The sequence below is a fragment of the Rhinopithecus roxellana genome, chromosome 4, assembly GCF_007565055.1.
Source record: "Rhinopithecus roxellana isolate Shanxi Qingling chromosome 4, ASM756505v1, whole genome shotgun sequence".
Lineage (NCBI taxonomy): Eukaryota > Metazoa > Chordata > Mammalia > Primates > Cercopithecidae > Rhinopithecus > Rhinopithecus roxellana.
In genome coordinates, this window is record NC_044552.1 from 147,820,127 (window position 1) to 147,951,803 (window position 131,677).

A 131,677-nucleotide genomic window follows, 5' to 3' on the forward strand; every position below is an offset into this window, starting at 1 on the left:
TGTACTCTCCAAATCTACCACCTCTACCTAATCCAAGGCCACCTGGAGCCTCTGACAGAGCCAGTTTTCTTCTCTCCAGACCTCCCCTTCCGCTGCCAGGGCAGCCCTGGAGGAGCTGCTGCCATGTTCACAGGGGCATCAGAGCCTCAGCACGGGGGCCAGCATGGCAGCCAATGCCCCTCCTTACGGACTGGGTGTCGCCCTCCCTTGGTCCCGACAAGCCTCCCCAGACCCAGGTCCAGCCTCTGCAGCCTCCGCAGCCTCCACAGCCGCTTCTTCCCTCCACTCTTCCACTTCTTCCCCGTCCCTCCAGGTCCAGCTCGGGCACCACTTCTGACCCTCACGCCCCTGCCTGCTCAGCACCTCCCCTGACTGCCCCGGGCATGCGTGGTTCCCCGGCTCCTTTGGAGATGAGTTGTTAGTGAGCGTTATAGCTAACGTCTGTGTGGCCGTCACCACTTCATGCACCCAGATGATCTCGCCATCCCACCAGAGCGTGTGCGTGGCTCGGTGCTTTCCAACGTTTGTCGAGTGGAGGCCTCCGTTCCAAACGTGCCCGATGCTCCAGGTGGACTCCCCGGGAGTGGGGGGTGCGTGGTGAGCTCCAAGCCTGCCCAGCAGGGCCAGTGAAGGTTACAGCACAGCACCAGCCCCTCCCCATCACTGCCCCTCACTGGCCTCTGCCTCAGTTTCCTCCCCTCTGGCCTCCTCAGAGCCTTGGTCTGGGCAGTGTTCTGTCAACACCGACATGAGCAGCCCCGGCCCAGCAGACCTCCAGCCTCTCTGTAAAGGAGCTGGTACCTGCTCCTCGCGGTGGCCGCTGGGGTCCCCACTCCAGAGACTCCGAAGGCAGGCGGGACGTGAGTGGCTCCTGGGCAGCTCCCGTGTGGTGGACCCAGATCCCAGCCCAAGCAGCCCCAAGGCAGCAATGCGGGTCCCTTCAGGATCCAAGCTCCACTTCCCTTCCCGCTTTGACTCCCAGGGCTTCCACTCCCAGGACCCCTCACCACTGAAAACTGCATTTCCGAGTGTCTGCTGGGTTGAGGGGCATTATGTGAATGCTTTGATAATAACATGTAAGAGAGGGGACAGAGGGAGGAGGAAGAGCTAAAAGGTGCTCTGTGGTGTATGCACACCCTGGTGCTGCTGCTCTGTGCCTGTTACCCCCTCACTTTGTTGGACTTCCTGGTTTGTAGGAGACAGGCAGCCTACTTTTAAAAAGCCACCCCGGGCTGGGCGCGGTGGCTCAAGCCTGTAATCCCAGCACTTTGGGAGGCCGAGACGGGCGGATCATGAGGTCAGGAGATCGAGACCATCCTGGCTAACACGGTGAAACCCCGTCTCTACTAAAAAATACAAAAAACTAGCCGGGCGAGGTGGCGGCGCCTGTAGTCCCAGCTACTCGGGAGGCTGAGGCAAGAGAATGGTGTAAACCCGGGAGGCGGAGCTTGCAGTGAGCTGAGATCCGGCCACTGCACTCCAGCCTGGGCAACAGAGCGAGACTCCATCTCAAAAAAAAAAAAGCCACCCCGAAGTCCTGCGAACACAGTGTTGATGTTCATTGCTGGACTTACCTTGTGGCCACAACCAGCTGCAGGGAGGTGGAAGGTGGTGGGCTGGCCTGGTCTCCTGGCCTTGACCGTCTGCAGGAGTCTCAGTGACTGGGGCTATGGCCGGACCACCTGCCGGATGGTGGGTTCCACTCTGTCTGCCTGGTCCTCTCTGCAGGGCAGCCGTCGGGTGACCAGCTTTGCGGAGCCAGCAGTGGTCGGGGCTGGTGCCAGGGCCCAGGAGCCTGTGTCACCAAGGAGCTGGCCCGAGCCAGACCCTCACCTCATTCCCTTCACCGAAAAAAGTGTCATAATCTTTGTGACCAGATCTAGTTTTAACCTGGGACTTTCTGCAGGATTGTGCCAGCATCTCTCAGGGGACACTTTCTTCCTCTCCAGGAGCCTCAGCCCCTTCCCACTTCCTTCAGCTCCCAGACTCAGATCCCCCTCCACCCTGCTCTGCACCTGGGGGACAGCGAGCAGTGGGAGGCTGGGCTGCGCACCCCCAGCTCCGTCCCTGGGCCCAGCCCCAAGCACCGCTTGGCTCCCGTGGCCCTCGACACTCACTCTGGGCCCGGCACCTCTACAGCCTCTTTTCCAAGCCCTCCTTCAGCCCCTCGCCGGACGTGTGTCTGTTCCCCAGGACAGGACTTGGCTCTCACTTCTCTGCCTGCCGGCATCTCCCACCCTTCCCGTGTCTCCATCCTGAACTGCCTCTTTCTCATGCTCATCCTGGGCAGTGAGGTCACGGATCTCAGTGTGCCTGTCCCTTCTGCCTTCCCTGCAGTGCAGCGCTGTGTGTGGTTTTTCATCCACGTGCCCCCGTTCCCCTGCCTTCCTGGGTGGCGTTCTTCTCCTTTCCCTGCTTAGACCTTCAAAGCACAATTCTTCAGGTTCTTTCCAGGTCTTCAGGCCAGGTCTGTGGAATTGTACTGTGATGTCTCAGAAGCTTTGTTTCATAAGACTATTGGTTGTGTTAAAGGAGCATGACCTGTGAAGGTCGGTGACAAAAGTGGAAAGTGAAGGGAAGGGCGCCCTGACCCACGGCTCCTGAGAGGGGCATCCCCGGGCAGCTGCAGAGGCGAGTGAGCGTAACTCCACTGCGTCTCAGAGCGGAGTTCCCCCAGCGCAGGTCCCCCAGCGCCACCTTGAAGGCGTGGGGGATCAGGGGTGAGGAGGGGTCCTTTGGTCTATTTGTGGATGGACAGGCGCTGAGAAGCCCCTTCCTGCATACTTTTCTGTCTTCTGGTCATCACCGGGAGGGAGAGGGTGCTGGCCACAAGCCACTGGAATGCTGGGGGCTAATGGGAGCAGGTGTGGAGAGGGGGCTTGGGGAAGCCCATCGAGCTCTTTGCCTGGTGGATGTTGCTGTGAATTTTGGATTTTGATTATACGATGATAAAAATTGCACAAAAATGCAAATGCTCTGCTATTCATTCAAATTTGCAACAAGTATCTGAGTCCCCGCTATGTGCCAGATACTGTGAGTGTTGTGTCTGCCGTCATTTTCCTTAGAACATTGTCCAGCGTTTCTTAGGCTACTCATGGGCGTAATTATTCCTGACCTGCCAGGGACACCCAAGCATCCAGCTAGAGCCTCAGGGGCCTCATCTCTATGCGTCTGACGCGCAGGCCCCTGGCCCCAGTGTTTTGTGGTCAGAGCAGTCAGGAGCTGCCCCTTTTGTCTGAATGCACGCGATGTGTGTATCTCACCTTTACCATTGGGTACGAGGGATTCGTATGTATTTAACAGTTTATATATCTAATAGCTATTTTTCTAAGACGCTTAGCACAATGGACACCGCCAGCCGCACAGGTCCCTGTGCTAAGGATGAGTGGAGGCCTCCATTTCCCACCCCCATGCCCAAACCCGCAGTCAGGATGCCTCTCTAGGGAGAGGTCCGAACCCTAGGGGGCTTCTTGGGGTCCTCAGTCTTCTCTAGCCGACCCGAAGTGGAGCTGACAGGAAGTATGTGAGGGTTGAGTTGCACTGTGCCCATATGCACTGTCCTCATAGATGGGAAATTTTGTTTGTAAGCATTCGAATCTCAATTGGATTTCTTGCTTTCATATTTTGGAGCAAAGAATTTTGTTCCAGTTCTTACGTGTTTTTGGGAACCCTTGCAGAGCTCATGGACCCCATAACCCTGGGGCACGGGGTTGGGGGTTCGACACCTCACGGTCCTGTTTCCTGCTGAGGGACCTGGGCCAATGCCTCTGGCAACTCCTATTTCAAGCTTTAAATGAAGTGTTTCTTGGCTCCCCTTTCCTGCAGCAGGGCACGTACAAGGCCCCAGGGTAGTGTGAGAGGAACTTCGGAGCAAACCAGCTTAGCTGGCCCGCAGCTGGGCCAAGTGAGCCGTGCTGGAAAGGTGAGCTCTGTGACCTGCTTCAGAGCCCCTGGACGTCAGGGCCAGCTCCTGACACGTAGGAAGGTCCCAGGGGCCCAGGTCAGAGCAGGCCCAGCAGGCAGGGAGAGGCAGGGAAGTGTGCGTGTAGATCCCGGAGAGCATGCTATCCATCCTACCTGTCGGAGGCTGTCCTGTGGAGAAGGGCCCTCTCCACACCTGGGCCGGCAGGGCCCGCACCAGCAGCTGGCGTCCATTCTGACGAGGGGGTTGGTAAGCACGCTGGAGACCACCACACAGCCATAGAGGCTCTGCAGAGATGACACACAGCCGTGAAGGGCTCCAGAGAGCTTTGGTGGAGCTGGCCGTGGGGAAGAAGCAGAGAGGAAGGGTGCCACCCGTGGGGTGCTGGCTCATGGCCCGCCAGGCTGGTGCAGCTTGCTGCAGTGTGCCCTTCGGGGTCAAGCCCCCACCCCGTGGTAACCAGCTCCCTGGGGGAAAGGCCACGGGGACACAGATGTGGGGAAGCAGAGCACATGTGCTGTCGGTGCTCAGAGGGCTCTGGCCACAAGGTTCCTGTTGGCAAACAGTGACAGCCAGCCTGGGTCAGAGCCCGCACTGAGGGCTTTGAACTCCCACTGGAGCTTCTGGTGTCAGAAGGGTTGTGTTGAGGTGTGGTTAGGAAGATCAGGAGGGCAGGAATGGGAAGGGCAGCTTGAAGGGAAGAAATGTGGCTGCAGCACCTTGCTGTGTGTCCTGAGGGAGGCGCTGCCTGGTGCCCACGTGTCAGGAAACACTTGGTCAGGAGAATCCGACCAGGAGAATTCATGTGATTCGGGAGGAGGAAGTTCCTTTCACCAGAGTTTGTAGCAGGTGGGTTCTCAGAATCAGAGACCCCAACGGTAAACCCACTTCCCTAGTTCCAGGGCCCTTAAACTCACTTCACGTTGATAACAGATAATGTCCACAATAGATAACTCCTGTAATAGAAAACTTGTGTAACAGAAAACGTCCATGTCTTTCCCCAGCGAATGCAGCCTGCATGACCCACCGGTTCTATCCTCCTGACGTGGATCGTGTTGTGGGAAGAACGTTGACTGGCAGCAGGTAACTCTAATAGGCGGGTCCTCTCCCGGCTGGTGCACAGAGTGAGACGTTCTTGGTCACACACCCAAACTGAAGTCGTGGAGGAGGCACAGGCCTCAGCTCCAGTCGGCAGGATTAAGCCATGCTCTGATGGGCTGAGGCATAAGCTACCGGGAAATCCAGTAAGGATGTTTCTCTGCCTTTTAAATTTTTAAATATGAACCAGGAACATAAAGTCCGTGTTTGTTTCTGAATTGTAGTGTGTTTTCTCCAGGAATTAATTCAAGGAGTCAAAATCTTCCACCCAGACATAGGTCAAAATACCAGTAAGAAAGGAAACGTCATATTCGGCTTCAGGAACTTTGAAAACGCATCCCAAACTATAGCTTAACAGGCTTCACAGCGCGGCAGCTCGGCTCAGACCCCGCAGACCACCCTTGGGTCTGGCCAAGGACGTGTGGGGTAGCTGACAATGCCGTGGTTCCACCCATTGCAAATCCATCTGCTCCTGGGGCAGCTGTTCACTGGCTTGGCTGAACTGTTTGCGTGAAACCAAATAGCGAACGTGTTGCAGTTGAGTCCCACTTGCAGGCGCGATGGCGACTTCCCTAGCACCGTCCAGAAGGCGTCTCCACACGCCTGTTCGGGGCCTGCGGTCAGAGAGGGCGAAGACCAGCGGGAAGGCTGTTTCCAGGGGGAGCCACGGGGGGAGCGCAGAGTTTGCCTTTGCAGTTCAGCGCCGTGCCTGCATAGGAGGGAGGGTGGGACACAGGCTGTCTTCGCTCCAGGCTCTGACTTTCATTAAACAAACAAACAACACTCACAGGTTTCCTCTCCTAGAAGCAAGGTCTTGATATAGAAGTGTCTGTCCTGGTCTGCGTTCCTCGAGGCCCAGCAGCTGGCCCCGTCCTCCTTCTCACAAGGGGCTTCTGGGCCCAGCGGAGGCTTCACCTCAGCCCACAAAACTCATTCCTGTTTTCAGGAGCACCGGGGGTCCCACAGGGTGCAGGGCAGCAGGTGGGCAGAGCAAGGGGCTCGCCCTCCCACAGCTGGGCTGCAGTGGCCTTGCAGCGAAGCAACACGCAGCAGACACCTCTGGAGCTGCTCGAACGGCCCAGCACCGCCGCTGCCTGGAACCGAGCACAGTCCAGAGGGGCTGCTGTCTCAGGATCCCAGGGAGTCGCCCCTGCGAGGGCACACAGCCGCAGGTCTGGGCCCGGCTCAAAGGGCTTTCCATCAGGAACAGCTCGAGTGGGCTGCAGCCTCTCCGTGGCGGGAGGGCGTGAGGCCGTCGGGGTCAAGGAGGACGCGGTGTGAGGTCCCCGACGCGGCCCCGAGCTGCACCAGGAAGGCAGGCGGCAGCCGGGGCTGAGGGGACAGAGTCGAGGGCAGACTGTGGACAAACGCGGCGCGGACGGCAATGGTGGGCGTCGTGAGGCAGGGCCACGACAGGAGAAACACCAGGGAGCCAGGGAGACCTCCTCTGAAGAAGCTGCCAGGGAAGGTGACTTGAAACTTTGCATTCTCCCTTTGGCTTTGATGACAGGAAACAACTTTACCTATTGAGCCAGTGCCTTTTCTGTAAGCGAGTTCTCAAAGCCCTTGCAAGTGTGTTCCGCCTCCTGGACTGAGGCTTCTGCTCCAGCTTGGACAGCCAGGCATCGTTAGCCAGGATATTAATGTTTTGTCAGGGCTGTTCTATGAGAGGCCAGGCGCCAGGTGTCCTCCAGACCAAACCCACCTGTGGGACTCCGCGTTCCAGCCCCTGCTCCTAAGAAGCAAGTCTGAAGATGGCCGTTCTGCGAGGCAGTGGCAGAGACCTTGGCAGGAACCCCTGAACCTGCCCAGTGGAGAGGCTGAGCTGTGTCAAGAGGGTGGCAGGGCTGCTCCTCCACTGTGCGTCCTCGCTGACCCAGCGTGTTTCACAGCAGTGGCGGGCGCCGACTGACCGAGGATGTTTCACGGCGGTGAACGTCCCGAAGACAGGAATGGAAATTCCCTCAGAACATCTCCGTTGTCTGGGCTCTCCCATCTTCACGGTAACACTCCAGGATGGTCTGTAGTCAGGAGGGGCCGGCTTGCCATGGTTCAGGTCTGCAGTCACTCCCTGAGCTGGAAGAGCCCCTGCGGATTCTGGAGGTCTCGCCTGCTCAAACCCGTTCCTCCACTCGGACAGTGGTGACCCTGGGAGGTGGTCCTGGGAGTCAGATTCTCAAGGGCAGAGTCAGGGTGAGAAGCTCCGAACTTTGAGGGAGAATCTGCGCCTGCTCTGCTGGGCAGGGCTGAGCACACCCCGGGCCTAATGAGAAACGCCCTTGACAGGTGAATGATGAAGGAGGAATCACAAACCAGTGAAGGGCCGTGTGCTGTGTGAGCCTTTTCCGAACTCTAGACCTGGTCTACTGTTGACGGCCACTTCCAAGCTGCTGTGGCCCTGCCTCTGCGAGTAAGCACACATACGCTGTTCACGTCTGCAGGATCGTATCTGTAGAATAAATTCACAGGAATAGAATTGTTCACATGCATTTGCCATCCGATGGACGTGGCCAGTCTTCTGTTCTTGGGAAGAGACGGACTTGACGCAGCCTTCACAGCGCACGAGACACTGACTGCCCACACCCGGCCCTGCGCAGGGTTTGTGAGCAGGTTGAGCATTTTCTTCATGTAAAATGCCTTATATTTTGTTTTCTGTGAACTCAGTTGAAATCCTTTGCATCTTTTTACTTATTGACTTACTTGTCTCTTTCTTATTGATTTAAATATTTGGAAATGACTTTCTGGTATTAATTGCAAATTTATTTTTCAGCTTGTTATTCTCTTTTGATTGGCTCATGGTGGTGTTTCGTTCTAGGCAGAAGGTTTTTATTTTTGTGTCATCACATTTCTTAGCATCATTATGGCTTCTGGCTTTCGTCTTGTGTTCAGATCTTCCAATGTCATAAAAATTCCCCCACGGCCTCCTCTTTGCTTCTCTTCTTCTTCTTTTTTCTTTCTTTCCGGCAGTTACACCTTTGCTCTATTTGGAATTAATTTTGGTGAAGTATAGAACCAACTTCATGGTTTTTCCAGGAGACTACCTAGTCAACGTCATTATGTGAATACCCTGTTTCCCCTCATGATTTAAAAGTCTTTATCATACAATTTGCGGTATTTTGAGGTCTCTTTCTACACTTTCTAATTATTTATTTGCCAGCAACATTTTTAAGTGGACACAGTTTTAAATGGGATTTTATAATATGTTTTCATATCTGATGTAATAGTTTTCTCTATTATTTGCTTTTTCTTTTGGGTTTTGTCTTATCTATTCTTAAATATTTCCTTACACACACTTGGATTTAGCCTGTCTGATTTTTTAAGTTAGCCTTTTAACTGGGATCGTATCATATGTGCAGAGACTAACTTTGCAGATTGAAGCCTGTACACCTGCCTGGCTTCTGCCCCAACTGTGCGCACCGCTCCGAGGCTTGGCCGCTTTCCTGGCGTAGATCTTTCACATTTCTTGCTAACCTTGTTGAATTACATTTTTGCACATTTTTTTCAGTTGCTCCATCAGGGTTACCCAGATGCACAATAAAATAATCTGTAAGGAATCATCGCTTTCTCTGCTCCTTTCTCATTTCTGCACTTCCAGCTTCTTTGCCTTAATTGCACGAGATGTGCCTGCAAAGCAGTGAGAGAAGGCAGCCTGGAAACTCTGAGTGTCTTGTCCCCTTCACGGCTGTGGGGCACGGTCAGGATGACGCAGAGGTCATTTATCAGGTAAAATAACTATTCATCACTTCCTGTTTTATCAGGAACATTTCAGTCTCTACTTCAAAACACAGAGGAGAAGGTTGACTTCCATCCACTGTTTGCCAGCATGTCTCGGGCTGGTCATGCTACTTTTCTCTTTTGCTCTATTAAATGGTGATTGATATTAATAGACCCAACGCTGAGCCATTGCTCCTTGCCCTGGGCAGCACAGCCCACACTGAGCCGTGGTGTGTGATTCTCAGCGTGCTGCTGGCCTTCGTGCGCTCATGTTTCACCGGGCTCTTGGCTCTGCTATTGACACTTTAGGTTGGTTGGTAGTTTTTTGTTTTTTTGTTTTTTTTAACTGGTCTCTGGTGGCAATGTCCTGCTGGCTTCAGAAAAAAATGTGGAAGCTTTCCTTCTATTTTTGTTTGGAGCAGTTTAAATCCTGTTGGAATAGATGGGAAATAGCACAACTGAAAATTAACATTTTCCATTCTTTATCCAAGTAACCTTGAAATAGGTCTTTCTGTCAGAACTTAAAATATAAATCAGACATTACAAAGAAATTTCAATTTTGTTTCAGTTGAGATAATGAAGTCTAAGAGCTGGAGTTTGGTGAAAGCCCAAGGTACAGTTGTCCTTAAATCCGTTTGGTGCCAACACACATTTGTCGGTTAATTCAAAAGTTGTTTGAAGGCCAGATTTTAATCTAACTTAGGCAACACTCCTGATGCTTACAAGCTGCAATGGTGAATGATACAGAGGACTCCAATTCAGTGAGGGATAAAGTCCCTGTTTTTAAGGAGCATAACGTCCTATAGAGCAAGGAGTGTCTCATGGGCCTGACCTTGCCCTGGACAGACCTGTGGTGACCACACAGTGGGTCTTGGAAGAGTTGGCGGGAGCTGGACTTTTGAAAGGGTAGAATCAAGGCCAAGAGGGGTCATCCAGCCTGGGAGGACCCAGGAAGGGAAGGTCAGTAGGGAGGGGGCCACTAGTGCTCACTGCGATGGAGGGATGTTGTTGAGCTCAGGAAGGCTGAGCTCCCAAAATGGCCAGTGAGACCCAGGCTCCCCACGGAGGATGGGCCACTTTTACAAGGAAACTTTTAAAACAGATTATGCAAAATTCTGGGGGCCACGAGCAGAAAGAGTGATGATACCTGGGCCCGGGCCTTCTCCATTCCAGGCAGAGCCATGATGGGCTGACTCCAACCAAGTGGTGGCTTCTCTGTGTCCAGATGGGATCTTTCAGGGACACTGACTTCCCAGGGGGTTTGTGGGATGTGGGCATTCTGTGTCACCCCACTTATGCTCAACATCCAGTGACAAGAAGGCCCCAGAGAGCCCGGAGCAGAGCTCGGCCTCCGTGTCTGACCCCAGCTGTGCGGCAGGCCGGGTGACTCAATCATCTCAGCCAACAGCAGGCAGCTCAGGGCCTCTCTTCCTGGGAGAGAGGACGCTGGTGTGCTGTGCCCCTTGTGATAAAATGCCGTGGTCCCTGTGGACACAGAGCTCCCTCACCTGTGCTGTCTGAGCCCCCGTGTGGCTCCACATGCCATGAATGTGCAATCCACATGCCCTGAGGCCCAGCATTCTGGCACTCACGCCAGTCCTGTGCAGAGCAGGCCCACGCTGCTATTCTTAGTCCCAGGATTCCAAGCTCAGACAAGAGTGAGGAGGGCTCCCCACAGACATTTGCTACCAGACTGTGAGACGCTGGCATAAATAGAACCTAGACTTTGTGACGCTCAATCCCAGGTCTCGCTAAAGAAAAGGCAGGCTCAGTTTGGTGTTCGTGTGTGCCTCGGTCTCTCCATCTCGCGCTAGTGACGTGTCAGCACTTGGCTGATGTCCTGAGCAGGGAGGAGGTGGTTTGCCTCTTTTGGAGACTGCCATGAACTGGCTACTGCAGCTTCCATCATCAGCACCTCAACTCAAGCTAAAAACTCAAGAACTCCCTCTGGGGGGTGGGATCCGCAGCTCCCACCCCTCCACAATTGCAATGTGCCGTAGGTCCCTTCCAGAGCAACTGAGCAGAGCGTCTTCCTGGGACTGTGGTCCATGGACGGCCCTGCTAACCGCTAACTGCAGCCCATGTGTCCTCATCACACCAGGTCTCCAAAGCGGCATGGCGGGGCAGAAGTCCACGGCCATGGGGCGGCTTCTGGGCAGCTGCTGCCCCGGACTGGGAGGCTGAGAATCCTCAGCCCTTAGATTCCAGCCTGCAGTTTGGGAAAGGCACTGGAGCCAGGTGAACAAGAACAAGCCTCCACCCACCTCTCAGACTGGTCAGCCATATTCCCAGCTCTGCCTGCTGTGAACTGTGGGGAGAAGGGCCAGAATGGAGGTGGGTGAGTGCTGAGGGAAAGGAGGTGGGAGAGAGGTGAGAAAGGAAAATGGAGAAGGGGAGCCTGGCCTCCCAGCTGCAGAAACCCCGGGCCCAGTCTGTCCCCCGACAGCCTGCTCCCCCAGCCCCAGACCACCCCTCAGCCTTCTGACCACCTCCCAGCCTGCTGCCCCCCAGCCCCCAGATCATTCCCCAGCCTGCTCCCCCAGCCCCAGAACACTGCCCAGCCTGCTGACCCTCAGCCCCCACCCCACCCCCTAGCCTGCACCCCCCCAGCCCTTAGCCCATCCCCCAACCGGCTGACCGCCCCCCAGCTCCAAGCCTATTCCCCCAGCCTGCTGACCTCCCAGCCTCAGCCCACCACCCCCAGCCTGCTCCTCAGCCCCCAGCCCACCTCCGAAGCCTGCTGATGCCCCAGCCCCCAGGCCTCAACACCCCCCACCCAGCCCCATTCCAGAGCACAGATAAAAGTGAAACCTGAGCGGCAAATGTTTGTGGAGCCGCCGCCAATCAAGGGCTTCGTTGCCAGGGTAACCGGGACACTTCATCAGCTCTGGGAACAGATGGTCAGTGAGTAACAGGCAGCATATGTTCCCGTAAGCCCTGACACGGGCACAGATGGAGGGTGGGCGGGAGGCTCTCCTCCCTTCCCATGGGTGCGGCATTGCCGAAAGGCACAGAGGCCAGGGGAGCCCGCGTGGTGCTGGTGAGCGCGGATCACTAACACACCAGGGCCGTTCCCAGCCTGGCTTAACCAGAGCGCTGCACTGTTAACAACACCGGGCACACAGGGCTGCGCGCTGAGGCTGAATCGCAGCCAGGAATCCTCACTAGGCGCCTGCCCACCTTCCAGTGTCACTGTCTCAGGCCTCTGGTTTCTGTGGATGTTTGCAGGAGAAATCAAACTGCCCTTTACAGGATCAAAGGAGAATCTGATGCCTTTCGGGCGTGGAGGTGGGGTCCCAGAGGGTGCGGCCTCAAAGCCGATCAAAGTCAGTATACACAGGTTCACGTGCGCTGGCCCCTGGCTGGTGTGACAAATGATTCATCTCTCAGACCTTGTATTCCCTGCATTTGATTTGGCCCCGCAAAATGAGGTCCCCAATCTCTCCACTGTCACCAACATGAGGATAGCTCAGGGAGCAAGGATCTTGGTGATTCCATCGTCGATTGCCAGCATGATTAAAGCAACTGCCTTTCACCAAACATCTACTACGCCCAGACCCTCGATACACCTCTGGGATCCCATCTCTGCCGGCCAGCAAGGGTGGAGGAGGTGTCTATCCTGGCTCTGAGTTCCATGCCCAGCTGGGCTCCAGGGAGGCGGTCTTGTGGTCACAGGCCACAGGGCAGGCCTGGCTGTGTCTGCACTGGGGCTATGCTGTGGCCAGGAGAAGCCAGGCACCCTTTCTCCCGTGGACAGTCTTGCCAGCTTCAGAGAAGTCCTGGGCTCCTTTTTTCAGTGTCTGCTGGTCCTGGGTGCAGCTCTGTCCAGAGTGGGCACCGCTTCCCAGCTCCCATGATATCTCTGGTCTCTAATCTCAGGCCTGTCTGTGCTCTACACGAGTCTGCCTGGTTCACCAGGCCCCACAAATTCACTGCTCACTGGTACCCAATACGAGCACAGCTCTGACCTTCTGGGGTCCCGTAACAATCTTCAGTTGGATCCTATCCCATCCCGGGAATGTCCACAGCAGATTTCAGCTTGGGCTGGATGTGTTCCAGTCCTGAGCAGGGCTCTGCCCTGTGGAGAGGCCTTCGATATTCCGCCTCTAGGTCAAATGTGGTGGAAATCCATCTGCAAGCTCAGAAGTTAATCAGGAAGAAGCCAGTAGGGGCAGCCACTCGACAGTTCTTTCCATAACAAATCAGGTCAAAATCTGAAGGAGCAGGCTTGACTGACCGGAGGGGTAAATCCAGGACAGAAACAAGCGCCCCGGCATGCTCTGCAGGGAGCCTGGACACAGAGACAACGTTTGCATGAATGGGACCTGCCTGGTCCACTGGTGCCAGTGACCAAACGACTCACAGCAGTGCCCAGTCAGACGAGCTGCCAGGAAAGCCAGGACTTTCCTTTCACCTGCTTTCTGCTTGACTTGGTTTACCAACACTGTCATCCAAGAGAAAAAAATTAATGTGCATTTTCTCTTCAGGGGCACTTGTGTGAAAAACATCCGTCTGCCAGTCATCATCCCTGGGTGAGCCCACGGCCACCAATCCCTGGGTCACAGCTCCCCAAAACCAAGAGAAACAGCTGGCGGGACAAAGCCACGGAGTCCTAAACATGCCACATCACCCAGCGCTATGCGAAGGAAGCTTCAGGGGCATCTTCAAGGAAATGTGTGACTCTGAGTAAAGTTTACAGACTAAAACTTTTACAAAATGTATAAAATTTTAATCATTCCAATCAAGCATTTAGAAAAATACTTTTTTAGTGGGAAATTTATAGCTATAAATGCCTATCCACAAACGAAGAAATGCTTGAAATCAATGACCTGAAGTTCCTCCTTAAAATGCTAGAAAGAGAAGAGCAAACGTAACACAAAAAATAAAGAACAGAAATCAATGAAATAAAGAGCAGATGACAGAGAAATTTAGCAAAACCAAAAATGGTTCTTTGAAGAGACTGGCAAACTTGATAAACTCCAACCTAGACTGATCAAGAAGAGCGAAAGCACACGCTAGCAAGGCCAGGAATGGAGGAGGGTCATCATAACAGACCCTACAGGCATCAGGAGAATCAGCAGCAGATGGTCATTGTCCTGCTAGGGCTCAGACTCAAGACAGCTTTTTGGACAGAAATCTGTGTATCAATTGTGATAGTTACATGGGTATTTCCGTTTGTTAAAAATGCATAATTTTGTTGGATGTACATTATACTTCAATGAACTTGGTATCAACAGTAAAAAGGTTTTCCTGCCTTCTTAAGCAGAGACAATTTTTCATGTTCCTCTGCCATAAATTCAGACATTCATTACACTTTTGTCTAATTCCACACACTGTGAGGCCCTTGGGAGGTGAGTGCTGGTTGCTTCTGCCACAGTGAATGCCCATAGCAGGGGGCAGCTGGACCCATCCTCTCCCCAGGGTCAACCCACACTTTTCCTTGGTGCCAGCCCTCACCCTCCAAGCCTCTGGTATGTGGCTTCCACCAGCTGCAGCGTAGGAAGCTGTGACATCAACAGGGTTGGCTCTGGGGCTGCCCAGGCCTCTGAAGGAGGTGGGTGTCCTTGTGCTGTCGGGATCAGGTGCTCTCTGAGAGGGCCTGGGAGTCACCTGCACGTTCCCCAGGCAGTAGCCACACTTAGGAGGAACTGGAGGTTGTCAGATGAATGAGTGAGGTGCCCTTTGGGGCCCACTAGGCTGTGGGATCTCTCATGACCAGACACGTATTTTTGCCTTTGTTTAGGCAAATAGAGCCATACACATAATTATTTCAGTTGGGCCAAATCTGTAAAAGGAAAAAAGAAAGATTTAAAAACTCACTCAGAATGATGCATTTTGGGAACAGGAATTTTACAAAACCCAATCAAATATTTGTCAGATACCCACCATGTGAAGTCACTGTCTCAAGCCTTGTGGGGGACACGAAAATGAGCAAAGCCATCCCCTGGCCTCAGGGTCTCACAGCAGCCCAGCCAAGGCTGTGTCTCCCGTGCTGAGAGCTGGGCCTGAGTCTCGCGTCGGGAAGACCTGGAGATGGTCCTGGGGAAAGGCGGCATCACGCTGAGGCCTTTGGTGGACAGAGAAAAAAATCTCAAGATATTTGCCCAGCTTTCCACTCAATGTCCAAAAGTCCTACGGCTTGCTTCAGGTTAGTTTTTTCTTCCTAAATCAGGCTCGTGTTGTTCGCAGTTTCTCCGCCCATGGAAAGCTCACCTCAGTAGATGCTCAGCTGTGCCAGGCAGCCCTCGTCCTCCCGGGGTGGCTGGGGGCGTTGACCTCTGCCCACCGTGAAACCTGCGCTCTGCGCACAGGGCTGGCTGTCCTGCGTGCCCGCTGCGGTCGGTTCCAAGCTGCGGGCGTGACGCCTGGAGTCTGGTTCTCGGGACCTGCCCGTGTCTTCATCGCACAGATTCGCCCCAGGTGGAGGGAACGGAGGGGCTGCTGTGAGACCGTGAGTTTCTCCAGAGGACTCTGACGTCCTCCTGGTCCCCCAGGGTAAGCACTTCTTCCAGACGCTGGTACAGCCAAATAGGGCAGTCAGGGTCACGGTGCTGGGAGTCACCGCGGCCTGCCCCATCCCCTGCAAAGTGCTGTCTGAAGCGAACCCCAGCCTTCCCTCATTGACGCGGCCCCAGGCACTGTCCCCCAAGCTGTGCTGCCTTCCTGGAGGCTCAACCTGGAATTTCCAGAGGCTTTAGGAACCTGATTAGGTTGCTATATGGGAATGCAGATGCGAAATTTAGCCCCACCCATCTCAATCCTGAATTCCAAAGCAATGATCAACAAGTTTTGCCAGTAATTCACGACGCCAGAGTGTGCAGTCCAGGCATCCACGAATCCTCAGTCATGGGATGGAGGGCAGCAGTGACCAACGGCTGCATGGACAAAGTCGGGACATGGAGGGTGGTGGGGGGAGGGGAAGCTGCGGGAAGGCCTGCGGCACCCACGGGCCTCACCCACAGCTGCGGTGCCAGCTCTGCACGGCACTGGTGGACATGGACTTCCAGTCCAGCCACCCTTGTGTGTGTTTCCTCGGACCTGAGCCTGCAAAGACAGAGTACACACATCTCCTCCCCACTGTGACCTGAGCTCCCCATCAGCTGAGGTCCAGGACAGGACCAGCATGTCAGGCTGAGTAGCTAAGAAAGGAGAACCCAATTCCACACTTAGGGTCTGCAACCAGAACTAAGACAAGGGGAGTGTTTGCAGAGAGGTGCGTTGTTTCCCTGCAGCGGGGCCACTCATCCAGTCTCTGCAGCCACCTGTGATTTCTGGACCCTATTGGACAGTGTTTTTGCTATGGCTGCTGTGATACATTCCTACATACCTCGTGGCTTAAAACGACACACGTTTATTATCGTACAGTTCAGGAGGTCAGGAGGCCAAAATGGGTCTCACTGGGCTAAAATGAAGGTGTCAGCAGGGCTTGCTCTTTCTGGAGTCTCCAGGGGAGAATGGTTCCCGTCTTTTCCAGCTTCTAGAGGCAGCTGGCACTCCTTGGCTCATGGCTGCATCACTCCAACCTCTGTTTCTGTCTGGCCCTCCTGCCTCCCTGTTATGAGGACCCTTGAGGTGCACGCAGGGCCCACCTGGATAACTCAGGACCATCCGATCCAAAAGCCTCAACTTAATCACACTCACAGAGTCCCTTTGCAGACCCCAGTCTGGTGGGGACAGCAGCAGTCCCCACCACCTGCCCGTGTGCCCCACCAGCTGCCCCATGGGCCTGCCATGCTCTGAGCTGTGTGTAGCGTTGAGGCAGGCAGAGCTTGGCAACTAGTGACAAAGACAATGGGGATGAGACTATGGACAGCAAGGAGCAAGGTACTGGGACCACACCCCGGTGCCTCTTCTCTTCCCTGGGCCAGGCCCTTGTCAGAGCCTTCCTGCTGCTCAGTGAGTGGGACAGGGAAGGAAGAGGGCTTCACCTGCCAACAACAATCAGCCTCATGGGGCCTTGGAGGGCGAATTCTTCTGCGGTTTGCGAGTGTCTGAGAAGACTGAGTCTTCTAAAACACTGGTCCAGACTCCTGACATTCTCTTGAGAGGATTTATAGGACCTTTTTGCTCTCAAGAGATTAATAAGCAATGGAACAGGATGCTCAAACATGAAGATGTGCCAGGTATTCTGGGACGCCAGCTGTCTGTATTGTGGCCCATTCTCATGCACATTTTTAAACTGAAGGGGCAAATTACACCAAGGAAAATTCAGAGCTCAGTGGTCATTATCCAAACTTTCTAAAAGAAGATTCTACAACTATAGAGTTAGCATTGTAAGTCCTCTATTTTTTTTCTGCTTACGTCCAATCTGCTGACTCTTCTGCTGGTATTGAGATAAAACTCACTGCTTATCATACTCCAGCCAAGGTTCTTTTAAAAAAGTCTTAAAGGGCTTTCAAATTACTGGCTTTTAAATTACAACAGCTCCATGGTAACCAACAACCTAGACACTTTTTGAAAATGTAAATTTAGATTTGCCTAACAGTTGCTTAGGGTAATGGAACAGTTAATTGAAGGACTGATAGTCTAAAAGGAAAGACCTAGATAAATGTTTATAAAAGTTAGGCTCTGAGATCAAACAGGTCAAAATCTAGAGCTCAGAGCAGTAATACAATTTTTTATATCTCTGGCATAAACATTGCTTTTTCTGTCATGCAGGAGCCAAGGGAAAAAAAGCCCCCAAAACCTGCTAAAATGTTTCCCACCTGCATTGACCAGTCAGGTGCAAGGAAACCAGACTGCAGACAAAAAGACAGATTTTTTTACTAATTCAAGGCTACTTGGACATTTTCTTTTTCCCTTTTATAATTCAGCCAGTTCAAGCTAAAACATAAACATTAAAAATTTAACACTAAACCCATTTGAAACACGCAAACAAAAATGTCTTTTAAAACCAAACTGCTTAACCCAACATTTTGCTGCACAGCCGTCATTAGACTATCTGCAGGGCAAAGAAAGTTTTCACCATGTGAACAGTTCCCATTTTGTCAGAAAGATAATTTGGATCCAGCTATCTTTTATGAACTAGTGAGTTTGTATATTTTACTGTCTCATGACTAAAATTCTACAAAGAAAGCTATAAGAGCTTTGTGCATGTATATACCTTTAGGTGTGTTTATGCATATGTACATGTATTATGTTGTACGTTGTATCTACATGGTAAAATCTGGCATAGTGGGCCAGAAATCCCTAAGAAATTCTATTGAGATTTGCTTAAATGAGTGCTCATATAAAGTATACAGCTATTAACCTAAATGTCTTCTATTTCGTGTGACCTAAGTAGATCTTTGATAAATAAGCTGGTTTAAAAATCATTGGTAAAATAAAACTGGAAGTATCTTCAAAATTGTGAGTATACATTTTTGCCTGGGTTTACTCGTGTGATAGTTTTATATTTGTCTCTGCTAGCTGTTTTAAGGTGTTCAGGGTTTGACACAAAAGTTGTAAAACTATAAACTCAGCCTAAAACAGAGTGATCTTCGTGCAATTCTTTGATAAATAAGACTAATTTAGTATTGTGGCTTAATGAGAACAGCTGTGCCTTCGGAGTTATTGGCTAAATGCCCATATATTTAACTTTAAGGTTCTTACTTAGATAGTCACAGGCTATAAAAATGGTTAACAGGAAATAACTTGAAATGATGACAAGCTTTGTCTAGTATCTCAGTTTTCACAACTAATCTAGGCAAATTGTTAAAAATAAATTAGGTAAATGTAAATGGAATAAATGCTTATAAATAAGCTTTTCATGTAATTTGAAATCTTAACATTATGTTAAGTTAAACAACAGATACTCATTAAATGTCCAGGTCATTTCTAAATAAGATTTAAAAACCTGAAACATCAATTGCTAAACATAAATATGAATTTGTTCTTGTCTTCTTACGTTTTGTAGAAAGACTAAATGTATTTGGGTTTATTAATATATATAAAATGCTATGTTATATGGAGAAACATATTTCTAAGAATTATAAAATGGCTCTCATCCATAAAATATCAATATGTGACAAACAGTTCAAAATTGCTTGCCAGAAATTAAGGTTACTAAGAATTAAAATTCTAATTTATATATATATAATTCTGCATATAAAACATACAAAAAAGGAAAATGTGTTTTTGATTAGAAAAATAAGAAAGGCATAAAATGGGTTCTTTATTGAGAAAAAAGACTAATTCTGTCTAATTTACAGGTTATTTAAAGGTTGTTTCCAAATATAGATTTAGGAAGGAAGCAGAGGCAATACAGAAAGGAACCAGTAAATAGGAGAGAGAGATAGGAGGAATGTTGTGGGTATGAAGATGCCGTCTTGGTAAGGAAGGCTATTAAAAAGAAAAGAGAATAATTTTATATAAGAAAAAATCTTGAGTACAAATTGTTGTCTTAAAACAGCTGGTTATTTAAGAAAGCGTAAATAGGGCACAAGGCAGAAATTCTAAGTATGTTGCCAAATGTCACAATAAGTTGTGATGAGGTTTGTGAAGGATGAATTTATAAAAGGAATTAAGTTGGCTATAATTAGAAGGAAATTATTTATAAGTCTTTCTGAAGATTGAGCTTCAATATTAAAAATACACTAACACAAAACTAAAAACTTGGTACTCTATGTTAGAACAAGGTTTTCTTGAAATTTTGATCTCATCTTAACAGCAGCTTTTCTCTTTTCTGTGTTACAGTCTCCATTGAGTTTCCCTAGTTTCAGATTAGATCTGCTTTTTTCATTCAGAACAGTAGTTTCATTTCTCAAGGCAGCGTTTTCCTCTTGAAGCCTCTCAGGTTCACATCTCAGAGGCTCTTCTGCTGGATCTCGCTGCACGTGACTTGCTGGCCAGGCATCAGCACCCTCTGCTCTTCCTTTCCTCCCTGCGAGGAGGCCTGGGATGACAACTCTCTCCAGCTTCATCAGCTCCTGTAATGTTTTTCTCCAGCTCTAATTCTGTTGGGAGGGCCTGAAGCAGAAATGTTTACCTTGGAGACCTAGAAAAGCAATGCTTTCCCCCAGTATCACTTGATTCTGTACTCTTGGCTTTCCTTGATGAGTCTGAATTGTTCCGTGTAACCAGGAAATCTCACACGCTGTCACTAAGAGCTGTGCACTCTGACTTGCTGAAGGTACTGGTTTTCTTACAATATGGGACACACTCATAAGTTCGGACACACATTTTTTTCCTGTGTTTAGTTAAATTCAAGTACCTTTCATCAGATTCAATTTCCAAGATACTTAGATGGGCTTCCCAGAAGGACGAGCAACCACACTGCAGGAGGGTTTCTTTACCTTCTTGGTAACTAAAAAGCCCAAAGAATTTACCTTTTACCAAGACAGTTTCCTGTGCTGTCTTCATTAGGTTTTTGATTACTTAAGAAAACAGCTTGAAAAGGGTTAAGGTTTTAAAATCCATGTACTTTTCTGCATTGCTTGTGAAGTCTTTTGATTATTACTCTGATTAAATGACTGTATTCTGGTTAAATGAAGTTAGTTCACTGTGACCTGGCATTCTGTTTTGGTCAAGTGTTTTGAACCTTTTTATATCCTTGGCAGGCTTCCCCAGGATTGAAATTCTAAATTCAGTCTTTTTGGTCTATAATTAACTTTGAAATTTTCTAGTTGGGCCCCTGGAGAGCCTCACAGAATGTTCTCTCTCATCGTGTAGAGATATTAAATAATAAGGCTTATTCGATAAATTATACGGAAAGCATTGTGAAATGATAAGTGATACTAGATCATTCAGTTACATTTATGTATGTTATGGATATGAATGCTTCAAAAATTATATAAATTCATAGAACTCTAATATGTCATCAGCCCTAATTCTGGATATTATGTCGTGTGCTATAAAAATAACTCTATTTCCTTGTTACTTGCTGATTATAATAAAATTCCGTCAGAGTTTTAACCATGGCTATTCTAAGTGTCATCTACAGTTATTATTTTACATTCTCCCCTAAAAGCATCTGCAGTCAGACTCATGGAAAAGATTTCAACAGGTGCTCTTACATATACATTTCTTATAACTTTAAGATCAATGGAATAAGTACAATTTTTTAAAAACTCTAATGAAGAAGCTGGTGGGCTCATGAAACTTCTCATAAGGTCAAGCAGAACAAAGATTAATCACCTGAGATTAAATAATTGATAATGTTTTTGTTATTTTTATTTAAAACATTATTAGTTCTTAACTGTTTTGCTTTCCAGCTGTAAGGACATTTTCTCTCTTAAACTGTCTATAATTTACAGCAATTTGGTAAAGAATACTTTCGTGATGGAAGCATTTGTTTTTTTTCTTCCTTCTTGATTTCTCCAAAATTTGAAAATCATTCATGAGTATTTTTATGGCAATAAAGTTATTGGCTAAGTTCAATGCAAATCGGCTCTTTCTTTACAACAGAATATAATTTAAAAATTGTTTCTTATTCAGACTTTGACTGGTGAATGTACACAGAATGCCTGGTTTCAAGGGTTCCCAGACGTACAGTGAGTAGATAAAAATGGTCACTTCCTGGCAGGCCCAGGAACTTTAAGACTATAAGTAAAATCTGGCCGGGCGCCGTAGCTCAAGCCTGTAATCCCAGCACTTTGGGAGGCCGAGGCGGGCGGATCACGAGGTCAGGAGATCGAGACCATCCTGGCTAACACGGTGAAACCCCGTCTCTACTAAAAAAATACAAAAAACTAGCCGGGCGAGGTGGCGGGCGCCTGTAGTCCCAGCTACTCGGGAGGCTGAGGCAGGAGAATGGCGTAAACCCGGGAGGCGGAGTTTGCAGTGAGCTGAGATCTGGCCACTGCACTCCAGCCTGGGTGACAGAGTGAGACTCCTTCTCAAAAAAAAAAAAAAAAAAAGACTATAAGTAAAATCTAAAGTCTGCTGTGGTTTGGCTTCCTAACCCCCAGAAGTTTTTAACTCTCAGATTCCTGTGCGACAAATGTAGGGATAAAATGTTTCTGAAGAAAAGCTATAACACACCTCTTATTAGATTGCAGCTCTGTGCATTGTTTTCAAGCTCTGGTTATCTACCTATAGACTAGACTTGAATTATCCTAATTCCTCCAATCCAACTTTCTTGCATAGAGTTACTAAAATTGAATACTGCTCTCTTCCTGAAGCCCTTTAAGCTGAAACTATATAAATTTTAAGGAACAAGTCTCATGTCTGATGTTTGAGGAACACCCAACTTACCAAAACACCCACTGTCATAGCCAGAGACGTTCAAACTGCAAACCAGGCTGAGAACTGGATGGTCCCATGCTGTAGACAGCTTTTTCCGATGTTAGAACAGAACTCTGTATCATAATAAGACTTTTACCCCTCTTAATGCCCACCTCTTTCACTTGACGTGATCATGGCCAATTGATTTATCCAGTTGGCTGCCTTTAAGCCGAGGTTCGTGGCTCAAAACCATTATGCAGACTAGGATAGTCACATTACTAATAATTTTACTTTGAATTTCCCCTTTTAAAACTTTGTATTTGTTACTTGTTAAATTTTTGTAGACGTGCAACTCCTAACAGAATAATGCTCGCCCAGCACTTTGAGATGATAACAGAAGACTATGGAAAAAGACAAAATTGAACTTAATACTAGACTTTAGGTAGACTTAGCCTGACAGCCACTCCCTTCAAACCTCCCTTGTTGCTCAAATGTGGCTAAAGGGTTTTGATAATGATCCCTACCCACCCATCATGACCCCCATTGTGGGACCAGACCAGCAACCCAGGTACCAGGGGACGTCAGACCTCACTGCAGCAGAATTGATCAGTGATACTTTTGGAGAGAGACCTTGATCAAAGTGGAAAATGTGGAAGCTGTAAGAATCAAAATCAAAATGGAGTCACTTCTGTTAACAAATGCTCTGACGTGCTCGCTTGGGCAGCACATATACTAAAATTGGAACGATACAGAGAAGATTCGCATGGCCCCTCTGCAAGGATGACATGCAAATTCGTGAAGCATTCCATATTAAAAAAAAAAAAAAATGCTCTGACAAATAGAGCTGGGACAGACCCTAAAGGGAGGGTGGTCATGCACCGCCTCAAACGAAGGAACGAAATGAATGAATGAATGAATGAATGAATGAATGAATACCAGTGCTGCCGGATACGCCTGAAGGGGCAGGGCTTCCCGCCTCAAACATACAGGGCCCTTTGTGGTGTGGGAAGGAGATCCAGGAACTAAAGGCCTTGCCACCCCCACCAGGCACCCACCACACACTCACTCGCCCAGGAAGGAACCGAGGAATTCTGTGGTTCTCTGCGCAAAACAATTGCAAAAGACTGAAAAAATCATCACCTTGCACAAACGCTGTTGCAACCTTACGCAAAAAGCACTTCTACATCTGTCCAGCAAGTGCCTGTCCGGCACTGAACTGGAATCTCCCTCGTTATTCATCTTTGTAGCCAAGGATACTTATCTCAAAACAATCCTGTGTTCCTCCTCACTTAAAAACAATCCTGTGTTCCTCCTCACTTAAAAACAGTCCTGTGTTCCTCCTCACTTAAAAACCTTTGTCTTCTCTGACTTCCCTGAACGTGCACATCATCTACTAGGGCAGGTGTATTTTCATTGCGATGTCCTATTTCCTAAATCAATGTCATTTTCTCTTAGAGCCTCTCTCTGTGTATTTCTGCTGACAGCCTATTACCCCCACCCCAGTTGCACTCACGCTGGACATTTGGACAACAATGTGGATGGACGTCATGGTTCTCTCCCCACCCCTGAAATGGATGCTGCAGGCAGGGGGCTAGTGTGGCAGGAAGCCCTGAGGGCCTGCTAAAGTTGCAGCTTCTCTTCCATGCAGGGTACAGGAAACACATTTTGGGGCATTTACTGTGGCTTGTTTTAGATTAACTTGGAAAAGGGAGAAAACACCAAATATTTTCCATCAATGTTCTAAATGTTAATTATTTAACAGTCTCTTTGCTGCTCAGAACTGAGAACACTTTTATCTGATAGTTTTTCATTTCTTTCCAGTATTTTCAGTAACAATGAAGTCAAACACTACCATGAATTTAGATGTGGAGTGAACAAAGTGTCCGGCCTTCATCAGATACTCAAGAAATTCGGACGGAGCAGATGTCCTTGCACGTAATTCACACCTTAAGCCCAAACATAATGCAATGAGTTTTTATTTTGTTTCAAAGCATCAATGTGTGCTCTTTTTCTGCCTGTTCCTTAACAAATGTTACAGCTCTAAATTTCTAGTTGACTGTTTGCTAATGAATTGTTTCTATACCACATCATCCTGAGGCCAAAAGGCGAGTTCAGGAAGATCTCTGTTCGTAGCTCTAAGGTAGCAGAGCCAGCCTGGGAGCAACTTGAAGATGAGAACTGTCTCATGCCTTTGTTACCCCAACACTGGGCACAGTAATTGCTCCAAAAAGGGGAATGAGTGAATAGATGCCTGAACAAGCTCCTGGGCATCTAGGAGTGTAACTGCTTAGCATGTGCGATGGGTTCGTGGATTTTGTTTTTAAAAGTAAACTTCAGGTTAAGTGAACAGAATAAAACTTGTGTAGACAAATGAACAAGGATGACGTTAAAATGAAAATGACAATCATCAGGTAACACGTTTTGTGACTTTATTCACTTACGGAAGGTAGACATTCTTTATGGGGGGTTTCTGTTTGTTGCGGCCCTCCTCATTTGATGGGATCACGTCTGATATGCAGGCAGATAAATTGGTGCATTTATTTTCTTTCCTGTAAAAAGTTCTTTGACTTTTGCTGATAGTTTTCAAGAAGGTATTTTCCATGAAACCACATGAAAAGAAAAACAGAACCACGTCTCCCTGAGGAGCGTCTCCCTGAGGCGCTGACACATCCCCTGTGGATTCCCTGCCCCAGCTTCCCCCATGCCCCTGGCTCTCATGAGCCTCTGTCCTTCCTGTTAAAACACGGAGCAGCTGGGACCACCGTGTTTCCAGATGTTCGGGAGCATCTGGGCTGGATTGGGCTCGGGTGGGGGGGGGGGGGTCCCTGCATGCCTGGGGACGCTGCCCACTGAGCTGTTCTGTGCTTCCAGGCAAGGACAGTCTTAGAATGTCCCTCCGTGGTGACCCACAGCTCCTGCTCCTTCCAAGGTGAAGGTGAATCCACACACCTCATAGGCTCCTTCATTCAATAGCTTTTCAAATGAGTAAGAATGTGCCAGAAGCTCCACAAGGCAGTGGAGACTCAGCCGTGCACAGGACAGAACCCCGCCCTTGGGGAATCTGTGCCAAGCAGGGCAGAACAGACCTGAGCTGGTAGGTCTAAGTGCTCGGGGGCCAGGTGCATTGTCGCTGCCTGCCCTCTAGCCTGAGCTGGCGTCTGAAGAGGGCAACCTGCTGGTGGAGGTGAGGTCTGCGCCTGACACCTCCATGGTCCAGAATGTGTGATTTCTGGGAGGCAGCCACACTGGAGGGGACAGCCTTCTAATCCATCACCCCTTAATTGGGTTTGGAATGTATACCCTTACTTAGTGGAAGACTTAGTTCCTCAATTGTGTTTTCTAGGTTAACTCTAAGCCAGCTGGGCACAAGAGGATGCTGACCTGGAGCAGCTGGGAACCACGGGGGGTGAAACTCTCCCAGGAATATGCAGGAGCTGAAGCGCTTTCCTGGGCTCCCCCTGCCCAGGGCCTGTGTGCATTTCAACGCATACTTCCTCAGGCCTTAAGAATGCCACCATAGCAGCCATGCAACCATAGAACTGGCAGCTTGGGTCAGAGGCCTCTGGGAGAAGCCACGGCTGCTGGGCGGCTTCTCAGGACACAGGTTCTTCTCTGGGTGGGGCAGAGCCCTCTGGTAGGCGGGAGTGCTGGGAGCTGTGTGAAAGGTTGCTCAGGGGTTGTGGATTACAGCCTCCACTGTCCTGTGTCCTCACACCGCCACTGCACCCGTCCAGCCCACTGATGACCGGCCGGAGGTTGTGAGGCAGCCCGGCCGCCCTCCTCACATGCCTGGGCAGCTGGCACAGCTGCAGACATTCAGCCAAGGCTGCTCCACCTGGACCATCTCTGCATATCCACCTGTGTCCTGTGCAGGGGGCAGGCTTCTTGGATTTAAATTCCTGATCCAGCTAGTAGGCAAAAGAGGAAGAGAAGAGCAGCCACTGGGGGCCTGAGTGCAGTAGGAAAAAAAAAAAAACAGAGAGACTTTAGGTCAAGGCCAGGCCCGTTTGTGCTCCTGGGCTGGGGAGGGGTGTGGAGAAAAAATTGACTGAAAACAGGATGAGGGACTCATGGCTCTCGAGCTCCCATCAGACATGCTTTTGTAACATGTCTCAAAGGGGCAAGGATAGCATTAAACTACGTTATGCTTAGTAAATTCTTGATTTTATTTATTTGTTATTTTTTAGAGACAGAGTCTCACTTTGTCACCCAGGCTGGAGTACAGTGGACTGATCTCGGCTCACTGCAGCCTCCATCTGCCTCCTAAGTTCAATCGATTCTCCTGCCTCAGCCTCCCAAGTAGCTGGGATTACAGGCGCCCACCACCACGCCCGGCTAATTTTTGTATTTTTAGTAGAGACTGGGTTTTGCCGTGTTGGCCAGGCTGGTCTCGAACTCCTGGCCTCAAGTGATCCCCCCGCCTCAGCGTCCCAAAGTGCTGGGATTATAGGCGTGAGACGCTGAGCCTGGCCAAATTTTTGATTTTAAAAACATCTTCTCATTCTTCTTTATTGGCTTGTTTTAAGCAGTTATTAAACTTCGTATTAAAAAAGAAACCTGTCAGTTCACCAGTATTAATTTCTAAAAATGATTTAAATAAGAGCTGAGTTCAGCTGCACACGGGGACAGAAGGCAGCAGCAAGGGAGGGCCAGGGTGTCGCCAGGGGCAGGGCTTATCTTCCTTTCCCTATTGTAAAAAACAATCTAACGATCTGAAAGCCAGAGGTCTCCGGCGCTCCCTTCTGTCCGGCCCACTTGGGCAGGTTTCCTTGGTAGTTGCGGCCTGAGCTTGCATTTGGCCTCAGGTCCCAGGCTGAGTTTTACCGACAGCAGCGCAGTGGCTGACCAGCCTATTCCGAGGCTGCAGCCGCCTCCGAAACCTCTGCTTCTGACACAGGCAGCGCCCTCCAGGCTGGGGAGAGGTCTGCACCTGCGCCAGAAACACAGGAAGGGAAGGCGTCTCCGCGCATCAGGGGCTGGCTGACTGGTTTGTGGATTTTCCAGGCTCTTAATAATTTCTTTTTCTAACCATCTTGATAGACCAACGGTGCTAAACAGCTTACTGAGAAGGAAGGCAGAAAACAGCAATGGGATTAAAGGGTCAGGTCGTGAATGCACCGACCCTCCTTTTTTTTGTTTTAGAGACGAAGTCTCGCTCTGTTGCCCAGGCTGGAGTGCAGTGGCCCGATCTCGGCTCACTGCAAGCTCTGCCTCCCGGGTTCATGCCATTCTCCTGCCTCAGCCTCCTCCTGCACGCCCTCCTGTGTGGGTTTATCTCTGCCTTCTGCACACTGGATTCAGGTCCTCAAGGGCAGGTGCCCTCCTGTGTGGGTTCATCTGCTGTGCACTGGACACAGGTCCTCAAGGGCAGGTGTCCACAGAACAGCTTCCCAGCATCCAGACTCAGCGCCTGGCACATCATAAGCCCTGGTGCAAGTTCTGTAATGAATGAGAGAACCAGTGTGGCGCACTGACTTCCTGGCTTCCTCCCTTGCAGCTTGGTTCCTTTCATCTGCTTCGTGTTGCCAGAGTGATCTTTCTAAAACCATCTCTCATCGAAAGTCCTTGAAAAATGCATCAACAAGTCCAGATCCTCCCAGGCATCCAGGGTCTTCACAGTCTAACCCAAGACTCTGTTCTCACGTCTCTCCTGCTTTTGCTCTTCCAAGACCCTCCACCTAGCACATGCCGCTCACCAGCCTGGCCAACATGCACACGCGGGTCCTGCCCACCCGGCTCACAGCGTGTGCCACCCTCTTCTTTGTTCCAGTTACCTGAGTCCGTGCTGTCATCTCACCCACATGGGTCGCCCCGTCTTCCTGCCTGCCCTGCTCAAGAATGAGCTTCTGGTGGGCAGGCCCAGGTGGACTCATCTTTGGGCCCTGGCATCCAGCACGGACAGCACGCTCGTGGACACAACCAGTCTGCAACGTACGAGGCCCTGTATGCTGCACACGTGATTTTGGAAATACTGTCTACTGAACTGTGTCTGCATTTGGAAGATTTCCATAACTCACTGAACTAGTATCTTCCACGTGACCCAAGCATGATGTTCACAGGAAAAAGATCCATTCCAAGTGCAGGACAGACCAATGGGTTGCGATACAGCAGCACGCGCGCGGTCACGGACCGGCTTCAGATTCTACACTGTGGTCTTTAGAGGATGACCACTTGTGGAGTTTTGATGTGGTATCAGGGAAGAGTCCACAGTTCCCCGAAAAGGCCACTAACAAGCACCTCCCTGACTTTTCTTTTTGACTTCAACAGCGAAACAACACACTGCCGTGGGCTGACTGCAGGAGTGTGCATGTGGCCCGGCTCTCTTTCATGAGATTCAGATATTATGCAGATTTGCAAAAGTGTAAAAAAAGTGCCGCTTTTCTAATTTTTTTTTTTGGAAAATATAGAGGCTTTTTGCAAAAACAATATTAACATGTAGGTGGTGTACTGTTACTTTGAAATGAATTAATAAACACATATTTTAAAATTTCTCTGGTAAACCTGCAATCCGCAGTAACTTTTAAGTGTAGAGGGGTCTGGGACCATGGAGAATGAGACCTGCTGCTGGAGGGTAACTGGGTTGGACAGAAGCTGTGTTGTCTGTGACCGTCTGATTTCTGTCTTTGGACACTTACCCACAGCACCCTGGCAAACCTCATGGCCCAATGAGTGCCTGCTGCTTTTTCATAAAAGAAAAAAGTCTTCTAGTATCTAAACATAACAGGAAAGCAATTTTGTTATATAAATGCAGAAATACTTAGTTTGAGAGTCAGCTGATTCTGTACTGGGAGAACTTTTATGAAAAGCTGATGGCTTGGTCTCACTTCCTGCCAAGAACCCTCCTTTAAACCAGCTTTGAGACGGAAGGGTCAAATTGTTGCCAGGAAATGTACAAAACCCCAGAATATTGTAAAGGAGCAAAGGGAAAGGAGGATTTCTGAGGAAAAAAAGAGCATCTGACTCTCTGTTAAACCCCTTCAGATAGAAATAAAATTCTAGAACTATAAATTGGCACTGCCACCTTAGAACCCAGAGAGCCTCCTGAGGGGTGGCACCTCCAGCACCAACACCACCGTCTCAGAACCAGCTTCCCACAGCCAACTCCAACCCAACACCGACACCACCATCTCAGAACAGCTTCCTGATAGCCAACTCCAACCCCAAGTTAGAAAACGTTCTCCCTTTCACGTGAAATTCATGTTTCTCCTTCACAAACACACACTGCTTCCTGCCCACCTCTTCCCCAGAGGAGCTTCTGGAAGAGACATGTTCAGTCGCCTCCTCACACTCCAGATTTTTTTTTGTCTTGATTTGAATAGTAAGGGCTGTGGCTGGAAGCAATTGATTTAATAGACAAATTGGTATCTTAATTTAACAGAAATATCTGCATTGTCCATAATTTTATAGCTACAGGGACTGGGTCAAGGGAGAGCCTGTCTCACACCATTTCATAAAAACGTATAAACCCGATGCTCACAAAGGGGCAGAGGACTGAGTGGACACCTAGAAACACCCCCAGGGCCCCTTTCACTCTTGGTATTAAATTGTCTCATATAAGATGGGATCAGAAGACAGTGAAATTGTAGAGAGAGCCAGTGGGGAAACATATGACTGGCATGACCTTCCTGGACTACTGTATCTGGTTTTATTGAAAACGGGATTAAAGTTCAGTGGCCCCTGCGGGGAAACGCAAAGCTGTAATCAGTGAAGAGCCGGTGGTTTCCTGACGTCCACGGTCACACGTGGACGCACGGCCCTGGGTTCTCAGGTTGTCTCCTGGTCAGGGTGAGGCCTGAAGGACCCCGATGTTGGGTGTGGGTGCTGCCGACAGAAATCACCTCAGTCTCTCACAATGTGTCTTATGGGGTTTATTCTTACTCCAGCTTCCACAGATAAAAGAAGCTTTTTAGGAAGTCATAAAGAAATAAAGATAAACCTCTTTTTGAAGGGCTGCTGCTTCTCTTTCTTTTTAGTTCAGATAACGTGCCAGGTAGAAAAGGTTGAAATTAACTGTTTTTTATCTAACATCTAATAAAGTTGGCAATAATGAGATAAATCAGATTCTTAGAAAGATTGATTTCACCCTTCAATTTCCTCCTTCAGAAAAACAAACAGCTTGCAAGCCAAGGGCTGCTTCTACAGGCCTGAGGGGCTTACCCACTGGGCTTCCATGCTGACATTGCCCACAGCACCTGCAGCAATGGCAGGAACAAAATCAGCCATGCAGGCAGCAAGGGCCATCAGGGAAATGGGGGCTGGAGGAGGAGCACAGGCCACAGGGCCCGAGGATGGCACAAGGGACTGCAGACACACATGGCCAGAAGCCTTCCAGGCACCCAGGACCAGCTCGCACACTTGGCTCAACGTGAGGGAAAAGGAAGAAATCAGGGCATTTCCAGTGACTGGCTGGTTTCATCACTGACTAAATTTCATCACTGTTTGACTAAATTTCATCACCGTTTGACTAAATCTCATCACCGTTTGACTAAATTTCATCACCATTTGATTAAATCTCATCACTGTTTGACTAAATCTCATCACCATTTGACTAAATTTCATCGCTGCGGGGGGGTTGTGGCAACAACAGTGTGTGTTTATAATTTGTTTTCATTTCACTTCTGTGATGCCTTAGATTGAAAGTTGTATTAAGAAAGAACCTTAAGCATAAGGAATCTAAGTTATGTTTGCACATATTTACATAACATTGGGTGAACAATCACAAATCACAGGACTCCACACTTTTTCTTCTTTCCAAGGGAATGTACACATGACTTGAATCAGAGAAATCCTGAACTGCAGCAAATCCATCTCCTTGAGGACGATGACACTGGCTTAGGCAGTCAAAAACCAAGGGTGGCCGAGTGCAGAGCAGGGCCAGGTGATGATGCTGTCACAATACCCCATGCAAACCACATGGACTCCGCTTGTCACCTGGGAGGGCTGTCTTAGATGCCCTACAGCCTTACCAGCTCTCGAACTTTAGTAACAGGTCTTGATGAAAAACAAAAGCAAACAGTTATGTTTTCTTGCAAGTAGTAGCAGACCATTTGTATGTGGCACGAAGTCACAAGACTGCATTATGGAACTGTCGCCACATGCAGGAGAGCTGCCAAGCCCTCCATCTGCGAGGCCGTGGTGCTTCCTCTGCATGGTGGCTTCGTCCAAGGCACTGGCAGATGAAATGCTGGAATGGAGGAGGGGCCTCGGGCACACTCCTGCCCACCCCTGTGTGTGCCACCAGGTCATCATCTATGAGCCCTGATCAGGCCAGTCACTTCCTGTCTCCAATGGAGAGCTCATGAGCTAATGATAAGGGCATTTTTGACAAGACAAACTTAAACAAGAAGTCACAGCATACACATTGATGTGCATGTCTCTATGGAGTTTATGAACTTGTACCAGACACATGTGTCAAAAAAGCCAGTGTGAAAGTGACTTGCATGAAATTGCATCCTAACCCAAGGGTGACAGGTTTGAGAGCAGCTGTCAGAGGACACTGCATGCCGAGCTGGTGCTGCAGATGTGGCCAGGGCACGTGTGGAATGGAGGAGAGGTGTTCCTGCTGTTTTCCACCTTTCCAAAGGAGAGAGCTCACAGAGGCTGCTCTCAACTACTTAGCAGAGCAAAAGCCTCTGCTGACCACAGGAAGATGGTTCTTCCTTTTTTCTTTTCTGAAAACACATTCACCATGTGTATGTAAACATTTACAAATATTTAAGTTAAACACAATCGTTGTATTTAAGGCTGAAGATCACTGAGACTTTCACGTGGCCGGCAGGTTGTTTTGATGAAGTGTCTGCCAGAAGGTCCTCTGAAGCCCCTGAGCTGTGTCTCCACTCTGCTTCAACTCCGTGTTGCTCTAAGAGTCAGTCCCACTCTAACTGCTGCACGTAGGATGCACAGCACAGCAGAGCGGCTTAAGCCACGTCCACATGATGCCACGCAACACATCTGTACTGGGCATCTGTGTAAAATGCACGGTGAATTTCATCATATGCCTTGATTGCAGAATAAGCAAGATATACTAACTTTATGCTCAATGTCCAAGTTTTTAAACAATGCTTTCTTCAACCCTGAAAGGGTTCTGTCCTATTCTGGCAAGCAGGTATCAGCTGGGCCACCTAAAACACCAGCAATCACGTGATAGTCCAAGCCGACTCCTGGGACGGGTGACAGAATCAACGTCTCACTCATCCAGTAGAGAGTGAGCTGCAGCCGGACGAGCTGGGGTGTGGGACGCAGCCCCAGGAAAGGCGAGTGGCTGAGCCTGAGGAGCATCTGTAGACTGTGGACTTGTGGATCTGTCACTTGTAGTTCCCTTTGTGAGTGCAGTGGCTGAATTTCAGGTGTGTGTGAATGTGGCAAAGTGACCGATCTGTGGATTTGTAAGATATGTCAATATTGGTTGGGAAAACTTTGTTCTATTTCTTACGTACCTATCTGACCTAATTCTAGAATGCCCTTCAGACCTGCTCCCTCCAAAGTGCAGTTCCAAACCAAAATTATAATAACGCTAGCTTTTAAAATTCCCCATATATTTATCTCTACTGGAGATTTTTTACTGTTTCATGTGGGACTTGGGAACCAGGCATCAAGTTACTGTCTAGGGCCCTTTAATTTCAACGTGAGGGATTTCCCTTTGGCATTTCTCGCACAGCAAGTCTAGTGGTAATGAACTCCCTCAGCTTAAGTTTATTTGGGAGTGGTTCCTTCATTTTTGAAGGACAATTTTGCCAGATAGATAATTCTCAGTTGACAGTGTTTTTTCTTTTGGCATTTTAAATGTATCTACCTATTGTGCTTTGTCCTCCAAAGTTTCTGATAAAATGGCAATAATTCTATTGAAGGTCCCTTGTAATCTATCTGATGGGTAACTTCTCACTCTCAGGATTGTCTTTGGCCCTCAGTGGTTTGGCTATAATGTGTCTTGGTATGAGTCTCTTTCCAAGTTTATCTTAGTTGGAGTTTGTTGAGTTTCTTGGATTTGCAGATTTATGTCTTTTATCAAATAGGAGTTTTCAGAATTATTTATTCTATCTCTCTCTCTCTTCCCCTTCTGAGACTCCTGAAATGTTTGTGTTGGTCCACTTGCTGTTCCCCAGGTTCCTTAAGCTCTGTTCACGTTTCTTCATTCTTCATTCCATTTCTCAGGCTCAATAATTTTCCTATTTTCAAGTTTGCTGATTATTGTCTGCTCAAATCTGCTTCTGAACTCCTCTGGTGAATTTTCATTTCAATTACTGTTCTTTTCAGATCTAGAATTTCTTTTTGGATCCCATTTGTAGTTTATCCTTATTGAGTTATTCTCATTTTGTTCATACATTTTCTATGGACTTTGTCCATGTTTTCTTTGAGCATCTTTAAGATAGCTGTTTCAAAGTCTTGTCCAGTAAGTCTGACGTCTAGGCTTCTTCAGAAATATTTACTGTCATTTATTTTTTGTTTTGTTCGAATGGGCTATACTTTCCTGTTTCTTGTATGCCATGTAATTTTCTTTATCGCTGAAAAACAGACATTTGAATCTTATAACGTTGTACCTCTGGAAATCAGATAATCCTCCTCCCCTTGGGTTTGCTTTTTGATTGTTAAAGGGTGCCTCTGTGGTGAAGACCAGCCTGAGGGAAAAATGTCTCAGTTCTTCTTAGGTTTTTTCTGAACCTGCCACTCCCCTGGCCATGAGCCGGAGCTTTCTAAATTTTCTCTTATATATGGTTGCTCTTGAATGTCCTAATCCTTAAATGCCTGACTCCCCAAAAAAGCAAAAACAAATCAATAGAAACCCACAGGTGTCACTCCATTAGATCCCACGAAGATGCTTTAGCCAGTGTGGGCAGAACCAATGGTGCCCAGTCTCCGTCTGAACTCAGGGATCCAAAGCAGCAATCACAACACAGAGCCCTGGTATTTGGAGAATAAGGTCCTTATTGCTCATCCTGGCTCCAGCAAACTGCACCAGGAATGTGTGCATGACTGTCTACCATGCACTTGGGAACCAGGCATCCAAAACTGATGGAAACTAACCACAACTTACCAGGCAAGCTTCCCTTTAGAGGCTGCAAGTTGTCAAGTAGACTCCCGAGTTCCAAAATAGTTACTTTGGTTAGTTTCTGCCAGTGCCATTTTTGTCTAGGTGGGGATACAGATCCCTGGTGCTTCCAGGTCTGCCATCTTCTCTGACATCATTCCCCTCCCATGAATTTCTTAAGGTAACACTTCTATTTCTAAAAGCAATTTTGGTTTTGATTTCCTCAATACATATTTTTAAATGGTGAGTTAATTTCTAGGTGGAAAAATTTTTGCTTTTTATCCTTTTGTTGTTGATTTCTCATTCTATTTTTCTTTTCTTTTCTTTTTTTTCTTTTTTTAAGAGTCTTGCTCTGTCACCCAGGCTGGAGTGCAGTGGTGCAATCTTGGCTGACTACAATCTCCACATCCCAGGTTCAAGCGATTCTCCTGCCTCAGCCTTCCGAATAGCTGGGACAACAGGCGCCCACCACCACGTCCAGCTAATTTTTGTATTTTTAGTAGAGACAGGGTTTCTCCACGTTGGCCCAGGCTGGTCTCAAATCCCTGACCTAAGGTGATTCACCCACCTCGGCCTCCCAAAGTGCTGGGATTACAGGCGTGAGCCACTGCTCCCGGTCTCTATTTTCTTAAGGGCAGAAAATAGGCTTGTGTTATTTCAGTAAATTGGCTTTTCAGTATTTTGACTGAGGTTTACTTTGGGGTCTACTACATGGTTAAATTTTGTGAACTGTCCATCTGTGTTCGAGAATATTAATAAAAAGGTATCTATTTGTTCTGTAGATTTCTATTAGAATAAGCTTGTTTACTGACTTACTCAACTGTATGTCATTTCTTTTGGTTTATGAAATCTTTTGATTTCTGAGAGTGAAATGCGTGTTAAGCGTCCTACTACTGAGTCTATTTCTCCTTGTATTTTGCTTGTAATTTTCATTTATTATGCCAGATGCATGAAGATGATAGCTTTAAGACTTTCCTTTTATTATTTACTTTTCTTCTTTTAATGTGCATGCTTAACATCTCAGCATACATAAACTTAATTTTTCCAAAAACATCCAGATTTAATAAAAATTTGTGTCCTTTCTAAGCAAGGTAAGAAATTTAGTATGCTTTTTTCTTTTTATTTCATTGCCCTCATTCATCTCTTTCCTTGAAATAATATGGAAATTTAGTCTCCAACTGTTCAGCTTCTTTGCTTTGGGTTAATAGTTGCTTAGCAATGACTAAAATTTTACTAATTTCTGTACTCAACATTGTTTCTCATTGCCCATGTATTCCTGTTAGATGTGCTCATTTGGCTATCCAGTTTCTCTTGGAAAGGATCTACGGGTCAAAGAATTTCTGATTCCTGAAAATGTGTTAATTTTTCCTCTTAGTGTAGAATGCTAATTTGGCTGACCTTAGGATTCTGGGTTCAACATTATTTTTCTATAAAGGTAAAGAAACATGATGTGGCTGCTGGGAGAAGCAGGTTGCAGACGTTTTCTGTAAGATGGGACGGACAGCATGGAGGGGACACCGCTGATGACTCAGGGACAAGGGGCTGTCTGAGCAGCTGAGGGACCCTGGGTTCACAGCTGGAGAGATGGGCTTAAGTAGGAGCAGAGTGAGCTCATCCATGTGGGTAGGTTAAAAAGTGGATACTTCCTCTGTTGTGGATTTGTCTATTTCTACTGGTATTCTGTTTATGAATTCTGACTTGATGATGCAGATGCTCGAAGGCTAGCAAACATGGGTGTGAGAACTTACAGAAAGCAAAGTTGTCACCTGTGGCTGAGGACAGGAGAAGTGCTGGAAAGTTGAGCAGAGGACATGAACCAAGCATCTGAAGAGCGGGGGGAAGTGGGGAATGGCCGCCGGGCAGCACCCAGGGCTCACTGGATTTAAGGTGGGACCAGTAATGATGACTGTGGGATTTTCTCTAGCCACATTCTAAAAGCAGAGTTGGATTTAACTCAGGTGTGTGGTTTTACCACATATATACACAATAAAATGAGAGAGGCAAAGTAGTGTATACAAGAAAGTCACTTCCATTACTGGCCACGGAAGTCAGTAGATAGGGGAGGACAGGTGAAGAAGGGACCAGGGCCGATGACAGGCACTTGGCTGCACTGTGCTGGGTCAATGGACCCAACTCCTGTCTGAGGAATCACCGTGTGCCAGAGGTAACGAGCTGTGGGGCTGGAGAGTGTTGGGGACTGAGACTGTGAAGGAGTTGAGTTACTGGTAATGACAAGGCCAAAGGTGGGGAACAAGATCACTGGGAGGGGACATCAAGGAACTGAGATCAGGGCACTGGAAGGATTAGCTACAGGATACTAAGGCTGCCAGAAATTATTACAAGAGTCATACTGGGAAGAGTGACAGCCAGGAACCCGAAGGCCAACAGGGAGGACTGGTGGGTGACAGGGTTGGATGATGAGATTCCAAGTTTGTTGCTTTAATGGAGAAGGGGAAATGGTCTGTGCAGAAGACTGTATTTTCCAAAAACGGCCGTAGTAATACTTCTGGTCTCATATCATTTCCTGGGACTCTGTCCTGCTGTCAAGAGGAAGCAGCTACTTCATCTCCATCTGAATTTGGACTTTTTTTTTTTTTTTTTGGTCTACCTTGATGAAAAGGATATGGCAGAAGAGATGTTGGATGCTGTGACTTTGGAGGCTGGGGTATGAAGAGTAATATGGTTTCTACCTGGCTCTTTAGCCTTTGGGATGCTTGAGTTCAGAATCCAGTTACCATCGTTATCAGTTAACTAGTCTTCAGGATCAATGAGAGGCTCACATGGAGAGACAAAAGCCCCATCTAAGAGCCAGCATCAGCCAGATACGGGCGAGAACGAAGATTCATCCAACTCCAGGTCTTCCAGCCAAGCCCAGACACGGGAGCCAGGACAGGTGATGCCTGCCATGCCTTGCCTGGACTCAACACCCAGAATCTATGAGTACAATGAATGGGTGTTCTGCACCACCACATGCTGAAGCGACTACAACAGCCTGAAAACAGGCCAACAATGCGAGGGGCATCAGCTCTATGCACCAAGGTATGGGGGAAATGCCAGCTTTCTGTGAGCAAGAAGGTGAAGGGAACGGTCAAAGAAAGGGTAGGTGACGGTAGATTTACGTGGAGTTTCAGGAGTCAGTGAAAGACCACAGAGCCGTGGCCATGGTGGCAGCAGGGAGATGTTTCTGGGGCAGGCTCACCCTTCCCCGCATCCACATGCTGAAATGTCTTACAAAGAATCAAAGAAATGTGAAAGTATATTAACTGTGAGTAATAAACATATTTTGCTTTACTTTCAATTTGATACACGGAAATTTCATCATAAGACTTGACTGCAGTGTTAACTTACATATTGGAATGACAAAAAATTCAGTTCTCTGGTTCTTCAAGTGTAATAAAGATTATATTAACTTAATGGCTTAAATAAGGCTTGTTAACCAGACACAAATATTTCATTGACAAACTAGAATTTAGGTATTATGAAGGAGAAAACAATTTTCATAGAGCTCACTCTCTTAGTCTAAGGGATGAGGAATTTATTTCAAAGTTATACAAGTGCAAAGAAATAGATCTAGAAGCAGCAGGGGTTTCAAATGAGCAAAAATGGAAGAAATAGAAAGTTAATATTTACTGACATAAGGAAATCCTCACAAGAGCAATGAAAAAAATCTATTTCCAAAGCTAGGAAAAAATGTGGGTCTTACAAGACTTGCATGGAAAATAATTAGATGTAAATGTCCTTAAGAAGAAACTGAAGGGAGTGGTTAGGATATTTCAAATGTAAGAAATACAAATGTCATAAAATACCCAGAGGTCGTGTCCCTTTTTAGTGAACACTCAGGATTTTAAGGAAAGATGACGCTTTGGAGCTCTGTGCCTTTGGCCTATTGGTCAAGGTGATTCGTCAAGTGCAGGCACACAAACGGGCCTGCAAACACGTTCAGGGACTTATTTTGTTTTTAAAGAGCAATAACCAGAAGGAAGCGTCTTCAGGTGACAGAAGTGAGCACCTCCTAAGGACCCTGGGCATCTTCTGAGCCACAGCGCGGCCCAGCGGGACGGGGGGTCACACCAGCTTCTCCTCTCCTTTCTCCGGTGGAGAGAGACATGAGTTCGAGGTTTCTGGAAGACGGCCTCCCACAGAGGGCTGGCCTTCTAACTCCTCATCTGAATCTTTTCTATCATCAACACCCTGGCCATTCCTTTCGCCACAGGTACAGCTCCATACAATCTGGGGCTTAAAATTTCCATTCTTGGATGACCTGAAGATTCTTCCATGAAAAGGATTACTCTGAACTTAATTTTTTTTAAAAAACAAAAGCCTCGAATGCTCAGAGATAAAGAGGAACAAATGTGCCATTCACTTGCAGCATCATAAACCAGGCCTGCTGGCAGCACAGCTGCCGGCTGCTCTCAGCACGTTCTCTGTGGATTTCCTGTGTGACTGCATGGAGAGCCAGGCCTGTCTTCACAGGCACTGCCACTGAAAATCCTGAGCCAGGCCCTGGCAAAATGAAATGAAAGGGATGACTCCACAGAAACAGACACAGGAGTCACACACATGCTGTCATGTCTCCCAGGCAGAACCCTCCAGGCAGAATTAACTCTTCCACCAGAAAGGTGGGACGTTAGTTGTTACTTTTCTGTTCAAACACTTCTGAGGACCAAGAGAACACATAGTTGGAAACTTAAGTTTGATTAGAATTTCTGATTAAAAAAGAATTTCTGAAATATGCCCAGCTTCACTTTCTGGGGTTTTGGTTACTCATGGTCAACTCAAGTCTGAAAACATTAAATGGGAAATCCATTTTAACTTGCTCGCCATTGTGAATAGTGTGATGAAACTTTGTGCCTCCTGCTCTGTCATGCCCGGGACATGAATCAGCCCCTCATCCAGCTTCTCCAACCATTAGTCTTCTTGGTTTTCAGATAGCAAGAAGGGTGATTACAGTATGATATTTTGAGAGAGACCACATTCACATAACTTTTATTAGTTATTGACTGCTGTTAATCTCTTACTGTTCCTTGTTAAGCTTTGCCACAGTATGTACGTAGAGGAAAAAGCCATGTGTATACATATATGTAGGGTTCCACACATACTATCCACAGTCTCAGGCATCCACTGAGGGTCTTGGGATGTCTCTCCCGCAGATAAGGGAGGACTACTGTACAGTGTTTTCTGACTTTTTAATAACAGGAGACAATCCCTCATAATCTAGTGTTGTTAATAAAAAATCAGAATACAACAGATCCCATTTATTTTAAAATGAAATTAGCTAGGCATATATATGAATGAAAGATCAGAATGAAATACACGAAGGTATTAACAATGATTGTTTTGGGCCACAGAATCAGGCACAAGCTCGCGAGAGAAGCCAACAAAAGCTCTTCTGCATGACGGGAGGAGGCACCACTGAAAAGGCATCTTTCCTTCTTCATGCAAGCGAGGCCTGGCTCCCACAGGCATGGCCTCCTTGCAGCTGCGACAGCAGAGGAGGGCGCTGGCAGGGCTCTGCGTCCAGGTGTGCCTCTTTTTCTCTCCACGCTCTTTCTGGAGGAAGCAAGCGTGTCTTGAAACCAAGTTAACTCGGCACCAGGTCAGCGGGATTCAATATCTGAGTCCTGTTTACTTTGGTACTTGATATGAAGATTTATGTTATAAAGACAGACGTGACTGATTTCTTCTGGAGATGCGGGTGGTGAACTTACCTGGAGGACGACTAGTACCTTCTCCACTGGTCATGCTCATACTGTCTGCTTCCTGCAGTAAACAGACATGAAAACCAAAGTAAGAATAAATCTCTCTCAATATACAAACAAGAACGCTGCACATTTCTAAGTATGAACAAAGATGCTGAGCTGTATTTGGAGGACAGAGCTTCATCCTCTTTACAGTTGTGGCCACATGCCATTAAAACTGTGTTCCATAATTATTCCATTAAAGTGGAAGCAATTAATTAAGAGGTTCATGGAAGAAAACAATGTTGAAGTTGTTCCTCTTCACACCAGCTCCATCCATCTGCGGGATTTCTAGGCATTGACTATTGCTGACGACTTTTGGAAATGGAAATTCACATGCAGATGGCTCACCGTGGACGTTCTGCCAACACAGAAAAGCCCACGTGCAGCTCTTTCTGTGGCTGGCCCAGGCTTCCCTTCTCTAGCCCCAGCGTGGGTGGCCACTGTCTGCCTTTCTGACAGACAGGGAACGTTGGGAAGATACTCGGGGCGGAACCTCCCTCCTAGTAGCAGAAACAGTGAGTTTTTCACATTTTAAAAATAACACTTTTCTTCCAGAGTTCCCTGCTCTATCTTCTGGTGTATGACAGCATGAGCCTTCACTTGCAGTGACTGGGGACGGTCTCCATGACTCTCCTCTGACCCACTCCTGCCGTGGGCAGTCTGGGTCTCTCACACTCCCCCCAAAAGTTTGGGCTCCAGCAGAAGGTGTGAAAGCAGAGGGTTACAGCCAAAGTGAGGTTTTCAGATCCTTGTTACCTCTGCCCCCACCCTTGTTATCGCAGATGATCACAGGCAGTTTTACAGCAGGCCTCCTACAGAATCACCACAGAGAAGTGACAATCTGGAAAGTCACAGGCAAATTGTAGCTATGGACTGTGGAATTTAACACATCTTCTCTTGCCAGCTGGGCTGAGCAACAGCAAGGAAGAGGTTAAAGCTTTCTCACATGAGCAGCCTTTGTTCTCGGGGCAGCTGCCTGCACTGAGCTCTGAGGCCTTTGAAGTGGACCAGAGAGTTCAGGCCAGGCTCCCCAGGACCCCGCTACCTGTCCACACACTCAGGCCCCGGAAACTTGACAACTTTTTGGCAGTGACTGAATACTTTCATGATGAGGCATTTTTAGTTTTTTTACTAACACAGGGAATTTTACCTATCAATTGCCCTGGAAACAGTGACAACTTTCTACTTGAACTACTTTAATATCTGCAAGAAACACCAAAAGAGGAGTTCAAGGTAGGCAAAACCCAGGAAGAAATGTGTTGCCCCAGAGTCACTCACAGTAGTTACAAGTGAGAAAGTAGATTACTTGGTCTTAAAAGCACATTCCAGTACTGATGACAGCAGCCTGTGTGCATGTGTATAACATACCCTTTACACTGGAATCTCTGAAATGAGAATACACACAGGCACCCCGATGTCATTTCTGTAACTACGTCCGCATGGAAGGCAGAAGGCAAATGAAACGTAGCATCCTCGCTTCTGTTTTGCAAGAACCGCTTAATTTCTCCTGCTCTTATTCCTAAACTCTTAAATCTGGCATTCAGCATTTAACATCTCAATTCTGCCTTTAAGCTGAGTCTCTCCCAGAGCTACTTTCTGGCCCCAAACCACATGCATCACCACTCTTTGATTTCTGTGTTACTGTTACGATCTACTCCAATAAAGCAGAGATCTTCAAAGACCTATTTATGAAACTAGGGCACAGTCTTGAAGTGGTGTTAGGCTCCAGCTGCTGAGGTCATTACAGTTTTATTGTTTCTAAGTGACCAGAACAGAAGTGGTAAAACATGCTTCCCTAGGCCTTGCACCCAGACTGACAAACATTCCTTCAAGTTCCCAATAGTTCCTGAAATTCTAAGTGGTCCTGTGGGTGGTGAGAAGGGAACCCTACACCTGGAGTTTACGCCATGTAGCCCGACCGTCTCCTCCTTTCTGGAGGGCTGTGGGCTCTGCAGAGCCCGGGAGAGCCCACTGAACAATGACGTAGGAACAAGGCGGCAGAGACAGGCGTGGAGCTGCTCTCCTGGTCTCACGTCCTTCACTCAGCAGCGCCAGCGGTGCCCGCACTTCTCCTGGGCCCACTGCTCACATCTCCCTTGTGCTCCTTTCTGGGTCAGGAAGAGCTACAAATTCACTTTGGTTACTCGACTTTTTATCTTTGTCAATGACATCCTAAATAAATGGATATCAGAAATGAAACTTGTGCTAAAGTGGTACTTACAGATGTGCGTACTGGATTTAAAAGCAAATGACTGGGCACGCTACGGAAAGCTTGGCAAAATGCAGAATCTAGGCAGAACCTTTGCCACCCCCACAGCCTTGTGGACCAGCTCAGGGATTCAGGAATCTACAGGAAGCAAATATTAAAGCCAGACAAGAGGGCACACACACCAGGGGCCTTCATCTGCTGAGTCTGCCTCCTTAGGTCTCCATCCTGGGATGTGCACAGCACCCTCAGCAGTGGGAACATGGCAAAGATGAAAATGAGGGACTGAAGTGTGGGACACGCAGGGTGCAAGGGGCCACAGAGCCCAGGGCGCAGGGAGTCCCGAGGGAGGATGGCATGTTCTGGGTAGAGAGAGGAGTGTCTCCTGGGGAGGCCTGTGGCCACTCATGCGTTCAAACCCACAGAGACACAGGCTGCGGAGGCAGCCCTGGGTTGTTTACTAGAGGCTGAGTAACCCTTTTCTGAAATGCTTGGAACCAGAAGTGGTTCAGGTTTCAGGTTTTTTTCAGATTTTGGAATATCTGCATTATACTTACCGGAGTTCAGCAACCCTAATCTGAATGTCCGAAATTCCCAAATGCTTCAAGGAGCATTTCCTTTGAGAGTCCTGTTGGTGGGTAAAAATTCTGGACTGTGGAGCATTCTGGATTTCAGACTTGGGATACTCAGCCTGTACATATTTTCTGCTTCCCATCAGTAGCTTATACTATTACAGGCAGAAAGGATTAAGAAACAAGTGCTCCTGGAGATACCGGCGGTGCCCGTCCTGGCTCCTGCCGGGGACAGTCTGCCTTTGCTCCCTTCCTCCCTGCTCTCTGGCCCTTTCTGTCAGCTTCTGTCCTCAGAGCCTCTCTTCTCTGCCAGCTTCTCGATGGCCTCCCTCTCCAGCTCAGTCCCGATGGGACGCTGCCTCTGTCTCCCGCCAGCCCCCCATGTCTGTCACCTCCAAACCGATGTCCATCTGAGGGCTCTCTCCTCACCCACACAACCAGCTGCTGCATGCCACTTAAGAGATCCCTCAGACTTAGCTCAGCCTGCCCGAAGGAGCTGCCACCAGGCAGGACAAGGAAACCATGGTGGCCTCTGGACTTCTGGCAAGACCAGGGGTGACTGGGCGGTGCCTGTTACTGGCTGGCCGAGGGATCTGCTGCAGAGGCACACAGGGTTCCAAGAGTGAGACTTTCCCCTGGCAGGGACCCAGGGCTGACAACGACTAGCTACGGTTCTGCCTATGGAAAGTCATTCTGCTGTTTTAATTTGCACAAGGAGGAGAAATTTCTGGACGTTGTTCTCTGCTAACAGAATCAGAAAAAAACCTGTTTCCTGTCAATCCAAGGAAGGAGGTTCTTCTGGTCTACTTTAAAGATGCTCCTGTCGTCTCTGTCATCACACTGAAGAAAGAAAGAAGCCAATGTGCATGGCATATGCTTCCTGGCACCTGACCCAGGGCTAGGCTCTGCTCCCTCCAGGCCACACGGCAGGCTTTGGTGCTGTTCCTGCTTCACTTCATTCTGCAAGAACAGCGATACTGAGGTAGGACTGACATTGCTTTATGTTTAACAAAACAGTTTGACATAGATATTAACAGAAATGTTAGCATTAATGCCAGGAAAGGAAAAACTTGGTTTTGGAAGAAGCGGCCACGATCACCTCCGCCTGGGTGCTGGTGCTGTGGAGGCGCCATCCCTGCAGCTGGTCAGGCCACACTGATCAAAAGCCAGGGAGCAGCCCAGGGGTCCAGGGATCCCGTAAGGGCAGGCCACTGGGAAGGGGCAGAACCAGGGCTTGAGACAAAGTCAGCCTGTCTGAAGCGACCACAGTGGGCTGCCTCTGGAAGAAAACGAAATAAAGAAAAGCCTGTGACTCTTACCATTCCCAGAGGAGTCAGTACCAAACAGGTCCCACTCCACCTACTTTCTAAGATCGGGGCAGGACGGGGCATGTTCTTGATGGTACATCTATCTGTAAATGACATAGTTCCACCTTTCTCACTCCCTCCTAGGAGTTATGACATAGTTCCACCTTCCTTACTGACTCCTAAGAGTTACACTTTACTAATGTCTCACCCACCATTCAATAAATAGAATCGAAAGTCACAGAATTCCAGAGCTAGAAAGGACACTCAAGGTTATCCAGGCCAGGTGCCCGATGGAAAGGGTTCAGGGCGTTGCCTGCGGCGACGCGTCCCGTCAGTGGGAGGCCTGATGGCACACTCTCGTTTCCTCCGTGACAGGTGGGCACACCTGTCTGCAGAAACCGCAGCCTTTGCCCATCCTCCCATCTGGACTGTGAACTCTCTTGACCATCCCCTCCACACCTTCCTGAGGCCCAGGGGGAAGAAAGGGGCAACTCCAAGCCAAAGAGGGTAAGCAGAAGGTCCCCTTTCTTACCACGAGGCTAGGAGTAGGGGACACGACAGCATGCCCTGCCCGGTCAGGCTGCCCGAAAGAGAGGCTGCAGCTCTTCCCTCCCCACCCAGCCTGCCTTACTGGGTCAGGTGGGTTCTGCTGAATCCTCACCTGGAGGGGCCGATGCCTTTCATGTCGTCAAGGTTGGCCTGGCATTTACGGCCAGGCTGGTCATGGATCTCCAGGGCAGGAAGGTGTGGATGGATGAGGCTGGGATGCCCGTTTCACCCAGTGGCTTTACTCCACACCACTCAACACCAATTATTTCCAACATTACTAGACCCTAGATCTAGACCAAGCTGTGTGCTATCATCAGCTGGATGTGGACGGTCTGCAGGCCTTGAGCATTTCCACAGGATGTGGTCACTGAGGTCTCACCATCTGCTGCAATCACCTGGGTCAAGCTTCTTGGTTGGGGTGGACTCCAGATTCGCAAAGAGCTGCAGGGCCCTCCAAGTCTAGCCCACCTGACCTCGTGACAGCTCTGACTGCCTCCTCTGCCCCCACATCTGGCCCAGAGGTGTCTGGCATCAGCTCCCAATCTCTCATCAGGCCTTTGCTTAAATATCACCTTGTCAAGGAGATCTCAGATCCGCTATTTAAAGCAGCAGAGAGAGAGGGGGAGCGTAAGCTCTACCCACCCATTTGGACCTAAGTGCTCTGCACATGCTCACCTTCCTCTGGGAGCACCCTCACCATGGCTCATGTGAGGAAGGTCTCTCACCCCAAAGACTCAGAAGCCCAGACCCTGAACTCTTCCCAAGCAGCCCTAATGTGCACTGCCAGCTGGAGACAGATCCGCCAGGTCAGGGCTGTAGGCCCCCAGCCCACGGGGAGCCCCCAGGACAGGCGCTGAGCAATCTACACACACACAACCTCAGGGCTGCAGTTTCTGACCTGAAAGCAGACTCTTAACCAGAGTGGAGAAGCGAACTGGAAAGGCATAGCACATGCATCGCACAGGACTGCACCCCTAGGCCGGAGTCACCCAGGGCAGCGGCAGCGGCCCACAGCACCGGGCTTCAGTCTGAGGCTAGGGAAGTTTACAAACCCCTCCTGTTGTTTTCAGGTTCCCTGTGCGCGGTTTACTCCAATCAACCGCAGTACCTTCTAAGTGAAAAGCAATCTCAAATATCCTTGCACAAATGGAAGGTCTTCTGCCCAGATCTCAGTTGCACTGCACTGGTACAAATCCTCGGATGATTTAGTCAGCGACGAAGTGGAAGGGACCCTTATGTTAAACTGCAGTAGAGACCATGAGAGGATGGACTGCACATGCTCAATGGGGGCCATCTAGAAGCTCCAGATGACAGTGAGCACACGTCTTGGTGGGGTAGAGTTTCTGTAGGTTAGGCTCATTCAAGGAAACATCTCAAGCACAAGTAAACCTAAATTCATGGAGCCCTCTCTCAAGGACGGGCATTTCAGACATAGTCACCATGAATTCTGATCTACCCTGAACAATCATACAGTGGACTCGCAATGTTTGCTGACTGTACAGACCCAAGAGGAAAGGACATGGTACTCGACAGACGTGCGGCCCCGCGGCCTCCACGCGGCCTCCACCCCAGACAGACCCCAGACGTCAACTGGACTCACACCGAAGACTTGCTGTGTTTTAGAGAATAATTTGAGCAGCTTCCGAGATTACACATTTTAGACGTTGTGAAAGGCTCACAAATACCATAAATTAAAGGTAGATTTGGATTTTAAGGCATTAAATATTAGGTAATTTCAAAGTTTATGAAGTTTGGCTCTCAACACTATAAGGAATTTGAGCTCAAATCCTGATGTGAGGCTCTTGATGTATTTAAATTCAGCATAACACACGCATTAAAACAGTATCTGTACAACATATGTAAAAAACAAAGGGTTGGGGCTATTTTCTACCTCACACTGTAATCCAAGTCACGGAATATATCAGAATGCTATCACCTGAACACAGCTATGGTGAAACACTACACCCTGCCCTTTTTTCATGAGAACAATGGATCTTCCACATGTAAACTTTACAAGTGCCTTCTAGAGAGTCAATTACAAAAACTGGATCTTGAGCAGAATGAACTGACAGAAAATGAATAAAGGGGCCAGAAGCAGACAGGGCTAGCATCAAGTATGGAAATTATTTGTTTTTATTTCACTAAATGATAAAAATTAGATGCATCGGTATACTTATCTGTTTATTTACTGAAACTATACAACCTCTTTCTGAAAGAAAGGCAGGCAGTTATCAGCAAAAGCACAAGGTGAGAGGCAGTGCCATGCATGTGGCCCAGCAGTGACCACTGGCCTTCTTACCTGGTCCCTGGTCTCTCCACGGCTGTCCCTGACTGGAACGGCTATACCCAGAGCCCGTCCTGTGGTAGCTGGAGCCCTGTCTTCCCCACCTCCCTGTGGGAACACATGGTCAGAGGATTAGCAAGTTGTCAAATGTCTTAACCCAAATGACACATCATGTAAAGGTGGCAAGGCGGCACCAGGTTGGCAGTTTGCCTGTACTTAAATCAGAGGGAGGGTCATGAAAAAACGCAAATTTAAGGGTTGCGTCCCCAGAGAACCCGGCTCAGGAGTGGAGTCACAGATCTGCCTGTTAAACCCTACCCCAGGGGAATCTGGTATTGGTGGTGAGAGGTCAGACTCTGCAAACAAAGACTCGAGCAGCCCAACCACTCCTCTTCCCTGGGGCCCCCGGACCCACGCAGGCCATGGCACCCACGACCAAGCCCATCCCTCTGGGGCCCTGGGGGAGGCATGGAGCAGCACTTCTGGGACTTGTGAGCTTCTCCCCATTCTCCATAAACTTCATTCACACACACTTTTCACACTCTAAAATTTCCGTAACTTCCCAGTCCATGACACCTTGTCCTGTTCGTCTCTACTAGAAGGCCTGATTAAATACAAACTCATGTGATTTTTTAAAGGAATCGTGATAGTCCACGGCGCTCCACAAAGAAGGCCCAGGCCACTCAGCCCTGCCATGGATACCGTCCCGGCTCCACAGGTGCACTGGAAGCATCTGTGAGGCGGGCCACACTGTGACCAGGACTCCCAGTGCGTAACCACACATGCAGTGTGCAGGCCACAGGCCGCCTGGGGCTTTAACTATGAGTGAAGGATGGCCTTGCAGGACGTGCCTCCGCCAGGTTGGTCCTCCCTGGATATGCTGCGGTGTCCACGGGGGCATGGCCTTGTGCTGGCACATACTGCCGGGCTGCCCTCAGGACATACTGGGCTCCCTTGTCTGGAGCCCAGATACAGGTCCTGAACTAAGAGATTTCTGATCACATCACCTCAAAAAACTTCAAAAGCTCCCCAGTGTGAGGTGGGTAGAAAAGCCATGACTCGCCTGGCATTCAACAGCCTCTGTGGTCTCTGAGGCCAACTTACCTTCCCCAGTGTCCTCCCACTGTGGTACCTTACCCCAGTCTAGCTACTGAGAGTCCCCCAAGATCCACCTTCCTGCCGGGATGTCATCCCTTTGTGACTTTGTGCCCTTGTCTCTGAGCTACTGGTCTGCAGGACTGGTGACATGCCCCTCACATCTGGCCAGGGTCAGCCCGTGTGTGCTCATCTTACACACAAGGTCTCCAGCTCACCTCCAGCATGAGCACTCATGACCACACACGGAGAATAACAGGTGACTCCAAGCTCGGAGCAGTTGTGAGCTCACGGCTGTCGGCGTGGGTCCAGAGGCCAACACAAGAGGAGTAGGTTGGCGTTGCAGTGGCCTGGCTGTGCGGCCCACGTAAGCAGACAATGGCAGTCAGGATGGCAGAGCCCCACCATGTCCCTACAGCCCTTCCCCAACATAGGAGGTGTAAGCTCGGCATTGCCCGAGAACACGGGGCTGGGGCCAAGCGGTGGAGGCTCCAGTCTAAGGTCTGCAACTAAGAACCAACCTTGGTTTTGGGTGAGCCATGTGGGGAATAAGGTTCCTCAGCAAAATGAGGCACTGAACCATATAATCTTAAGTTGGATTTGTGAAGAAAATTACTTTGAGAACAAAAAAGGGAACAGTTTCCAAATCATGAAATGATCTTACTAATCTATCATAGCTCTTAAAATGTAGTTCGCCTCATTAATGGAATAATACAACAGGAAAATGTAGTCTGCCTCATTAACTTGGAATAAGATGACAGGACACCGATTTCTGCCCATTTGTATGCAAACTTCATTAGAAAGTAGTCAAAATTTAGTTTCCATACAAATCACAAGTAACTGTACCACTGCATTAAACTAACAGGTTATCTTTAGTGCTCAAAATAAACTTGTCATGCAGGACCTCCCGGCCTCTGAAATGGAAGAGTTTGGCCTGACAGCTGCCATGCCTGCTGCCACCTACGCAGCAGCGTCCAGCATCTGCAGGTCTCTCAGCCCCTTGTCATGGTTTCGCTGACAACCTCAGTTTGGAGAGGAGAGGGAACCCTGCGGGACTGTGTGTGCAGTGCAGACTTTTTGTTTTTTGTAAAGACAGGGTCTCGCTATGTCTCTCAGGCCCGTGTCAAACTCCTGGCCTTAAATGATTCTCCCACCTTGGCCTCCCGAAGTGCTCAGACTACAGGTATGTGCCCAGCCATGGTGCAGACTTCTGAGGACCTGCCAGCCAGGTAAGGAAACAGGCAATGTGAGAGAATATCACCTATTTATCTTGCAATAAATCAACTTTGCTTTGGGGTCCCAATCTCTGTCTATCTATAGTTGGTGGCTGAAAGTCAAAAGACAGAGAAAAGGATTGGGAACAGTAGAAAAAGCAGCCTTCCCTCTCATGGTTGGACATGGCTCTACACACCCTGGCTGCTCTCCCTTCGTGGGGTGCTACACACGACACCTGGTGGGATCTGGGCGCATCTGAGGTAGCTCACAAAACCTCTGAGAATGGTATTTGCAAGGCTGAAACCAAGTAGTTCTCCTAGAGATAGTCTGGGTGGATAAGAATCTGGGCTGAGTTCTCTTATTCCATCGAGAAAAATAATGGGACTGCAGTAGTTACAGGTGTAAACATGAACTGAAGGAGGGCATGAAAGAATAATTAAAAAGTCTTATTAACAAAATAAGCTAATAAGATGTCTAACTTCACTGACAGACAAAGCAGCATTCAAGCAATGAGATACATTTTTCATCTACCAAATTGGTTTTTACAAACCATCGGAACACGAGGTCAAGAGATCGAGACCATCCTGGCCAACATGGTGAAACCCCGTTTCTACTAAAAATACAAAAATTAGCCAGGTGTGGTGGCGGGCGCCTGTAGTCCCAGCTACTAGGGAGGCTGAGGCAAGAGAATCGCTTGAACCCGGGAGATGGAGGTTGCAGTGAGCCAGGATCAAGGCACTGCACTCCAGCCTGGGCAACAAGAGCAAAACTCCATCTCAAAAAACAAAAAACAAAAAAACCCCAGACTTTTAGAAGTGTCAAGGGTGCCCTGAAATGGAAACTCTTGCTCACTGCTGGAGAAGGTATTCAGTGATCATTTACCTAAAATTGATTAAATTTCAATCTATGATCCCACAGACGATGATACTCTGTTTTAAGAAAATAATAGCAGTACACATAAAAGCATTAGGAGTAATGAGAAAAAAATGGAAATATCCTCAGAGCTCCGAACAGGGAACAAGCTATCTAGTAGTGGAAGATTCTGGGGCCACTGTTTAAGAACGGTGTTAACGCCCTAAATTAAGTGCTAAGTGGGAAAGCAGGATGCACACTGCCTGGAGTGTGCTCACAACGAGATCCAAACACGGAAAACCTCGGCAGAAGCCCACGCTTGTTATCTTTGTGTGACAGAATTGAAGGCCATGGATATTTCCTTTTTAATTACTTTCTTTATAATCATTTTTTATAATATACTTTTATTGTAAGAAAAAATAAACCTAAACTCTTATCAAATAAACAAACATTACCTAAGCAGCCCTTCTACTTTGGGGAACCCCAGAAAGGAGGTTACACACGCAGAGAAAGAGTTCTTAATTATTTAATTAATGAGTGAATCCTTCCTTAGAAATTTTCCAAATGGGACCAGATTTCAAATCACTGGGTAGAGGTCTATCATTTTAATTCTTCTTCTTTTTTTTTTTTTTGAGATGGAGTCTCGCTCTGTTGCGCAGGCTGGAGTACAGCCGTGGTGTGATCTTGGCTCACTGCAAGCTCCACCTCCTAGGTTCAAGTGATCCTCCTGCCTCAGCCTCCCAAGTAGCTGGGACTACAGGCACCCACCAACACGCTGGGTAATTTTTGTATTTTTAGTAGAGACGGGGTTTCACCCTGTTGGCCAGGCTGGTCTGGAACTCCTGACCTCAGGAGATCCGCCTGCCTCGGCCTCCCAAAGTGCTGGGATTACAGGCATAAGCCACCACACCTGGCCCCATCATTTAAATTCTATTCTGTTCATCCAATTGTATCAGCCTCTTCTTAGAATTCATTTATCAACAAAACTCAGGGAGCAGTTAGGGTCTACGTCTGTGGTGCTTCCTGAGGCACCTGGCCCTTTCCCACCTGCATGGTGTGAGCCCCAGTGGGCTCGGCCGGTGATGCGTCTGTTCTCTTTCATGCAGGCCTTGCAGACGACTGCCTTCAGGTTGTGGAATTTGGTGAGCCGAGATCTCTGCAAACAGACCACATGCAAATGAGATGTGAGGGGCCAGATGTGGCTGGAAGGAAGCTTATGGGACACCCTAAGCTTATGGGACAGCCGTGGGGCTAGGCAGCAATGGTGGCCGCACCCTCCTCCCAGGCACAAACTGCAGCACAGTTCTCCTTCAGCATTGGCCACATCCTAAGGGGTTCTTCGAGAACATATTCTCCTAAATCCCCCAGAAAAATAACACCAAGAAGCTTCATGTAGGTTAAACAATCATTTCTAAAAAAGAATCTTCAAGTCTTATTACGACTATTTAGGTGATTACCACACAATCTTACCTTAAAAATGTTTGGATTTAATATATCTTAATCTTTCGATTCTTAATTATAAGAACATTCAGCAGAAATGCCAAGGTCAGAAAACAAAAACAAAAACAAAACAACATCAGCAGATCAAGAAACGGAACATGTAACATTCAACCTTTCCTTCAAGCTTCCTGTTTCACTACTATTATTCTATCCTGTACTTTGTTTTTCCAAACTAGAACCTACAATCACTTGGAACTCGGTGAGGAGATTGGATAAAGAAAGGAAAAGATCCTTGACGGATGACTTATAGGCTGTGGTCCAATAAGGCTACTTTAGCTTTCATTTCTATAGTCTACTTTCCAATACTTACTGGATTATTAGAAGCATATTTCTCCTCTTATTCTGCTTTTGCTCTCTACAAAATTCAGGCTGCTTCTAAGTTCTAAATACTTGCAGTCCTGTGCCACTCTGGAATCTGTGTGTGTGTGTATGTGAGGAACAGTGATGGCAACACATTACCAAATGTGTTCTCTCTGCTATGAAAGCTTGGAGTGCTTTATCGTGACAGACCGGTACGCTCTCTCAAGGATCACACCGCTTTTTGCATCCCTGTGGGTCCTAAAACACATTCTAAATGAGCTTGGCTTGAGGCCTTATTTGGAAATCTTCCAGGAGTCATGTAGCGATTGTATTTATAAAGCTGGACAGCAGCCAGCGTCCCCAACTAAACTGGCAGTCTCTGGGGAGTATTTTCAAGTAATAAACCATAACTATACCTATCGGATTAGTCTGATATCTGTGGGGACACTTTCGCAGGGAGTACTTGTTCCTCATTAAAAAACGGGGAGAGGGGCTGGTCACGGTGGCTCATGCCTGTAATCCCAGCACTTTGGGAGGCTGAGGTAGGTGGATCACTTTGAGCCCAGAAGTTCAAGATCAGCCTGGGCAACATGGAAAAACCTTATCTCTATAGAAAATACAAAAATTAGCCGGGCATGGTGACGCACACCTGCGGTCCCGGCTACTCAGAGGGCTGAGGAGGGAGGATCACTCGAGCCCAGGAGGTGGAAGTTTGCAGTCAGTGGAGATTGCACCACTGCACTCCAGGCTGGGCAACAGAGCAAGACCCTGTCTCAAAAAAAAAAGTATGTGTATTACATATATGTGTACACGTATGTGTGTGTGTGAGAAATGGGGAGAGAAGTAAAAAGCACTTCAAAAATTAAAAATGTGTCAGACTGGTGTGATGCTGTTCGCCCTACCTAAGCATAAGTTTGGGAGTCCTGAACCCTATTTAAGAATTCTGGAAGAAGCTACAGGTTGAGCACTCCTAATTTGAAAATCCAAAATCTAAAACTGCTACAAGCGGAAAATTCCACACCTGATCTCAAGTGATGGATGCGGTGAAAACACTGTTCCATGCATGTCATTAACAATATTGTACAAAATTACCTTCGGGCTGTTGTATAAGGTGTGTCTGAGACATACATGAATTCTGTGTTTAAAGCTGGGTCTCAGACCCAAGATATCTCATTATGCAGGTGCAGCTGACCCTTGAACAACATGGGTTTGAACTGCATAGACCACTTACACTCCCATTTTCTTCTGCCTCTGCCACGCCTGAGGCAGCAAGACCCACCCCCTTCCTCCTTCTCCTCAGCCCACTCAATGTGATGACGATCGCCTCCACTGAATGGACAGTACATATAGTTCTCTTATGATTTTCTTTTCTCTAGCTCACTTACTTTATTGTAAGAATACAGTATATAATACATATATACTACAAAGGATGTGTTAATTGACTGCTTATGTTATTGGTTAAGGCTTCTGGTCAACAGTAGGCTCTTTGTAGTAACATTTTGGGGGAGTCAAAAATTATATGCAGGTTTTCCACTGCAGAACGATTTGGAGCCCTTAACCCTTGCACTGTTCAAGGATCAACTGTAGATGCAAACATTCCAAAACTCCAAAACCTTCAAAATCCAAAACACTCTGGTCCTAAGTATTTCAGATAAGGGCTATTCAACCTGTATGAGTTATGTTGACGCTGAAGCCTAATGCTTCAAATCATGTGTTCCTGGTTTAATGGAATAATGGAATCCTTTATTTGGAAAGCATTAATTTGAAAAACGCAACAGCTGACTTCATGTTTTTTGTGTAGCCTGGAACTACAGGGATGTTTCTGGTGAAAGGCAGGTGTCTGTGAACTCACATTTTGTTCTAAAAGCACCTCCACAGCATAACCCTTTTCAGACTGCAAGTACTTCTGATGAAAAAGCTTCCCATCAAATATATTCCAGGGCATGAAATCACTCATCTTCCAGGGGAAGCCACACGCGCTGTTGACTAAAACCAGAGTGGTGAGGCCGCGGACGAGAAGGGAGCCCAGCTGCACAGCTCTGGGGTTGATGTAATCAGGCTGTGGAGACCAGAACACACACCAAAAATGTAAGGCAGGAGTCACACACGCAGGAAACAGATCTCAGCACTGCACAGTTACTCTGTTCCGAACGGACGCTCGCTCAGAGTGAACGGCGTCACCATGGCTGCGTCCTCAAAGCTGAGCTTCCCCAGCTCTACTGGGGCTTCCCCAGTAGAGCTTCCCCAGCTCTACTGATTACAGAGGCCTTGGAAGCAAGCTCAGCTGACAGAAACGAGGGCGCCTCTTCAGTAAGAGTCCCCATCCATCCGCCCATCCGTTTGAACCTCAGCCACTGACTCAGGCCTGCTCCACACACACAGGCGTGAGCACAGTGTCTCCTGCCTCCCAGGAACCTCTGGGCTGAGAACAGACATGGTAAAAACTGTGGTCCACTAGGAGAAAGCTCACATGATCATTCACTTCTGGGTGCATTCTTTCCTGAACAACTTTCTTCAAAGGCAAAGGGACAGACAGGGAAGCCAAGAGAGTATCATTTTAGACACTATTAAATTTATTGTATTTAAACATCATAATTGTTGTAATGATGAGTATTTGTTACGAAAGATCTAACTTTAAATGAATACTTACAATTTAAGAATAAAACGGCTTACATATCTCACTAGGTTGGTAGGCTGATAATCTTTGCAAATTAAGATCATACCAATATGAAATATTTCTTTTCACTGTCAAATTTACCTTGATGTCCAACATTCTGACTGTTCTCCAACAGGGAAGCCATCCTAAGATGCCGCAGAGGGCTCTGCATTTAGCAAGAACGCTGCATGAGACACTCTCTGCCTCGTGGCTGACACTGGCCCCATGGGAAGTGACACTGATATCTAGCGAGTGTCCACATGAATCCATAAATGAGGTAAGTGCAACTGAATCCGTCATCGTCCGGCTTATCTATGCAGCTCAAATTAACCAAGAGGTATTTTAAATAAAACTGAAATAAATTAGGAGAAAAGTAACAGATATTTTAGCCCCTTTAGAAGTTAAGGCTTCACTTACTAAAATAGAAGAAGCTTGCTAACCATTGTAAGAAATTTATCATGAACTGAGATTATCCGAGAGTTAATGTAAGGTTTAATCACAATGATTTTGGTTGCACAGTACTACTTTATCCTCAAATAGTGCTGTACGACACTTTGTGTTGTACAAAATTATCCAAAACAAGACTTGTTTTTAAAAACAGGAATCATTATACAAGTACACAGGACTGAGCAGACGCAGACTAACAGGACGTGTTAGTGAGAAGTGCATTTCCTATAGAAGCCTGAAGGTGACTGCCAGTATTGTTTTAGCATCCATTCTATGCTTTTTCTTATTCATTGTTATTTACAATGGTTTTCAAACGTTAAATCAACCTTGCATTCCAAAAATAAACCCAACTTGGTTATCATGTATTATTGGTTTTATATATTGCTGGATTTGATTTGTTAATATTTTGTTTGGAAGTTTGAATTTATTTTCATGAAACAGAACGGCCTAAATTTTTATTTCTTGTGATGTCTTTGTTAGATTTTTGCATCAGGATTTTGCTGGACTTATAGAAACAATTAGAAAGCCTTCCTTCTTCTGCTCTCTGGAAGAATGGGCGCAGCACGGCTGCTGGCTCCTCCTTCGGGGTCTGGAAAACCTCTAATCCTGAGGTTTCCTTGTGGGCAGAGTTTTCATCTCAGATTCAATGTCTTCAGCAGACATGGAACCATTCAAGTTTTCTATTTCTTCATACTTAGTCTTACTAGGTTGTATTTTTCAAGGAATGTGTTCATTTTACCTGAAATGTTTTTACACATTTACTCTTCGTGGCGCACATTTTACCTCAAGTTTCCAATGCATTGGTATAAATATCCCCTCATCTCTTTAGTCTGCATTATCTATGTACACAGATGTCCCCTTTTCAGGCTGTATACTGGCAATTTGTGCTTTCTCCTTTCTTGATCAATTTCATAACAGGTTTATCAGTTTTATTCATCTTTTCAAATTAACTTAGAAAAAAAGACTTCATGTTTTTAGAGCAGTTTTAGGTTCACAGCAAAACTGAGAGGAAGGTACAGAGATTTCCCACATACCCTCTGCTTCTCCACAGATCAGTGCCTCCACCGGCCAGTCCCTGGAGGACACATTTGCGACAATCGATGACCCACACTGACGTGTCCCTCAAGTCCACAGCTGACACGAGGGTTCGGACTTGGCGGTGCACATTCTGCGAGTTTGGACAAACGCGTAATGACCTGGACCCACCATGAGACTCATCTGGAGCAGGTGCACTGCCCTAAAGTCCTCCTGCTGCCTGCTCACCCTCCCTCCCCCGAGCCCCCGGCAAGCCCTCATCTTTCTACTGTTTCCATTGTTCTCCCTCTTCCGACTTCCTACAGCTGGAATCAGACAGTAGCGGCTTCTTCAGGTTGGCTTCTGTCCCTCAGTAATACGCATTTAAGTTTCCCCCATGTCTTTTCATAGCTTGATAGACTTGTTTTTAGTACTGAATAACATTCTACTGTCTGGATGGACCACAGTTCATTCATCTCATCACCCACCAAAGGACAGTTGGCTGCTTCCAAGTTTTGGTAGTTATGAATAGGACTGCTCAAATTTCTGTGTACAGGTTGTGGTGTGGCCACAGCAAGGAGCACAGCTACTGGACTGCGTGCTAAGACCCGTTTAACTTCGTAAGAAACCGCTTCACAGCCACCCAGAGTGGCTGCGCCACTTTGAATCCCTACCAGCAAGGAGGCAGAACTCCTGCAAATGACATAAAAAGAAGCCTTTCTCTATTCTCCATTCGTTTTCTATTTCACTAGTTCCTGCTTTTACTATTTCCTTCCTATCTACCACACATCCTGAGTTTGACTTTTTATTTGTAATTTATAGAGATGTATACTTAGATCATTGATTTTCAGCCTTTTTTTTTTTTTTTCAAGTACATTCATTTAATTCTACAAATTTCCTTCTCAGAACAGCTTTCAGCTTCATCCCACATATTTTTACGGACAATATTTTCACTGTAATTCAAAATATTTTAAAATGCCCATTGTGGTTTCTCCTTTTTCCCTGTGAATTATTTAGAAGTGTACTGTCTTAATTTCAAATAATTGAGAATTTTTACTTATTGTTATTACTGATTTCTAGCTTACTGTGGACAGAAAAAAGATGGATGATTTCAATTGTCTGAAATTTGCAGAAGCTTACTTTATGAACTGTCATCTAGTCAATTCCGGTAGATTTTCCATATGCACTGGAAAAGTGTTTACTCTATAGTTTTTGGGTGCAGAATTCTATAGGTCCGTTAGGATATGTGTTCACTGTGTTCAAAAATGTGTTCAGAAATTCGAATCCATAGCAACCTTCTGTCTGTTTGTCCTATCAGCTCTTGAGAGAGGCTTTGTTAAAGCTCCATAGACTTCCTCTGCAGGGGCCAGACAGGGAAGAGTTTAGGCCTCACCGGCCCCCTATAGTTTCTGTTAGATATTCTTTTTTAAACCAACCCTTTAAAAATCCCAAAAAGCATTCTTAGCTCATAGACCCACACAAAAGCAGGCCAAAGGCCACACTTGGCCTACTGGCTGCAGTTTGTGGACCCCTGTGCTCACACGTCCCACCGTGATTACAGATGTGTCTGCTTCGTTTTTCAGTTGTGTCCGTGTTCATCTGATGTACCTGGAAGCTGTGCGTACTAACTTACAGATCTAGAGAATCCGGAAATCATCCTGGGGCGCTGACCTTTCTTCTCAGTGTCCCTTCTTTCTTTCATGGCCGTTTCTAACTGAAGTCTACTTCTGATGCAGGCACACTGGTTTCTTTGGGTTAGCAGTGGCACGGAACAGCTTTTTCTGACCTAAAACTTTTAATTTCCCAGTGTCCTGAGATCTTAGGTATCTGTTTGGTTGGTGATTATTTTAATTTTAATTTTGAAATGACTACAGAGTCACAGGAATTGACAAAGATAGGATAGAGGGCTGTACCCTTCACCAATGGCGAATATCTGACATACTACAGGACAATATCCAAAGCAGGAAGCTGACATCAATGCCATCCACAAACCTTATTCAGGTTCTAGGCAATTTCAAAACCTGCTGGGCTTGTGCAGCCGCTGCCACCACCATCAACACACAAAACTGTCTCTTCACATAAGACCTCCCTTATGCTGTCCCAAATCTCTGGCAACTGGTAATCTGTTATCCATCTCTTTATCCTGTCATTTTCAGAATGTAACATAAATAGAATCATGTAATATGTGACCTTTTGGGATTGGCGTTTTTACTCAGTATAATTCCCCTGAGATTCATTCAGGCGGTTCCAAGCGCCAGCCACTCACCAAGTGCCAGCCACTCATTCCTCTTTACTGCTGAGTTGTGTTCCACGGCATGGATGCACCAGCCTGTTAAACATTCATCCATTTAAAGACGTCTGGGTTGTTTCCAACCTGTGCTACTACAAATACAGCTGCTCTGAATATTCATGCACAAGTTTTTGAATGAACCTAAGTTTTCACTTCTCTGGGATAAATGGCCAGGCGTGTGATTGCTAGTTCAGACGGTAAATGCATTATTAGTTTTTTAAGAAACTGCCAAACTGTTTTCCAGAGTGACCGACATCAGCCATGTAAGAGGCTAGTGTATGAGGATTGCATCCTTGCCAGAATTTGGTGGTGTCACTATTTTATTTTTAATTTTAGCTGCTCTAATCCGTGTGCAGTGATATCTCACTGTGGTTTTAATTTGCATTTCCCTAATGGTTAATTATGTTGAACAACTTTTCATGTACTTATTTACCATCTGAATGTCTTGGGTAAAATGTCTGTCTTTTGCCTACTTTCTAATTGGATTGTTTTTAATGTTGAGTTCTGAGAATCTTCATATTTTCTAGATATTCTAAGATCTCTGTCAGACTAGTGGTTTGTAAATATTGTCTCCCAGGCAGTGGCTTGTCTTTTCCTTATCCTAATAGAGCAACATTTTTAATTTTGAATTTAAAATGTTGAATTAAAAATGTTTGAATTAAAAATGTTTCCAATTTATCAATTTTTCCTTTTATAGATTATGCTTTTGGTATGAAGTCTAAGAACTCTTTGCCTGACCCTAGATACCAAAGAGCTTCTCTTTTTTTTCCCAAAAGCGCAATAGTTTTATGTTTTACATTTAATTTAATATTCCATTTGAGTTAATTTTTGTAAAACGTGTGAGGCCAAAGACAAGGTTCTTCTGTTCTTTTTCTTTTTCTTTTTTTTGGCTTATGGGTATCCAATGCTCCAGCCACATTTGCTAAATAGGCTGCCTTCCTCCAATGAGTTGCTTCTGCACCTTGTCCAGATCCGCTGGTGGGACTCGCGTGGGTCTACGTCTGGGTTCTCTATTCTGTTTCACTGATCTTGTGTCTGTCCCTTCACCAGCACTACACTGTCTTGATTACAGCAGTTATATAGCGAGGTATGTTGTCAAGTGCAGTGATTCTGCCTATTTTATTATTCTTTTTCAAGATGATTTTTGTGATTTTTAGTTCCACTGCCCTTCCAGATAAATTTTAGAATAATCTTGCCATATCTGCAAAAAATACCTTGCTGGGATTTTTGCTAGCAAGTACATCAAACCTGTACATCAGTTTGGAGGGAACCAACCAACCTCTCTATTATGCTAAGCCTTTCAGTACACGAACATGGCATGTGTCTCCACTTATTTGGGTTTGCTCTATCAGCATTTTGCAATTTTTAGCATATAGATCCTGTATATGTTTATTTGATTTATGCCTAGGTAATTCATTTTTGTGAAACAATTGTTAAGTGCTACTATCTTTTACATTTAGGTTTCCATATGTTCATTAATAGTATATAGAAATGCAGGTGATGTTTGGTATGTATGTCTTGTAGCTTGAGGCCTTGCTAAACTCTCACTAGCTCTGGTTTTGTTTTTCTTTTTTTTTTTTGAAAGACAGGGTCTCACTCTGTTGCCCAGGCAGGAGTGCAGTGGCGCGGTCTTGACTCACTGCAAGCTCCACCTCCTGGGTTCACGCCATTCTCCTGACTCAGCCTCCTGAGTAGCTGGGACCACAGGCACCTGCCACCATGCCTGGCTACTTTTTTATATTTTTTAGTCGAGACGGGGTCTCACTCTGTTGCCCAGGCTGGAGTATGGTGGTGTGATCATGAATCACTAGAGTCTTGGCCTCTCTGGCTCAAACAATCCCTCCCACCTCAGCTCCCTGAGTAGTGAATACATCCAGCTAATTTTCAATTTTTTTATAGAGATGGGGGTCTTACTACATTGCCCAGGCTGGTCTTGAACCTCTTTGTTTAGGTAATCCTCTTACCTCAGCCTCCCAAAGTGCTGGGATTATAGGCATGAGCCACCACACCTGACCTAGCTCTAGTTTTTTTGTAGATTCCTTGGAATTTTTTATTTGGAGAATCATATCATTTGCAAATAGAGACAGTTTAGTTTCCTTCTTTTTGTCTGCATGCTTTTTATGTCCTTTTCTGTCCTCATTGCACTAGCCAGAACTTCCAGCACTGTGTTGAATAAGAGTGGTGAGGGCAGACATCCCTGTCCCTAATATCCCTGATATTGGGGAAAAGCAGTTAGTCTTTTACTGTTATGTGTTACATTGGCTGTAGGGGCTTTTGTAGATGTTCTTTATCAAGTTGAGAAAGACCTCCTCCATTATCATTTTTCTGAAAGTTTTTTTTACCATGAATGGGCAGTGAATTCTGTCGAATCCTTTTTCTGAATGATCTATATAATCATGTGACTTTTCTTCCTTAACCTATTAATATGGAGGTTTCACTGACTGAGTTTTAAGTATTAAACCAGCCATATATTCCTGAAATAAAGAATTCACTTGGTCATAGTGTATAATTAATTGCTGGATTTGATTCACTCATATTTTGTTAAAGATTTTTGTATCTATGTTCATAAGGGATAATGGCCTGTAGCTTTCCGCTTTGCACTACTTTTTTTTTCTGTCTGGTTTGGGTGTCAGGGTAATACTGGCCTCACTGGGGAGTAGTCTATCTTCTTGTATTTTCTGGAAGACTGTAGAACTGCCATTAATTCTTCTTTAAACATGTGGTAAATTACCGAGTGACACTTCTGGGCTAGAGACATCTTTTGGGGGGAGTCTGCAAATTGTGGATTCCATTTCTTTAACAGTTATGGAGTTCTTTAAAGAACCTATTTGGTATTGGGGGTTGTGGCCACCTGTGCTTTTCAGAGATTTGCCCCTATATCTAAGTTGTTGAAGGCATGTGTGTAGAGTTGTTTGCAGTGCTTCCCTTTCTTCTCAGAAGGGTCTATAGTAATACCCCCCGCCTTATCCCTGATAGTACTAATTTGTGTTTTCTTACTTCTCGACACGCAAACACATCAGAGTGTAAATGGTTTCTAACGACAAGCTGACCCCCCTTGATCTCTGTCTTCTACAGGATCTTGACATGGCACTTCTTTATAACTTTTTCGGTTCATTGACACCTTCAAATAGCTTTATTAAAAAATGTTGTGCTTGCTTTTCTATTTGTCTTCAGCCAGAAAGTGAGTCCAAAAAAATTGTTTCTCTCTATAGCTCATTTTTAGAGTATGATACCCCAAGGCTCAGGCAAGAAAAGCAAAAATAAACAAGTGGGACTACCTCACATAGCAAAGCTTCTGAACAGCAAAGGGACCAATGAAGTAAATGAAAAGGCAGTCTATGGACTTGGAGAAAATATTTGCAAACCATGTATTTATCAAGGGGCTAACATCCAAAATATGTAAGGAACTCACACAACTCGACAGCAAAAAACAACCCAATTAAAACACGGGCAAAGAACATGAACAGCTATTTCTCTAAAGGCAGTACACAAATGGTCAGCAGGCATATGCAAAGGTGTCCAACACTAATCACCGGGGAGATGCAAATCAAACCCACAGTGTGAAATCACCTCACCACGTGCTGGGAGGGCTATCGTCAAAAAGGACAAGAAATAAGTGCTGGTGAGGATGTGGAGAAAGGGGAACCTTTCTACACTGTTGGTGGGCATGTAAATTGGCACAGTCATCATAGAAAACAGTATGGAGGTTCCTCCAAAGCCTAAAAATAGAACTACCATATGACCCAGCAATCTCACTTCTAGGTATAGATCCAAAGCAACTGAAATCAGAATGTTGATGAGATGCCTGCACCCCATGTTTCCTGCAGCACTCTATACAACAGCCAAAGCTCAGAACCAGCCTAAGCATCTATCAACCGATGAATGGATAAAGAAAACAGTACATATACAGAGTGGAATACTGTTCAGCTATTAAAAAAAAAAAAAAGAAAAGAAATTCCTGTCACGTTGTGACGACATGGATGGAAGTGCAGAACTTTATGTGAAGTGAAGTCAGGCAAAGTCAGACAAATACTGCACAATCTCACCTGCATGTGGAATCTAAAAAACGCCAAATACAAACAAACCGAGAGCAGAACGGGAGTTACTGGGTGAGGGAGGAGATGGGAAGAGGTGAATCCAAGGACATAGAGTTGCGGTGACGCAGGATGAATGGGTCTGGAGAGATCTAATGCACAGCATGAGGACTAGAGCTCATAACACTCTACTGTACACCGAAAATCTGCCTAGAGAGTAGATTTTAGGTGCTTTTACCACACACACATACACAAAAGGTAATTATGGAAGATGACGGACAGGTTAATTTGGGAAAAAACAAACAAAATCTCTTGTATTGTGAATCTTTCTGGTAGTCCATGAAGCCTATGAACACTTTCTCAGATCAGCAGTTAATGTGTATAATAAAATACACAGATTTATCAATTAATTATGAGACAGTTTTCAAAATAATATAAAAATCAAATATAAGATATAGTAATGTAGCCCCCTTTTTATATAGGTTGAGCATCCCTATTCTGAAAATACAGAATCCAAAACTTTTTGAGCACCGACATGACGCTGAAAGAAAATACTCATGGGAGCATTTTGGATTTCAGGTTTTTGGATTATAAATGCTCAACTGGTAAATATAATGAAATATTCAGAAATCTGAAACGTTTCTGGTCCCAAGCACTTTGGCTGAGAAGTACTCAACCTGTAAAAACCGTACATAAGACCTCGCAGTGGGCCTAATAACCATAGTTTTGAGAAAATGATGACAGTAAACAATATATGAGGACTCCTCCAACTGTAATGAAAATATGATTTCTATTGGTAACAAAACCACAGGTGCTGTTGACTATATCATAAAGGAAATGATAACTTTCAGTTAGAAGTTAGTGAAAACACAGGTATATTTTTTCCTGTTTCACACCACAGATCCCCACTGAAGGACCCCTGCACTACAGCCTAGTTTTAACAGAGCCAGCAGGCTGATTCAAAAGGTGAGGTGGGTCATGTCATTCCTTCGTTCCAAGTCTTGAGCAAGGAGAAACCCCTCACCAGCCTGCCTGGGCCCATGGCTCTGCCCCTGTCCCTTGTTCCTCCTGATTTGCCCGACACAGGCACGCCCCCACCCCTGGCGCTGGCCATCTACTTAGTACGCTCTTCTCCCAGAAAGCTGAATAGTTAATTCTCTTATTTTTTCAAGTCTTAGCTCAAATAGCCTCTTTTTAAAGTGGTCAAATAAAGGTGCAGCCCACCCTGCCCACACCCGGAAGCTCAGGGCTCAGCTCTGCTTCTCTACTTTCCACGGCGCTGGCTGCCCCTTTCTTTGCAGGCCCATCCATGCCAACGCTTCCTGGTTCCGCTTCCTGCTTCTGGTCCATTTCCCCCAGTAGGATGTGGTTCTGCTTCCTACTTCCTGTCCATTTCCCCTGCTAGGCTGTGGTTCTGCTTCCTGCTTCCTGTCTCTTTCCCCCGCTAGGCTGCAGATCCGAAAAGGGCAGGCGTCGCTCACTGATATCCCATTCTCTTCACAGAGCCTGGCATAGAATAGGCGCTCAGCGTCCTTTTTTTTATTGTTTTAAACAAACGGAATGAACTGACAAGAAACTTTACTGTGGGACATGAACGGGAACAAGTCCTCAGGGAGGGGTGATGATGAAGATGATTCTGAGTTACACATCCTCCTAGCGGGTGGCAGGGTGTGTGCCAGGCGTCCACAGGTCAAGTCCAAACCAAAAGCTCTGGGCTTTCAAGTCTCACGCTCCTCTTAGAAACTGCTGGGGGTTAAAGAATCCTTATAGAAAGAAAACTTAAGTAAGATGTGCCACAGCTACTCTGGGTATGGTAAAGATTAATAGATAAATAAATGGCAGGAGCGTTCTTTCAACACCTGGGCTGTGATCTCTAATGGAAGTCTGTAGAGTGTATGAATCAAGGAAAATTCCACAGAGAGAAATGAGCATTTTATGGCAACTCTATCAGGTATTAAATATAAACCGTAAACCAAGAAAAAAACATTAAGCTGGTAAAAAGGTCACAGCCTGAAAGGGCTGACTGTGTTGATAAACTCATCTCTCAAAACATAAACATTTCCCTTTTGTTCCCAACTTCTTCAGTTAACTGCTCTACTCTAAGGGTTTCTCTGCCATCCAGAATAAATGGTGCTCTCCCAGGCATCTGGGGCTAGGGACGTGCGCACAGCACAAAGTGGCATTCTGCACTTGTTCTACGGGGAAACAGGCACTTCCTCCTCTTCTCTAGGGGGTTACCCAAACCCCTGTGCCAAGCACTCAGATTTCTATTTCTTACCAAGTGGCCGCTTCTCCATCCTCTCCATGTTCACATCTGGCTAGAGTCCAGATTTTCAGTTCACATTCAAACGCCTCAAAAGATGATCTCACTGTCTCTCCTGCCTCACCACTCATCCCTATACCAAACCACTCCAACCAGCCTCCGCTCCTCCAATCTCCTGGAATTGTTCTCCACAAAGTGAGCAGTGACCAAGGCTCAGGCCCAATGCGTACTGACCAGTCTTTTCTGGCGTACTGCCCTGCTGCACGTGGTCGCCCCCACATGCCAGCACTCTCTGCTCTACCATTCCTCTGACACCCCCCCGCCCACCCCTGTCTTCCTCCTCTACACTCTGATCTCTGTGTTCACTGTCCTTCTGCTGGTCCTTAAATGAGGGTGTTATTCCCCTTGGCTTACTGTCCTTATCACACTACACGTACATCTCTCAGTTGAACCTCATTCTCATCTATTTACAAAGACATATGTCTTATGCCTCCCAAATCTTCAATGCCAAACTCTCTCCCAAGCTTCACGCTTGCATATCCAGCTCTCTGGAAACAGATCCCATACACAATCCTCACAAAGCTGACTTCGTCACCTCCTCCCCTTGTCTGTTAACCTACCTCAGAGACCCAAACTAGAGAAACAGTAACCACACTAGGGCCTCCTCCTCATCTCATGCTGTAATCACGATGAGGACCTAGCAATTTCACTTCCTGAACGTGACCTGCCATCTCTCTCTTCATCTCCACCTCCAGTTCTGCTGTCCCAGTTAATTCGTTACAGCTCCCCGTGTACCTGGGCAAGGCTCCTCACTGGCCTTTTTAGGGCCACCCATCTGCGGCTCCCAAACACCCCAGGGAACTTCCTTGCTCTCTCTTCAGAAACGGTCCCCGCTCTTTCCCTTGTTCTTACCTCTGACTCATTAAATCCTACCCACCTTTACAGATCTAGTCCAGGAGTCATTTCCTCCTTGGAGTCTCTGAGACACCTTCTAGGCCCAGACGGGGGCATCCCTCGTCCCTGCATCCGCCGTGCCCTGTGTGTCTCCTGTGCAGTTCTCGCCGCTGCACTTACTTTCTCAGGACTCTGAGCTCTTTGAAGGCCTGCTTGCCGTACCTTCTCTGTACCCCTCCTCACAAGTCTGGCACATCACAGTAATTCAAATTTCTACTGACTAAATGAGTTTGCTGATTAAGTATCCGAACATGATTCTCTACCAACTGAGGCTGCTCAATGAATGCACCAGCGGAGGTGTCTGTATAAGGAAATATGCTGATTCCATTCGAGAACACAATGCTTATTTGCAAGGACACAATTACTGACTTACTGTGTAACAGGCCAAGATGCTTACTCAACACACGTCCTTTGTAGGCAAAAGCAAACCACAATAAGCCTACCCTGACCTGAGAGCTTGCTGTTAGGAACAGATAACCTGAGAACTGTGTTTTGCCAACAGTCCGTTTCCACCCTGAAGGAATGGAGGTCACAAGGCCTTTGCTTTGTGAGCCCTGCTGCCAATGTGCTGTGTGATTACAAATATTCCACAGTGGGTTATTTAGAAAGATACTGAAATTGCGGAAATGCAATTCAAAACTGAAAGTTTTATAAAGTAAATTACACCTCTTCTCAGCAAATTTCCATGAAGAGGTCCATACTAAAACACTGTGCTGTAATCTTCGGACTTGTGAAAAGCTTGGAAACAAAGACCAATTTCCAAATTACTAATCAAACAGAAAAAAACGACTAATTTAAGCTAACTGCGGTTACATGGGGAGGCAGAACATTTTCACAGGCTGCAGGAGTAAAATCTGAGGATCTGAGGTTATCTTTTCAGCAACAGAGAAAGTCACCTGGCGACTCTCCTTCCCTAAGGAACTCTGGAATTTAGGGAACATCCTGGGAGCCCAAGTCAGCGTGACAGAAGGCTGGCCACAGGTCTCAGGCCCACATCACCACTTTAGTATGACTGAAAGGTACGGCCTTTGGCTTGTCCAACCCAACGAATAAAATTCGTAAATAAAAGCAGCCTGTATTTTGGAAATAGGCTTTAAGGTGCTCTGGAATAAAAGACAAGGAAAGCTGAGCTCTTCCTGCTGAGGCCATGGAGTCCAGGGTCCCAGCGCATCCGATGGGAACCAGGAAACTGGAAAAACCAGTTCTTGAAGTTCCTAAAGCCTGACAGTAAATATTTAACAGTAAACAGCTCACTGTTTTTGTGTTTATATGCTAAGGAAGGTTCATTTACTAGGGTTTATGGGCAGTTATGTAAAATGATACTTGTATGAACAAAACTGCTATTTTAAGTTTCAGACATTGCTTCATCAGGGCGCTTGTCCTACAAGCTGGTGGAAATCTAAACAGAGGGAAAACATTATGAATACACTGTTATTTATTAGTAAAGAAAACAGCAAAAATAAACTGGTTTTCTGTGGTCCAAAAGGCCTAGTTTGATTTTATAACTAAGACGCTTTCTCTTCGCTAGAAGCCTTCCGATTGTAGTGGGCAGTCTTACAGAGTAACTCATAATGATGTCTTTTCCCGAAACCTCGACGGTCCGACATTCTGGTGGCATGACGCACAGCGAGAGCCCGTCCAGCTTCTACTCACGTCCAGCTACTCCTCAGCCTCCCTGAGCAGGGGCAGAAGGAGCCCAAACCTCCCATGTTGTTAGAGAGGCTCCATGAGGGCAGAAGCCACCAACCCAGCAGCACCACAGTTCACAACTGCATTCGTCTGAGATTCCCGTGTTGTATCCGACAGCCGCCTAAAGCCCACACAGTATTCACCTAAGGAAACAGCACGGCTCTGAGTTACAACTGTCAGTTCATAAAGTTAGACTACCTTCTCTTCTAAGAAGGCACTCACATTCAAAGCATCACAGAGCCGGAAGAGACCGGAAGCACAGCCAGGCAAGGCTGAATTAAACCCCCTCCCCCGCCCCTGTAGATACTACCATCATCTTGGAGTATTTTACATTTGTCAAACCGCTTTCACTAGATGTCTCTGAAATACTAATCTCAGTGACTCCTAATAAAGATTTAATCACTCTTTTAACGTTAATATAATTAAAATAACGTATATAAGCAGTACCTGAATTGAGGCTTTCTTAGCTTTTAAGACTAAATCGAGTATAAAAAATCATTCTTAAAAAAAGTTTAATTGAAACTGAGAGTAAATAAATTACTCAGACCGCATGAACCACGCTCTTATCAAATGGCTGACACAAGACACTGTATGACTCGATAGAAAATAAGCTCTCATAATTCCTAGTAAAAAATTTAGGCCGGGCGCGGTGGTTCAAGCCTGTAATCCCAGCACTTTGGGAGGCCGAGACGGGCGGATCACGAGGTCAGGAGATCGAGACCATCCTGGCTAACACGGTGAAACCCCGTCTCTACTAAAAAATACAAAAAACTAGCCGGGCGAGGTGGCGGGCGCCTGTAGTCCCAGCTACTCCGGAGGCTGAGGCAGGAGAATGGCGTGAACCCGGGAGGTGGAGCTTGCAGTGAGCTGAGATCCGGCCACTGCACTCCAGCCTGGGCGACAGAACAGACTCCGTCTCAAAAAAAAAAAAAAAAATTATTTTACTCATATCAGTAGGATAAACTCCTTAAAAATGAATAAATCTGAGAGTCGACTACCTACTTTCACGCTTATTTTTTCTGTTTTTCAATTTCCTGACTCACTTAACACAAGGAAAACGTTAAGAAAAGATGAATTTCTTGAAAACTGTGCGTGAAGGTCCTGACCCGCCTCAGTTATTTGGTTTCCATCTCTTCTCTGCTCCAAGCCTGCGGGCGGCAGCTGGCGCCGGGCGCTGCTCTCGGAGCTGCAGCTGCAGCCTCCTGGCCAATCACCTCTCCCTTCCTGTCCCGAACCAATGGCGGACACTCACGAGCTAGGCACAGGGAGGGGGCTCTGACCACCAGGCCTCATTTGACAAGTGGGACTGTGAGGTGCTTTTTTCTTTTTTCTTTTTCAATTAATCTTTCTGGAGAATTTCCTTTTTTCCCTTTTGCATCTTAACGTGGAGGTTTTTATTCCAAATGTTTTTTATACACAATTCTTGAAACTCTTGAATTCAATGATAGCTTCTTATCATGGCAAAAGGTACATATCAAAAAAACAGAAAAGCTTTAGTTACTAACATCTGAGGGGGATGTCATTCCACATATTTAAGGAAATTGCTAAGCAGGTCCACACAAACACTTGTAAAGAAATGTTCATAGCAGCGTTATTCACGGGGCCAAAAAGTGAAACTACCAACTGTCTCTCAGTTGATGATGGTCAAACAAAACATCGTCCATCCGCACAACCCTCAGCCGTTGAGAACCTGGGAAACACAGTGCTCAGTGAATGACGCCAGACACGGAAGGCCACAAACTGTGCGATGCCATGTTTATGAAATGCCCGGGACAAGGAAATATGCAGAGGCGGAAAATGGATGCGTGGTAAACAGGTGAGGAGTGTGGGGCTGGGGCTGGGGGGAGGGAGACTGCATAAGAGGTAGAGGTTTCTTTCTGAGGTGACAAAAAGGTTCTAAAATTGATTGTGGCTGAACAACAACTCTGTGAATGCACTAAAAGCCATTAAATTGTACACCTTAAATGGGTGAATTGTATAGTTTATGTGACTTTGTCTAAATAATGTCTGTCTATCCATCCACCCGTACTGAGATACATATACACTATTTCTTGCTTGATGTGGTGGTGGCTCAGTGTTCACTTCCGCCTGCACACAGGGCTAAGTGCTACAAACTCTACTGCAGCATCTCCATCTGTTAGAGATGCACAACCATCCTGAGACCTCAGCATAATGATGAATTTGAATAGCTGTATTTATAAATGTAAAGCTGCAGGAAGAAACCAAGCTTAACAGAATGTTAAGGAAAACAAGTCCTTGAAGGTGTCAGAAGGCGAATCTTCCTGAGAAATGCAGTAAGGTACTATCTGAACTGCTGATTGCAGTTCCTCTGTTCTTCTCCTTTACTGCCTTGCCCCACCCTCTTTAGTCATTTAGGACATCCCACAATGATGGGTACAGGATCAGACAGCTAACTGGAGAGGGTAATATTACCGAGTTCTGGCTTCTGAGTTTAGGCTTAACCCCCAGAAGAACTTCAAAGAACTCAGATCTGCCAGAGCAGGACTGGACAGCGCTCCTGGAACCTGGAAAGAAGGAGAGGAAGCCACCGGCACAGAGAAACTGGGAGCCCTACAGAAACGGGGTCCTCTGCCTTGCCCCCCCAGAGGGAGGGCGATGGACCCTCAGGTGGCTGGGGCATCTTAGAGCAGACCATCACTTTCCCTGCCCTCCACATAGAGCTCGGGGACGTAGCTGCATCTCAGAAAAGAAAGGCCTGCATGGAGTGTCTGGGCAGCAAGGGCCCCCTAAGGTGCCACTGGCCTAGTGCATGTGGGAGCAGGAGGACACAGGGCCTGAGGGCCGCCCCGCTGCGGAAGTCTGTGAGGTGCAGAGAGCAGGGTCAGGACAGCTCAAGGGCAGCTGAGAGTCTCCCAGTCTCACCTCTGCAATGCCTCTGGGATAAATTTCTGCCAACTCACAGAACAGGTTTAAAAGAGAAATTACATTGCTATATTCAAAAAAGGTACATTTTTGGTAAAACTGAAATTACATCCTGAGATTTGTTTCTGCTGTAGAAAAATAAGTTACATGTGAAAGATTCTTATTCATGCAGACAAAACACATCTACCAGCATTAAAGCATCAACTCTAAGTATAAGATTTACGGATACATTCGTCAAACTGACCACTATGGAGCATTACGAGGTGCAAAGGTTCCGTGGAAATTGGAAGAGACTCCGTTTCCACCCCCAAGTAACTGAGCTCTCCTGATTCCAAGAACACTGACATACTTCTCTTAAGATTCTCTGGGACAAGAGAATCTCCTATCTAGGAATCAGGTAGGGGAGCAGGGAAAAAAAAAACTACCCTAAGTTTGCTGAGGCAAAGGTCACCCAAGGAGTGCCACAGGCTACATCCAGTGGTGGGTTCAGCCCCAGGGCCCATCCCAGCACTGCTGGCAGTAATGCCCGGAGCCTTTCTCACGAGAGACCTTGCCAGCTGACCTCTTCACTCTCTCCAAACGGGACTCAGAATTCCTCACAGAGGTCACATTTTCTCAGACACAGACCAGGCTCTGCAGCAGGAGACACCTACTACAATTATGAGGACGACGGGCAAAGCCAGTGAAAGTGAGGCCCTGCTGCCAAGTCCAGGAGGCAGACACGCTGCACAGTTGGTTCCAGGCATCTGAGTTCTCAAAGTCAATTCCTAGGTTCAAATGCAGCCACAAACCTCTCTTCTTTCCTGCCTGTGAAAATTCTGGATAAATGTTGGAAAGTCCATGTGCACAAGAGAGAATAAAAGTGAGAAAAAAATATGAATACTAATTTATTTTGCTTTGTTCACTTCCATCTTATCTCATTTAAGCTGTTGAGGGACTCACCAGTCATCTTCTGTGTTTACATTTCACTTTGAAAAGTCCAGTAACACTTTCAAGATTCCTATTTCTACTGCTATGGGCAAATATGTCCTTCCAAAATTTCTTTTTTTTTTATGTTAAGCAATTTTTTTTTTTTTTATACTTTAAGTTCTAGGGTACATGTGCACAACGTGCAGTTTTGTTACATATGTATACATGTGCCATGTTGGTGTGCTGCACCCATCAACTCGTCATTTACATCAGGGATAACTCCCAATGCCATCCCTTCCCCCTCCCCCGCCCACAATAGGCCCCGGTGTGTGATGTTCCCCTTCCTGAGTCCAAGATCTCACTGTTATGCTGAAGGCTAAATCCCCAATGGGATGGTATCTGGAGGTGGGGCCTATGAGAGCTGACTGGGTCCTGGCGGGGGAGGGGGTCCTACGGAAGAGGGTGAGTGCCCTCAGGAGACTGCTCTCTGCTCTCTGCCCCGTGAGGACACAGTGAGAAACCGGCTGTCGGGAAGCCAGGAGGGAGCACCCCCAGACAGCAGAGCTGCTGGCACGTCGACCTTGGACATCAAGTTTCCAGAACAGTGAGAAGGGAATGTTTGTGATTTTAGGCCACCCAGTCTGTGGTGTTTTGCTATGGCAGCCCAAACTGACTAGCACATCTACTATTCATTCATTCACCAAATTTTTATTGAGTGCCTAATAGTAAAGCAATTTTCCTTCTTTAAAAATTGTATTTCTTCTGTGAACTTGTGTAGGGAAGTAAAAGCATTTTTATAAATATCTCCTTGAAAACATATTACACAATCCTGTATTTTCATGGCTGTCTTAGGGATTTAATCAGTAAAGCGCCATTTTAGCGGCCTGATCTCATTATGTCTCCAAAGCATTTTGATTCTGCCTACAGGAAAACATTTGATTTGTAAAGTGAGAATTCACCAAGAGTAGCACTGAGTAAAGATCTTTTATGAGAAGGTTTCTCAATCTGCTTTTGACACAAGGCATACCTGCTTATCACTTTAGAGGTGTCTCACTGTCTAGTGAGAAGACAGGAAGTAAAGGCAGTGCATGGTAGAACTCGGAACCCCGGCCTTTTAATCAGTTCGGACATGTGCTAGTACCTTGACCTGGAGCAAACCGTTCCACTAATCTGAGCCTAAAACCCTGGTCTATAAGACAAAAGTGCTTGACTAGATTATCTCTAAGGTACCACTGTGCTCTGAACCAACAGGCAACATTACACTTCAAAATTAAATCACACAACATATATGCATACTGAAACACTGCACTGTACCCCATAAATATGCACAATTATTATGTGCCAACTGAAAGCATTACTTAATCTTAAAAAAGCTCTTGATGCTTGTAAGGCACCCTAACAGGTGTGAGGAGATCCATGTCAGTCAGCCAACCCCCGACCCCTACAGACTCCCAAATCCAGGTTTTATCACGGCGAGGGTCTTTGTGTACGAGAATTAGGTGGTGGTGGAACCAAGAGTCAGCGAATTTACATCCTCACTTCAGCTCCTTTATAAGGACCAAGGCCAAGACACATAATTCTTTATATCTTAATTTTTCTAAGAATAAGATAGGACTTAATTACCTCAAAGGAATGACATGAAAACTAACTACCGAAGCTCTCTAATGTCTTTAAAACCTGCCACATTCATGCATGGGGTTATTATTGTCACTGCATGTGCGTGCAGACTTGGCTGCAGGAGGGGCACAGAGACAAAAGCATGGGGCTCCCCGTCCCGCCGTCTCCCCGCGGACTGACCTGCTGGCTCCAGTCAAGGGTCAGCACGCTCTTCTGGAAAGAGCTGGATGGAAACACGTTTGGCTTTGCGGGCCATATGATGTCCCTTGCAGCCGTTCAACTCTGCTGTTGCAGGGCAAAGGTAGCTGTAAATGACTGAGCATGGCTATGTGCCAAGACAACCATTTTGGACACGGAAACGTGCGTTTCATGTAATTTTCACATCATGGAATATGATTCTTTTGATTTTTTCCTAACCATTTAGAAACAAACACCATTCTTAGCTCACAGGACTCACTACATGCTGGTGGCGGAATGTGGCCTATGGACGATAGTCTGGTAATCCCTGGTTGAAGCTTTTGATAAAGTGAGAGTATCATTATCATTTAAAGTTTCATTAATTTGTAGCAAAATAAAAATATCATTTGGAGATTCAATGGCATAGAATTATTTTATTTTCAACTTCTACTGGTGAGTTTTATAGCTTCTCTATAACCTAAAAATAAAAATTTGTTTAAATCAGAGTTGTCACAATTTAAAACAAGCTTAAAAGTGACTTATTCTGGGTTAATGAACTGTTTCTGGTGAGAAGAAAAGGATCAAAGCAGTGTGGGCTCAGCTGCAATGAGCATGTTCTGCCTCATTCTTCTCTCATCAAAGTCCTGAATATGAATATGGCAACAAGAAGGAGAAAAAAAATCTAAAAAATCATGTGAGCTTATCCGAGGCTGGGCAGGGCGGTGAGTATGTGTGTCCTGACCTGAGGTCATATTCAACAGGACTAAGGGAAGATCAAGGCCCACAACACTGCTCATTCTGTGTACTCATGCCGACAAAGTACTCATTTGTTGGAAACTGTCACAATGTTCTTCTCAACAGCTGCAGTCCCCGGCTACACCTCACCTAGTCTTTCACCCTCTAAACCTTGTGGCTGGCTCTGCTTAACCCCCACTCACCCCACACCAGAGACCATGCGGGCCCTGGGCTCTCTCAGCTCCACCCCACACCTCCCAAGTGACGCTTCCCCTCCTGTGGGTGACACTGGCCCCTGACAGGTGTGGGCCACCAGGGGCACCCCATTCAGGTGCGCCCACACGCCACTCTCCCTCATGCCCCTGGCACCTGCCCCTCAGAGCACAGGTCCAGCCAAGTAGACTCAGCTGCCTGCCCCTCCCCACTTGCCATTCCCCTTCCCGGCCATCCCGTTCCCCGATGCAATGGAGAGATTCCTACTCTTTCCGAGGAGCCAGTGAGGCTCTGCCAAGGCAACTGGCCAGAACCTAACAGCTTTCACCACCCATGATTCCCAGCTCTCAGCTCCCCACACACCAAGCTCTTGCCTCACAAGGATAACTGGGGAGGTCTTTGCGCCCCTTTAATCTTTCAGGCAGCAGAATCTAACTCCCAAGAACAGTGAGTTAGTGCCACCTCCCAACAGCCGCAGAGTCTGGATGTGCAACGTGCCACTGAATGATAGAATGCCACTGAGTCTACACTTTGCTTTTTTATCCATTTTTCCATACAAGACTTAGGCTCTAAGCATTTTCCCACTGAGAACAAGAAGCAGCTCACTGCTGTTATGATTGTGAGGAGCTCCTGCTCTGTCCCCTTTGCGTTTCTGGTCAAGGGTCCTTTTACCAACACCTGCTGAGTCTGTCACAGACCACCCGACCCGATGGTGATGGCAGGCGGACAAACACTTGCACCAACTGGCCAGGCTTTGCAATTCTGATAGGCTCAAAAAGGGTGTGTGTTCCCTCCATGATTCCAACAGAGCCCTGCTCCAGGCAGCCTTGCGGGGGTCGGTGTCAGAGGACCTGTGCTCAAGCCACTCTGCCACTGCCACCGCCCAGTTTTGCCAACTCTTTGATTTGAATTCCCTCAGAAGGATATATCCAGTTCATGAACAGAAAACATCTAGACCTTTCTTCTTGGTAATTCTTTCCTCCATGGTTTCATGGTTCAGTATCTGCTATCATCAAAAGCACTGCCTACAACCTCTTTCTTCAGGTGGACATTATTTGAGAATAAGTGGCAAAACCAAAGGGTGAAATCCAAGACACAACTTTAGTTTCAAATAGCCAAGAATGCATGACATAGACCACAGATGTCATCCCTAGTAAGGCAAGAAGGAACCCTGCAGACCAAGCAGCAGATGAACCTGGACTCTTTTCTGTCCACCGTCTTGAGAAACTCCCACAGCCAGCATAAATCCTCCAGGTTCAAACATAAACCTCTCCTTAGCCTTGGTTTATGACATTTTGGTCTCAGAAAATCCAAGGGGGCTCCAAGTCTGACCAGCTTCACACACACACAAATACGTATTCAATTCCACAAGGGTAAAGTGCCAGGAGGGAGCTGCAGGAGAGAGGAGATGGCCTAGGGCTCAGCCTGACTGGGGGTTTCAGGAGTACCTGCCCCAGGCACACCACACCCTCTCCTCCCTCCTTTTCCGCACTCTGCCCCATCCTCTCCTCCCCTCATTCCGATGCTGTAAACTCCAGAGCCCTAGCTTTGCTTTTCAACCCAGGAGCCAATCCAGTGAATCAGAAAATCATCCCACAGTCATCTACATGCATATGTACGAAAGGGCTTTCAGCTTCACCAACTGTAGGTCTCACCATTGCAATCTACAAGCTCCTAACATTTCCAGGGAACAGAGGTGAGAAATGAAAAGGCCACCAGTTATCTGAAGAGGATGGTGGTGGGAGGAAGGAGAGGCATGCCGGCATCTGTGTTTCAGCAGCACCAGCCTCAGAAGGGCCTCCAGGCATCCATGTCTCAAGTGCCCCCATCAGCTCTTGAGACTAGAATTGTAGGGAACCCCAGAGAGAGGTGTCAGAGGGAGTTCTGCAAAGATGGGGCTTTATCTAGACACCTGCTTTGTATTTGCACAATCACTTTGCTGAACCAGACAGACTCTGCCTGTCTCAGCAAATGCTCATGCATACTTTTAAATTGCAGGTATTAATTTAATCAAGTTAATCAATGTTGGCAAGATGCTGGGTACTCGACAATAAAGAGGAGCTAGAACACTGCCCCTTTTCTCAAAGGGGTGTTAGTCTAGGAGAGGAGGGAAACTGAAAACCCTAAGTGGGACACTCTGGCTTCTCGCCCACGAGTCCCTCTCAGAACACACTCCAGACCAACCTGGCCAGGACTCTCTGGGAGTGTGACTTGGCATGTGGATTCAGAACAAGAGCCACAGTGGGAAAGGTGCTGCTGAACAAAGATACAAGAAAGGGACATCGCAGGCTCAAAGGAGGAGAGGTCGGAGAAGGTGGAGGAGACTCAGGGCCCCTGGATATGGAAGTGGGCATGTTTCAGCCTTTGCTTCATTGACTTCACGCAATGGAAGGGGCAGGCATCTCTCTCAGTGACTGAACAAGAGGAAATGCAGCAGAAATCACCAGCACGCAGCCACCTCCCAGAGCCTGCCAGAGAAGGGAAACAGAGGGAACAGAAACCTTGCTGTAGGAGAATTTTTTTCCCCCAAATGGGAGAGAGCTGAGTTTTTCAGCAAGGGACCACAGCCAGTGAACATAATGAAGTTAGAGAGAGGAGGTAGAGAAGACAGAGAGCTGGAGGGACGGTTCATGCAACAAACTCCCCAGGCAGGTGTGGAGGCAGGGGTCCCAGGGCTGAGAGGGCGCTGCAAATCTGTAGGAAATGGTCAAGTTGACTCATTTTAAGTGATCTTCCAAATTGTTCCTGGGATTTTTACAACTTAAATTATTAAAGTTCAAAAGTTTAAAACGCACACGCAGCACATGGAGTTGATGAAGATTTACAGACTACTAAACCCACAAAGTTAACAGATGGATGCTTTAACTCACATAATAGAGATCCCAGTAAAACACGTTTTTTAGTCAGGAGTTCCAGACCAGCGTGGCCAACAGGGTGAAACCCCATCTCTACTAAAAATACAAAAATTAGCTGGGTGTGGTGGCAGGCGCCTGTAATCTCAGCTACTTGGGAGGCTGATGCAGGAGAATTGCTTGAACCCGGGAGGCAGAGGTTGCAGTGACCCGAGACTGCACCACTGCACTCCAGCCTGGGCAACAGAGCAAGACTCCGTCTCAAAAACAACAACAACAAAAAACCCCCAAAAAACACATTTTAAAAAAAGTATGTTTTGGTTGGGCGCAGTAGCTCACAATTATAATCCCAGCACTGTGGGAGGCTGATGCAGGCACATCACTGAAGGTCAGGAGTTCTAGACCAGTCTGGCCAACATGGTGAAACCCCGTCTCTACTGAAAATACAAAAATTAGCCAGGTGTGGTGGTGCGTGCCTGTAATCCCAGCTACTCAGGAGGCTGAGGTTGCAGTGAGCTGAGTTCACGCCACTGCACTCTAGCCTGGGAGACAGGGGAGACTCTGTCTCGAAAAAACAAACCAAACATTATGTTTAATAAGTGCTTTCTTCAATCACGAGACTATCAAGGCAGTACTGAGAACAACAAGTTTCACAAAACTGGAATTGAGGCAGCACCTGTTAGTACCTCATCTGGCTGCTCATCCCAGAGCCCTTAAAGAGACAAAGAAACTACTGCATCACGAAAAGATCCTGACTAAAATGCCTTCCTGATCTTTTCTGTGAAACTTCAACGATAATGGGGAAGAGAAGGCTGGACTGCACAGCTGTCTTCCGGGCAGTGACAACTAATTGGTCATGTCTGTACCTGTAGATTTACAAGCTGCGAGGTGGATTTTCCTTGGAGGCACAAGGCCTGCGCAATAAACGCATGCAAATCCTCCAGGCAAAGAGTGTCCACCTGAAAAGGACAGAGAAAGGCCAGTGTTAGGCTACAGGAAAAATTAAACATTTCTTACAAATTGATCTCAGTTACTAACTATGAGTGTGTATAGGTGCAAACACGCACACACAGGCACGTACAGGCACATACATGTGCACACAAGCACACAGAGGTGCACAGGCATGCACACACACACGGGCACGCATGTGCACACGCAGGTGCACAAACGGGCGCATGCACAGGCACGCACATGGTGCATCAGACCTCAGGCAGTGGACAGTGTGCAGTGGAAAGAGCACAGCCTCTTCACACCATCCTTGGCTCCTGGCTGTGAAGCTCTCTCTATGGTGTCCCCAGTTGTGCCCACAACTCACAGCCCAGCTGGAAGGGAAGCCTGAATTTCTAGTCTGGTTAGACTCTAATGTAATACTCTCCAGAACATCTGGGAATAATCATGAGGTGCCAACCAAGACCAGGTCTTAGGGCCAGACAGGTGATCATGTTCGGCACAAACTGCACAGAGCAAACAGTTTAGGAGTTTTCAGAGCGCGAGTATCCACAGCTGGGCTGAGCTGGGGTCATCATACACTTTCAGCAACCCAGAGGAAACCTGTGTCCTCGAATCCCAGTTGAGAGTAAATCAGAACCCACAATATGAGACCCTACTAATACTCTGTGGAACCAAAAGACACAACAAAAGTGAGAAGAGGAAAGAGGGACAGAGTAATGAGAGACAGCAAAGGGCAGACTGAGCATCCTGGGTGTGGAGTGGATGACGGAGATGAGGAGAGGGCGTGAAGAGCAAGGAAGACACGAACGGTCCGGGCCCCAACAACAGCAGACGGTATTTTTGCCACATCCCGTCCCCTGCCCCACTCGGTGAGGGGGTCGAGACATTCCCCTCCCAGCCACCGAGTTCTGCTACCCGGAAAAAGGCAGAACATGCCCGCTGACTGAACGATTCCACACCATCCTAAGACCACAGAGCTGCTTCTCACAGAAGAGCACCTTCTGTGGCAAGTAAAGGCTTGCGGAAAAAGAAACAGGAAAGCCAACAGCAAACCCATCGATAACAACTTCACGGACTCTTCTTGGATATTAAAAACGGCTAACATGCCTATTTGCAATAAAAACGACCCCACCATAAATCAGAAAGACTCCTGTGCTCCCCGGGAGGATGGCGGCATTTGCTTCCCCCGGGGTGGGGGTGCTGACTGCCGCTTGGACCTGCCGATGCTTTTACTCACCATGTCACTATCCTAGTCCACTTTTATTCCAAGTAGGTGTTACCTTGGAATAAAAGGAATAGAAAATATGTGCATTTCTAGGATGTAAACTTACCTTTCCAGAGGATATTCTCAGAGGAATCTTTAATAAAATCATTTGTGGCTGTTGTTAACTGGGAGGTCAGACCAAATGAGAGTACAGTTGACTCCTGACAATACAGGTTTGAATTGCATGGGTTCACTTATATGTGGATTTTTTCCAACCAAATGCAGATGGAAAAATACAGTGTTCATGGGATGTAAAACCCGAATATAAAGGGCCAACTTTTCACATATGTGGGCTCCGCAGGCTGACTGCAGGACTTGAGGACGCATGGATTTTGGCATCCCTGGGGGTCTTGGGACCAATCCCCCACATATACCAAGACACAACTGTATTTAGTTTCTCTGTCATTTTCGTGCACTGAACAGTATGCGATTTTATCCCATATTACACATCAAAACATCGAATTTAGGCTTAATATATAAAACTAATATTTTTATAAATGTATCTTTTTAGCCTTATTCATTCTGAGTTATTATCCCTGTGAATAATACAGCACCTTCTTCATCTAGTGAATGCCAAATTGATTTGTCAATCTGTTGTTTTCCAGTTTTAAAAAGTTCCAATTTAAACATCTCCTTTAAAGACAAGTTACCAAGTTTGCTCGTGCCAACTTGCACTAAAGAGATTTTATTTAAGAGGTCTTTATTAATAGAAAAAAGGTAAAGTGGAAATTTTCCTCCCGATGCTTGTCTTGCTTCAGGTTTATACAAATAGGGATGTGATGTTCCTGTTCTGGGGTCCTGGGCTTTTTCTCCTTGAAGTGAATTTAAAGAACTGCCAGCCACCTGCGCAGTAATGAGAAGGCAGAACTGCGCTGCATGGCCACACACAGGATCAGCATCGTCAATACGGAACAGCAGGCAGCGTGTCTCTCCTGGAGTGCCCACCATGGCCTCGCCATTGTTGTGTACACACATGGTTATCAACAACAAAACACATGTATTTTTATGGGTGAGAAAAGTCAGCTTACTGGCTACTACCACTTCTCAAGTCCCACTGTGATGCAATGTTAACCACAGACATCTGCAGATTATCAGACAACAGGAATACTAACCAACAGTGCATGCATGTTATATATAATATCAAAAGAAGTATCTTTTTACTTTTTTTTCCTCCAATGTTTAAGTTTGGGGGTACATGTGCAGGATGTGCAGGCTTTTACACAGGTAAACATGTGCCATGAGGGGTGGCTGCACAGATCATCTCATCACCTAGGTATTAAGCCCGGCATCCATTAGCGATTCTTCCTGACGCTCTCCTTCCCCTCCCCCACCCCCCACAGTCCCCAGTGTGCTCCGTTCCCTGACATGTGACCCTGTGTTCTCCTCATTCAGCTCTGCCTTATAAGTGAGAACATGCAGTATTTGGTTTTCTGTTCCCGTGTTTGTTTGCTGAGGATTATGGCCTCCAACTCCATCCATGTCCTGCAAAGAACATGATCCACTTCCTTTTTATGGCTGCATAGTATTATTCCATGATGTATATGTACCACATTTTCTTTACTCAGTCTATCACTGATATGCATTTGGGTTGATTCCATGTCTTTGCTATTGTGAATAGTGCTGCAGTGAACATACACATGCAGGTGTCTTTACAATAGAATGATTTCTATTCCTTTGGGTAGATTCAATGATGGGATTGCTGGGTCAAATAGTATTTCTGCCTCTAGGTCTTTGAGGAATCACCACACTGCCTTTCACAATCGTTGAACTAATTTACACTCCCGCCAACAGTGTAAAAGTGTTCCTGTTTCTCTGCAATCTCGCCAGCATTTGTTTTTTGACTTTTTAATAACAGCCATTCTGATTGGCATGAGACAGTATCTCACTGTGGTTTTGATTTGCATTTCTCTAATGATCAGTGATGTTGAACTTTTCTTCATATGTTTGTTGGCTGCATATATATCCCCCCCCCCCTTTTTTTTTTTGAGATAGAGTCTCACTCTATTGCCCAGGCTGGAGTGCAGTGTCATGATCTCCACTCACTGCAAGCTCCGCCTCCCAGGTTCCGGACACTTCTTCTGCCTCAGCCTCCTCAGTAGCTGGGATTACAGGTGCCCGCCACCATGCCCGGCTAATTTTTTTTTTTCTTTTTCTGAGATGGGGTTTCACCGTGTTAGCCAGGATGGTCTCAATCTCCTGACCTCGTGATCTGCCTGCCTCAGCCTCCCAAAGTGCTGGGATTACAGGTGTGAGCCACCGTGCCCAGCCATATGTCCTCTTTTGAGAAGTGTCTGTTCATGTCTTTTGACTACCTTTTGATGGGATTGTTTGCTTTTTTTTCCTATAAATTTGTTTAAGTTCCTTGTAGACTGGATATTAGACCTCTGTCAGATGAATAGATAGTAAAAATTTTCTGCCATTCTGTAGGTTGTTCACTCTGATGATAGTTTATTTTGCTGTGCAGAGGCTCTTTAATTAGATCCCATCTGTCAGTTTTTGCTTTTGCTGCAATTGCTTTTGGTGTTTTCATCATGAAGTTTTTACCCATGCCTATGTTCTGAATGGTATTGCCTAGATTTTCTTCTAGGGTTTTTATACTTTTGGGTTTACATTTAAGTCTTTAATCCATCTTGAGTTAATTTTTGTATATAGTGTAATGAAGGGATCCAGTTTCAATTTTCTGTATGTGGCTCAGTCAGTTATCCCAGCACCATTAATTAAAGAGTGAGTCCTTTCCCTATAGATTATTTTTGTCAAGTTGGTAAAAGATCAGATGGTTGTAGATGTGTCATCTTATTTCTGAGTTCTCTATTCTCTTCCATTGGTCTATGTTTCTGTTCTTGTATGAGTACCATGCTGTTTTGGTTATGGCAGTCTTCTAGTATAGTCTGAAGTCGGGTAGCGTGATGCCTCCAGCTTTGCCCTTTTTGGTTAGGATTGTCTTGGCTATTCAGGCTCTTTTTGGGTTCTGTATGCATTTTAAAATAGTTTTTTTCTAATTCTGTGAGGAATGTCAATGGTAGTTTAATGGGAACAGCATTGAATCTATACTTTACTTTGGGTCATATGGCCATTTTCACAATATTGATTCTTCCTATCCATGAGCATGGAATGGTTCTCCATTTGTTTGTGTCCTCTCTGATTTCTTTGAGCAGTAGTTTTTAGTTCTCCTTGAAGAGGTCCTTCACTTCCCTTGTTAGCTGTATTACCAGGTATTTTATTCTTTTTGTAGCAATCGTGAATGGGAGTTTATTCTCCTCCTGTTGTTGGTGTATAGGAATACTAGCAATTTTATATCCTGAGACTTTGCTGAAGTTGGTTCCCAGGGATAAAGTCAACTACATCATGGTGGATAAGCTTTTTGATCTGCTGCTGGATTTGGTTTGCCAGTATTTTAGTGAGGATTTTTGCATCAATGTTCATCAAGGATATCGGCCTGCAGTTTTCTCTTTTTGTTCTGTGTATCAGGTTTTGGGATCAGGATGATGCTGGCCTCATAGAACAAGTTAGAAAGGTGTCCTTCCTTTTCAATATTTTGGAATAGTTTCAGCAGAAACGGTGCCAGCTCTTCTTTGTACCTCTGGTAGAATTCAGCTGTGAATCCATCTGGTTCTGGATTTTGTTTGATTGGTAAACTATTTATTATTGCCTTAATTTCAGAACTCATTATTGGTCTATTCAGGGATTCAATTTCTTCCTGGTTCAGTCCTGGGAAGGCATATGTGTGTAAGAATTTAACAATTTCATCTAGATTTTCTAGTTTATATGCATAGAGGTGTTCATAGTATTCTCTGACGGTTGCTTATATTTCTGTGAGGTGAGTGGTGATAACCCCCTTATCATTTCTGATTGTTTTTATTTGATTCTTCTCTCTTCTTTATTAGTGTAGCCAGTGGTCTATTAATTTTTTTCAAAAAAACAGCTCCTGGATTTCATGATTTTTTTAAAAGGGTTTTTTGGGTCTCTATCTCCTTCAGTTCAGCTCTGATCTTGGTTATTTCTTGTGTTCTGCTAGCTTTGGGGTTTTCTTTTGCTCTTGGTTCTCTAGTTCTTTTAGCAGAGATGTCAGGTGATTAACCTGAAATCTTTCTAGCATTTAGTGCTATAAATTTCCCTTTTAACATTGCTTTGGCTGCATCCCAGAGATTCCGGTACATTGTCTCTTTGTTCTCATTAATTTTGTTATTTAACCAAGAGTCACTCAGGAGCAGGTTTTTCAATTTCCATGTAGCTGTGTGGTTTTGAGTGAATTTCTTAATCTTGAGTTCGAATTTGACTGCTCTGTGGTCTAAGAGCCTGTTATGATTTCAGCTGTTCTGCATTTGCTGAGAAGTGTTTTACTTCCTATTATGTGATCCATTTCAGAGTAAGTGCCGAGCAGCAGCAATGAGAAGAACGTATATTATGCTGAATTTGGGTGGAGAGTTCTGTAGATATCTATCAGGTCCAAGTGATCCAGAGCTGAGTTCAGTTCCTGAATGTCTTCATTAATGTTCTGTCTTGATGATCTGTCTAATATTTGTCAGTGGGGTGTTAAAGTCTCCCACTATTATTGTGTGGGAGTCTCTGTGGGTCTCTAAGAACTTGCTTTGTGAATCTGGGTGCTCCTGTACTGGGTGCATATATACATATGATAGTTAGCTCTTCCTGTTAAATTGAAACCTCTAGCATTATGTAATACTCTTGTCTTTTTTTATCTTTGTTGGTTTAAAGTCTGTTTTGTCAGAAACTAGGATTGCAGTCTCTACTTTTTTCTGTTTTCCATTTGCTTGGCAAATTTTCTTCCAACCCTTTATTTTGAGCCCATTTGTGTCTTTGCACGAGATGGGTCTCTTGAAGACAGCATATGGATGGGTCTTGGCACTTTATCCAGCTTGCCATTCTGTGCCTTTTAACTGGGGCATTTAGCCCATTTACGTTTAGGGTTAGTATTGTTATGTGTGAATTTGATCCTGTCATCATGATGCTAGTTGGCTATTTTGCAGACTTGTTTATGTGGTTGCTTCACAGTATCACTGGTCTGCATACTTTAGTGTGTTTTTGTAGTGGCTGGTAATGGTTTTGCCTTATCATATTTAATGCTTCCTTCAAGAGCTCTTGCAAGGCAAGCCTGTTGATGACAAATTCCCTAAGCATTTGCTTGTCTGAAAAGGATCTTATTTCTCCTTCACTTATGAAGTTAGTTTGGTTGGATATAAAATTCTGGGTTTGAAATTCTTAATAATGTTGAGTATTGGCCCTCAATCTCTTTTGGCTTGTAGAGTTTCTGCTGAGAGGTCCGCTGTTAGTCAGATGGGCTTCCCTTTGTAGGTGACCTGGCCTTTCTCTCTGGCTGCCCTTAACATTTTTTCTTTCATTTCGACCTGGAGAATCTGATGATTATGTGTCTTGGGGTTGATCTTCTCATACAGTATCTTACTGGGTTGTTTGTATTTTCTGAATCTGAAAGTTGGCCTATCTCGCTAGGTTGAGGAAGTTCTCCTGAATGATATCCTAAAGTATGTTTTCCAACTTGGTTCCATTCTCCCCATCTCTTTCAGGTACCCAGTCAGTTGTAAGTTTGGTCTCTTCATAATCTCATATTTTTGGGAGGTCTTGTTTATTCCTTTTAATTCTTTTGTCTCTATTCTTGTCTGCCTATCTTAATTCAGGAAGACAGTCTTCAAGCTCTGAGATTCTTTCCTCCACTTGGTCTATTCTGCTACTGATACTTGTGGCTGCACTGTGAAGTTCTTGTGTTGTGTTTTTCAGCTCCATCAAGTTGGTTATGCTCCTCTCTAAACCGGCTATTATGGCTATCAGCTCCTGTAGTTTTATCACATTTCTTAGCTTCCTTGCATTGGATTACAACATGCTCCTTTAGCTTGGCGAAGTTCATTATTAGCCACCTTCTGAAGCCTACTTCTGTCAATTCAGGCATTGTAGCCTCGGCCCAGTTCTGTGTCCTTGCTGGAGAGGTGTTTGTAGTCACGTGGAGGAGAAAAGGCACGCTGGCTTTTTCAGTTTTCAGCATCTTTGCATTGATTCTTTCTCATCTTTATAGGCTTATCTACCTTTGTCTTTGAGGTCTCTAACCCTATCCCTAACCTTTGAATGAGGTTTTTGTGGGATGTTGCTGTTTTCTGTTTTTCTTTTAACAGGCCATTCTACCGTAGGGCTGTTGCAGTTTGCTGGAGGTCTACTCCAGATGCCAGTTCCCTCAGTTTCTCCCATACCTGGAGGTATAACCAGTGAACACTGTGAAACAGCAAAGATGGCAGCCAGCTGCTTCCTCTGGAAGCTCCGTCCTAGCGGTTACTGACCGTTGCTGGCCCGCATCCACCTGTAGGAGGTGGCTGGAGACCCCTATTGGGAGGACTCGCCCAGTCAGGAGAACAGGATCAGGGATCTGGCTGCTTTTTGGTAGAGTTGATGTGCTGCACTGGAGGTGGGGGTCCCTTCCTCATCTGGACTGCCTGTATTCTCCAAAGCTGGCAGGCTGGAGCAGGTGAGTTGACTGAACTGAGGCCTCCCCTCTTCCTGGAAACTTGGACCCATCTAAGGCAGACTCCAATTCACTGCCATTGGCTGGCTAGGATTCCCAGCCAGTGGGTCTTAAATTGTGAGGTGCCATGGAAGCGGAGTCTGCAGAATGATGCCGTTTGGCTCCCTGGATTCAGCCCCTTTCCTAGGGATATGTACGGACAGATTTCTTGTCTTGCCAGGGATCCCAGAGCCGGAGTATGTAAAACTCTGGGGTCTCTGTGTATGCCTGAGTGGCTGCTCTGCTGAGACTCCAAACAGCTCTGTGTATTGGACCCAAGGCCCTGGTGGCATGGGCTCATGAAGGGATCTGACACGCGGGTTGCAAAGATCCATGGGAGAAGCATGGTTTCCCAGGCAGGGTCACACAATCCTTCATGGCTTCCCCTGGCTGGGGGTGGGGGTTCCTCTGGCTCCACACTGTTCCCAGGTGGGGGACCTGCCCTCCACCCCGGTTTACTTTGTTCCCTGTGGGTTGTGTTGTTTGCCTAGTCAGTCCCAATGTGAAAATCTGAGCATTTCAGTTGAAGGTGTTGAATTCACTTGCCCCTTTTTGTTCCTCTTGGTGAGAGCCATGGACCGTGGCTTTTCTAATCAGCCATCTTGGATTCATCTCCTCTCTTTTTACATTTACATTTTAAATAGTTCCTGCCATCCTATATTAATTTATAATCTGCTATGTCTTGAGCAAATAAAGAAGTAATCTACTCAAAATGGTAATGCAAAAACTAAGGTTTACATGGCATGTGCATGTGAAACCAATAATGCAGCAACAAAACCTCTAAGCACTACTCAGCCATATCATGTCTTACAAAACGCAAAATGCAGAGCAAGCTATAGAATGGGCAGAACCAAAAGGACATTCAGAAAGAAAAAATCAGTCCAAGATTCCCTTGAGACGTAATTCTACACTAAGAGTACATTTCTTAAAGACAATCAATAATTTGTAAAGTAAATTCGGGTTTGAAAAAAGAATTATATAATTTTCTAATCCAGGTAAGTGAACACCGAATGGCTATGCCAATGGAGACCCACCATCCAGGGAGGTCAGAGAAGCCGGGACGATGGCTTGAAGGAGTGAAGAAAGCTTATGAGACGTCTCAACAGCCTGAAGAAGTAGACACTTTGTCAATAGTGGGACAAAAATCATCTTAAATCACAGAGCCAGGGAGGGAGGTGGGGAGGAGCGATGCAGAGAAAGAGGGGCTGGGAGATGGGAGCGTTCTCAGCCTTTCTCTTACTAAAGGTGTCCAAGCAATATTGTGCATGTAGAATAGTAGAATTCTAATAGTAGAAAACTATTAAAAAGGCGAATCTTTTAACTGACCTTTATGATTTTCACATATAAACTAGGTATAAAGCTAATGCAAAAGAAACAGTCCATCTTGTTGAGTGAGCCTAAAACGAAGGTTCTAGCACTACAATGCCTAGCGCAGCGGGATGGGAGGACATAAATGATGAAGGTCATGACACCACCAGCTGGTATCGCCCCAACAGCTCTAGGAAGCAGCTACTATGATTATCTCATTTTCAGATTAGAAAATGAAGGCATACAATCAGTAAACATTTGCTGGATGATGGAATGAAACTGACATAGGAAAAAGCTGAAGTAATCTGCCCAAAGGCAAAGAGCTACGAGAAGCTAGGTCTCTAGCTGGTCCTTTCTCACCTTTACACTAAAACCCAGAAACAAGAACCACCACCCAAACAATGCCGTAAGGACAGAGGAGGTACACTATGGTCCACAAAGTTAGAGAAAGTTTAGTCAAGGCCAAAGCAGCTTCCATCACCTGCAAGATTTCCTAAGTCTCTAATGCAATCTCTAAAGCTGAGGTAGTGACAGAGTTTCTCGTATGTATTTTGCCATACAATCTTCTTTTCAGTTTTAGAGCACCTCAAAGGACTAATAATGTTCCATGGAACAGACATTGGAAAAAGACGATCCGGGACACCAGCCATGGCAATATCCCACACACTCCACCTCATAAACTAAGCGCAGGCTACAGTGACTAGAATGGGCAGACGGACATTACCTGGACAAAGAGGTAGATCAAGAGGCAGCACAAAGCTTGAAACGGGCTTTCGACAGCCTGCAGTTCTTCTCTTGAGGAGGAAAGGTTGAAACAGGCGAGGAGTGTGTCCAAGCGCCGAACCTGTATTTCTGGCTCTTGGTTCAGCCATAATATTTTCAAACTAGGCGTTCCCCCTAGTTAAGAAAAAAAGTCCATTAACTATTGTTCTTTGCAGCACAGAGTTATAATATGCTCCTTGTAGAAATACAGTAAAAGGAAACAAATCTCATCCCTTCCTGGTGTAAAATGAACTAGAAAGTAAACATGATCAGATTCCTGTTTTTTTAAAAGCCCAAACCTAAAGGGCTGGCATACGTACGTGTCAATGAAAACATTCCTTCTTTTTGTAATGACTAAATTGTGAGGGATACTGCACTTTCAACCGCTGAGAATGCTTTCAGAGCATCTTTCAAATGCACTGTCTCAAGGATACAACAAGGCACTGCTGCCCTGCAGTATCACAGCTCTGTGGGGCACCAGGATGAAACGCCATCCATCTACCCCTTTAGTTCACTCTCTTACTCTCCTAAAGTAATGGTTTTCAACCCTTCGTGTGAAAAAGAATCAACTGTAGAGATTATTTTTAAAAATGCATTTTCCTGGGATCTATATGCAGAAACTCTGATTTGATTCGACAGGTGTGGGTGCCTGGAAGTCTGCATTTTCACAACCCAGAAGACGTGCAGGCAATCTGTGAACCCCAGGCTTTGGAAAGCACTTTCCTAAAACTACTAAACAAACAGAAATTCCTAAAACGTAATTTTTAGTGTTTCACTTCTATATTTTATATATATGTTTAAATTATTAAAATCAAAAGAAAAAAAGCCCTTACTCATTTACTTAAGCCATGACAAATGATGACGACTTACGCAGAGTTGCAGATGCAGGTGCAGCTCTGCCTCCACACTGACAAACAGAAAGGTGCCGTTCCTAAGGTCAGACTTGTTCATCTGTGACTGGCGAGATGGCCTCCCTTGCTATCCACAGCTGTGATTTTCTGTGAGGGCCACTTGACAATAAAATATATGCCAAAAGCTCAAAGCTGGCTGGGATCTAAATGTCCCTTTTGTTTACTAAGGAAACAGAACCTACTAACCAAATGGCTTCAGAGTCAAATGACCTAAAAAAGGAAATTCTTCTCTTTCTTTTCTTACGTTTCCCACGATGGCAGTGACTACTCTCAGTGGTGTATCTCCCGCCATCAGAAGTGAAACAACTCTACAAAACTCACTTGCAATTCCAAAATGGCTGCAGTATTCCCTCCACCTGACAAGCTTTTTTTCTCTAAAGAGAAAGAAAATGCTAAAGATAATTAGCAAACACAAAACAACAGCAGTACTTCAGAGATGAGTCCGAGACAATCACAAGTGTCAGTAATTACTTCTTAGAAACATACTTTCAAGAGAATAATCAACTCAGGCAAAGTATGCAGCCTCGGGACTGTGGAAGACAGTGTAGCAACTCCTCAAGAGTCTAGCCACAGAAATACCATTTGACCCAGCAATCCCATTACTAGGTATATACCCAAAGGTATAAATCTTTCTACCATAAAGACACATGCACATATATGTTTACTGCAGCACTATTCACAATAACAAAGACTTGGAACCAAACCAAATGCCCATCAATGATAGACTGGATAAACACAATGTGGCACATATACACCACAGCATACTATGCAGCCATAAAAAAGAATGAGTTCATGTCCTTTGCAGGGACACAGATGAAACCGGAAACCATCGTTCTCAGCAAACTAACACAAGAACAGAAAACCAAACACCGCATGTCCTCACTCGTACGTGGAAGTCGAACAATGAGAGCACACAGACACAGGGAGGGGCACCACACACCAGCACCTGCTGGGGGGTCGGGGGCAAGGGGAGGGAGAGCATTAGGACAAATACCTAATGCAGGTGGGGCTTAAAACCTAGATGATGGGCTGATAGGTGCAGCAAACCTCCATGGCACATGTATACCTCTGTAACAATCCTGCAAGTTCTGCACATGTATCCCAGAACTCAAATTTAAAAAAAAACAGAAAAACTCAAAAAACCCTGACTACGCACATGCAAAGTGAATCTTTAGATGAGCAATTTCAAAAGCCTATTTATAATAAGCAAAAAAATTCATTCATATATAAACAGAATACATTTATATCTCAATCCATCAAACTCTATACTTATATGGATAAGTATTCTAATTTCATGCTTGCAAAAATGACATTACACCACTCCCATCTGATGCATTCAACAGTGAAAGTGGCTATAAAAAGCAGTAAATGCAAAATTTAACCCTTGTGACTCTAATGTGAATTTGTTAACACATTTGACAAAGCTTCACACTATTTTTCACAAGTTGGTGAAAAACCACTTTTGAGATTTTAACCAATTTACGTTGATCTGCGATGGTAGGGGTGGTTTCAGACACTGGCAGCCACATAAGCAGAGCCCCACCAAGGCCAGGCACGGGCACACCCACACCCCAGCTTCCTTAAGTGCATGTGCGCGCACACACACACACACACACACACACACACACCAGCTTCCTTTTACCGCTCACAGAAGCCTCCAAGACTTGTTGAGACTTTCTTGACTGACCTGTATGCAACAAGGGTCAGATGAAAACCTTCAACAATGTATGTAAGATGAGGTGAACAAGAAAGCCACTGCAACTGTCTGATAACAAATGACAGATTGAATCAAATACGTGGTCTTTTTTTCATGAAATGCATGACTTACCCTCATTTCATTTTATAAAATAGCCTTCTAAGATATTCCGCAATTCTGGTAAATCAAATGTGTATAGGCAAGAAATACTAAGCTTTCTGATTTTTTTTTTTTTGAGACGGAGTCTCGCTCTGTCGCCCAGGCTGGAGTGCAGTGGCTGGATCTCGGCTCACTGCAAGCTCCGCCTCTCGGGTTCACGCCATTCTCCTGCCTCAGCCTCCTGAGTAGCTGCGACTACAGGCGCCCGCCACCTCGCCCAGCTAGTTTTTTGTATTTTTTAGTAGAGACGGGGTTTCATCGTGTTAGCCAAGATGGTCTCGATCTCCTGACCTCATGATCTGCCCGTCTCTGCCTCCCAAAGTGCTGGGATTACAGGCTTGAGCCACCGCGCCCGGCCGCTTTCTGATTGTTGAACACCACTTTAAAAAGGTCCTTCAAGATAGACAAATTACCAATTAGATGTGTGCATTAGTTTTCCTAGGTTTCTAAAATAAGGATATGCTTAAAGGAACTTAAACAATGACACAAGAGAAAAAAGCCATCAGCACTTTGAAAATGAAGAATTGACAAATCTACAATTCTGGAGACTGAAAAGACAATTTCCAGCACTTGCCTTTGGTGCGGGCCAAGACTCCCACCCAAAGAATGGAGAACGCCAGGAAAGGGAGTAAGAGGAGTGAGAGCAGTGTGCTGGGAAAGGGTAGACACACATGCACAGATCAAGGACCTTCACGAGCTGGGTTTGCGAAATGCAAGCTAAACTGTGTTATCAGAAACATCATCTTCCATGATATATTGTAAAGGAAATGAAATGTATATATATCCTATAGACATGCTCCCACACGCACACACAGAAAGGAAGTATAGTATATATGTCCTGTAGACATGCTCCCACACGCACACATATAAAGATGGGGCTCATACGCTGGGCAGTGGCTCACACCTGTAATCCCAACATTTTGGGAGGCAGAAGCGGATGGATCACTTGAGGCCAGGAGTTTGAGACCAGCCTGGCCAACAAGGTGAAACCCAGTCTCTACTAAAAATACAAAAATTAGCTGGGTGTGGTGGCATGTGCCTGTAGTCCCAGCTACTCAGGACACGGAGGTTGCAGTGAGCTGAGACTGTGCCACTGCACTCCAGTCTGGGCAACAGAGCGAGACTCTGTCTCAAAAAAAAAAAAAAAAAAAAAAAAAAAGGAGGCCCACAGAAATACACACATGTAAATAAGCTCCCTGAATAAAACAAACCAGCGTCTTGGTCCATCTGAGATGCTACGGCAAAACACCATAAATGAGGTAGCTTATAACAGCAGAAAATTTCTGGAGGCTGGAAGTCCAAGATCAAGGTGCCAGCATGGTTGGTTTCTGGTGAGGCCCTGCTTCCTGGTTCACAGATGGCACATGGCACTTTCACATGGAACAAGGGGCCTCTTTTATAAGGGCAGGAATCGCATCTAATCACCTCTTTCCCTCCCAAAGGCCCACCTCCAAATACCATCACATTAGTGATTAAGTTTTCAACACAGGAATTTGGCGGGGGGCGGGGGGGGGTTACAAACATTCAAACCATAGCACCCAGGAATGAGATTTCTTTTTCTGCTCCCTGGCTGGTTAATTTTGATTATTTCCCCTTCCTAATTTTTAACTAATTTCTATCTTTTTTTCTGCACTTCCACTTTGTTGAAAAATACTTGTGATTTCCTTTTATTTCTACAATTCAGGAAATCAAACATTAAATCACATGTGCCTTCAGAGGAAAAAGCTTTTAAAAAAGAAAAAGAACATGGGCCACTATATTGAAAAACTCACTGAAAATGCAGCACCCATGAGATTACCCTAATCAAAACTGTTTTAGAAGAACAAGGAAAATCAGGTATGGGTGTCATTTGGGAAAAACCAGCTCTAATGGTGCGACAAGAACCTTTTGCAGGTTTTCCTGACAGGTGGGAGGGGAGGCCCCATCGGCAGGATCTCACTTTCTTTTTTGAGATGGAGTCTTGCTGTTGTCGCCCGGGCCGGAGTGCAATGGCGTGATCTCAGCTCACTGCAACCTCCGCCTCCAGGGTTCCAGCAATTCTCCTGCCTCAGCCTCTTGAGTAGCTGAGATTACAGGTGCCTGCCACCACACCTGGCTAATTTTTGTATTTTTAGTAGAGACAGGGTGTTTCACCATATTGGCCAGGCTGGTCTCAAACTCCTGACCTCAGGTGACCCATCTGCCATGGCCTCCCAAAGTGCTGGGATTACAGGTGTGAGCACCCACCCCGCCCGGCTGATTTCACTGTTTTTAATCGTATGTTGTATTCATGTGAATACTTGTGACAGGAAATTGGATGCTCTGTTTTCCATTTTCGTTTAAAATCATTTGGCAATATTCCTCATAGATACTGAAAAGCATTTTAAATTTAAAATATTCTCTTTTTAATTATCGCTAATGCAAGCGTAAATAAGGAGTCATCCATTGAAATAACCTGGAATAAAAATTCAGTAATAGTGGTGGAAACCAGTGTGTCTGAGACGTGGTCCTCCGTGTAAAAGTTCAAATCCTATGTCCAGAATAACAGCTGTGGAAATGAGTGTGTCTGAGACGTGGCCCTCCGTGTAGGGCACAGGCTTCTGGAGTTCCTTCCAGAAGAGAACCCAACGTGTGGTCCACGGGCTACACACACGCTTCCCACTCCCAGAGTGCAACGGAGGATGTTTTCACAAGCTCTGAAGTAGTCTCCCTCTAATACACAATTTCTGGAATTTATTAAAACGTTCTATAGAGTGGCCTTTAAAATTAATTCTTGACACAATGACGAATAGTCAAATGTTCTCTTTAATTCAAACAATGAAGAGATATGTAATAGTCATTTTCCATATAATATTTGGAAAGATACTATAAGATGAAAATTACACACATAATAAAACATTTTTGGAAAATTATTTTGGCTATCCTTTTAAAAAATGCTGCTTAACGTAAAAACAAATGTCAGTGCATTTTAATTATGTTTCTGTGATAAGTACTTTGAAGGTTTTAGTCTACGATTGATTAACAGAATAAGGAACACTCCCTACAATAGCTTTTCTCAACTTCTCTCTCAATACAATTCCATTTATTTAAAAACCATTTATACTGCTCAGATCCATACTTTGTAAATTACAGGTTCATGTGATGGAAAATAATAGCGACACCAGAGAATTCAATGTATATGAAAATGGAATAGCAAAACTGTATGAAAATATTTGTTCCGTGAAACAGTGATGTGAGCCACTAAAAGTAAACTCTGAAGCTTAGCCTCCTCTTCCTTAACTGTTTGTATGTAGAACCCTACCCCGACACTTGTACATTCCTGACCAGTTTCAGATACTACGAACTCACAGAAAGAAAGGCTGTTCTTTGGATACACTTCAGCTAATCTGTAGGTGAACTTTGTTTTTCCTTACCTCTCATTAAGTTTTAAGATACTATTCATGAAAATATAACCTTTTTTCCAGTTAAAATAACCCTCCTTTATCTTCTCTTTCTGGTTCCAGAACTCATCAAAATATACTTTCAGTGGTGGGGAAAAGATAACATTGTTGATTCCAGCAGAATATCAAGAATCTATCCCGCTAAACTCCATGGACGTCTACCAAGCAACAACTAGATGTCAGGCACTGGGGCTGCGGCAGCAACGTGCCTTGACCACGGCCATCCTTCTGTCTCTTTTCTCTCTCCACTGCTGTGGACCTAGACCACGGTGGATGGATAAAGAGGCAGAGCACCGCCGCAGATGGTCCAGGGTAAACCTGCCACAGCATCTTCCTTCCATCATTTTAGGACTTTATTAGATGGATACATTAATCATGAGCCAAGAGTTTAAATAAAAACTAGTATTTGTGCAGTTCTGGTAAAAGATGCTTTCCATAACTGATCCATTCTTAGACTTTTATCATAGAATGGGAAGATCTGTGGTTCATTTAAAGAAAGGCTGTCTGTACCTGGAACAGTCATCTGCAGTGGCCTGACGAGGTCCGGGTGCCTCAGTGGGTTCCCAGGATATACAAACCACTCCTTGACAGCTGGGCAGGTGCTGGCAACATCTGAAGAAAAAGAGTTGGGTCAGTAGATGTGCGAGAGCATGCGTCGCCAGGCTCACAGTGTCACAGACCCAGCTCTGCCCAGGTGCCCAATTCAAAGTCCATAAATAGGTGAGCTCTCAAATCCAAGGTGACTGAGTAACCTTAGTTATCCAACAATTAATTTCTTATCCTCCAATCTGAAGGTAACCTGTTCATTCCATCAAGAACCATACTCTGTGGAACCGACAAAATCCTCAAGATAATCTGGGTAAGTAAACAACAACATGGGAGAGAGAGTTTACCATGTTAATGACTCCTACGATGTCCTTCCTCCCTACCCCCCTCACACTGTTCCAGAAAACACTTAAAGAAAACTACTGGAATTTGACAGTCAACATGCATGCAGTTCTTTGAAGCAAGAGCAGGTAAAGAAGACAGTGGGTGTAGCTGAGGAACTCTAAAGGGAGGAGGTCAGCAGAGAGCAGGTGCTTAAGGGGGAAGGGAAGAAGAGGTGGTGTCCCTAGATGCCAGACATTCCAGCACAAATGGGATCATCAGTCAGACAGCTGGTCCAGCTGGGCAGAGGGCTTCGATGCGGGGCAGAGAGAGGCAGTGGGCTGCATCCAGGGCTGGGGGAAGCAGGCCTTGATGAAGAGAAGAAGAGGAGGCACTTTTGTATGAAAGTGCTGAGAAATGAAGTGGAGAGATGTTCCCTTAAAGTAGACTAAAAAGACAAAAACAGGAATCAAAGATGAAGAAAGAGAATATCAATCCAGGAAGCCCCACCTGCATTTCACAGCAGTTCTAGGAGAGAACTGAGACAACAGAGATTTGCTAAACACAGGATAAAGAGAACATCTCAAAACCTTCTAAGAAAAAAAAAGTCAGCAAAAAAGGAACAGGAATCACTCCTGCACTGGACTTTGCACTCGGCATTATCAGCACCTGTGATGCCACAGGACTGTGGCGGTGGCTGTGATGAAGGAGAGTTACTGAGCAGGGGACCATGGTGGTGGGCACTTGCGAATGGGCAGCGCCACCGACCTGCCTTCCTACCGTCAACACCAGAACTGAAGAAATGGTTCTAGCGACTGCATTCATGTGACGGACGATGGGCAGGGCCAGATTGTTATCCCAGACAGAAGGGAAACAACTGTCTATCACGCCAATTTTCTGCCCATAGGCACTGTCCAGATTGTATCCTAGTGAGGGACGTAGTGCCTCACATGAGGACACAGAGACTGGAGATCAAGACTATTGAGGCCACGATCTGCAGGGCAGAGCACCAGAGAGCAGGGCAGCGTGCAGACAGCAAGTGCTCTTCAGCCTCTGGCTGAAGAGAGAGCTATCGGGTTTAGGGTAAGACTCAGAGAAGCCAGGCAGGGTCTGGGGGCTGACCAACCAATGGAGCTTGCACGGGGCTTGAAGATAGTGGAGTTTCCACCATCAGCAAACATGAAGAGACTTCGTCCTACACCTCGGGCACTCTGGTGATGGCCCGGGAGGCCTTGTCTTAGGAGTAGGCCTGTGCTAGCTGTAAAGTGAAAGCCACAATGGACACAGCCTAATAAAGTTTAAAGGCAAAGTCTCGGAAGGAGCAGGCAGAGTAACTGCCTGACAGAACAAAACTCAACACTCTTCTTAGTATCCAAAATGTTCTAGCATCCAATCAAAAAATGCTAGACGTGAAAGTAAGCAAAACTATGTGGACCCTGTGGGAGGAAGTCAATAAATGGCCCAGAGGAAGAGGCAAAAGAGACTGAGAAAGACAAAATCTTATTTTAAAAATGTTCATGTCTTCCAAATTTGATAGGAAATTATCAACCCATAGATTTAGGAAGCTCAAGAATCCCACGAAGGGAGCGGAGTGAACCTTACTTAAAATCCAGCAAACAGGAGAGGAATTGTAAAGACAGCCAGAGGAAAAAAAGCCATGATACACATGGGGAACAATGATAAATGTTCCTTGTGAGCCTTGTTGTCTCACAAGAAAGTACACAAGCCAGGAGAAAATACAGAACTACCTAAAATTCTATATGCAGCAAAACAGACAAAGATGAACTGCAGTCCCGCAGGGCATAACGACGATCCGGTTAGTGACGGACTGCATACACATTCCTGGTGACGCCTTGATGATCCTGACCCCGTGGAGTCCTAGACTAAATTTGTGTGCTTGTGCCTGAGTTTTTAACAAAGAAGTTTAAAAAAATTAAAAATTTCTAAAGTATGAATTCAGGAGGTAGAGTTAAAAAATTTTCCAACAGAAAAAGGCTTATACAATGACATCAAGAATTTTTTGTCCAGTTGTATAATGTATTTGTATTTTAAGTTAGGTGTTAATTACAAAAGAGTCAAAAAGTTAAACAAATTTAAGTTTATAAAGTAAAAAAGTTAGAGTAAGGTTAATTTATTATTGAGGAAAGAAATATTTTTTATGAATGTATGATAGCCCTAAGTGTGCAGTGTGTATAAAGCCTACAGCAGTGTACGGTCGTGTCCTGGCTTCCCATTCACTCCCCACTCGCTCACCAGCCTCACCAGAGCAACTGGTGTGTGCAGTGTGTATAAAGCCTACAGCAGTGTATGGTCATGTCCTGGCTTCCCACTCACTTCCCACTCACTCATGGACTCACGAGAGCAGCTTGTGTGTGCAGTGTGTATAAAGCCTATAATTTAAAGTGGATATTGGCAAACTACCAGCTCATGGGTCAAATCTGCCTGCTTTTATACAGTCTGAAAACTAATAATGTTTTTCATATTTTTTTAATGGTTGGAAAAAAATGTTTTTAAGAATATTTTGGCCGGGCGCGGTGGCTCAAGCCTGTAATCCCAGCACTTTGGGAGGCTGAGACGGGCGGATCACGAGGTCAGGAGATCGAGACCATCCTGGCTAACACGGTGAAACCCCATCTCTACTAAAAAATACAAAAAAAACTAGCCAGGCGAGGTGGCGGGCACCTGTAGTCCCAGCTACTCGGGAGGCTGAGGCAGGAGAATGGCGTAAACCCGGGAGGCAGAGCTTGCAGTGAGCTGAGATCCGGCCACTGCATTCCAGCCCGGGCGATAGAGCGAGGCTCTGTCTCAAAAAAAAAAAAAAAAAAAAAAGAATATTTTGTGACTCTTGAGAATTACACTCTCTAAAATTCAAGTTTTGGCCTGGTGCAGTAACTTGAATCTGTAATCCTAACACTTTGGGATGTTGAGGTGGGATGAGCGCTTGAGGTCAGGAGTTTGAGACCAGCCTAGGTAACACAGCAAGATCCTATCTCTTCAAAAAAAAATTTTTTTTTAATTAGCTGGGTGTGGTGGCACATGACTGTCATCTCAGTTACTCAAGACGCTGAGGCAGGAGGACCCCTTCAGCCTTGGAGCTGAAGGCTGCAGTGAGCTGTGATGGTGCCACTGCACTCCAGCCTGGGCAACAGTGTGAGACTCTGTCTCTAAAAAATAAATCAATCAATAAAATAAAATTCAAGTTCTGTCACATGGGAACATTGAATAAAGGCTTCCTGGCACACAGCCACACTCATTCCTGCATATGTTGTCTCTGGCTGTTCTTGCACTACAATAGCAGGATTGGGTAGTTGTGACAGGGACTGTGGAGGGAGCCCTCAAAACCTACAATATTTATTATTATCTGCCCCTTCACAGAAAAAGTGTGCCAACCCCAATTTAAAAGTGTCTAAATCATGTATTATAGGGTTTAAAACATGCGCATAATCTCCAAACGTTACATATTGGTTACATACTGTACGCTGCTATTTATACAACATTCTCAAATGAACAAGAACATAGAGATGGAAAACAGACTAACAGTTGCCAGAGGACAGGAATGGAGGAAAGAAAGATTGCCAGGACATAGGGGCACATGGAGGGAGTGCTAACAAACCAGTTCCGTATCTTGGCTGTGGTGGTGGTTGCAGGATCTTTGCAGAGACCTACACACCCACACACATAACTGCATGCATGTAAAAAACGGCACAAGTGAATAAGGTCTGCAGTTTGGTTAGCACTGTACCTGATATTAAATTTCTGGCTTTGATATTATACCACAGTTACAGAAGATGTCATCTTTGGAGGAATCTGAGTGAAGGGTACATGGGAATCTATGTACTATTCTTGCAACTTCCTGTGAATCTGTAATTATTTCAAATTTTAAAAATATATATATGTACAAGACATAAAACAACAATAGCAAAAATGTTGGGGAAAATGAAAATACACAGTTATAAGGTTTTTATACTGCAAGTAACATGGTATATCATTTGATAGTAAACATTGATGTTAAAGATAATAAAAGTAATTGTAAAAACCGCAATTACTTTTGCATCAATCTAACAGACCCCCAGATCAACCACTTTGTTTTTTTTTTTTTTCTTTGAGACTAAGTCTCGCTCTTGTCCCCAGGCTGCAGTACAATGGCGTGCGTGACCTTGGCTCACTGCAACCTCTGCCTCCTGGGCTCAAGCAATTCTCCTACCTTAGCCTCCCGAGTAGCTGGGATTACAGGCGCCTGCCATCACGCCCAGCTAATTTTTATGCTTTTAGTAGAGACGGGGTTTCACCATGTTGGCCAGGCTGGTCTCAAACTCCTGACCTCAGGTGATCTGCCCACCTCAGCCTCCCAAAGTGCTAAGATTACAGGCATGAGCTACCGTGCTCAGCCAACCACTTTTTTTTTTTTAATGGTAAATCTAGTAATTCAAATGAGTGCACAAAACACAATACTAAAAATTATTAAACTAATCCAAAAGTAAGAAAATGAGAAAATAAGGTGGGGGGAAAAGAACAAAGAGTAAAATGGAAGAGTGAGCCCTAATTATGCCAGAAGTTACATTCAGTGTGAACATTCCAATTAAAAGAAAGAGACTGTGACACTGGATGTGCCGTCTTTAAAACAGATGCACTTTAGATGTTAAGAAATAGTTTAAAAGTAAAAGGATAGAAAAAAACACCACATCATGCAAACATTAACAGTAAGAATACTGGAGTGACTATATTATAATAAAACAAAGACAACTTTAGGACAAGGAATATTACCATGTTTTTAAAAGTGAACTCTCCTGTTAAAAGGGTCGATTCATTAAGAAACATAACAGTCTTCAATATATATGCACCTAACAACAGTTTCAAAATACCTACAGCAAAAACTGACAGAACAGAAGGAATAAATAGACAAATCCACAGTAAGAGCTGGAGTTTTTAACCGTTTTCTCTCAGGAACTAAGAACAAGTAGACAGAAACTCAGCAAAAGACTTGAATAACCTTATTAGCACTACTGACTTCTACAGAACACTCTACTCAACAACTGTAAAATACACATTTTCAAATACAAATGGGATCATAAACTAAGTCAAACACATAACATAGAATACACTTCATTATCATCATATATAAATCAGCAAAAACAGCATTTTATTTGCACATATTAATGATGTAAACTTCATGTAGAAAGCCAAAAAGTTGAGGGAGAAAGAACTAAATATCAACCACGAAGACAAGTTCAATGTGAATGTTTTTTCCTGTTTATGTGGTTATCTAATAAAGTTATCCACTTGGTCGTAAATACATTACATTAACAAAGTATGAAATTTAGGTTAATGAAGTTTACATAGTTTAATTTAATGAGAGAGTCTGAAAATAATTCCAATATTATGATTTAACGTAAAAACGTTTTCATGAGGAAGATCTCTTTTTTCCATCATTAGAGTCAATGTGCAAACATCCATGTTAAGAAAGAATGTGGGTGGAGAGCACCTAAGAAAAAGAAATTTTAAAAAATGATTTAAATATGTGCAAAAATCACAAGCAATCTTATACACCAGTAACAGACAAACAGAGAGCCAAATCATGAATGAACTCCCATTCACAACAGCTTCAAAGAGAATAAAATACCTAGGAATCCAACTTACAAGGGATGTAAAGGACCTCTTCAAGGAGAACTACAAACCACTGCCCAGTGAAATCAAAGAGGACACAAACAAATGGAAGAACATACCATGCTCATGGATAGGAAGAATCAATACTGTGAAAATGGCCATACTGCCCAAGGTAATTTATAGATTCAATGCCATCCCCATCAAGCTACCAATGACTTTCTTCACAGATTTGGAAAAAACTGCTTTAAAGTTCATATGGAACCAAAAAAGACCCCGCATTGCCAAGACAATCCTAAGTCAAAAGAACAAAGGTGGAGGCATCATGCTACCTGACTTCAAACTATACTACAAGGCTACAGTAACCAAAACAGCATGGTACTGGTACCAAAACAGAGATATAGACCAATGGAACAGAACAGAGTCCTCAGAAATAATACCACACATCTATAGCCATCTGAACTTTGATAAACCTGAGAGAAACAAGAAATGGGGAAAGGACTGCCTATTTAATAAATGGTGCTGGGAAAATTGGCTAGCCATAAGCAGAAAGCTGAAACTGGATTCTTTCCTTACTCCTTATATGAAAATTAATTCAAGATGGATTAGAGACTTAAATGTTAGACCTAATACCATAAAAACCCTAGAAGAAAACCTAGGTAATACCATTCAGGATATAGGCATGGGCAAGGACTTCATGTCTAAAACACCAAAAGCAACAACAACAAAAGCCAAAATTGACAAATGGGATCTAATTAAACTAAAGAGCTTCTGTACAGCAAAAGAAACTACCATCAGAGTGAACAGGCAACCTATAGAATGGGAGAAAATTTTTACAATCTACTTTTCTGACAAAGGGCTAATATCCAGAACCTACAAAGAACTCAAACAAATTTACAAGAAAAAAAAACAAACAACCCCATCAAAAAGTGGGCAAAGGATATGAACAGACATTTCTCAAAAGAAGACATTCATACAGCCAACAGACACATAAAAAAATGCTCATCATCACTGGCCATCAGAGAAATGCAAATCAAAACCACAATGAGATACCATCTCACACCAGTTAGAATGGCAATCATTAAAAAGTCAGGAAACAACAGGTGCTGGAGAGGATGTGGAGAAATAGGAAAACTTTTACACTGTTGGTGGGATTGTAAACTAGTTCAACCATTGTGGAAAACAGTATGGGGATTCCTCAAGGATCTAGAACTAGAAATACCATATGACCCAGCCATCCCATTATTGGGTATATACCCAAAGGATTATAAATCATGCTGCTATAAAGACACATGCACACGTATGTTTATTGTGGCACTATTCACAATAGCAAAGACTTGGAATCAACCCAACTGTCTATCAGTGACAGACTGGATTGACTGGATTAAGAAAATGTGGTACATATACACCATGGAATACTATGCAGCCATAAAAAAGGATGAGTTCATGTCCTTTGTAGGGACATGGATGTAGCTGGAAACCATCATTCTCAGCAAACTATCGCAAGAACAGAAAACCAAACACCACATGTTCTCACTCATAGGTGGGAACTGAACATTGAGATCACTTGGACACGGGAAGGGGAACATCACATACTGGGGCCTATTGTGGGGAGCGGGGAGGAGGGAGGGATGGCACTAGGAGTTATACCTGATGTAAATGACGAGTTGAAGGGTGCTGATGAGTTGATGGGTGCAGCACACCAACATGGCACATGTACACATATGTAACAAACCTGCACGTTGTGCACATGTACCCTAGAACTTAAAGTATAATAATTTAAAAAAATGATTTAAGTAACATTTGGCTCCAGAGTTTATTACACAGGTTCTTTATTTCCGTTTTTAAATCAGCTTAAACATCTTTCTTCTGTCTGCTTTCTTAGGCCACAGGGGTAAACTCTCACAGTATGTATGGGAGAAAGCAGTGCACGCTGGGTGGCGCTACAGGAATCTAACGAAAACTGGATTAAATAACCCCACTACCCCTGAGCCCCATCATCCAAAAATAATAATGATGACTTTTCCACCTGATGATTCTATCAGCACTTTTAGATCATGTAAGTGTTCACTTTCTGGAACAACAGAGTAAAGTTAATATTGACACATTTGGAAATAATGACGTTTAGGCAAATGGACTACTTTCACCGGTATTCTACTCCTTCTCTCTCTCATCCTGGTAATAGTGTGTAGACCATGTTTCTTACCAACGCACTCTCAAATTAGACCGTAAAGTACCTGTCAAAGGTCTCTGTCTAAAAAAACAAGGCCTTACTGAAATAGAAGGTCACTAAATGCATTCAGCATCTCTGGCTTCTAAGATGAAGTGTTCTTTCACACTCCTGATTCTCCCCAAAACTATTCCAATGGTGAGTTATGGGACCTTCACTAACTTTCTCCTTGGGGTTAAAATTTCTCATTTTCACTGTTTGGGTCATTGATGGTCCACTCTCTACTCTTGTTGCTAAGCACATAATGGAAATATAGACGAGAAAAAACACAAATTTAACTACAAAAACACCAAAGGAAAATTGTTTGTATTTAAAAACATGACATACTAGATTCTGTAAAATTATTTTATAAAAATCACATTTTGAGGGAAGACTAAGTAGACACTGTTTTCTTCTAATAATAAGTATATCCTACTCTCCCCTACAGCAGGAAAGAGTTTTCACATTTTTAAAAAAGCATAAATCCTTTTAAGGCATAAAAATATGACATTTTATAGAAATCATGCATTCTTTTAACACATACTGATCAACTGCCTGCTAATTAGATATAGATGTCAAATGGCACTTCTACTTAATTTTTTACAGATGTCAGTGGTATTCTCAATTACAGATTTGACAGGGAAATAAAACCTATTTAATTGTCTCCACGTCCTGAAAGAATGCACTCTATTTCATGTGGCCAGTTTCTCAGAATTCAACTCCAAACAGAACCTTTCCTAAGAGGGGCCAACCAATTCTCACCTTGACAATCCTCCAGTAAGAGTGAGTAGACTCGCTGTCGGATGGGACGGTAAATGAAGGCCTGGCTGGGTAAGGCCTGGTCAAGCTCATCTTCCAGGGTGTTGCTGCATTCAATCTCTCCACTGCTCATGATGTTGTACACCAGGTAGCTTTCTGCTTGGACATGATGTGTTCTAGCAATCTGTTTGAAATTTAAATACAACTGGATTTCTCCTTAAAAACAAGACAGTAACCTTCAAATAGAAAAAGTCAATGCCTTTCATCATATGGCAGTTTTTCAAGGCCCTCAGAAATGTAATTGACACTGAAATTCATGATATCAAGTTGCCATGTTCTCTTTCCTTGGGACTACCAATTTCAAACTTTCTATTCCCCCTCCTCCGCCTCTCTCCAAACGTCTACGTCTTATCTTCCGCCGTATTTCACTGTTCTGTCTCCTGGATACCCTCCCAGTAACCGGGTGCTCACTACTTCTCACCAGTATTGCTATGAAAGGGTCTTAATCCCCTAGCCCAGTTTCTCTCCTTTCCAACCCATCCTCCACACCACTGCCACACTGCCTTTGAAAACTTTGCTACCCTATTCAAAACATTTGAAAAGGCTACCACAAATCCTTCGCATAGCATTCGAGGCCCCACTATAAAGCCTCAATCTCCTTCTTCTAGCCTTGCACACCATTCCACCGTCATAGAAATGGCCATAATCCAGTCTCAACCGGACATCTTCATTGTTCCTCGAGACTACTCAATCTTCTTCTACCTTCACTTGTGCCCCATAAGAACTTACCCTACCCAGAATCTTTCTCTTCCAATCTTTCCCAGCCTCCCACTTTACAATCCTCTTTCCCTTTAAGGTTCGCCGATGTCACCCTCTCCTCCTCCCTTAGACAGGACCAGCCTCCAGCTTGCTTATGGAGCTCGTATCCTATTTTCCCTGTAACACAGCTGTCTGGTCTGCCTCTCTTATTAAGCTGTAAGCTGCTTAGCATTAGAAGCCGTACTGTATTCATTCACTCATTTGTTCAGAAATTGCTTCCTGAGTGAAAAACCACATGCCAGGCACAGGTGCTTCTCCTCTGTAATGTCAAGACAGTGCTGGCTCATGGTAGGTGATGAGAAACAAGATTTAAATTAATTCCACTTCCTCATTAAATAAGTAGTTAAAATCAGAAGGTCTATCATAGCCTAAATATATAGGTTTCACCTTCCAGTGAATAACATTCTTATTACTGTGAGAATAAGTTCATCTAGATTACTATTCAAAATTTAAATCCAGTCTACTACTAAAGGCATTAAAATGTGATGCTAGGATAACCTGGATACCAGAGACTCTAAATCCTAAGTGTCTCATTTACATGTACTTAAAAAGTCCTAGTTATGTTGATTCATTATTCTTAGGCTTCAGTCTTAATCTCTGTTCCTTACCTTCTTCCTTAAGAAAATGGGTTTAATAAAAAAGTGCCCGGCTCTGAGGACTATTGTGTGGATTAAATGAGTCAATATAAGAAAAACACTTGTCCTGAGGTGTGGCTTGCAGCTCACTGCCAATGCATGTTCTATAGGATTATAAGACTAGCCAGCCAGGCGTGGTGGCTCATGCCTATAATCCCAGCACTTTGGGAGGTCGAGGCAGGTAGATCAGTTGAGGTCAGGAGTTCAAGGCCAGCCTGGGCAACACGGCAAAACCCATCTCTACTAAAAGATACAAAAATTAGCTGGGCGTAGTGGAGTGTGCCTGTAGTCCCAGCTACTCAGGAGGCTGAGGTGGGAGAATTGCTTGAACCTGGGAGGCGGAGGATAACCTGCCACTGCCCTGCAACCTGGGTGACAGTGAGACCCTGTCTCAAAGAAACAAACAAACTCTCAATTGATCTTCCAAAATGCTGAAATAGAGAAGACACAGATATGGCTGTGGTTATGTGTGTACCCAATGTAACTGTTGTGCCCACAGCCTTTCTACCTGAGCATTTTTCCAGGGTGACTGTGTATAGTTAAAATACATGTTGGAATTTTAGTTGCCTATTAGGGTTGGAAGATGACACTGCAAAAAATTTTTATAGAGAAAGTGTAAGGGCAATGTAAGAAACTTCAAAACTGTTTTCAAAGATACAATTAAGTTAAATCCATGTGAACAACTCGACCCACTACTTTGCCCAGGCACTCCCTTCCTGTGAGGACTCTCCCTGACCCCGCCTTCCCCAACAAAGGCTCTTCCACTGCCAAACCCCCTGCTGGCTTTGCCTCCACTCCCAACCCTGTGCTGCAGTAACTCTGAGGCCACCAGGACCTCCTCATGACTGACCCAAGTGCCTATGTCTAGTCCTATTCCACTTCTTTACCTCTGTAGCCTGTGATACTCTTGTTTCTTTTCTCATTCGCGAAACCTGCCCCCTTGGACTTTTGTGGGGATTATCCCCTCCTTATTCTCCTTCCTCCTCTGCTCACTCCTGATCTCTCAGTGGAGTGTCCCTTAGTCTCCATCCCACATCATCTTTTACTTTACACATAAAATAGGATAACTCCCAGATGCCTGTCTCTTGCCAGTAATAGAACTTTAGGCCCATATTGCACGACCAGAACATGTGTTAGAGGTACCATCTACTCAACTAAAATATAACCCACTTAATCTTCTCCTCCCTGTCAAACCTTTCCTCTTCCTTCCTTAGATTAACAACATCTACCATCCCTGGTGCTCCAGGAGGAACTTCACCTCCACAGCAAGACTTATTTATTAGTTTCACTTCTGAAACATTTCTTGAATTTGTTTCTTCCTCTTTCCACTGCCATTTTCCTAATTCTAGCTCTTTCGTATTTTACCTGAGTTTCTGCAATGGCCACTTTAACTCCACTCACTGCACTGTAATGTTTCTAAAACCAAAAATCTGATCACATCAATATACCTGCTTACAAAAATCGAATGCTGGTTGGCTGGCAGGTTCACATCGCTGCCCTCCAGGTCTCACCACACAGCTGCTCAGCTGCTGTCCAGGCCTGAGTTCTGCATCAGACTTGGGGCAGGAGCTTCCTTACACATCTATGTAGCTGTAACTAGATGAAAGATGGTGGCGTTCACAGCACCGGGAACAAGGAAAGGTGTGTGGTTAAGATAGTTAAGTTTGGTTTAGAACTTGCTGAGATACCTCTGAGACATTCATGTGGACACAGACCTCTTCTGTAAAACAAGGATAAGTCTATCTCACAGGGCTGTTGAGAAGATCTCATGAGAAAAGTTACCTAATGCACCTACCACAGAACCTCATACGTAGTGGCCCCCCTTCAAAAATCTTCAAAGGTGCTATAATACTTTCAGAATTAAGGCCAAATTCTTCATGTGGCATTTAATAACCTTCCCAGTTTGGCTTTGCCTACCTTTTCCCATTTTTTCCTCCAAACCCCACGCTCCAGCCTAGCCTTTCTCCCTGTGCCCCCGAGTGATGCAGATTCGAAACCTACACCTTTAGTACTTCCACAACTCCCAAGTATTTGCTTATTCAATGCATATTTTGGCTGCCCCATTAAGGTCTGGCTCCAGTTCTACCTCTTTGGGGAATTTTTCCCTGTACTTTATTTATTTTTGTGACAGAGTTTTGCTCTCATTGCCCAGGCTGGAATGCAAATGGCATGATCTCAGCTCACTGCAACCTCCGCCTCCCAGGTTCAAGCAAGTCTCCCGTCTCAGCCTCCCGAGTAGCTGGGATCGCATGTGTGTGCCACCATGCCCAGCTGATTTTTGTACTTGTAGTAGAGATGGGGTTTCACCATGTGGGTCAGGCTGGTCTTGAACTCCTGACCTCAGGTGATCCACCTGCTTTGGCCTCCCAAAGTGCTGGGATTACAGGTGTGAGCCACCGCACCCAGCCTTCTCCCTGTACTTTAACCCACAAAGTTCTCTTTCTCTCTCGTATTCTTACAGCACTTTTCTGTAATATTCATGTGATACTATCCAACACTGGTTATGAGTTTTCACACATATAATGTCACACTTCCTAACAAGCTTATAGACTCCTGTTGTGCATCCTCTCACAGTGGCCAAACACCGAAGCAGTAATGGATCTTCACTAACAAATCCGTCAGTGGATATATTTTCAGTCATGGCATATTGGCTGGGCAGATCCACATACCTTTAAGATTTCAGTGTCTGAAACCATGGTTACTTGCTGCTTTATTTCAGGCCCCACATTCGTGGGGTCTTCTTGTTTAATTTCAGGGTTTGTACACATGAGAGCTTCTAGCTTAAATTCAAAATCTGTTGCTACAGGTAATTTTTGATTGATTCCAGGGTGTGTACACATGGAGTCTTTTTGCTTGGATATAGGATCTGTACATATGGGAACTTCCTGTTTGGATTCATGGCCTGTACACAAAATTTCTTGCCTAGATTCAGGGTCTGTCCATATTAAAACTTCTTGCCTGGATTGAGGGCCTGTACACATGGGAACTTCTTGCCTGGGTTCAGGGTCTGAACACGTGGGAACTTCTTGCCTGGATTCAGGGTCTGAACACATGGGAACTTCTTGCCTGGATTCAGGGTCTGAACACATGGGAACTTCTTGCCTGGATTCAGGGCCTGTACACATGGGAACTTCTTGCCTGGGTTCAGGGTCTGAATACATGGGAACTTCTTGCTTGGATTCAGGGTCTGAACACATGGGAACTTCTTCCCTGGACTCAGGGTCCGAACTCATGGATATTACTTGCTTGTCCAAAGTTAGTATACCTTTGGGTTTTTGGAAAACCCATGGAGATTTCTGTCCTGGTAAAAGATATGATGCCATTCCTTTATAAAAAAGAGCTTTGTTTGGTCCCAGAGGTAATAACTCTTCTAATTTTTTCTCACCTTGATACAAGTGAAGAACTTTCGATATATGGTCTGACACAGCTAATATGATGTTACCTTTTTTGTCAAAGTTCTCCTTTACAGAGGTGTAGGATGATAAGCATTTGTACCTAAAGCTTTCAAACATGCCCTCTGGGATTATGTCGTTGCCAAGGAGGCAGGCCAGAAGAGGAAGGTCGGCTACACGGAGGCCCAGACTCTCACAGAGCTTCTCTCTGCAGAGCATGACAGTGTCCAGGCTCTCTAGGCAGAGCTCACTAATTGAAAAGTAGGGACAAGTGTCATAGATTAGGTAATCAGTGTCTTCCCCCAGAATCCCAAGGCAGTTATGCTGGAGGCCATAGGAAGCTACCTCATAATCTGCTTCCTGTAAGGAACACAAAGTTTCCTGGCCCAGTGTCTTTAGAGCAAATCGTGTAAACACAGCTAACCCTGAGGGGATGAAAAACATATTTCTGCCTGGCTGCTCCTTGTGTGACTTGATGTAATGAAAAATCCTGGATATCTCCCTATTGTTCTTGAGCCGTCGTTTCACCCATTCATCTCTCTTATCCTGCTCCACCATGCCATCAAAGAAGAATATCAACTTGATCCCAACCGCCGTAAAAGTTTTAACAAAATCTCGCAAAGCAGAAAAGTATTCTCGCCACTGGCCACCGCAGATCCAAGACTCTGGAGTATACCAGTATCTGAGACAACACATGGCATCAACCACAATGGTAGGGGTACATCCAGGATACTTGCTTCGGTGGTGCTCTGCCAGTTCTTTGAAATTCACAACTGTACATATATGTGGACAGGTACTTCCCACAAATCCTTGCAAACCTCTCACACCCATAACTGAACTCCGGGAAAGGATCTGGAAAGAAAAATAAATTAATCAGTAATTATGGCATTATCATTAGACATATGGCACCTTTCAAAGCAAACACAGTAGTTAATATTCACACTGTTTCCAAAAACATTCTTGTCTCTGAGGTAACATGATATGCTGGTTAGGAGCCTGAAGAGTTCTCAATTCAAACATATGAGGAACTTTACCTAAGTCTAAGTTAATTACTTGAGCTGGGCTTTCACAAGGACAAGAGAGTGTAGCAGTCTTTGAATGTTTTCACTAAGATTATTATTCAAGGTATTTCTTGATAAAATTCAAAAAGACATTAAGTTTTCAAAGTAGTAGTATTTCTCACCTAGGGGCTCAGAAGTTACTGTCAAAAATCTAAAACATAAATTGAAACACCACATGGATGATTCTCAAGCTCATTTTTCTGAGTAAAAGAAGTCAGACAAAAAGAGTACACACTATGACTCAACTTACATAGAATTCTAGTTCCTGAAGAGTTAGGCTAACCCCTAGGGACAGAAAGCAGGTCAGCAGTTGCCTGGGATGGGGACAGACGGTGGAGGGAAGGATTACCAAGGGGATACTTTTGGGGGTGACAGATACATTCACCACTTAGTGGTCATGGTTTTACAAGTATATGTGTATGTTAAAACCTACCAAACTGTATACTGCAAACATATGTCACATACACCTGAATAAAGGCGTTAAGAAAGCCACATAAAATTCACTATGCCGAATGTTGTAGTATCTCAGATAGTGACTGACTGACTTTGCAGAGAAACTGTGCATTTGGAAATTTAAAAACAGATACAAAGTAGTTTACAGTTACACTTTGGAATCTGGAAAAGGTATGAGCACAATATTGTATATGATGTTATAAAAGGCGTCCTTCAAGTAGGCAATGATGGGTGTCAACGGTCAGAAAAACTCCATGCTGACATTCTTTATGATCTATGCTTTTTCCACTACAGTTTTCTTTAAGATTCATGCAGGCTCTATGTGCTTTGATAAAACACAACAAAAAATTCTTAATATGCAAACAGCAACACAAAAGCAACAACGCCCCTCCTGGACAGGCTGAAGGCAGCAGGCACCGGGTGACTAAGCACATGGGTATCTCTTGTGTTCAGGGTATTTCCCAGCTGCCAGGCAGAGGTGAGCACTTTACACAGACATTCTAATCTTTAGGGTGACCCTGACATGTAAGTATTATCCGCTTTATTCTACAAATGAATAAACTATAAATTGTCAGGTTGAGAAAAGGCATCCTCATAGGACTATCTTTTAAGACTTTACTGATTTTTTTTTTTTTTTTTTTTTTGAGACCAGGTCTCACTCTGTTGCCTCATCTGGAGTGCAGTGGTGTGATCACAGTTTACTGCAGCCTCAACCTACCAGTTCAAGCCATCCTCTTGTCTCAGCTGCCACCAAACCTGGCTGATTTTTAAAAAAAAATTTTAGTAGAGACAAGATCTCACTATGTTGTGTTGTCCAGGCTGGTCTCAAACTCTCGAACTCAAGTGATCCTCCTACCTCAGCCTCCCAAAGTGCTGGGATTACAAGCATGAGCCACTGTGCCCAACCAGAATTTACTGATTTTTCATGGGCTCTAGCCCCTAACAGTAGAATTTGAAGGTATCCGTTTAATAGCCACATTACTGTGATTTTCATTAATTGCATAATGAAAATATGCAAAAATTGGGTGAACATAAAGAGCACACATTTTAAGTTGACATTTAGAAAGGTCTTGCTCATAAAGTTATTAAATATAATGGGATACATTCATACATCTACACCAAATCACTACAGTATTGTGACTTGTAAAGAGTTTATCTTGGAAACACAGCCAAGGTATTTGAGTTTTTGAAGTGGAAAGTAGGCTTCATATGTGATTATGTCAACTGTAAGGAGGTTCTACGGGATGGACCCTATGTCCCAGAAGGTTACACTCTTATTTCTGAAAAAGGGTATTCTTCTTCATTTGTTATTCCAACAGAGTAGACAGGGGACAGTCGTTGGAAAGGAAATACAAGAATACAAAGAAGGTTGGTCAAAATGGATTTTAAAAGAAGGCTTAGATTTCATCAGCTCTAGACGATTGCTGTATGCCTGGCTTTAATTTAAAGAGGGCTTGCATGGTTTGCTGATTATGAGCTGGCTAAAGATAAGCCTCACAAATCTCGAGTGTGACTTGATTTCTATGCTGTGAGGGAAGGCCCCACTTCTCTCACCAAGCTCTGTGCTGGCTGCTGCGGGCCCAGGAGAGACCCTGGACAGCAAAAAGGGAAAAGAAAGGAACAGCATTTGAATGCAGTCAAAGCAGAGGACTGAACCTGACTGCAAGCCAGGTCCTAGGGTTCACTGCACACCCACTGTGGTCAGAAGCCAGCAGCCAGTGGGGCTCTTGGGCCAGGCAGTTTCCAGAGTTACGGGTTGGACTGCTCAAGACACACAGGACCAATTTCTCACAGTTTAAATCATGAGTTCGAGTGTGACACTACAATATGCTCTTCTACAGTATTCACCAAGAAAAAGTGGGGTAGCAAAGGTTTTGGGAACTTGTGATATTAGAGGATGCCTTCCAGTATTTCAGTATCTTCAAAGTGCTATAATACAACATCCATTAATCAATGCAATTAGTGACGCAGGGAATTAAATGTATAAAAAGGTATGGAAAATTCCATGGATATCTCTTTAAATTTTTTTTCTTTTTTTAAGCCTTTCATTGCTAAGACCATATATGGAGGCTTTTCATTTTCTAAAGGTGGTTATTATAGGATGGCTGGGGAAAATAATATGTGTATATAAAAGTCATTCTATCTGCAAATTATATAAGAAATTTTCATTATCTAGGTAATCATTGTTTAGAAAGAAAACATAAGTTATTTCTCATTAGGGAGGAGTCTAATTGCCCTAAATACGGCCTGGGACCCTTTGGGGATCACTCCCTTTAATGTGGGCCTCACCATCCTGTCTTATCCCAGCACCTGGCACAACATCTGCATGGGACAGGCCCAGTATTTGAATGAATAAATGAATTAATCCAAGGACAGTATAGAAACAGAAATCAGGAATCAGTAAGTTACAGACTTCAATTATCGCCAAAGAAGCAGTGCAAAGTAGAATCACTGCCCTCAAGCAGCTTACAAAGGGTTTGGGAAACAAAGCATCAGCAGGAAATCCTAGTAAGGAGCTGCAGCAGGCGTAAGGTACAGCTGGAGGCTGCCTCGTTCCTGGGGCTGGCTCATTCTCCTGACAGCCGGACCAGTTCCAGGGTATTGGGTTACCAGCAAACGGGGAAGTGGAAAGAGGAAAGAGAGGTCCAGAAGCTCCTTTACTATAATCTTTCAACTTACAGACACTTGAGGTTAAGAGCAATGTGCTCAGCATAAACGAAACTGCCTGACATTGACGGACGCACACACAGTGAGGACGACTCGTCTGGCGTCACTCTGGACACAGGGATGAGGGGCTTACGGATAGCCCAAGGGCAACTCCCCACATGGACAGCAGCCTCTGCAGGACAACCAATAGCTGACTGCTGTAACCACCTCAACACACTCCCAGCATCTACGCCATGGCAAAGCATACGTGTCGAAAGCTACAAGTGTAACTCAGGCAAGTGGTAATGAGCTCAAGGGCACTTAAGAGACAGGGAAGCTGGATCAGAGCACTAAAGGAGCTCAGGCTCACACAGTCCATCACCAAAGGCACACTGGAATAAGCAAGGTGAGCTGGAGACAATCAAACCGTAATCTCGAAATAATTCACATCTCGAATCTACAAACTAGCACATAACCCCACAATGTCTCTACTCTAATGGAGTAAGCAGCAAAGCCAAACAGAGGTAAAACTGTTAGAAAATTAAATAATCTTGCGTTAGTCTGAAACAACAGCCCACTATGACAATACAAAACACGAAGTCTTCTTTTTTCTTGTTTTGTTTCCAAGCACAAAGTAATTTTTCTTTCTTTCTTTTTTTTTTTTTTTTTTTTTTGAGACGGAGTCTCGCTCTGTCGCCCAGGCTGGAGTGCAGTGGCCGGATCTCAGCTCACTGCAAGCTCCGCCTCCCGGGTTTACGCCATTCTCCTGCCTCAGCCTCCTGAGTAGCTGGGACTACAGGCGCCCGCCACCTCGCCCGGCTAGTTTTTTGTATTTTTAGTAGAGACGGGGTTTCACCGTGTTAGCCAGGATGGTCTGGATCTCCTGACCTCGTGATCCGCCCGCCTCGGCCTCCCAAAGTGCTGGGATTACAGGCTTGAGCCACCGCGCCCGGCCTTAATTTTTCTTTCAATGGTAACTTTTGGCTGAGCCTGGGTCCAGGCTCTCCCAGTGATGTTCCCCCATGGCTTGTTGTGGAATATCTGAGGTCTGTTGTTTCTTCTCTCCTCTCCTCCCCCGCCTAAAAAGTGAAACTCATAGGGACCTCTTTAACACCAGTTGTGTCAGAACAGGGACCAAAAATCCCAGGAGATGAATAGTTATCCCTCGCCAGCACACAGGATAGCATCTGCTGAAGGGTTATAATTTATGAATGCACAAACAACCAGGTGAATAAATAAGGGTGGGTGCCAGTTAAGTTGGTCTTGATGCTTCAGAAGATCTCCATATAGGGGTCATTAAACCGCTGAGCTTTGCAAGAATTTCCAACCACCGATAAAGACTCTCACCTTGACTCTCACCTTCACCATACTTTTGATAGGGCCTTGAGCCCTCTTCTCTACCAGGCCTCAATCTGGGGCTTTTAGCAAGAATCCTGCTCAGTTTAGAGAACCCACCTTTGATATCTGGCCACCCTGGCCTGCCTTCAGCAAGAATTTCCCTGTCCCCGATGTCTTCCCTCAGAAATGCCCACCCCTCACCCTCACTCTCTTTGTTGGTTGTAAATCCCCAGCTGTCCTTACCGTGTTCAGAGTGGAGCCAGATCTCTGTCCTTCACTGCAACAGAATTGAGTAAAATCTTCCTACTGCTTGAACTAAGGTCAGAATTTCAACATCGGCACCTCAAAGAAAGCCTATAGCTATTACGTATTTTAAAATTTCTAGGAATAGATGTGTAGACTCAGGGTGCCCTGGAGGATACCTCAGAACAGTCGGGCCACGACCACTGGTGCCAGCGCATGATGTCACAGGGGAAGTGGGAGAACGATGGGCAGAGTTTTGTTGATAAAAGGAAAAGTTCCAGAATAAAATGCAACAGTCCAGATTCTAACTGCCACTTAGCAACGGTGAAATTGTGGTACAATTTTATTTATAATTATAAATTTGTTCATCAAACATGTGTATCAATTGTCTAAAGTTTAGTAAAATCTGTCCAACATGTTAAAATTCTTAAATTATCACAAATTTTAAAACAAAGACATAAATTTTAGTAAGGTTTTATTGTATTTATAATTTTTATAAGCTAGATTACTTTTTAATATTGGGAAATATACTAGTTTGTAAAAAAAAAACTGATTAAAAAAATGAACCATTGGCAGAAAATTCAGAGAAAACACAAGAAAAAAATTTTAAACATTTTACATATTTCAGCCTTTTTCTACTATTCACTGCTTCTAAAAATTGAGATTATACTTGTGTAATCTGTTTTTGTGTCCAATTTGTTCTACATTCCCAACTCATAATGTTACTATTCTCCCACAGTGTCATGTATAACAGATGTACAACATGGACAGGAGTTCTCTAACTCTGCTGGAGGACACCTGGAGTATTTCCAACACTGTATGCCATAACTAAGAATGTGAAACGCATCCTCGCATATCAATCTTAGAGATCTCTCATCATTTCCTTAGTACCTCAGACAGGAAGCTGCTGACTCACGGCACAGGCACTCATGGGCAGTTTTTCTCCAGAAGCATTGTATCAAGAATAGACCCACTTGTAACTCATGACTATTCAGCTCTCTTCAACAATATCAGGTCATTTTATTTGAAAATAAACATGGCTTACTCATTCAGCAAGCACCTTTATGTCAGACATTGGAGTAGTCACTGAGCTATGAACAAGACAGATGAGGTCCCTGCCCTCCAGCAGTCAACAGTCTCCTGGACACAGGTGTAGGACTGCAAAGGTAAGAGTGTTGGGGAATTTTCAGCAGGGAGCGCCAACCTCGTTTAGGGCTCTAAGACAATCCCCTGAGGAGAGGGTAAAGGGAAGGCCTGAAGACAGGCAGGTGTGGCCAGAGGAAGGCATGAGCAACATGGAGGAAATATTTTTAAGGTCTATAAGGTATCTTTTTTCAAATTATTAGGTGCTTAAAACATCTGCTCTATTAAGTAGTTTAATGTAACTTGCAACTGTATTTATAAATTTGTTCATCAAGTGTAGAAATGGGAAAAAAAAAAAAACCCACCTTCAGTATGTCTAGAACCTATTTTAGGGGAAGATGAAGAGATGAGATACTGCTAGAGGAGTTGGGGCCAGGTGAGTGAAAGGCCTGGCAAACCAAGCTAAAATGTTCACACTTCATCCGAAGGGAAATGATATGTCACTAAGGACTCGAGCAAGTGCATTTCAGAAACACTGCTCTGCCTATGTTCTGGGGATGGGTGGAGGCAGGCAAGACAGGAGTCAGATGGTCCATCGTGAACCAGGTGCTACGGCTGTTCAGCATCCACTCTCCCTCCCTATTCTGGGAGAATCCCAAGGCTAGAGGGATGCAGGGCCACTTCCTATCACAGAAGAAAAAGACGGGCAGAGAGACTCTTCTATCCCCCCACAAAGAACATGAGATCTAAACTCAACCAAATTCCCACATTCATTCATAAATACTCATTCAGGATTTACTGTGCTCCAAGGCCTGTGTTAGGAGCCGTGGATACAGCAATGAATAAGACAAGATTCCCAGCTAAGACCATGAACCCTGAGGAAGGAGGCAAGCAAAGACTCGGAGTCCTCTAAGAAGCAGAGAGTTTTGGGTGGGGGCTGTAACACATATATCAAAATGTACCTAACTGTTAAGTGTGTGCAGTCTACTCCAAAAGTCCCATGGCAGCCCCTCTAGTCCCACTGGCCCAGATTAGAGCACATTATCGGTTTTGTGCAGCCTCTTAAGTCAAAGACACATTCCAGCAGCAAAGAAGAAGGCAGGAGTCACTTTGGGGAGGCAGCAAACTTTGTGTCAGGTGAAATCACCTGCCTGAAGCCACAAGCAGTAATTAACAAGGAGGCCAGGATTTGAATCCACCTGACTCCACAGCCCAGCTGCCTTTCACGAGGCCACAACCCTCACTTGGCAATGCTGTAGGTTAGTGATCTGGTCATTGCTGTGTGCTGCCAGTGGGGCAAAGGCCTCACCACAGACCCACCCTGTGGGATGTGTCCTTACTCTCCTTCCTACATTATTCCCAGTCACCAGCCTATCACTGGGCCCTGGGAGGAGGATGGGGAATTAAGGAGACTCTCTGGCTTCTCCCAGCAACCCAGAACGCTGGTGCCCTCGGCCTTTCCTACCCACACTGCACTCTACAAAACCCCTCAGAGGCTCTTGCAGCATAAACAACTTATTCACAAGACACTTATTTAGGCTCTTATTATCATCTACGGACGACTTTTCTACTCAGTTCTAACAATTAGCTCCTAAACCCATAGTAGAGAAAAATATAGAAACTTTGGGCAGGAAAACTGACAGCAGTTAGAAGTGCTAACAGCTGACTCAATGAAATAGGACAGAAAACTTTTAAAAACTGGAAAGATGCAAAAACCCCCACAGGAAATAGCTGTATATGCCTCAATAACCCTAACAACATTACTGTTCACATCACAACATAACACATTATATTTGAAATGGTCACTTGAGATCACTGAGGAAAGTTTACATCACATTCAGCACATTCTATTTAAGAACACAGGAAATAATATACTTCAGGAAGATTCCCAACCTAAACGGGATATTTTGGTGCTTAATGGGCAAAAACCTAATCTAGCCAGAAAACTCCTCTGCTATTCAGAAATTAATATCCTTTTGTCATAGTTAGCCATAGTTTTATTGTAAATGACTTTCTAATAATTTGCACAAATCCAAATTAAATTAATTCTTTGGACTAAAGTCCTAATAGGAACACTATCAACACTGCCCACTTTTATAGAACCTAGTGTGTAGATACATATGGATGTGCACAGATAGGTATTAACACATGGAAACACCGAAGGATATAATTTACTCCATCTTACATTAAATGTTCTATAATAAGAGCTGACTAAAATAGATTCCTCCTTATTATTTGTTTATAAGGAAAACAGTACTCAGAAGCTGGCTTTTTTTGGTTAAGGGAGGCCCTGATTTACTGTACAGCTGAAGACAAATCATTTAACCTCTTTGTACATCACTGATTTCCTCATTTGTAAAAATAAGATAATTATTTACTTCTCATATTAGGGAGATTTAAAACTACTACTAAAAAATTCCTTAGAAATACCTTATCTTTGCATAAATAATTTAAACTTTAAACATGTTTTAAATCTGAAGATTTTCCAACAGAACACAAATTAAAATTATTTATACTCATTATAAAGCTCTATAAAACTAACTGGTGGCATTTTCAAAGTAATAAATCAAAAGTCGCAATAAATTCCTGTGTGAATTCACATAGTGTATAACCCCAGTTTCCACGGAATTAAGAGTTGCTTTTATGATTTCCATGAAGTGGACTATCCTTCTTAGCATCAATCTTTTCTTAAAAGGGGGTGGCAACTCAGCAGTTAAATAAATCTAACAATACAGGCATTTAAGCTTGCAACAAAGAAGTTACAAAGATCCTGTCCAACATGCTGAGTTACTAAGCTCTGACATCTTCCTCCTGACATTAGAGCTAAATAAAGTCAGGTTATGGCAGGAACTTGATCAGTTCCATTCATTCACATTTTTTCCTCCATGCCTAAATAAAAAGCACACACCAGAAGAGGAAGAAGTAGGAGGTAGGGAAGGGAAGGGGTCTGAAGGACAAAAATGCAAATCTCAAGGAAGGATATGACAAATAGCCAGTCTTGCAGGGATCTAAGTTGTAAAAGACTTGAAACACACCATTTGGGAACCCTCTTTTCAAAAAAGCATACAAATTATAAACACAAGATCTCTGAGGTCTCCTAGGTAAGGGCCCATGCAAGTGACAGACCCAGAAACCTGAACTTCATTAGCTTTACAGTAAATCTGCCCCATAAATGGTATCCAGATTCAGGATCATGGATGGGGTAGAATCTCAGAATGCTAAAAACTACGTTACCCCAGATGTCACCTACTGTAGTTTTCTCAGTGGGCCACAGGTGGTCAGAGATTTCAGTATGTCTGGAAATTAGGTGGTTAGAAACTAAGCAAAAAAACTGGAAGGTCAAAGTAGTCACAAAATGGGTGTGTGTGGGGGTGTGCGTGCGTGTGAAGATGAGCGGTGAGGACCCTGACCCAGCAATGGTGTTGGTGCTTTTCAAGAATACATCTGGTAAGAAGGCTCAATTAGAGTTCCAAAACAAAAGGAATGGCAAAGTCAGGGGGAAAATCCACTAATGACGGAGCTGGGAAATGGCAGAAATGGGATGAAGAAGGTATCAGAACACAGACTGTGAAGGCTGTAGTGATGACAGAGGGTGGCTCCTAACAGTAAAGTCCAAAGGTGGGCAGGTCAAAGAGCCTATGTGAAGGGGAGGTCAGAGAAAGGTCAAAAACAAAAGCATGACACTAGACATGGAGGAACTTGGGAGTACAGCTGCGGATAAGATGCTCTCACATATTCAGGAGATGGAGGTTAGGACCCTGCTGCTCCAGATATGGTCCCCATTCTGGGCTTTTCCCTCTCCATACTTCTCCACTCAAGGACTCAGGCCACGAGAAAGTCCACCTTCTCACTTCTTTACCTCCAGGTTCTCTCCACTACCACTTCGGGGTTTCCAGTCCCTGAACGACGACAAAAGCCTTTTGTCTGTCTACAGTCACCTTCATCCCCACCCCTGTATCTGCCAGACTGAATCTCTTTCACGCTAAGATCTGATCACATCACTTCCTTGCCCCATATGCTCTTTAGCTTCCTTCCTGCCATTCCCCATCCCTAACCAACATTTCTTGTCTCACAAATGCTCAACTCCTAGTTCCCAGAATATGTCAGACTGTCTGAAACCGTCATGTCTTAATCATTTATGTTCTTACTGCCAGGAATAGGCTCTCAACTCTCGTTCACCTCCCAACTCCTGCTTACTCAAAATTCTGCTCAAATCCCACCTTTATGGAAATTTCCTGGACCCTCTGGGCAAATCACCCTCTAAGGTACCCTTTCCTTTCTGCATCGTAGGATCTGCTTGACGCTCAGTGTTGTCCCACGGGTCTGTAAACTCCTTGCTGGTAGAGAACCCTGTCTTTCTGTCGTTCCCCAAGGAGTTGGGGTCCTGACTCAGGGATATGGGATAAAAGTGAAGAGATCAGAGGATGCCTCTCTCTTCTAAGGACGACCAGAAAAGTCGTGCAACTATGAAGGATAACAGATCTGACCCAAAAATGAGACACAGGAGCCAAACGCACATCTTAAGGGAGGGAGTCGAGGCCACAGGTGACCTCAAGATGGGGCAGGCAAGGCGAGGAGCTGCGGGTCGCGAGGTCGGGGAACACGCGACGACGCGGACCAGGGCCCGGCAGGAGGGTCCTGCGCAGGGGCAGGGACGACGACAGGCCCGGCAGCGGGGAAGCGAGGATCCCATGATGTCGCAGCCGCGGTGACTAGGGCAGAAGCACGGCCAGGACGGCATCCGGGACCGGGCAGAGGCCGAGAGGCTGACGCGCACAAGGGTCGGACGCGGGTAAAGGACGGTCACGCAGGCCGGAAGCGGCCCGGACGGCGCGAGGGTGCCCGCGGGCCCGGCCCTACCTAGAGATGCGCCAACACCAGCCGCAACACGCCCGCTGCACCCTAGGCCCAGCAGCCTCAGCCACCGCCACAGCCGCCTCGTTCACTTCCGCTTCCGCTCCAGGCGCTTCCGCTCGGGACTTGGCAGGTTCGCAGGGGCGGGGTCTCTGTGGCCGTTGCGAGAGTGAGGCGCGCAGGCGTCGTGGGTGGGGCGGGGAGAGAGACGCGCAGGCGCAGGGAGCAGGGGCGCGGCGCGCAGGCGCCGGCGGAGTGGGACGCCACGGCCTGTTGCCACAGCAACTGCGCTGATGCTCCCGACCTCGGGTCCCGCAGTCAGGTAGCTGCCCGCTGGCGTCGGGGGGGTGCCGCCCTTGAACGTCTTTGTTCATACACTGTCCTGCGGCCGGGATTGTGTCTTGATGCTGCATGCCGGTCTTTGTCCTGCCACAGGCACGGAGGACCGGCGGCTCCCGGGGCTTGAGGCCGCAGTGTCCTATCGCGGCCGGGAGACTCTTCTGGGCCGGAAACGGGGACGGCGCGGGGGTTCCTGCCCTAGGGACCCGCGCCTCCCCGCCCCGCTTGGAGAGGGAGCGGGGACGTCCCGGCGTGCGACCCTCGCCTCCCTATCGGGACGGCCCGGCCCCAGTCAGCGCTGAGCACTTCTTGACCGGGTGGTCTGACCGCCACCGTTGTCGCGCTGAACTACTCTTCGGCTGAAAGTCGTTTCGGGCAGGTTTGCTAGTCTGGAATTGGGTGGGAGAGAATTCCAGGGAGAGGAAAGGCAGAGGCACTAGCAATGAGGGAGCGGGATGCTTCAGAGGAATTCCAGTGGCTGCTGTGGATACATGGTGGCGGGGACAGGGGAACAAGTGCCACCTGATCGTGCAGGTCCCTGTCGTCACGTTCAGGAGTTTGGACTCTGCAGTCCACAATCACAGCCTTATTTCTGCAGCTGCTCTAAGATAGCGAAACTCACCTTCAGGACATGCTCCCTTGGGCTAGGAGATCAGGTGGACTCCGGGTGATGCGCAAGTCCACCCCTCTAGCTGCAGTTCCACCTTTTTCTCTACAACCAAGCAAACATTTTGGCAGCCATGTGTGAGTGACGACCTTGAAACCAGTCTGATTTATTTTTCTGAAAAGTAAGTTATTGACAAATGTCAATTTTTAATAATATCAACTTACTTAGGATGTATCTGCAAACCTATCCTTACACACAGTATGTCTCAGCAAGGCAGCTATAAGCCCTGGTGAGCTAATGGGTCTTCCATCAGGGAAGTGAAATGGTCAAATACTGTTGTAGGAAAAACGTTCTGTTGATTTTCTTCAGAATCTCTGGCAAAGCACTTGATCAAGTACTCAGAAAACATTACCAAATGGAAGTGGCACCACGTCTGCATTAAAGTATTTGGGAAGGAATCTCCATTCAGCATACAAGGCTTACTTTCCTGATGGGCCTTTCTTTAAGTAAAATCAACAAATGGTGTTCAGCACCTACTGCTGATTAGTGCTGTGGGGTGACACCAAGAAGTATGAGAAATGACCTCTAGTCTTAAGGAGTACTCATCGTGGTTGGGGACATAAACTAACATACTTTAAATACCAGGCAACAAGTGAAACATATTGTAAGGAGTAGGAGTTGTAATGTTTCTGTCCCCCCCAACATTCATAGGTTGAAATTAATCCGAGCATGATGGTCTTTGGAGGTGGGGCCTTTGGGAGGTGAATAAATCATGAGGGTGGAGCCTCATGAATGGGAATAGTGCCATAATGAGGCCACAGAGCTCTCTTGCCCACTTTCCACCATGTGAGGATACAGTGAGAAAATGGCCTGCAACCCAGAAGAGAGGCCTCACCAGAACCTAACTATGGTGGTGTCTGATCTGAGACCCCAGCGCCTCCAGAGCTATGAGAAATGAATTTGTAATGAATTCGTACCACCCAGTCTATGGTACTTTGCTGTAGCAGTCTGAACGGTCTAAGACAGGGATGAAAAAGCTTCAAGGAGCAAATGTGTGAACTGAGCCTGGAAGAAGGAGTAGGATCTGACAAAGGGTTAGAAGAGGAAGGACTCCAAGCAGAAGGGGCAAACCTAGGAAAGAGACTGAGGGAAAAATTCAGGAGACTAAACTCTCATGCCAGGAGTTTCATGCTGAGGGAAGCAGGAAGCGGAGCTGGACTGGGGAGGCCTTGAAAGGCAGGAAGAGCAGGGAGCCCCACCGGGTGACAGTGCTCATTGGCCTTCCAGACGGATTTGATGGTATCACTCACGATGGAACAACAACAACAACAAAAGACACAAATGTGACATCTGAAAAACAGGAAAGAGAAGGATAATAGAGAAAATGAAGAGAAGAAAGTCTTCCCAGGTCTAGAAGATACATTCTCATATGGAAAGGGCCCAGCAGGTGCCCAGCACAACAGACCTAGAAAGACCCACACCAAGGCACATTGCCACAGCATTTAGAACACCAGGGATAAAGAAAAGATCTTCAGAGTTTCCTGAAGGAAAAATGAAAAGGTCACATTTAAAGGACTGGAAATCAGAATGGCATAGAAATACTCCACAGAATCCCAGGAAGCTGGAATACAATGGGGCATTAACTTCAAAATTCTGAAGAAAATAATTCTAACATAGAATTAAACTCTCACTATGTTAGCTATTTGTGGGTAGGATATAGATATTTTCAGATATCTTTTTCTCAGAAAACTACTGGAGGATATTCTTCTCCAAAATTAAGAAATAAGTCAGGAAAGAGGATAATATTTGGGACCTAGAAAACAGGAAGTCCCAGCTTAGGAGAGAGGAGGTGGGAAGTACCAGGACAGAAGCTAGGGACTTATACAATAGGGGATAGAGGCCTCTAGGAGAGATGTCTCCAGAAGGAAGTGAATCACATGGAATGTCTGATATGGATGAATATCTTAAAAGGGGATCTTCAGAATTTGACGATGATAAGTAATAGCTAGATAGGAAAGTGAATAAGGAAATAAAGGAGGCCATTAATGAATCTAGTGAAAACAATATACAAAAAAGGATATAGCATATGTCTTGGCTGTGAATAAATACGTAATTATAACAAGATAATTACTGAATGGGAGTTTAACTCAAAGGGGTGTTATAATTATTTTTGAAAAAAGGAAGGTGACCTTATGTGTGTTTATATGAACGTGCGCGTGTCTAGGAAGTGAGGGTGGGAGAGTTAAATCCTTGTCTTCTAGAGTTAGGAAGTCCACAGACTATACGCGCAACTGAAAAGTAAGGACAGAACATTAAATGCGCATTTTTAGAAAAATATGAGCATAAGGCCGGGCACAGTGGCTCATGCCCATAATCCCAGCTCTTTGGGAGGCCAAAGTGAGAGGACTGTGTAAGCGCAGGAGTTGGAGACCAACCTGGGCAACATATTGAGACCTTGTCTCTACAGAACATTTTAAAAAATTGGCCAGGCGTGGCATGCACCTGTAGTCCCAGCTACTTGGGAGGCCGAGGTGGGAGGATCATATGAGCCCCAGAATTTGAGGCTGCAGTGAGCTGGGATTGTGCCACTGCACTCCAGCCTGGGCGACAGAGTAGGACCCTGTCTCCCAAAAAAAAGAAAAAAAAAGAAGGAATTGGGAGTGGGAATGTGTGGTGTGGGCAACCACTATTTTTGTTACAAATCTAGAAATACCATTTGAATTTTAAAATTATTAATATTTGATATAAGGAAAAAGTTTTAAGTTTAAAAAAGTTATTCACTAGTACAAGTGGTACTAAGGGGCATGACTGTCACTCAAATTCTAATCTGTCTAAATTCTCAAGCTTTAAAAAATTGTTATGACTACAGTACACTACAATGAAGGGAAGGAAAAGTCGAGGATTACTTCAAGGTCTCTTTCCTGGGAGACTAGAAGAAAAGTTGCATGCAGAAATCAGTGTAACAGGAGCAAGAAGAATTACATAGGATTATCCACATCCTGCTTCACCTCCTACTTCATAGCTCAGTAAAGCACATCCCTGTGCTCTGCTGTGCACAGCCAGTTTATCAGTGTGGGAAAAAATCTAAAAATGAGATGGAGGTTTACATAAAAGAGAAACATAGGAAAAGAAAGGGGAATAAAAAAGAAACTGTAGAGCGAATTTGGGGGTTAATGCAGAGGAAAAAGCTAAAGTGAGAGACATCACATCAGCTGTGAGAGAGAAACCCAGAAGACGAATGGCAAGGGCATCTGGGACAGGTTTCTCTTGGTAACAACTTGACCCTTTAAATAGACTGCAAGATGTATTTACAGTTTTAATTTTATTTGGATGCTGAACTAAATTTCTTTGAGTATAACAACCACATGAGCTCAAGATTTTATTTGGGTAATGATATGGTTTCGCTGTGTCCCCACCCAAATCTCATCTTGAACTGTAGTTCCTATAATCTCCACATGTCATGGGAGGGACCTGGTGGGAGGTAATTGAATCATGGGGGCAGTTACCTCCATGCTGTTCTCTTAATAGTGGTTGAGTTCTCATGAGACCTGATGGTTTTATAAGGGACTTTTCCCCTGCATCACTCCGCATTTCTCCTTGCTACTGCCAAGTGAAGAAGGACATGCTTGCTTCCCTTCCGACATGATTGTAAGTTTCCTGAGGCCTCCCTAACCATGCTGAACTGTGAGTCAATTAAACCTCTTTCCTTTATAAATCACCAAGTCTCAGGTGTGTCTTTATTAGCAGTGTGAGAATGGATTAATACGCAAATTGGTACCATGTAGTGAGGTGCTGCTGTAAAGATACCCAAAAATGTGGAAGTGACTTTCGAATGGGGTAACACGCACAGGTTGGAACAGTTGGAAGGACTCAGAAGAAGACAGGAAAATGTGGGAAAGTTTGGAACTTCCTAGAGACTTGGAGGGCTCAGAAGATAGGAAGATGTGGGAAAGTTCGGAACCTCTTAGAGACTTGTTGAATTGCTTTGACCAAAATGCTGTTAGTGATATGGACAATGAAGTCCAGGCTGAGATGGTCTTAGATGGAGATGAGGAACTTGTTGGGAACTGGAGTAAAGGTCACTCTTGTGCTTTAGCAAAGAGAATGGCAGCATTTTGCCCTTGCCTTAGAGATCTGTGGAACTTTGCATTTGAGAGAGATGATTTAGGGTATCTGGTGAAAGAAATTTCTAGGCAGCAAAACATTCAAGAGGAAGCAGAGCATAAAAGTTTGAAAAATTTGCAGCCTGGCAATGCAATAGAAAAGAAAAACCCATTTTCTGGGGAGAAATTCAAGTTGACAACAGAAATTTGCATAAGCAATGAGGAGAAGAATGTTAATCACTAAAACAGTGGGGAAAATGTCTCCAGGGTATGTCAGAGACCTTCATGGTAGCCCCTCCCATCACAGGCCTAGAGGCCTAGCAGGGAAAAATGGTTTCCTGGGCAAGGCCCAAGGCCCCCCTTTCTGTGTGCAGCCTAGGGACTTGGTGCCCTGCGTCCCTGCTGCTCTAGCCATGGCTACAATGGGCCAATGTACAGATCATGCTGTGACTTCAGAGGGTGCAAGTGCCAAGCCTTGGCAGATTCCATGTGGTATTGATCCTGCTGGTGCGCAGAAGACAAGAACCTCCCCCTAGGTTTCAGAGGATGTATGGAAACGCCTGGATGTCCAGGCAGAGGTCTGCTGCAGGAACAGAGCCCTTATGGAGAATCTTTGCTAGCGCAGTGCAGAAAGGAAATGTGGGGTCATATCCCCCACACAGAGTCCCCACTGGCACACTACCTAATGGAGCTGTGAGAAAAGGGCCGCCATCCTCCAGACCCTGGAATGGTAGATCCACCAACAGCTTGCAAAGTGCATCTGGAAAAGCCACAGACACACTATGCCAGCCCAAGAAGGTGGCCAGGAGGGGGGTTTTACTCCATAAACCCACAGAGGTGGAGCTGCCCCAAGGCATGGGAGCCCACCTCTCGCATCAGTGTGATGTGGATATGAAACATGGAGTTAAAGGAGATTATTTTAGAACTTTAAGGTTTAATGACTGCCCTATTGGATTTTGGACTTGTATGGGGCCTGTGGTCCCTTTGTTTTGGCCAATGTCTCCTATTTGGAATGGGTGTATTTACCCAGTGCCTGTGTCCCCATTGTATCTAGGAAGTAACTAACTTGCTAGTGATTTTGTAGGCTTATAGGTGGAAGGGACTTGTTTCAGATGACACTTTGAACTTGGACTTTTGAGCTAATGCTAGAATGAGTTAAGACTTTGGGGGACTGTTGGGCAGGCATGATTGTGTTTTGAAATGTGAGGACATGAGATTTGGGAGGGACCAGGAGTGGAATTATATGGTTTGACTGTATTGCCATCCAAATCTCATCTTGAACTGTAGTTTCCATAATCCCCACATGTTGCGGGAGGAAATTTCTGGGAGGTAATTGAATCATGGGGGCAGACATCCTCATGCTGTTTTTGTGATAGTGAGTGAGTTCTCATGAGACCTGATGGTTTTATAAGCAATTTTCCCCGCGTTCACTCTGCACTTCTCCTTGCTGCTGCCAGGATGTGTTTGCTTCCCCTTCTGCCATGATTGTAAGGTTTCCTGAGGCCTCCCTAGCCATGCTGACCTGTGAGTAAATTAAACCTCTTTCCTTTATAATTACCCAGTCTCAAGTATGTCTTTACTAGCAGCATGAGCACAGACTAATCCAGGTAACAATTGACCATCCAAAAATTAGGAAAGACAAAAAGCCAAAACCATGAAAACTACTGATTTCTACACGGGCAATGCACATTAAATGCTGCTGAAGTGTTTTATTGCTGATAAAAGGTATCATATAGAAAGACAGTGTTCCTCTTCTTCTAATGATCATTGTAATGGTGAAGATGTCTGGTACTGCTGCAGACATATGCAGTCGGGAAATGGAGTGACCGACAGGCATGGATGGTAGAGCAGAAAGATAAGAGCACTCGGGCCTTGACACGGCAGAGCCACTACATCAACCAGCACTCAAACCACCTTCTTTCCTGATTATAAGCAAGAGTATCTTCTTTATACACAGTCAGATAGTGAATCAGGATGTTCTGTTACAACCAAAAGTGTCCTAGCTTCCATCCGAGAAGGAATAATTCCTACAGAACTGGTCCTCCCACTTTAAACAACTAGAAAACTGGACAAAAATACAAAATTACTATTTTCAGACAACAGGTAACAGGAAGGAAAGGATGGAGAATCTTGAAAGGAGGAAAACAAATGAGGTGAGCCCAGTGGTTGCCCCATCTCTGCCTAGAGCCCGGAAAAATCAATGAAACAAAAGACTGGTTCTTTGATAAGATTGATACAACTGATAAGCCTGTAATACTCTGATCATAGTCTCTCAAGAAGAGAGAAGACACAGATTGTGCATCCCATCAATGGAAGACAGTATCACTACAGAAACCACCTGCAGTTAAGGAATAAAAGAACATTTGAACAACTTTAGATAAGAAATTCCTTGAACCATGCAAATCACCAAACCTGACCAAAGAAGAAGAAATGATGAGTAAGCCTACATTAAAGAAGTTGAATTAAGTAAGCAAAACAACAACAACAATAAAAAAATCCCACAGAGAAAAGGCCAGGTGCTGACAGCCTCACTGGTGACTTCCATCAAACTTTTAAGGGAGAAATAGCAATCCTACACAAACTTTCAGAAAATGGAAAAGCAAGAAAGTCTTCCCCAACTCATTTTATAATTCACCTGGTGGCAGAGACAGGTCCAGTTCCACTTGGGGTCTTCAGCCCCTGTGATGAGTCAGGAGTGAACAAGCCAGTGAGGAAATGAAGTGGCCTTCTACTTCCTGCATGTCTTGCCCTAGCCCATCAGCTCTAAGTCAGTGTGGGTTCCCCTCTGCCTGGAGAGTGGTTGGCTCCTTGGTGCCCAGATGCCTGAGCTCTAGCCACTGAGAAATGAGTGACAGCTGGCAGGTGGTGTTACTTTCTAACACAATCAGTGCCCGGGAGCTTCGCAACCTGCAAGCAGCTTCACATCTTGCCTCAATCAGCTTATTAACAGGAATAGGAACAGTCTCAACTAGCAGAAAAGCAAATCATAGTTTGTGATCATTCCTAAAAAAAATTCAGACTCACCAACTAGGCTCCTACTGATCCGCCAGCGAATACATTTTGAAGGCATTGTATGATCATGAGTTATTAGTGATGATGACTGACAAATAGGCCACCCCAGTTCCCATTTTCCTAAAAGGAACAAAAAGAAAGAAAAAAAGAAAGAAAGAAAGAAAGAAAGAAAGAAAGAAAGAAAGAAAGAAAGAAAGAAAGAAAGAAAGAAAGAAAGAAAGAAGGAGGGAGGGAGGGAGGGAGGGAGGGAGGGAGGGAGGGAGGGAGGGAGGGAGGGAGGAAGGAAGGAAGGAAGGAAGGAAGGAAGGAAGGAAGGAAGGAAGGAAGGAAGGAAGGAAGGAAAAGAAAGAAAGAAAAGGAAATATTGTATCTTGAAAACAAACCTTGATGGTGATCCAGGACTATCCCTGTTCTGTTTTCGCATTGGAAGTGGTGGAGTGAGGGAATAGGAATTACAATGACAAGAATGAAGGAAACTGTTGAAAGCAAGGAATGCAACGATGGAAACTAACATTCTGAGATTAGGAAATACGTTGATTTAAAAGTGAAAAAATACTTGCCTAAATTTTGTTCCTTCTTTTTTTTTTTACCCTCTGATACTTGGATACTTGGGTTGTTTATTGGGGTCCCTTTCTCTCCAGCCCATTTATTGGAGCAGGGCTTTGCAAAGCCGGTCTCCTAGCAGCCGAATGCAGAAGGCCCATTCATATTACAATGGCAGGAAAGGAAAGAAAGAGCTTGGTTTGTTTAAACTGCCTCTGTCTTCATTCACAGCCTGATGTCCGTGTGCATTGTGAGTCCACAATGGCACTAAAGGACTCATTGTGGCCGAAAACAAATCAAAATAAAATAAGGGATGCTAAGATAAAAGAGTCATGCAACAAAATTGCTTAAAAAATCTAAGTCTTACATCTGAGATTTATGTTACCTTTTGGCTGTGTGGCCTGTTGACCGGTATTTATAACAACCGCTAGAGTTTAATAAACAAAAAGATAAATGGGAACTTTATGTACATTTTTAAAGACCTTACACAGAAGGGGTGGGTGTGCTGGGTTACTTTGGAAGCTGTTTAATAATTATTGTTCTTTGTTTGCACAACATTTGGGGAGCCACACTCCGCACTTTGTGTTTATTTTCTGTCTGATAAACATGCCCTCCCTATGCCCATGTGGGCCAACAGCTCCCCAGCACGGTCCCCAACCTCCACCCTGCCTGAACCAACATTAGAGGTTGCAATAACCCACGCCCAGTGCAGCAGGCAACAGGTGGAAAGTTGAATAACTTCACACGTTTTTCGGGGAGGAGGGGGCGGGGTGGGCGGGAGGGAAGGCTTTGGGAGCCGATTTAAGGATTAGATCAGATGTTATTGCTAGTGAAAAATTAAACAGCCCGGTGCGCTGGGGAGTACAGATTAATATATTTAGTGACTCTGTGCACACAAAGGCCGCTCATTGTGGCGACGTCTGAATGCCTGTGAATGGGATGGAACGCACGCAGCCGGTCACCGCAGGTGCCCACATCTGTTCTCCCCGGCAGATGCTCACAGAAAGGGAGGCGGGGGGCGGCGGGGAAGGACGTCGCGTTCGAAAGCTTCCACGGACGCGCTCCCCGGGGCTCCTCCGGAGCAGCCTGGGGAACACGGGGTCCCGCGGGGACATGCGTGAAAGGGCGTGGAGGAAACCCTGAGCCACACGCGCCTAAGGCCAACTAACCCTGCACCCGGACAGGCCCAGGGGCCACCCCAGAGGCTATGTCAGGCCCTGCGGGTGCGCGCCACGTTTCTGAGGTTATTGTTTGCGAGCCTCTGAGCGCTGGGCCTTGAAGCCCCCGCGTTCCCCCGCTCCGGGCGAGCGGAGCCCAGCGTGGGTGATTGACAGGCCGCCCTGGGAACCAGGAGCGACAGGTGCCGCGACCTCCCTGGGGTGGGCACGGCCCTTCCGCCCATCGCCCCTCTCAGCGCCTTTTCTTCCCCATTCACTTTTTTACAAAGTCACAGGCTGCGATTTCCAGGTGCGACGCCTCAACCTCCCGGAAGGAGCCGGAAAGGAGCCGCCGCGCCGAGGCGGAGGGTAGCGGCCGCAGGGGGCCTGCACGGAGGGGCCTGGGCCGGAGACGCCCACTCCGCGCGGGCTCCTGCAGCACCTCCTGGCGTCGGGATCCGGGGTCTCGGCGGGCCGCGCTCCTCCCGGAACGCGCGGTTTCCGCCAAGAGCGCACAAAGGGCGCGTCCCGGCCCCGCCCGCCGACCCCGGGCCCCCAGGGCTCTGCGGTGTGCGCCGTCGCCTCGCACAGCCCGGGGCCCTGCCGGCTGCACCCGGTGAGGTGGGAATGCGGGCACGAGTCCCGCACGAGGCGGCGGCCAGGCGCGAGGCTGCGTGGGGCAGTCACGAGGGCGACTGGGGGCCACCAGGAGGGCCCTGGCTCCGCCCTCCGCCCTCGCAGTGACCCGGGGATGACCCGCCGCACGTCCGGGCCGCCTGTGCCCTTGCGCTTCGGGCCCCGCACTGGTGCCCCTCCTAATGCTGCCCGGCGCCGCCACCACCTCCAGGAAGCCCTCCGGTGGGCCCACTCCCCGTCGCGGGTCTCAGCGTCCGGCATTCATCGCACTGAAAACAGGCCCCCCTGGGCCACGCGGCCTCCACCTAATCCCCCCACCCCCGGCCCCCCAGCCCCAGGTGCGTTCAGTGGGCACGAAGTTCGGAGGGGCAGCTCCGGCGTTCGCACGGGGCGGGCCCAGAGCAGCTGCCGCGGTAATCTGATCCCGGGACAAAGGCGTGCCCGCCGGTGCTCCGGCCACAGGTAAACACGCGCTTTGTCATGGAGATGGAGCGCTGGACAGTCCCGGCAGATGATCCGCGGGTTCCAGGGGAAGGAACCGCGGCGCGGAGGAGGGGGCGGGGGCCGGCGGCCGAGCCGTCATCTGCGCTGGGGCCGCCAGCTGAGCCACGCGACCCGCCCGTTCTCATGCAAATCAGCACATGCCTCCGCTGCTCGCCGTGGGCCTGGCCTCGGCCCCGGGCTCCACGCACGCGAGAAGTGGGCGTCTCGCAGGCCCGTGGCGCGGTTCGGACTCCCCCCACAGCAAAACGACCGCCCGACACGAACCAGGTGGGGTTGGAGCCCGCCTTCCTGTTCTCTGCACGGCCGCGGATCCTGAGAAAGGAAATGGGTGTGTGGCTCCAGGACCCCGCCGCACTGGGGAAGTCACTCGCTGAGTCTCCAGCGGCGCAGCCTGCGGCCAGCAGGGAGGCTTAGGAGCCGCTGCGGGGCTGATTCCTTCCCCCCGGCTGCTGTTCTCGTGCCCCCACCGTCGCCCACCCCCGCGCAGAGCTGCCCGCGCCGGGGGTCGCGCTCCTGCCCGCTTTGGAAGCGCCGCTGCCTGGGGGCCGCTTGCCTTGTGTGCACGCGGGCGGCGCTCACCTCCTTCCTGCCCGCGCCAGCGCTGGGGGAGCCTCGAAGTCCAAACATAAACCAGATCGACGCCCCCTCCCTTTTCCAGGCTGTGACGAATGATGGCTTCGTGGGCTTGTAAGTCCACGCGCGCGGCAACCGAGTGTCCACACATCTGTGCACCCACTTGGGTGGGCGTGGCTGGGCAGGGGACATGGCCCAGTGAGTGTGTGTGTGTGGGGGGGTAAGGTTCTATGTTCACGTGTCCAAAGACAGCCTTAAGAAGTAAGGAGCAAGGACGTATCCACCATAGCTCCACTACGCAGAGGCTTCGCCTACGGACGCCTCTGAGAGCTTCCCTTGTGGCAGCAAGCGGGTCCATTCCTCCACTACGTTAACTGCTTTCAGATTCCAAAACTGACTGATGGAGAATGGGCAGAGGGTGGTTGGTGCAGATGTGATACCAATACTAATTAATAAGCATGGTCTAGGTCCCCTTCTTCTTCTTCTTTATTTCAAGTAAGCTGGCATGTTTAATCAACACCAGATTTGCTGCCTGGAAGTTTTTTATCTTGTTGTTCTGAACAAGGACCCTAATTCTTCTTAGGAATAAGAGAACCTCTCTGTTGGGTATACAGTATTCAGTTGGTCTGAGAAAACACAAACCCCACTCAAGTCTCCAGACTTGTTTACACAGAAAACTGAACCTGTGGCTGGCCTAGAGTCTCAGCCTATTCTGGGCATTGTTTATTGCAATCTGCACAGGCCCTCCTGCCCCCACCACAGTCACCACCACACACAAACCTGGAGAACAGAACCTTTCTTTGGAAAGGGGGGTTGGAATAGGATTGGGTGACCATGGTATTAGGTCATGCACACCCTGCTGAGGATGGCCACATTGGAATTTGATAAGATGATGGCCATAAGCTTTTATTCCCAGGTGGCCTAATAAAATGGTGGGAAGATAATCAGTGTCTCCAGCAAACAGAGAACTCCACATGTGGTTGCTGTGGCTGCA

General features: G+C 45.8%; 1 protein-coding gene, 1 long non-coding RNA gene and 1 other non-coding gene across 10 annotated transcripts; 2 read left to right on the forward strand and 1 right to left on the reverse strand.

The window, feature by feature from the left end:
* Positions 1 to 3,970: 3,970 nt before the first annotated feature.
* On the forward strand, positions 3,971 to 23,887 carry LOC115896997. Its single transcript, XR_004056957.1, has 3 exons — positions 3,971 to 4,171; positions 4,927 to 5,005; positions 23,699 to 23,887. It is a non-coding gene; the product is annotated as an uncharacterized LOC115896997 (long non-coding RNA).
* Positions 22,586 to 22,692, forward strand: LOC115897083. Its single transcript, XR_004057030.1, has one exon. It is a non-coding gene; the product is annotated as a U6 spliceosomal RNA (small nuclear RNA).
* A 13,281-nt stretch (positions 23,888 to 37,168) lies between the features above and the next one.
* FAM120B (family with sequence similarity 120B) lies at positions 37,169 to 119,333 on the reverse strand. 8 transcript variants are annotated; one of them, XM_010378705.2, is made up of 11 exons: positions 119,216 to 119,333; positions 106,809 to 108,383; positions 102,689 to 102,869; positions 93,760 to 93,861; positions 87,027 to 87,199; positions 77,123 to 77,215; positions 53,376 to 53,582; positions 50,771 to 50,879; positions 46,577 to 46,669; positions 39,611 to 39,662; positions 37,169 to 39,448 (listed from the first exon to the last, which is right to left on the reverse strand). In XM_010378705.2, the coding sequence occupies exons 2-10, from the start codon at positions 108,360 to 108,362 to the stop codon at positions 39,622 to 39,624; spliced, it is 2,553 nt and encodes an 850-aa protein (XP_010377007.1). In that variant the 5' UTR covers positions 108,363 to 108,383; positions 119,216 to 119,333; the 3' UTR covers positions 37,169 to 39,448; positions 39,611 to 39,621. The 8 variants fall into 8 exon arrangements, 7 of the variants coding, with proteins under 7 accessions (XP_010377007.1, XP_010377006.1, XP_030784210.1 ...); XM_010378704.2 differs by having other exon boundaries at positions 37,169 to 39,452; XM_030928350.1 differs by having other exon boundaries at positions 37,169 to 39,662.
* Between the last annotated feature and the right edge of the window lie 12,344 nt (positions 119,334 to 131,677).

Bases quoted from the DNA above. Each gene is read 5' to 3' on its own strand.
- FAM120B (XM_010378705.2), bottom strand. From the start codon at position 108,362: ATGGGTGTGAGAGGTTTGCAAGGATTTGTGGGAAGTACCTGTCCACAT. The intron at 87,200-93,759 runs GTACAGACAGCC...TTTCTTAACTAG, and splicing joins ACTGCAGATGACTGTTCCAG to GGGGAACGCCTAGTTTGAAA. The intron at 50,880-53,375 runs GTGAGTTCACAG...GTCTGTTTGCAG, and splicing joins AGGTGCTTTTAGAACAAAAT to AGATCTCGGCTCACCAAATT.